This window comes from Prinia subflava, chromosome 11, assembly GCF_021018805.1.
Source record: "Prinia subflava isolate CZ2003 ecotype Zambia chromosome 11, Cam_Psub_1.2, whole genome shotgun sequence".
Lineage (NCBI taxonomy): Eukaryota > Metazoa > Chordata > Aves > Passeriformes > Cisticolidae > Prinia > Prinia subflava.
The window spans coordinates 8,849,395-8,990,816 of record NC_086257.1 but is presented as its reverse complement, the minus strand read 5'-3'; the positions used below and the strand labels follow the sequence as shown (position 1 = coordinate 8,990,816).

Below are 141,422 nucleotides of genomic sequence, written 5' to 3'. Positions count from 1 at the left end.
CTGCCTGAGTAATGGAAGCCAAGAACTGAAAAGTTAAGATAGTGTTCCAGTTAAAACATGGGAGTACCTCCTACCATGTCAAAGTGGCTTAGCCTGTGTCATCACCATACCAAAAGAAAGGTGAGTCCAGAGTACTGCTGCTCTCAGGAGATGGCTGGTTGTGTAAATAATCACTCAAAGGAGCTGCCAGTGATGGCCTGAAGCCACCCTTTCTCTCTTGCCCACGCCTTTGCTGGTGCAGCTGGCAGTCAGGCCACCCCTCCCCTGTAGGACTGAGGAGCAAAGGACGTGGCTGCAGGCTCTGTATTCAGGGAGAGACAGGCACTGCCGGGGTTTTCTAAAGGGTGCAGGTTCAGCTCCAATGTTCTGCTCTGCTTTGTGTGTCCCTGTTTGTTTAAATCTCTCCCAAGAGTGTTTCCCAGGGTGATAAGATCTCAGTGGCACAACCTCAGCTACAAGAGCTGAACTCAGCTCTATCCTTCAGAAGCCTCTGCTGTCAGCAGCAGCCGGAGGAGCTCCGGGAGAGAGGGGCTCTGCCCCGATGGGCCATCCCTGCAGGCAGGCAGCCCGCTCCAGCCGTGGAAATGCAGCAGAGATCTCCTTCCAAATCCTCATCCGGCTTGGTGGGAGGTGAACAAGGACTGCTTCTCTTAGCCCGCAGTCAGAGGGTGTGAGGTCAGTACCTCCAAATCAGATTTTATGGGGTATTCAGCAGCTTAGGGCAAAGGCAGTGGTGAAGAGAAGCTTGGCTGGAGATACCTGCTTTAAGTGGGATTTGGTAGGGGTGACCTGTTTGCCCAAATCAGCCAAGCCCCGGTGTGCTTCTGTCAGTGTGATTTCTCTTGGCAAGAACAGGGTCTTCTGCTATGTTTGTGAAGTTCTGCACTTAATGGGGGGTGACTTGCTGGTGATATTGCTCTGCCATGGGTGAATACTGGAATTTTAGTGTCTAGTGCCGAACAGGCATAAACTTGCTATTTTGTCAGCATGATTTCCTTTTTATTGTATTTGTGCATTAAATCTAACAAACAATGGAGAGCCTCACACTGTGCTGTGAAATGCTTCTATTCTCAGTCTTCAGCTCCTTTAAACATTTTGTAGATTGCTTTGTTACCTAGAAGCATAAAAGCTCCCCTACAAATTGATGCATATCCCAACTTTATAACACTTGGATATGAATTCATTTATCCATCTGAAGAAAGGATTTCAGAACCCACAAACATGGTCAGAATCATGTTGATTCAGTTTACTTCATAGTTTTGCTTGACCAAGCAGATGTTTTCTGTGTGTTCAGCAGAAGAAGGGTCAAACCCTGTATCTGAGCCTACTATTTCTGGCAAAAACACTGATGTTTTTAATCCTTGTTGAACAAGGCTCTTCTGAGCCCTTATTTTGATTTATTATCCTGGTTGTTTGAACACAGAGAAACAATCTGGAGCTGCGACCTTGATTCAGGAAAGTGTGTGCTCAAGTATTTCTGCTCTGAATCCCTTCAGGCTCAGCACAAAGGGTGTGAGGGAGCCTGATGTGCACAGCAAGGCTCTTCAGAGACACAGGTCAACCAGTGCCTCTCCTCTGAGGGGCTTGGGTATGGTTGGCTCCTCTGGCCTGTGTGGGGTAGTAGGTTCCCAAAGAGGGAAGTTGCTCCCCAAAGAGGGCTGCTGGAGGCTCTGCTGGGATCTGCAGGCTCTCCACAGCAGGGAATGCAGTGCCATGAGGTGCTCCCTGCTCTGGAGCAATGCTGACACAGGCTGAGCTGGCCTGGAGACCACGGCAGGCCATGACGTTTGCAATGCCCACTGCCAGGGCTGCTCTCTTATTGGGAACAGCTGGGTTTGGGGGATGTCACCCCATGCAGCTGCAGTAAATAATCTCCTGTCTCTATCCTTCTCTCTCAGGATGAGAAATCTCCTCTTTCTATGTGCACTGGGAAGGTTTGGTGACACAGCACGAGCACAGCTCCTGTTCCTGCTTTGGCCCATGGCAGCATTCATGGTGTCCCCAGCGTGGGCACTGCCCAGACACGTCCTGAGGTGGACACCACCCCCAGCCTGGCAGGGGGAACGTGCAGCTCCAGTGAGGGGCAGGATGAGCAATGCCTTTCCTGCTTTCCAAGGAGCCTGCAGCCTGAGTGACGAGGCAGCCCTCGCTCATCCGGTCATGAGATCTCCCTCCCTGGTACTCACAGAGCTCCTGATTAATTCACACATCGCTGGCCAACGATTTTCCAGCGTGAGTGCCCCAAAGAAGGCGCTTCTGACAAAAATGGCTGGGGTTCAAGGGGTGAGAGGGAGTCCCTGCTGCCAGAGTCAAACATGCAATTGCCAGCCTGCCTTTTCTTTGTAATGGCAAACTCCATAAGCGTTTCACTGTGATTGAAACTCTTGAATCCCACAGAGCTGACCTGAGAGTGCTGCAAACAGCCTGGACTGGCCCAGGCTCAGCAGCAGGGGGTTTCCAGCCCGGGCTGGAGCTGTCCCTGCAGGGTGGATGGCAGTGCCACTGCTGCTGGCAGAGCCCTGTACGTACGAGCTGTCTGGGGAGGTGTCTGCTGGAGGCAATCACTGCTTCTCCTGCAATATGGTGTAGGGAAAGGAAACCCATGGAAACAGGAACGGAATCCAACAAACAGCCTTGCATATGACGAGTTGTAGGCTGTCCATTTAGTCAGAGATGGCAGCAGTTCAGGGCCGGGCTCGCCACCGCCCACCTCAGAGCACTGATGATGACCAGATGTTCAGGCACATCTGACTAACCTCTGCTTCACCAGCTCAGGCTTTTCCTGTGCTGCGGGCCAAGCCCAAAGCTCACGCCAGTGATGGAGGGCCTCTGTGGAACACGGGGGCTTTGAGATGTTTTCAAAGCCCCAAGGTTGTTTGTATAAATATTGGAAAGCTGTTTCAAGCAGCAAGCACTGTGTTTTGAATGCTGTTCACTTCTGGGCTTTGAAAATGTGTCAGATGTAGACAATGGTAAACACCCAGCACTGTGAGTGACACTGGAGTGAAACCTGGGGATGGGGAAGGAGGGAATTAAAACAACTTAGCTCACACTACTTGTCTTACGTCTTGAATACATTTCTCTCCCTCTTTCCCAGAGAAATCTCAGTGGGCACCACTGTGTCTCAGTCATTAGCCAATGATTTTGTGTGCTGACTTAAGGAAATTTAAATTTTGGCCCTTGGTGTTGTTTCCCAAAGCACACACTTTAATTGTATTTTTTAAATTTGGGATCATTTGCCATAGTTTTTAATTAACAGTCTTGGCTTATCCTCATGTGGCTTTGTTAGCTCAAGAAAGCCTTTTTCTTCATGAAACCTATCTCCAAGGCAGGTCTGTGTGTGAAGTCCTGAGAGGCAGCAGGTCTTGTGGACTGTCCTTGTCATTTCTAACTGAGAATAGTAGGGCTGGCTGGTCAGTGGCACAGGGACAATTGCCACCTCTGGCTCCCACTGACAATGAGTTATTTCTCAGGTGAATGTTTCTGGAAATCCTTTTCCACCCAGCAATGCTCTAGCAGGTGAAGTGGCTCTGAAGGGGGTTTCACATCCAGGCTTGGATTCATCTCTGTTCCAGTCTGGTCTGTCTAATGGCCAGGACTGAGCCAACCTCAGCTGGATGGAGGCTCAAAGGATCTGGGATGGACACTGCATTTCGTGCCTCGGTTGCCCTGTAGTCAGCACACAACAGCACAGTGTGATTGGAATGGGCACAGAGTTTGTCGGGAAATTTCTCTTCCAGTCCATAACTGTAGGACATCTGTCACATTTATTGTGTTTTCATGGCCTACTGTGGCCTCTTTGAAGTGATGGTATGGCTTGGTGTCCTTCTGACAATTGTTCATTGTGCAGGTGCCTCTTGGATATGTTCACTGAAAACCCAGGATGTTTTAGTACAAAACTTCAATGCCTAAATTTCCCCTAAATTCCCTAAATCACATACTCATCTAGAAAATCCTCATATATTTCAACTGTATTCTACTTCCTTCCCTGGCCACTCCATTTTCTTCTTTTGTCCCTGTCACAACAAGGCTCATGGGAGTTAGGGAAGGCTTGTCTGTAAGTGTGCCTGAAAACTCTTAGGTACTGCATATGCACTCCAAATGGTACCATAAATTACTTCCTTTCCTATTAAGCACCTATAGAGACAATTTTGGTGTGCTTTTTGGAACCTCCATGTGTTTTCTAGAATTGCAGCCTGCACAGCTACAGCTCATTTCCAGCATGGGAGAGCCACATCCAGGAGCTCAAACTGTGAAGTGATGAGCAGAGCCCTCAGCTGCTCCAGCTGTTTCCCTTTGTAGATGAAGATCAGCACAATGAAGCTGGCTGTTGTCTCTAGGTAAGGTAAGGAAAAGGTTTTGGCAGGTCAGTAAGGAGCTGTCTGTTAGACAAACCTGGGGTGGAGATCCTGGCGGTGAAGAATGAATCACAAACTTGTGGACTGCCCGGTGTTCTTGTTTTAAGAAAACAAACAACTTGTTGCCAGTCTGGACAAACAGTGACTTTTTGATCAGGACTTGTTCTAAGCCAGTGATGACAGCATGTGTCATCTGGGGTCCTTATAAGAAGTTCTACATTCAGTTGATCTCTGTTAATAGTGTGCCAACTCATCTGCTCATGAGGAACAGACATGGTAGTGGGTGCTTTGTACCATTTCCCCAGTATTTCACACAGCAGTGCCTGCACTGGTGGCTTGCACGGTGTGTCCCAAGTCCAAACCATGGAAGCAATGTGCTGCTGTTGACAGAGAAGCCAGCAGGGTTTCAAGGCTGGCTGCTGCTCTCCTGGCAAGCTCTTCTGGGTTCCTTGGTCTCTGTACAGCCCTGCCAGTGATGCCTCTCAGACACAAAGTGCTGTACAGGACAGGGGGACCCAAGGGGGACCAGAACTGTGGCCTCTTCCACCTTTTTTGGCAACACCCAGCCTGTGCCCTGAGCCACACAGGGCAGAGCAAAGCCAGCCTCAGCAGCACTGGGGGCTACTCCTGTTCTCAGGACCAAAACACCCACACTGTGCAATGCCAAAGCCTGCAGACAGCACATGGAAAATGAGTTTCCACACACTTTTTCTGTAGATTGATCACTGTTCCTTTGGGATGGATAAAGCTGTGTTGTAGGTCTGGCCCAGCCCTGTACCTGGTCCTGGCAGAGGGAATGGAGCCATCAGTACCTGTTTGGTGTCCACTGACTTCTGAATTTACCTGTGTCCTGATCACGGTAGGGTGAGGCATTAGTTTTGCTCTTCCCTCCCAGGCAAAGTTTCTGCAGGTGGGCAGAGGGCAGGTGGGTTTGGGGGTGCTCATCCCTCCTCAGGCCTGTGTGCTGGGATGCTCCTGCAGCCCTGTCACAGCGTGGTGTCACACACAGCTCTCCATCTCTGCCTGCCTCTCTATCCTAGGAAGATTCCCTGTCTTAGTACTGATTGTAAAACTAGGAAACATTGGGGTTTTACAGCTTGGCAGACAGGGAAGCTGGGGCTTGACTGCTGTGCCATGAGGGGACAGCAAGTCCTCCCTTTCACTGTTTAAAATAGGTGGATTTGAACACTCTAACAGAGTAGGCACTGTGGGTGTTTAAACTTTCAGCATGATTGATCACCTCTCAGAGAGAGGCAGATGGTATGGTGATGAGTTCCAGATCCCTTCAACTGAGCATCTCTGAGGAAACTGTTGTGGACCAGGCTGGGGGGAGGCTGCTCTCAGTGTGATTTTTTAATAAACCAAACCCAACAATGTAAGGTTTAAAATTAAATCCTCTTAGCTCATCAACAATAGCTCTAAAAGTTGACTAGGTTTACAATTAACTGCCAGGTTAAAGGGCCTTGTCACAGCCCCATGAAGGCTTTGGGAAGGAAGGCTTGGAGTGGGCTGGCCTTTGTGCCATGGTCTCACCTGAGAGCCTCTGCATGGCTCCTGAAGGGACCCAGGTCTCCTCCCAGCCACAGGGCCTTGCTCCTGGGCTCTGTCAAAAGCACCTGCATGAATGCCACTGTTTGGATCACCCTGCTTAGAGACTTTTGATCCCTGGAGTAGAAATGTGCTTTCCAACCCACTTAAAATATTCCAGCACCTACACTGGAACCATCGGTAACCCCATAACAGGGTTGATGCTCTGTGAGCTGCCACTGATCTTTATCAGGGAAAAGCAATGAGCAACTAAGGAGCAGAGCTCAGCAGCTTCCCCAGCTGAACCTCAGTTCTCAGGGGAGGAGGAGGACTGATTAGAAAGAATCATTTGCCTTCTTACTCCCTGACATAATTATCCCACTTCTCAGCATGTGTGCTGTGGGCCAGAGGAACCCCTTCCTCTGCAACAGGTTCCCCCCAGGCATTCCCCTGGGCCCAGTGCAGAAACATTTGTCTCTGCCAGGAGCTGCATCTCCATGTTCCTCTTGGTCCCCACCATTTGTTGGGGAGCTGGGAAATCACCCTTTGGCTTCAGTTCACAAACCATTAACTGTATGGGCATTCGAGGAGCCAGTTAGTTTTTCGAAGGCAGTTTCTGGGCTTTAGGGTGATGTAAAGTTCCTCTGTAAGCCAGCTGGCAGCAGTGCCTGGGTAAAAGCCCATGCTGTGTCACTCTTCCTTGAAGTGTTCTCCCAGCTCTGTGCCTGTCTGGCTTGACTTCTGCAATTAGTGGAAGGTTATTGTAGGTTTAAAATGTTGCCTGCTTTGGCAGTATCTGCAGTCCCTTAAGGCAAGGATGCCTGTTTATTGTTATAACACTGCCTAAGCACAACACAGTGTTTCCCTGTAGGAAAGAATATTTCAGTGAAGTAGATTTTTTTTTGTTAAAAAAAAGAAGTCTTGGCTGGCCTCTCAAATTTAAATGCCATTGGAAACTAATACTAAGTTTATTTTTTTCTCCATAAATCACATCTCAGGGCTTTTGTTATTCTGCTCTCATCCTGCCCGCTGATAAGGAGCACTTAGCTGCTGTCCCAGCTTGCCAGGGGTGAGCAGAGCTCCTGGGGCTGCTGGCAGGATTCCCAGGCCCCAGTGAGCTCTGCTGCCGGAGATCCACGGCCACCCTGCCGTGCCAGCAGCCCGGGCTCTGCCAGCGCTGGTGCCTCCACCTCTGCCAGCACCTTCTGCGGCTCTGCTGCCCAGACCTGCTCACAAACAGAGTGCCAGCACCGTGTGGGGCTGGGAAAGGGATGGGAAGCCACCAAAAAGCTTTCCAGCAGCTCCTGTGGCTGCCACCCAGCCTGCTCACAGCACCTGGGGCGCCTGCCTCTGCGGGGTGGTCTGCAGGGACCACTGCATCCCAGACCTTCGGGAACAGCTCCTCTGGGACTCACTCCTGTCCAGACTGAACACCCAGCCACCAGATAAGCATCTCCAAAAGGAAGAATTTCCATTGTGGGATGGGCTTGCATATGAATTAAAATAAGCAAATGCCTTGAAATCTATTTTGGGTGTTGTTCAGAGGAACTGGAGTATCCAGTTCAGTATGACAATCCCTGCAGCCCTCAGCACAAAGCTAGGGATGGCTGGGAAGTGAGAGCCTGCTTCAAGGGTGTGAAACACTTATGCATTTTTATAAGTTAGAGCAACATCATATCTATGTATAAAATATATGGGCTGTTTGTGTTTTTCCCTCCAGCACACATCTTTGAAGCTTTCCCAACACTCCACTACGGCTGTGCAGGGGAGGAGCCAGCCCAGCCCTCCTGTGTGCCTTTTCTTCACACACTTTGATGTGAAGATGCTCAATGACAGGAGAATTCAGTCCTCCTCCCACTGGTGCCCAGCTGGGTGCAGGATTGCTGCTCAGAGGGAGGACTCCTCCCCAAAGCGTTTACTCGTTCCTAATTAAGCCCGGCAATTCTGGGTCACTCTTATAATGTGGGAGTAATACAGAGGACTCTCTCCAGCTCTACAGAAGGCACTGATGCATCGTTCTGACCCATCCCTCCTGTCAGCCAGCAGGGCAGTGGCAGGTGAGAGGGAAATCTTTGATGGGGAAGGCCTGCCTGCACAGCCTGTGCACCGCCGCTGCCAGCAGCAGCCTCTGAAGCTGTTCCGGTGATCTGGCACACGATGAACTGGAATGATTTCTGATTTCACTGCTGAGCCCCCCCAGTGCCCTCCCTCCCCAATCCAGCATGCATAATTTAGCAAGAATAATGAGCCAGCTCATCCTATGTGCTGTACACACCAGCTGATGAGGTGCCCATCGTCCCTGCAGCTACAGCACATCCTGCACGAGCTGCAGGTTCAATGGCTTGGCTTTCACTGAGAGCTCCGAGGGCATTTATTTCAGTTTCCTCCTTGCATTTGATGTGAATTTCATGCTAATGAGTTTCAACTCTCTTGATGTTCCTGTCAATATTCCAATTTTCACATTTTTGTCAGTGAGGAGCAAATCAGGTCCCTAAAACTTCACAGGAGTTACGGTTTCAAAGCAATTGTTTGTTAGTACATTACTCAAGACTATTAACAGAATAGTCATGGTATAGGTTCATCTTGCAGAAGGAAAAAAAATCAGGCTTAAATAGCTCTGTGTGCTTTATCTGCTATAGTTTCCCTTTTGGGTTCTGTAACTACTATATGAGATTCTAATATTATATAAAATTCATCTTTTTTGGAGGAAGAGATGAAATAGCTGCGTAAATTCTGAACTCTACTGGTTTCTTTTTTCTGCCTTGTTAAATGGAAACTGTGGGAATGATCTTTGAGGATGAGGCTTTAATAGGAGTGTTTATTACACCAATGTTTTTCTAAATGCATGAAGTGGAACTTACACTTAAATTATCATTTGATTAAAAGTGGGATTATGTGAGCTCACAGTAATGATCTTTCTGTGAGAATAATTTCTCTCTCAGGTCTCTGAATGGAAGCTGAGAGGAACCCTCCTGCAGTTAGCAGGGTCACAGTGTTATTGTAAACCTCCTATCATTTTGAAAGGGTCTTGGGACAATACCTGTTGGAAATACAGTGCTGATACAGGACTGTAAAGTTGCAGTGCACCCATTGCCATTCCCTATGGTGGGCTGCAAAAATCCTTTTAGACTTTTCTTTGTTTGTAAAGGTGAGTCTGAATATTGTGATTTTTAAATACTTGTTATAGGAGTTGAAAGAATTTTAAACCTGTCCACCAGCACTCCCCTAGGCAGGAGGTCCCTGTATCCCTCTTGACAAAGCCTCACCATTCCACTGCTTCCCCTGTGCTGTTCCAGGAACCTGCCCACCTTGTGCTGTTTTAGGAACCTGCCCACCTCTTGCCCCTTTAGGCATGTGGTTTACCAGTGCCGTGCTGGGTGGATGGGATGCTGTGAAGCCTGTTGAGCCACTTGAACAAGAAACAGCTGCTCTGCCCTCTCTGGTCTCAGAGGTGGTGTTTGCCTCCAGGCTCTGTCTAGATGCCATCTCCAGAGCCTCTTCTCTGCCTGAGAAGGGCCCCTGGGTGTATCCAGGTCTCTGGCATCTGCCCACCCAGCAATACACAGGTGCCCTGTGTGCCCCAGGACACCAAGCAGAGCTTCACTGCTTTGTGCTGGGAATTGTGGGGTCCTTTGCCGCTGTGCACACACTGCCTGAAACCTCATCAGGTACCTGTGTCCTGCACGTGGTTAATCATCCCCGGGGCCAGCTGGGGGTGTGCACCCTTGCAGCTTGTCATGCACAGCTCGCTGGCTTGTGCTAGGGGTGGAGCTCATGGCAAGCACAGAAAGCTCCCTGGAAAGATTTAGGCAGGTTATATCCTTTGGGAATTATGATTATTCCATGGGCTTTGAAATAAGTCCATTTTGATACAAATATTAAGTTTGATTGGAGAACTAAATATAATATTTTTGGAGTAGTTGGGTCAATGTTAAGCTGCTTTCCCAACATTAATACATCCTAAAACCCCCACAACGACATATCCTTTGTCCAGAACCATACAGGCTGCTGCACATCCTTGCTCACTGCAGATGAGCTGTGTTTGCTATGAGTTTTTACTCTCCCTGGCTGAAGTGTGAGCATGCACGAGCTGGGGCTGAGCAGACACCAGCCTGGCAGGAGGCTGGCACAGCAGCAGGGTGGCCATGGTGGCCAGGGAGGGCCGTGCTGGCCCTGCCTGTGGTCACTGCTCTGGGCACAGGGGTGCAGCTGTGCCTGCCAAAAGGAGCAGGTCTGGGCAGAGGTGCTCCTGCACAGACAGTGGCTGCACGGGAATCACTGGCAGCACATGGACCCCAGTGTCCAAAGGACAGCTGGTGGCTTAGGCTGGCATCAGGGAGAGCTCAGCAGGGAGGGATATCTGTGTGCCATGGCCAGCTGACCACTGGCTCTTTGCAATGTCCCTTGGTGTGTCCTGGGGCTCTCAGGGCCAGCTGGCAGCAGCTGCAGTCCTCTCCCTGCTGCAGAAGATGTTCTGGGGGTTGCTGTGCCGTGCCTTCCCCTTCCACAGTCCAGCACCTCAGCCCCCTCCAGCCCGAGCAGCAGCAGCCAGGAAATGAGAGCCTGGCGAGCTGCCATCCATCGGGGCTGTGATGCCGATGTGAACCTGATTGTCCTGATGCTTCGGGGACAGTGAATTCCAGATTTAGACTGGGCTATCCCCTGAATTCAGCCCTGCTCACAGAGGTGCTTTTGCAGCAGGCTGTGCTCACAGTAATTCTGTGTGGAGCTGTCTGTTACTGAAATGATTTCCACACAGCATAAAAGCACTGAAGGGGCTGTGAGCACACTCGGGCATCAGGGGCAGCCCTAGGACCTGGTGCAGGCTGTGACCTCGGATGCCACGGGCAGATTTGCTCCCCTGTAAATGCCATAAAGGTTGAGGGGTACGGATACCACAGTGCCCTGTCATCATCTGCATGGGGAAGCCTGGCACAGGCAGCAGGGCCCTGCTGTGCTTGCAGGGAGCACAGCCACGGCGGGGGTGGCCCCTCCCGCTGCTGGGCTGCCTTCCCGCGGGTTTGGAGCATCCCCCGAGCCGGACAGAGCCGCCCTCCCTGCCGCAGAGCCCGGGCTGTCTGTGCCCGCTGCCGCCGGTGATGCCAAGCACGGGCAGAGCTCGGGCAGCGCAGATGGAAAATGCAGCCGGGAGCCAGCCCGGGCTCTGCGCTCCCCTCCCATCCCCGGCACGGCTGCCAGCGCCGGACAGCAGCCAGGCACAGAGCCTGGGCCTCGGGACAGCGGAGCAGAGTTTCCACGGGAGGCTCCAGCAGGCTCTCCTCCAGCTCCAGGCTCCACAGAGCCTCCTCGGCTCTCACTTCCCTTCCCAGGCTGTTGCTCAGGCTCAGTCTCAACCCCGCAGTCAGAAATGCAGTTCATATGCTCTGTGTATCTCGTTTCTTCCCACCATCCTTCCGAGGACTGGAATCACCAGCAGCAGAAGGCTCCTGAAGGTGTTTCTTCTGCAGGGACTGCCGTGTGCTCCTCCCCCAGGCTCCATGGGCAGCTGCCACTTCCAAAACTGGCTCTGTCTTTGGGGAGATGTGCAGTGGGGATGGCTCCTCTCAACCCCCCATCCCAGCTGTTATCCCTCTGATGTGCTGCTTTCCTTCTCATCTCTGTATCCCTAACTCCTCCTCAGCCCCGTCTGTCCCCATGCCTCTCCTGGTGTCTCTGCAGTGGCACAGGACATGCTCCAGCTGCAGCACATGCAGACACTGAAGGCTGCTGAGTTCACCCTTCCATCGTGTCAGAGCGTTGCTCCACATCTGGATACATTTCTGCCAGGTTTTCACTGAGTCAAAATGAGGATTTTTCCCTTTCCTTCCTATTCCTGACGCAAACATTTCCATTAAAATCTTCTTGAAAAACTCAGCCTCAGGGAAGCATCTAGCTTGGGGATAAAAAAAATCTCAAGGTCATTGATTTCAGTTGTGCAGCTTCTACAGGCACCTGGAAAGGGGAGGTTTGGATGCAGAAAGCAGGAGGCAGCTGTGGCTGAGGCTACCTGGGAGGCCTGAGAGCAGGGAGGGAGCAGCTGGCCAGGCACAGGGCCACCAACCAGAGAATGCTGCCCGCATGCCAGCTTGGCTGCAACTTCATCAGGAACCAAAGAGGAATGCTTTATAAAGGGAAGGCCTTGTAACATGGCCCTGGCCTGTTAGGCTAAGCAGAAGGGAACTGTGGGAGAGAGGCTCAGCTGGAATTGGGCTAGAGGGACACACGTGAGAGACGTGCTGTGTGACTGCTGCATGTCCACATCACATCCTCACCATGTCCCCATCATGTCCTCACCATGTCCCCATCATGTACTCATCACGTCCACATCACATCCTCATCATGTCCCCATCATGTCCCCATCATGTCCTCATCCTGTGTATGCTGTTGGTTGACTTGGGCTGCTTGTGCCTTAAAGCTATATAAACAGATAACTGCTTAAAAGGGCCGGGTTTTTGGCAATAAAGAGCATCCTTTGCACCTGCCTGGGGTCCCTGCATCGCTCATTATCACCAACATTTAGCAAACAGCACAGAGCTTGTAGTGCCTTCTGAACGATTTCTTTAATACCAGGCCTGACTTGAAGTAGGTCAACTGAAAAATGAGTAAATTACACTTGCAAAAATGCATTAGGAGCTGCGGTGTGCATAAATCTAGCTGCCATTTAGCAGAGGTCATAACAAATTAGAAATTAAAGGTGTAGGTAGAAAAGTTTTCCAGGCTGTGGTCGGTGAAGCAGCCTCTGCCTCTGGGCTCTTTGCCTGCCCCAGTGTTGCTCGCCCATCTCACTTGGACAGCTCCAAGAGCAGCTCTCAACAAAGCTTCGTGTGTCAGACCTCCCGTCCTTTCTGCTTTTAAGGTGAGATTATTCCATAAAACCTCGTTTTTGGTGCACTCCTTATAAGAGGGATTAATGTAGCAAAGGGACAAGGAGTGCAGACACTCTTCTGAAAGCCAGAACCTGCAGTTTATGTCAATACGGTGTTTGAGCACCACCATGGTTTTGAAGTTGGAAGTCTTTGAAATCCTTCCAGCCTTGGTCACTGAAAAGCCAAACTCTCAAACTTTCAAATCTTGCTCTTTTTCTTTATAATTGGGGTGGGAAGGTATTCAGAGGAAATACAGTTTCAGTAATGAAACTGTAAGCTATTTTTTACTTTCTTTTTAGAGGAAGAAAAACAAAACACCCCAAGACCCCAACCTTTCAAAGCTATAAGCTGAACATACCCAGCCAGAAATGCCACCAAATCTGTTTCCTTAAGGGTATTCTTTAGTCACTAATTAACATTTTAAAGACCAAGTCTCCAAGAAAAGAAAAGCAGTTTAATATAAATATGTTGGGTGAGTTGAAATGACAAATACTTTGAAATATGCATTTTTAAAAATAATTAGTGTTTTCTTGTTCTTAGGCTTGTAGTTTCTGGGCCAAGCACCTTCAGACTGCAGAAAATCAATCTTTTTCCTCCTCTCCCTCTCCTCCCACTTAATCTGAACATTATTCTCTTTCCCCAGTGTGGTTCTTGTTCTGCTGTCTGCCAGGCATGCCTCCTCCTCCAAACACAGACAAAACCTGCAATGTATTTAAAAATAAATGCTTGTTATGCCCTGGCACCCATGCACATCCTGCTCTTGGGTTCCTCTGGAGGGCAAGAAGCTCTCGATTTTCTTTAAAACATAGTCAAGAAAATGCCTTTAAAAGTGCCTGCCTCTGGACTCCTTTCCAGGTGTTTTTCCTGACAATGGGCATTCCCAGGTGCCCAGGCAGGGATGGTCCTGCAGCATGTGCTGCTGACACCTGGGAGATCAGCAAGTTTAAAGCACAGGGTGCCAGGGCTTGTCTGTGCTGGGCAGGTGCCACTGAGCACAGGCCCTGGGAGGTGCTGAGCATGGCCAAGGGCAGCTGGGAGGGAAGGGCTTTAATTGCTGCCCAAGTCCACGTTATATCACTTTCACCAGAGGCAACGGTGGGTAAGCCTGGAAAACTTCTGTTTAACACTGCTTCTTCACGCTTTCATGGTGAGAAAATTCACCCTGATACCCCAGCAGGGAATGTGAACCCCCAGCTTGTTTTACTGCGTCCTCTGGTGCAGCACAACCACGCTGTGGAATGGTGAGAAGCTTCTTAGCTGTGCATCTCCCCCTCCCTTCCCCCATCCTCCTCCTTGCTGCACCAATTTCTGACACAGGGGTGGGTGATGTGGAGTGATGCCACCACTAAATCTCTCTCTCTGATTGAGGGGGCATCCTGCATGATTGCATGGTACTGACCTATATCTTTAATGTGCCACAAAATCATTAAAAAGAAAGCTATAATAATTCTGCTTCGGGTTAAATTTTAAACGCAGGGAGGGAATTAGAGCTGTAGAAAGCCAGCAGTTTAATTTAAAATCTTTTATTAAATAGTGTTTTGATATCTGCTCTTGTTCTCATGCCAAACATGTATTTTGGGGCATAATTGCATAAACTACTGAGGGAAAGAAGGAAAAGGTAAGACTGTGTCATGAGGCAGAACACTTCTGCATCCTCAGTGACTCAAGTAGAAGCTAAGGCCTCACTTGCACTCCATTTCTGAGCAAACTCCACAAATTTCCAGTGGGACTGGAACAGAGGCACAAAGACATGGGCATGAGCCTAGGGCTGCATTCCAAATCATGTGCTGCTGCTGGGTTTTCATCTCTGCTTGCTTTTGGGGTTTTCAACCCTGTTAATGGAAAGAGCACTGAGGGTTACGGGTGTGTAGGATCCTGGGAAGAAATAATCCCTCTGCCCAGGAGCTCTGCTGAGGCCAGAGCTGCAGGAGATGGCTTTGGCCAATTTATGGAGAGAGGGAAATGAATGGGAATATTCTCTGCTGAGCCAAGGCTCTGCCACAGGAATCCTTGGCGGGTGTGAGCTCTTTGGCAGAGCACAGAGAGCCCTCAATGCACGCACACATGGCAGCAGATGGCTGTGGCTGTGCATCCAGGGCACCTCTCACAGTCCCTGCTGTGATGTGACTTTAAACTGCTGCTTCTCGTGCTCCCCTGTTTTGGCATGTGAAACAGAAGTGTAACAGAAGAGCATTGTCCTGGGAAAGAGCAAGGTGGTGGGGAATGGAGAAGCATCTTTGTCTGAATACAGCAGAATACCTGTCTGGGAAGATGAGAGATTCTGCTGCAAGCAGCATGGTCAGGCCTGTGTACCACTGACTGTCAAGTACAGAACTACAGTCTTCTGGTTTAATTTTGATTTTAGTGTTTCAGACCCTGACCCCTGCCTTTGGGCAGCGTGGGCTGGCCTGGATAGCTTCCCTTGGGAAAATGATGAACCTTTCCTTTAATCAGGGAGAAGGCAGGGTGGTGCAATGCTGATCGCAGTTGGGATAAGTACTCGTCTCTGTTTGCCTGTTTTTCTTAGCAACCACCACTTGCAACTCATTCACTTCAAAGAGAGAGCAGAGACAGGCATGAAACCCTTGGGAGCACCTTTCTTTTTGCTGTGTGCAAGCTGCTAATTGCTATTACATGTTTAGTCACTTGGATTGTACATAATCAGAAATGAGAGCCATGCACAATCAGGTTGATAAATACATTATCAGTAGCAAAATGCCTCCAGTATTTGGGTACATGTTCTTTTTTTGCACAGGTATTTCAACAGCAATTTATCCTCTTAAGTTACTCAGCATAACTGTAGTAGCAGAGGATGAAGTAATGGTTGTTAATGATGGGTAAATTACTGTCCAGGCTGGTGAATCCCGTGTATTTTTGTTACCTATTAAAGTTTATCTGTTGAATATTTCTCCTCAGGGGACTGTGAGAGAACTGGCCCTTCTAATCCAGGTTACCAACAATCTTGTGCCTGAGCAGAGTCAGCTCTACTTAAAATTTAACTTCTTCCATATGTCACTTCCAGATGATCCAAAGAGAAGTGCTCACAGATGCCTGAGCTGAGGAGAGCAGCAAGGGAAAGGGCATTCCATGCGTCCCTCTCGTCAGGAAGCTCTGTCACACTGCCAAACCCCAGAACACCGGAGCTTCCAAACCCAGCTCCTCTCGCCCTCTAAATCAGCCCAGTGTGCTGTGCAGAAAAGCAGAGTGAGGGGCAGTGTCCTTGACAGAGCCAGAACAGCTTGCTGATTTTTAATTGAAAGTAACAAACCAAATATTCTGCATACGAGAGGAAACTCAGAACTCGACCTGCCACTGGTGGGGTGGGACCCCGTGCTGCTTTGGGCACTGCTCTCCCCTGGAGCCCCTTGCTGCTCCCCTCCCTCCCTGCAGGCTGTCCTTGGGCTGCAGCAGGGTTGCACATTTGTGCTCCAAGCCTTTCCCGACCCCATCCTGCACTGCTGCCCCAATCCCAGCACCAGGAGACTCAGCCCTGCTCCTTCTGCCCCCTTCCCTCTCCCTGCCTGACCCCACACACTCAGACGTGCTCCACTAGTACATTTTGGTTGATGTGCTCCTTTGGAGTCAGAAGAAGGGTAAGCAGAAAAATAGCTGCTGTAAGGAGTTACCTGACTTGTCCTTTTCCGTGTGGCCTGGCTGCTGTCCCAGCTCACCAGAGCAGGCTCAGCAGTGCCCAAGCCTCCCAGGCTCTGGCATCTGGCTGGAGAGAGGTTTGCCTGTGGTAATGTGCTCAATGGCTCTCAGTGTAAGGACTGAAAAACGCAAAACAGCCTGGAAAAACTGCAGGCCTTGGGTACTTAACTCTTTGGTGATCATGGAACAAGCAGCTAATAACTGTGAGAACTTGAATGTTTCCTTTTTTGTTGCTGACTTAAGAGAGAAGTCAAATCTGACTTCCCAGCCTCATTTAGAAAATTTGTGTAGACAACTTTTCTTGTCTGCATAAGATACAGCCCTCTTTTTGCTTCCCTCTTTTCGTGCTATTTCAGGTCAAATATCCTAGAATTTATAGATTTACAATTTGCTGCATTAGGGAGTTACCTGTTTTCAGGTCCTAGCAAGGATTAATCTGTGCAGACACTGTCCCATGGACATCCTTCCAGGGACAATTGCAGTGTTAGCTTGCAGAATCCTGTGTTCCGTGTAAGCTTCATTTGCAGTGAGATTTATCTCAGGTGACAGGATCTCCTGCCTGCAATATGAAAGACATCCACAGGCTGGTGGCACCCAGTAAAGGTGACAGAGAAGCTAAAAGGTGCCCTAACCTTTCTACTGCTAATGTCTAGCAACAGGCTAGGGGATGGCTGGGGGAGTGGACTCTCCAGGCTTGAGGCAGCATTTCTCCCCTGTGCATCCCTGGGCAGAGGTAGTGAGGGCACCTGGAGCATGGGGCTTGTGTCAGAACTACAAACCTTGTGAGGATTTCCAGGTGTGATCAGCAACATGAATTCTGGTACGTGATTTCTATGCCCCAAAATATACAATAACACGTGTTAGAAAAGCACATCACAAGTTCCAACCTATGTACAAGGTGTGCACTCCATGAACACCTGGGCTGTGGTCTGTGTGAAAAGGCACAAGCTCCTTTGGGAACTTCAGCTGATCTTTGGTCCTTCCTCTAGCAATCAAGTGTGTTATTTAATTTTTTTGGATGGTACCCATATCACTGACGGGCACTTCATAAATACAACTAAATCCATCCTGGCAGGCTTCACCTCTAATTTTACAATGTGGTTTTGTGTGTCAGATAACTACACTTTATCCTAATTGTTTTAACAGCAGCACCAGCATGATTCAGGTTTATTCTCCTATCAATCATACACATACATGCCATGCATTCAAAATAACCAGCTCTGCTGTCTGGAGGCCTGTACAGTGCCCCTGAAGCAGCAGGTGAGGTGCTTTAATCCAAAATTCCCATTATGAAGATGGTGCAATCAATCCATCTGACTTCTTATTACCTCTGTGTGGGTTTTTTCCCCCTCTGTGACTAGGAGTGACTCATTGCAACTTCCCTGAATTGCTCTGAGAAGCAGCTTTCTTATCTGTGATGCTCGTCCTGCTCCTGTTCCTCTCAGAGGGTGAGTGATGGGCCAGTACCTGCCTAGCTTATCCTCAGTCTGGCTGTAGGGACAGGCAGTGGTGTGGAGCTGCTGTGCCCTCCCAGGAGATTGGCCTGGGCCAGCCTTGGCACTGGGGAGCTGCTGGAAGAGCTGCTGCAGTTGTGGTTGGCCTCTTGGTGCTCAGAGAGCCAGAGGCTTTACTGGTTTTGTTTTACTGTGTTCTCCTTTGCTCCCTGTGAATGCTCTCCTTTGGCAAGCAGGAATGTTCAGGAAAAACATCTGGAGCTGCTGGGTGAGAAGAAAACCAAATCAGCAATTGATTTGAATGGGAATAACAGTTGTTGATGGGAGGTCAAGGCTCTGGTACGTCATGTCTAATAGTTGTTTATCTTCTATATTTTTTTCACAATGTTTCCTCACTATTTTTAATGGAAAATCTGGGGGTGGTTCTTTCCTTTCTGCTTGTAATCTCTCGGTTTAGTTAAACCCACAAAAATGCTGAGAGAAATTGCTTAATCCCACATAAGTCTGTCATCATCTCTCAGCTTGATATAAATTTTTGTTTGATTTTTGAGGAAACTGTTGTTTAAAGTGTTTTTTAGGCCGTGACAGATGATAGTATCTGTACGTGTTACGGAAAGCTATTTAATAAGTACAACTAACATATTGCAAAACAGATGTTCTGTATGTTCAGCTTTTAGGCACAGGTCAAGGAAATGTCCTAGAGAGTCTGGCTCAGCAGGCTCTGTGTGCTGTGCTTGGGCTAGCACAGGCTTCACCTCACATCTCTCCTATGAGTACATGTCCGTGTGGTTCTTGCTTTCTGTGATGCCTTTATAAATCAAAGCTCCTGCTCTCACTGCAAAGATCAGCGTCCAGGCTTTATGGCATTGGTGCAGCCTGCTCCAAAGGACATTCTCACTATGTTCTCCCTTGTTACTTCTCCTAAAATCCCCTTTTTCTCAAAGTGCATATTTTGTTCTGAGTGGTTGCAGGTTTGGCAATTACCTGTCTATGCACTTGGCAGGACAATATCTGTAGCAGAACACAACAGGTTTATAGATGTATAAAGGTCCTGGCTTCCCAGAAGAGTTGTTGGTAAGAACGTTTTTTTCGCCAAAATGTCCATGACTCACCATCCATCTCTGACCTCTGGAAGTCATCATCATACCTGTCAAACCGTCAAGGTTTTTCCAACTCACAAGTAAAAGTTTTTTCCCCAAGTTTGTTTTTCATTCAATTTTTTTCCTAAACAGCTGTTGTGTACAGAGCCTTTTAATTAGATCTTTCTTACAACTCTGCTAATTTATTAAAAGGACAGTCTGTACTGACTGAATAAGCACCAGCACCATATCCCTTTGCTTTAGCCTTCCATTCTTCCAAAAGATCTGCTTTTAACCCTGGCAGGTATTTGAGTTCAAGTCATCACCTGGTCTAGAAATAGGAGGTGATCTTGTCCATAGCCCTTACACCCTTATGCCTGTACTCCAGACTCACAGCTGACACTGAACTGAACCTGCTGTTGGGTTCTCTGTCTAGCAGCCTGAAAACATCTGGTCTCTTCTGACCAAACTGAGTAAGAAGCAAAACTCAGGGTTTGTTTTTTTGGGGTTTTTTGGAGGGGTTTTTTGGTTGGTTGGGGGGGGTTTGTTTGTTTGTTTGTTTGGGGGGTTTTTTATTCACAAATTTTTGTACAAATTCTGAGAAACTTCTGTGCCTTTCATGTTCTGAATGTGGTCACAGACCTTCCTTGGTACAGTAAAATATCCATGTGCTTGTGTAACACGTTTCCTGTGCTTTTTCCCAGCTGAAGCTCTGATGACAGCAAGGCAACGTGGTGTGGTGTACCAGGCTGGAAAGACACCTACTGACTGGAAAGCCTGTGGTGCAGAGACTGTACAGAACATTGAGCTGGCTGGGAGGTTGCCCTCACTATCCCTCACTATTTCCTGAGACAAATATGTGGTTTTAGTAAAGCATAATGGTTTGGGGTTTTATTTAAGAAAGAAAAATCCGACACTTGATTTGGAGGAGCAGGGTAATTCAATTCTCTGTCAAGGAAATCAGGAGGAGACATTTCCTCTGGGAAATGTTGATGAAATGCTGGTGCTTGTCTGCCTCTGCAGCAGTGGCTGTGGGCCAGGCTGTGGCTCAGCCCCGTGGCTGAGCAGTGCCCTGTGAGAGCTTCACTGCTCTGCCAGGGGCTGTGCCGGGAGCTCCTCACACTGCACGAGGAGCAGGGGACCCTAAAGCCATTTACAGCTCTCATCTCAGCAGGCACATGTGGCTGATTCCCCACAAGGAAAGGTTAACCCAAGAATGTTCTGAGCTCCCACGCTTCAGGGGAGATTGCAAAACCATGACCTTTGATGTTCTGCTTTAGGACAAAGCCAAACGGAAATGGCATTTTTCACAAATGGGAAAACCCAGGGGTTCTTGAACCATCACTTCTTGAACCATCACCCAGGGCCCACCTTAAGGTGTTATAAGTCAGGCTTAATAACACAGATACACATTGGCCCTAGAGACAGCCAAAATATTTTCCAAGGGTTGCAACAGAAATGGCCAGGGCAAATTGTTCTTCTGTCATCAGCTCTGCCTCAAAGGAAGCACTGCAATTTTAAATGAAGAGAAAACACATGGGCTTGGAAGACACAACAGTTCAGTGTGTTGGCTAAGGACAGCAGCACAGCTCTGACTCCTCTGCAGAGCATTCCCACCTTGAGCTGTATTTAATCACCACCTCATGAACATGCCTGGAGCTGCATGGCTGGGCAGCAGGGGCGTGGGGCAGCTGAGCAGCAAGAGCTAAACCTTGGGTTGGTTGGAGGAGTGTAGGAACCAGAACATCGCTGACTTGCTTGGAAAGGTGTGGGATCAAGCAATGGCATCCCACCTTGTTCTCTGTGTGGCAGGGCTGCTGCTGCTGGGCAGGAGGCAAAGACTGAGCTTTTCTGCTGACAGCAGAAAATGACTCTTCATTGCTTCCCTGTAGTTCTTCTGGGCTGCTGTTGTGTTGGCTGTGAGTGCTGTGAGGTTTCACTGTATTCCAAAACAATCTCAAAGGTGTTTGCTACAGCTCTGAGGAGCCGGGTTACAGGATAGATTCGGGTTGTTTTGCCTTGGTAGTAATCCTACACCTGGGTCATAAAAGATAACAAACTTGATCCAGTGGGTGAAAAGGAGACCCCAGCACCACTCCACTCATATTCTACTTGGAGGGATGAATAGAAATGATGTTTTGCACAGCAAATGAAATAAGTTCCCATACAGAGGGTTAACATCAAGTGGAAGCCCTACTGATTTCTCTGGAAAATTCTTTAAGAAGTCCAATTGCAGACAGCTCCTAAAACTAACTTCACTTACAACATCTTATAAAATTGTGGAATGGATGAGGAACATGTCCCTTTTGTCTGTATCATTCTGCCCTACTTCAGCTCCTTTCTCTTGTGAAGTCTGTCTTTTGCAGTATGTCTTAGCTTTATCTAAGAGCTCCTCCTCAAATCTACATTATTTCCACCCCAGTTATGTGTGAAGAAAATCTTGTTCAACACAGCCTGAAAAATGAGAATAAGACTGATCTGAATGATTTCTGACCATTTGGGTTTTGGTTTTGATTTGAGTTTCTTGAATTGAGTTAAAATAGTCCCAGCTTGTGCAAACTCTTGTGAAAAAAATGCAGCCAGCATTAAATTTCACAATATCCACTACAAGGTGATGGTGGTGATGGTAAAATGCTGGCAGAGGCCAACACCAGCTTACTATTGGTGTTTGTTCAGGGATGCTGCTCCCTGCCCTGTGCAGGAAGGAGTACCTCCCCTGTGTCTTCCCAGGGGTGTCTGTCTCATGCCATGTGTAAAGCCAGGAAGCTGTGGGGCAAAAGCTGAGGCAAAAGGTTCTTCTGGGGGCTCTGGTGTCAGGGGCTGAGAGGCTGAGAAAGAAACACAAGATGAATCCACTGAATCATCTGCCCTGGGAGCTGTCTGTACACTCACTGGCTTCTGGAAAGTGTTACAGCTGTTAATTTCCCAGGACAATCCCTTGGAGCAGTTCCTGTGCCGTGACAGGAAGAATTTGCTGTTAATTTAGGCAGGAGATTAATTGCCTGTATTTCTAATCAGCAGGGCCAGAGGTGTGAGCAGGATGAGCAGCCCATTGCACAGCAGGGATGGAGGTCATTCCCCATGGACACTGGTCCTTGTGGCACCTTCCTGGCAAGCTGCATTTACCTGCTGTTGAGAAGGGAGCAATTCCACCCCACACACCCCTCCTGACACCAGACAAAGAACTGAAACTTCTGTCCTAGTCAGTTCTTTGTGGGCTCCAGCTGCACCTCTGAGGGTGCAGCTCTTGTTTGTCTTCAGGGCCGGAGCAATGAACTTCAGCCTGGGCTCCCCCAAAGCTGTGCTCCTGGTAAGAGAACATGGATAAATTGCAAGGCTTTGTGCACCAAGGAGGTCATTAGCAGGAAGGAAATGAAGGGAAAATTAAAACTCATGTTTTCAGAACAGATGAAAACTCCCTCTCCGATCCCAGACCCAGGGTTGGCTGTACCCTTACACTGAATAGGAGGAAGAAGGAATAATTTCCTCAGGTCTCTTTTTGTGCCTGTTAAATAATTAATATCTCTTTAGCTTAAGTTTGAGCACTGGAAAACCCTGGGTTGCATTTAGGCCAAAGAAAACATATTTTTGCTATTAAAAGCACACTCATTTTATCTCATCAGCCTATGAATTTCCTGCAGACCACGCTAACATTTGCAAAAGGGAGTTTCTCTCCTCTCTTTTCCATGCATGCAACTATTTACTTGGGCAAAGACAAGGGAAAAATTCTGGACAACACCTGACCTCACTGGAGAGTGATGTCCCATTGTGGGTATGGAGTGTAAAAAAACTCTTTTAGCTCATGGCAGCTTGTGGCACCCTTGGGAACAGCAATATCCCCAGACAGCACCAAGGGATCAGCTGGGAGGACACAGATTCCTGCACCAGGCTGGCCAGGGGTCATCTGGACCTGGTGCTGGGCATCCCCAGCAAACTGTTGGAGCTGACAACAGGCAAGGCAGATGCCACAGTGGGGAGGAGAGAACCACCCCATTGTGAGGGGGTAGGAAGGAAATCTACAGCTATGACCAATAACACAAGGGCAGCAATAAGGAAATAACTTGGTCAATAACTGAGGTGTCCGGAATTAGATAAATAGTGCAGCAGCTTGATTTCCAAATGCTTTGGAATGGGTGAGAGCCCTGGCTCTCATCAGTGTTTCTGTGGACTGGCACTTGCCATCCAAATCTGAAAGCTGCAGCTGGAGACTGGCCAGAGCAGGGGTGAGGCTGAGCCAGCCCAGCAGCCAGGCAGGAGGAAGGGAGGAAAAACACACCTGAAGCCTCTCCATGGGAGCAGCCTGTGCACAGGAGTGATGCTGCCTCTCCACAGAAACCTTGGGAGATGGATGCAACAGTGAGGGAGGGAAGGGGTGGGAGCTAATGCACTACAAAGGTATTGGGCTGCAGAAACAAACTGTTAGGATTAAGTGTTACTTGGTTTGAAGGAAATATTCCCACTCCGTCTACATTTCTGGTAACAGCTGGATCGTCTGCAGGTTCTGAAGCAGGTTGTGTTTACCAGCATCCTCCTGTTGCCTGTCTACTCTCACCTGTGTTTATGGCAGAAGAAGAGAGCAATGCTAAGGAGAGATCCAACCTTTAAAAGACATATCTTCAGGTCTCTTAATCCCAGGCCTCTGGTGGGGATATTTTCGAGGTTTTTCAGGTGTACAGTTGTTGCAGATAGCCCTTGATACTCTAGCTGCTAATTTAGCAAGCAAACTAGAGCTGCTTGCTCCCCTCAGCCCCAGGAAAGCTGGCACAGAAAGTTCTCAGCATGCTGCTGGGGCTGGGAAGAAGCTATCCTTCTTTGAGTGTTGTTTTCTCCTGCAGTGTTTCAGCTGGGAGCAGCCTTGACCTGCTGTCCTAAACAAAGAGCTCCTGTGGTTTTCCAGCACTGCTGATGAAAAGCCAATCCTGTGTGGCATCCCCCAGGGCTGGGGGAGCTGCAGCAGCGCTCAGGGCAGGTAAACCCAGATCTCCCCACTCACACAGAGCACTGAGGATTGATTTATTGCAGGGAAGGGCAAGGCAGCAGGGGGAAGCCCCCAGGAGCCCGGTGTCACCTCGGAACTGCTCTTCTGGGCCCCCAGAGCTCCCAGGTGAGCTGGGACAGGCTCAGGGCCATGCCGTGTCCTCCTGCCCGTGGGGACAGTGGGCAGAGCCCTGGCACAGGGTCACTGCAGGCTGAGGAGAGCTCTCCACGCCTTGTGCCGCCTGCTGCACCAGCTGCTGCAAGGAGGAACAAAGAGAGAGGGGTCTTGCCCCCAAACAGCCAACCTTTATCATTTTAGGGGCTTTTACTTGACTAATGGAGCTGTTCCTGCCTTTATTCTTACAAGGTCAAACCATTTGTTTTCATGAGGTATGCTAATGTAATCTATTTTTTCTTCTTCCTCAGCCATCTCTTAAAAAAAAACCCTCTTAGATGTTTGTTGGGGAAAGTGTTGTTAGATGTATTTTTATGTGACATATTTATGCACACTGTTGCTGATCTGAATTCAGATCAGTGATACTGCACTATAGCAATAACTGATAGGTTGTAATGTTTATAAACGTTGCTTTGAGATTTAAATTTAAGAGACAAGCATAGGAAATACATCTTACCACAACACGCTGTAACCAAATAGAGTCCCAATAAAGAGGAATAAAGAAAACAAATTTTATATCTGGGCATTTGTATTCTCCCAGATGCTGGGTACCATCTGCCAGGATGTTTTAGCTTTAAAGGAAGCTGCAGTTTATAACACCTATAAACCCAGTGATTTCTTCCCCTCTTCTCTCTGCCCACGCTTTTGCAAGGCAAGGATACACACGGTAGTAACCTGGGATGAAAATTTTCTGGGAAGGACTTTGATGGAAGAGGAGGTTTGTATCTTCCAGTGCATTTGTTTTTTGGATGCAACAGGGCTGCAAGGTGTGGTTATTGTTTTGAAGAGATCCATATATGTGTGACATGTAGTCATGTGCAGTTCATGTATACTAATTACTCAATATTTCAATTCCAACCTTATTGCTCCATGCTTGTTACATCAAAAGGATGTATAGATTTCCTAGAATTCAAGATTTTTCTGGAAAAAAAGGGATGGTATTTACTGGAATATTGAGAAGTCTTATCTAGTTTTGATTTTGTGCTGAATCCCAGGCATTCTGCACAAAGATGAGATTTATTAGAGGCTTGAATGCTCAGTTGTGTGCATTATTTCCATTGGATTGGGAGCAGATTCAAAACTGGAGAACTGGACATTTACATGGTCCAAGAACTGAAAAGTATAACTAGCACTGGGTTATTTTTTTCCCCTCTGAGTTATGCTGACAGCAGCCATTACTGCTGAATGGCTGAAAAGTTTATTTACTATATAAAGGCCACATTTTCCCTTCTTTTCCCAGCTTTCCTTGGCTTTCATTGCTTGGCAGTATCCCCTCAACCACTAACACCCAGAGGCGTGGTATTAAACTGGGATGAGAAATGAACATGCACAAGAATATTGGAGATTTAAGTGGGGATCGTTCTAAGAAAACCAGTGGAAAATATGTTTACTCCCAGCATCTGTAGCACCTAATTGAAGCAATGATATTTTCTGTAAGAACATAGGGAATACTCTTCTGCTTTTCTTTTTGGCTTTGCCTTTCACTTTGAATTGATGTGACATAATCCATGGAATTATCTTCTCACAGCTGCAATGGAAACTTTCTGCCAATAGACGAGGATGTGTTAATCAGGGTGAAAAAGCTTACATTCAGGTCATCTTTGGTGCTTTCTGGAGTCTTTGTTTAGGAACTGTTGCTTCCTCCTAATTTATCTAAACCCTGTACACAGTAACCACTATTACTTTCGAACTATTAATGTTGCTATAAATTTGAATGGTAGGAAAGGGTGGCAGATTGTGATCAAAAGGGAGCTGATCTACGGCTGCGTGTGAAATAATTGCTGATACTAAACGTGACAGAGACTGAAACCCACATTAGTGTGCCCATAAAGGATGATGTATTGCTCCTGAACCTGCACTATTGGCATTGCCAAATGAATTCCCATGAATCTAATTTAGGAGAACATAAAAGAACCTGTATCACCTTTAGGGCACCTGCAAGTGCTGCTGGCTGGGGCTTTGTTGCTCATTGCTGTTGCTTTTCTCAGGCAGCTCTAATTGGGAGGCTGAGTCCCCCAGCAGTGGAGCTGCCAGGACTGTGAGGGAGGGCAGCCCTGCCAGGACCAGCCATTGATGCCAGCAGCGGTTCCTGGCCGAGGGAAGGCTCCTGCACTGTGGTCTCACCCAGGAGCACTGACACCACTCCCTGAGCACAGCTCCCTGGCACTGTGCAGGCACTGGAGTTGTAATTAAATACAGCTACACCCTGGCCAGCAGTTTCTGCTCATTATGGTCTGTCAGTGGTCTTGTGGTCCTCCAGTGCCTTTCCAGAATAAAGAAAAGTCACTCTGTGTGTTTGATGGGAACACATGGGCAGCAATGGGCTTTTCTTCTCTGTATCCTGCTTTTTTGAGGCAATGGGGTTCTACAGCAGCCATCTGTTCTAAAACCTACAGATTTAAGCAACCGAATCTTTTTGACTGTATTAATCTGCATTTGTATTGGTCACTAATCTCCCAGGCACAAAAGGCAGGTCAGCATCAGGAACAGCAAGCCCCTGATGCACTCTCTCTGCTCAGGGAGCCACAGCAGGCCCCAGCAAGGCAGGGACTGCTCCAGCCTTGTCCCCTGGGGCAGCTGCATGGCAGGAGGGCTCACCCCCTGCTCAGGCATCTGCCAGCATTGCAGCCTTTTGCTCCATTCTCTTGCGCCACGAGGAACCTCCTGCCAGGGCTGCCCAGGGCCCTGCTGACAGCCTGGTGCTTCACTTGTGGAACAACTGAGGCACAGACTGACACTGGCAGGGAATCTGAACCATTTATTCAAAGAAATGAGCTGCTTTTATACACTTCTTCAAGGCACAGTATATCCTTATGTGGTAATTCTCACTAAGCGACCTATCGCACATTGCCACATCAGCAACACAGGTTCTTAATGTCCTTCTGTGGGGTGATCACACACCCTTCAGGGGTCTGTCAGCTTCCCACAGGCTCCTCTCCTGTAGGGTCTGCCCCTGGCATCTCCAGCCCCCCAGGTCAGGCAGAGACAAGCCTCTCAGTGCTGCCCTGTGCTCCTCTCTGTGCCTCTCTGTGCTGCCCTGTGCCTCTCAGTGCTGCCTTGTGCCTCTCAGTGCTGCCCTGTGCCCCTCTCAGTGCTGCCCTGTGCCCCTCTCAGTGCTGCCCTGTGCCCCTCTCAGTGCTGCCTTGTGCCTCTCAGTGCTGCCCTGTGCCCCTCTCTGTGCTGCCCTGTGCCTCTCAGTGCTGCCCTGTGCTGCCCTGTGCCTCTCTGTGCCTCCCTGTGCCTCTCTGTGCCTCCCTGTGCCTCCCTGTGCTGCCAGGCATTCTGCAGGCGTGTTCCACAGCCTGTAACTCAATTTTATCCCCTCTCTTCCCACACACTTGGACGTGCCCGTGGCCATCAGGCAGGGCCAAGCCTGGACAGCTGCCCCGACAGAGCCACCAGTGCCTGCCCCAGCCCCGTGCCAAAGGAGGGGAAATGGGTTCCCACCCCTCACTCATCTGTCCAGCCTTGTTTCCTCCCCTTTTATCACACATGCTGAAACAGGAGCTGTTTCAAAAATGTGCTTTTTAATTTTTCTCCAAAATACGGATTAACATTTCTCGGAGACCTTTGAAGATGTAAATCCGACCGGATGTATTTTAAAGTTCTTTTTAATCAGCACCAGAGCCCTCATTTGAGCCATATGGAGGAGCAGAGGAACAAATGGAGCTGAGGAAGTGGGACGGGGTGGGTGACACACCAGACAGCCTCAGCAGGCAGTGACACTGCTGCAGGTGAGGCCAAACGGGGAGACTGCAGGGCACTGCAGGGCACACGGTCATGGCCAGCACAAGGGAGCACCAGAGTGCCATCAAGGGGGCTGGCAAAAATAGATTTTCTCCTTTAACCAACTGTATAATTTTGCAGTCATGTTTTGGAGATTAACAATGAACAGAAGAGGCTACTGATGCAAGTGCTTCAGAGACAGGGACTTCATCCTGCAAAAGGGTTATTGACAGCCCTGGCTGAAAACAGCAGGACAGTGTTTGAGCTGCACAGGCAGGGCCAGCAGTGGGCTCGGGGCAGAGGTAATTTCATGAATGTATCTGTGGGGAAAAGGGCCAGAGTAGAAATGGCCCCAGCTGCTGCAGGCATGCCCTGCCAGGCAGTGTCTGGCTTTCACAAGCCTCTGCAGAGCAGCAGAAAGGTAATACCCCCCTCACTATGGGGAGCACTCTCCAAACATTTCCTCTGGGAACAGTTGAAAGGGAAGCTGATGTCCCTTCCTGGACAAAGCTTTGCTCCTTGGCCAGCTGTCAGCCTGACTGGTGGACATGGTCTTGGGTGTGGAGTTCCATGTCCAGGAGGAGGTTGCTCCATCAAAGGCTCACAACAGGAGGAGCTTTGGGGTGTGCTCAGTCTGGCAGAGCTGCAGGCTGTGGTGAAGGGGGGTGGGCTGGGTCCCCTCACTCTCCCTCCCTGCCAGTGTCACTCCAAAGCAGTTTGTGGTGGGGGAGCTTTTGGCCAAAGGAGAGCAGGTTCTGATGGGGATCAGGACCTTTGAGCTCTCATTCTCTCATTTTTCAGGAAGCAGAGCAGGGCTTTACTGCAGGATTAGTCCGGGCACGGGCGTGGCTCCCTCAGACACTGGGAGCAGCACAGAGCTGGACTGAACTCGGTGGGGTCCCACTGGTGTGCACAAAGAGCAGGCTGGGGAAGAGTGTGGTACCTGACAAACACAAAGGTGAAAAGGAAGCTCAGACTTTACCTCCAGCTTCCCATGCATTCAAAACTCACTGGGATTCCCTTCTCCATCCTAAAAGCTCCTCTAGCCCTGCCAGACACCAGGTGCAGAAAGAGCCTTGATTTTGCCACTCTTTCCCACCTCTCAGCCCTGCTGGGTTTTTTCCTCAGCAGGATTATTCTGAGTGCAAACTGGTGGGCTGAGAGGGGCAGAGCTCTTGCCCAGCTCCCGTGTACACCTGTGGCGCCTGTGCCTCCTGCTCATGTCACCATGAGGCTGGATGCTGGAAGCTCCTGCTGGGTGACAGCTCTTTGGGGGGACAGGCTGGCCTTTCACAGCTCCACAAATATCCAAAAACTGACAGGGATTTCTCAAAATGTGTTTTTACCATTGCAAGTACTGTCAACCTTCTCCGATACCTTTTGCTTGGGCTGTGAAGGAAGTGCACAGTGTTGGGCACTAAAATAGAAAATATTTATTTAAAGAAGTCAAGTGTTCTAATTTCTTCTCTCTCCTGGTGATTGTAAATTAATGGCAGTTCAGCACTCTGCTGAAATAAGTGGAGTGGGATAGTGGGAGAGCTCTTTTTAGACAGAAATATAAATATACACCACTTTAATTGTCACCCACTCATTTGCTTTTTAATGTGAGCAAGGCTTCAGCAGGCTCCAAAGGGTATTGATACCCATTCTCTGCCCTGGAGCAGCCCGGCCAGGGGCCTCCACATTGTCCACAGGCAGGGTTTTAAACATCTACAAGATCACTGCTCAAGGAGTCAAACAGCTCCTCCACCGTCTGTAGCCTGGAAAAAGGGCTCCACACTTGCAAAAGTGGTAAAATAGCAAAGGAAATATAGGAGCCTCCTGCTCTGCTCATGTCCCACAAGATATTACTGGGTGCTAACAACCTCCCCAGCTCCAGCACAGCAACAACCATCACATGCTGTAATGGAAAGTGGTCAGGCTTTGGGTTCTTTCTTCCCCAAATCCATGGCTGGTTGTTTTTGGAAGGGGAAGAAGGGCTGCCATGTATTTGAAGGTTTTTCAGAATCCTCTGCAGTGGCCTTATCCTGCTGCCACTGATATCTGGTCAGGAAGAGTCTGACTGATGCTGATGATTTCTGGAAGTCAGGTCCAAATACCCAAGGGCTACCCTGCATTGGAAAGGGGGCAGGACACCCCATTAATGTTGTTGATGGGCTCTCCAGAGCTAGGAGGCCACACAGCTCTGCTCCTTCATGTCATTTTGCATTGATACACAGATTTACCTTGAGATTTTGCAGTTTACTTCCAGGGAGATAGAACAGTACTTCTTTCCTTCACCTTTGTATTCAAGTGTAGTCACCATCCTTAGCCATGTGCAGAGAGCTGCATCCTGGAGCTGTAATTGCACTGGGGATACACCATAATGCAGAATAATAACCCACTGCTAATGAGCTCCATGCATTCAGTCAGGATCAGACCTGCCATCCTCCTTCCCAATGAAATTACTGCTGGCCTGCTCATGCTGCTTTTCCAAGTGTATGCTAAGGTTTGCACTCAATTTCAGCAAGCCTCTGTTTTGATTCAAGTTGTCTTCTGAGTTATCCAACAAAGAAAGGCAAAACACAGCACAGCAGACTTGAATCTGCAGGGCTCTCTTTAACTTTCAGTTTATCTGCAGTTTAAGGGAGTAAACACAGCCATGCTGAAGATGCATAAATACAGCTTGGAGAGCCACTGAAATCTAGGCCAAGGTTTTGGCTCTGCCTGGGGATTTCATTACATGGCTCAGGGAGACTCTGCTGCTCCAGGAGCCAGAGGAGGACACTTCTGAGGCAGTATAATGACAGCAGGTAGGCTTCTGCATAACCACCAGCAGCTCCACTCAGACTGGTAAACAGGTCACACAGGCCATCCTGAGCTGGAACTGCTAAATTATTACTGCATCTCACTGGCCACTCCTGGCAAAGGCCTCCAGTGGCTTCAGTCTTCAACTGTGCTCCGAGGAGCACTTCCAGAATTTGCCAGCAGTACCCAAACTGCCTTCCAGGTGCTTGGAGGGAGGGATAGAGCTGTCAATCTGATAGCTGTAAACAAAATACATAATTTGGGAGGGGGGAAAAAAGGACTTGCATTGATACACGTTCATTTGCTTTGCAATCCAAGTATATGACTGCTGCAGAACATGAATCTATTCAATATTTGAGACCCAGTCTGTGTTTGTGTTTTAAGTTAGCCTTCCAAGAAAAACATGTGGAAGGAGAACATTTAAACAGGAAAGGCTCGTGGATTTTTTTCCCCTCATAAATTTCTGTATTCTTGTTGGTGCTAATTACTGGAGATCTCAACACAAGGGCTTTTCTTTCTAGCAAACCAGCTTCTCACGTTTCCTTCCCTTCATTTAATCAGTTATAATCTCCTCTCTGTTTGTTTATTTAACTACCACAAAGCTAATTGGCTGTTTGTGACATGAGTCTGCCTGAGGCTGGGACAGCAGAGTCTGTCTGTGTGCACCCACAGCCCTGGCAGTGCCCTCTGCTCCCAGGGCAGCCTCTGGCTGTTCCAGGGGCTGGGGACAGGCTCTGCCCGCTGTGCCTGCCCCTGTGCCTCCCAGGGAGGCTGTTTTACCACAGGAGGGTGGCTGGGGCTGGCCAGCAGCCCAGCACCCGTGCAGGTTGGGCACAGGGCTGGAGAGCTGCAGCCGTGCCCAGGCAAGGCAGAACCCCAGCTGGAGAGGGTGGGTGAGCAGCAAGTGAGGCGGGGATGTGGATCAGAGCCACTGCAAGCCTGATCCTCTGATTCCTCTGGTGGGGCTGCAGAAGCAGATTAGAAAATAAAACATTGAGGATCTCCATAGGAACCTTTGTGTCTGTGTGAACTGAAGGAAGATGTTTGTGGTGAGAGCAGTGGATTTGCATCCCCTGTAACCCCGCTGTCCCCTGTCCCCTCCCTGGCACAGACATGTCCTTTGGGACAGCCAGGCACCCCCTGCTTGCTGTGGGCAGGCAGCACAGGAGAGCAGCTGCACCTGCAGCCCCTCACTGCCCATCCCTGCAGTGGGACTGCACAAGGAGCTCCCCAGCTCTCCTGGGTGTCAGGAATTCTCTGCAGAGAGAGCTGTTCTCCTCACCCACCCCTCCTGTGCTTTCCACCCCGTACCAGGGGTGTGCCCCTCATGCAGCCTGTCTGGGGGGCTTGGTGCTCCCTGGATCCTCTGAGCAAGATTAGGGCATGGCTCTTCTCAAAATCTGTGTTTAGTTGATTCTGAACTTCTTTTGACCATGTGTTTTCACCTTCACCATGCAAGAGTTAACTAAGCAGTGCTGATTTCAATGAGTTTTTTTCTTTTCATCCTTTAAAATGTGTCCCTAAATCACATCAGGCTCTGGCCCCCTTATACATTTCTGTGATGTCACAGGGCTACAGACTCAAAGGAAATGGCCAGTGGAGAAATCTTCCTGCCTAAGGGGAAATCCTGAAAGGATGTCTGCTATAATGTGTCTTAGTCATGCTCAGGTATGCACATTATCACTACAAAAGAGACTTTTGGGGTTTTGGCACCTGTGCTGCTGGGATTGTGTTTCAGCATGGGAGCAACAGGCTGAAGTGCCAAGACCCTTCAGAAGGTCCCACATGAGTTCCTGGTATGACAAAACTCCCCTTTAAGCTCAAGCCAGGAGGAAGGTGGCACTCTGGTTCTAAAATGACTCGAGGCATTATGCACAGTCTTATAAAACTGGAAAATGGGGCTGCTGTATTACCTCCTGTAGCTCAAGAGGTCTGGAGCAATTGCTTCATCATTTGCTATTGCTACCAAAAACGCACTTCCCTGAAGCTGTGGCTGCCACATCTTTTGCAGCAGGCTCTTTATTTTTGTGCTTATAACATTGCAGTTTATTTCCGTGGCAACCACTATAATGTGATAATTTGCATCCATAATAACCTCACTGTTACTGGAAAAGGTAAAACTGTGACAATCTTTTTGAAAAAGTGATCTGGGTCCAACTGAAATCGCAAACTATAAAAAATAATGCTAAAAATTAAGTTGTTTTCCAGGGTATTAAATCATGGCATGTTGAGCTGAGCACATGATTTTTCTTGTCTGGCTGCCGTAATGAGGGTGAGCCTGCGTAAGCCGGCTGGAGAGCTGAGGCTGCAGCTGAGGGAACACACAAACACCCTCATTGCTGTTTTACTCCAGCTTTGACGTTGTTCTCTGTTCTCCCTTCCTCGAGGACTGCACTCACTCATGTGCTGTTTTCCTTCACTCTGCTAAGTGATGCACAAACTGTTTCTACATTCCAGGCTGGTTTGTGACATCCCTCTCTTGTGTTTGCCTGTGGATAATGAAGATGCTGCCCTGCTCACCAGGCAATGAGCAGACTGCCTGCCTCCAGCCTTACAGGAGCTGCATTGAGGCCGGTGAAATTGCTATGGCTCAGCACCACTCTGAACCAGGGCTTGCCCCCAGCACTGCAAAATCTCTGTTCAGTGATTCTGTACATGTTTTATCTTTCACCTGTGTCCAAAATCACAGTGCTGTCCTCCACTGAGAAGCTTAGGATGAAACACAGACTTTTCTGGGATGAGCATATTGATGAACTAAGGCCAAAATGCATTTCTCTTGGTTCGGATCCAAAACCAGCCACGGGATGGCTTTTCTGTCTCCTCTGGGTTTTGCTTGTTTAAATTTGTTTAGAACACAGCATTTTTTAAAAAATTTCCTTGCACGTACACATACACACACTCATGTTTAAATAAAAAAGAATCCTGCTTGTATGATAAGACACACCAACTGTCTTGATTCAAACAATCCTCTGTTTTCATAGACTGATTAAATCTGTTTTAGCTAAACACTTAGCAGAAGTCAGACTTCTGATAATATAAAGCAAGCTAAGAAGTATACTCTCCATATGCTTTGAGCAACCTGGTCTAGTGAAAAGTGTCCCTGCCCAGGGCAGGGAGGTTGAACATAGATGGTCTTTAGGGTTCCTTCCAACCCAGGCCACTCTGGGTTGGGAGGGACCATAATTCTAGGCTTTCCTGAAAAGCTTTCCTCCATAAATTAGAAGTAAGAAAGCTGACACCACTAAAACAGAGCAGGCTATCAGAGACCTCAGTTTGGCTGGTGTAGAAATGCCAGATAACACAGTTTTCCATGAATTACTGATTGCATAACCATGTTGAGAGGTTAGACTTGTCTGAGAAAGGTAAGGTCCATGTGAGCTATTTCAGCCCACACATGGTCATGAGCACTTTATCCTTGCTTAAAGCAGCTTGGTGAGCAAGTATCTCTTTTCTTCGCTGTGTGTGGTGTGGGTTGAGATAGAATTACAGAACTAATCCTCCTTGCCTGCTGCTTTGTCTCATCACATTTTCACAGGTCAAGAAGAGCAAAAAACCCCACATCTAATAATGCAAATGTGAGCTTGCCTCAGCCCTGTGTTCCCTTGCCAAAGGGGAGTGAGAGGGCTCTTTCCAGCCCCTGAATGCTCCTAGGACATCCATGATCTACATGGCAGCTGGCCTGGGTCTGCCTCTTCTCGCTGTGTGTTCGTCCTGCCCATGGTGCTCACCTACACCAGAATGTGCATTTGGCAGGTAAAGCTTGTGGCAATGTATAGATGATCTATATAATAATAATAATTATAATAATCTGATAATTAATGCATGGTCTTAGTTAGAATACAGTTCTGAAGAACTGTCTCTCTTTTCAATGTCCTGCTTTTCCTGTTGCATGATATTGCAGTTTCTTAACAGCTATTGGAGTCACCATATGACATGTGCTCCTTGTTGCTGTGTTTATTTTTTTGCTTCACATTCAGAGTATTATCAGTATTGATTCTCAAGGTGGTTGGTTTGTTTCCAGAGAGACATGCAGATTGAGCCACTGTCCATTTAATATTAACTGAAACTCACTGGGATATTATCACCTGCATGGCAACCAGAAGCCCATCTGTGCCCAACATCTATAGTCCAGAGTGAAAGAGCATGCTTTTGACAGGATAAATACACACTGTGAAAATCCTCATCACGTCTGAATGAGAGCTGGGTGAGAAAAGCCACCCTCTCCCTAACACCAGGGGCAGGTCACATCCAATTTCAGCAGTGATTCACTCCACAGCTAGTCTCATAAAGTCCACTCCTCATTCCCAGAGACAAATGGGAGGGATATTTTCAATAGACAAGTGTTATTGTTGGTAAGCCCTTTCTAGGTCAGTTTAAACCAACACACATAACCCATCCTGGCTGAGTCCCAGCTTCATGCAAGCTGGCAGATCCACTGGAGTGGTGATTCGGAGGGGACATGGACAAACCACATTGCCAGAATTGGGAACTGCCTACAAAGCTGCACCTAAGCCAAACACCAAAATTCAGGAGTGCTGAACTCTACTCTTGGAGGGCAAGAGTGACAAATGCTTGCCAGGGAAGAGGAAGCCTGGTCATCTGATGCTCTTCTGCTGTGAGATGACATCAGTGCAAGCTCCCCGTTTGGGGTTCTGCTCCCCCTCAATGTAATCGTGCTCTTCTCCTTACAAGAAATCAGCACAGTATTAATTTCACTGTGTCTTAATTATTCCTTTTCTGTTTTTCTACATATATGGCTTCTTTACTGCTTTAATGCAGTATTTTCCATTAAGCAGTCCTGTGCAGTACAACAAAAATAAACACATAGCAACGTGCGTAAGATTAAACTGTTAAACTCACTCAAAGTATACATTTCATAAATTAAAAGTGCTTATGCTCATACTTTATTATTGATTGCTGAGTTGATACAAGTAGAAGAACTTGCCCTTAGGGAACAAAACTCATGGTTCCTTAAGCTTTTCTTTGTCAGGAAGCCAAAAAGACAACATTACATGGAAATGTCACCATTTGTTCTTGTCAAATGTAGTTTATTCAATTAGATATTTTATAACTCTACTGAGTTATACAAAGGAGGTTAATATTTTTTATTGTTTTTCTTCATACTGTGTCTCTAATACACACAGAGATAAGTTAGCCTAGTAAAATATACAGTGTAATTTGGTAATGTGTTTATTGGATTCCAGCAAAAGACTATGAGAAATTATCCAAGATTTTTGCTTCTTCAACTGAAATTTTCTTTCTTCTCTGTCTCTCTTTTTTTATTATTATTTTTCTTTTTATTTGTTTTTCATTGTTTGGGGAGGGGGTAATAATCTTGCAAATTTTTGTGTCCTGAAAATGCTTCAAAAAAGAAGTTCCTTAAAGCAGATTTGGGTTTTTTTTCCCTGAGTTAAGAAAGAAAGAAGCAGATATGTTGGTTTGTTTTGTTTTTTTTTTTTTCCTGAGTTAAGAAAGAAAGACTTTCTGAAGAGCAAGGTCTTTAGATACACTCATGCTTTCAAAATTTTGTCTGTGGTTGTGAAACATACCTGACATCTTGCAGAATGATAAATACAAGAGGAGCCTAAATTTACAATAACTTACCATTTGAAACGTTCTTACAGAGGGTCCAGATCAGTTCTAGTTTTATGGATATGGTTTAAACCAGCAAAAAAAAAAAAACAACCTTTTTCCTTGTGGAGTTAGTTTTCTGCCCAGCTGGAGGCTGGAGCTCCACTCAGCTCCAGAGGTCAGATAAATATTACCACTGATGAGAAAGAAAGAGAGATGGGAGCATGCAGCCAGTGCCAGGGCAAGGAGAGGACCAGAGTGACGCTGATTTTAGGTTCACTTACTCAGTGACAGACTTGCAGCCAGAACAGCTGAGCAAAGCTCTGGGCATGCCCACACTCTACTGAACTGGGACAGTGCTACCATGCCTTGCCACAGATGTAAAGAAAAGCAGAAGCAAGGCTGTTCAGTAGACTTGGGGCTGAGAACCACGTGTGGCCCATGGCTGCTCCTTAAAAGCACCTGCAAGCACTTTCACTATGTGAATCTGCAGATTACTGGATATCTTGAAAGAACCAACACCCTTCCTGGAAAAATTGCAACAGTTCAGAAAAGGTGAAAGTTGAGCACTGCCACCCTCTTCCTCTTGTGTAATTTGATTAGCTCATCCTCTGAGGCAGCAGGAGCTGCCATCCCCGCTGTGCCAGGTTAGGGCTTTTTCTAAGTCTTGTGTTGTTCTGGGAACTGCTCTTGTGTTTGAATTCACCTGAGGACATGAAACCAACCGCGATTCAGCAAGCAGCACAGACTGGAGCTGATTTCTGTTCTCTGGTGATTTCCCTGCCTGTTGCTCCTTGTGCTGCCCAGGATATAATCACAGCTTGCTCTGGAGGTGCTCAATGTGTTTGTGTGGGGCTGGGCCGATGCTGAGTGGTGGGCAGCAGCAGTGTTGTGAGGGCTGCTCACTCCTGCCCGCAGCAGCACAGCGGCAGGGCTGGGACAGGGACAGACCCCAGGGCCAAGGTGCCCCTCCATCAATCCTCCCTGAGTCTAGAGGAGCCTTGGAGGGATCTTCACAGCAGGTACAGCTGTGGCTGCCCTGATTTGGTAAGGAACTGGTGGGGCTGATGTGCAGAAACCCTTCCACCAGCTCCCGGGCCAAACAAGGGAGCAGCAGTGCTGGAAATGATGGTGTGCTGTGGCACACAGTTTGTGGAGTGGCCTCTGGGAGGGACGCTGCAGACTGTGATGATTAAGAGTGACCTGGAAGCTAAATCCCCTGTAACTAAGGGTGTAGATTCATGAAAGGCTTAATCCCATTGAAATGCAAGCTGCTTCTGGCAGAGGTGGCCTCCTCACATCCAACTTGTGCATTCCCTCCCTCTCCCTTCTCTTGCCTCTGGGTATCCCCAAGCTGTAAGGGCGACTCGACCATCTTGTTCACCCAGTACAAAGCAGATGATGTTCACTGTAGGCTCAGTTTGTGTCAAGCCATGACTATGCATACAAGAATCTGACCTGGGAGGCCACATCTAGTAGGGCTGGTGGAGAAATGTTGCTCTGTTTGGTAGCCTTCACTTGGACTGGATTGCATGAAAAGAAACTGGACCGCACAGATGTGAATAATGCTCAGGGCTGAACTGGATCCAGCAGCTCAGGAGACTAAAAATCAGAAAACCATTGAAAGTTCCTCTTAGCTACTTCATGGACAAAGCACACAAAGCCTGGAACCTTGCACCAAGCTCCACTAAGCATGACTGCAAAAGGAGGAGCCTTCTTTTGGAGATACAATTTGTAAGAAACCAGCCAGCCAAGGGTGGTTTGATGGGGCTTGCTGATACCTTTATACAGGTGAACAGTCTGGAGGCCAGAAGGAGCTCTGGTTTCCAGATAAACACCCCATCTCACATTCACTTTATTACTGAGCACAGCTCACTTCCATTTACTATTCCTCGCTTCTGTTTCAGGACAGGGATGGGAAGGGTTGGAGAGGAGCTGGGGCTCAGTGCTCACACAGCGCTGCAAGGGAACACAACCCAAAATAAAAACTCTTTCACCACTGCTCTTCTTATGCCTTCACAGCTTTTCCATTCCAGGTGTAAACATTTCTCAGGTTTATCACCTCTGCTTTCTGGAAATGGACATTCATTTTGGGAAACAAGGGGAAGAGCAGCATTCTGCCAGGGTAAGTTCCCAGTTTCCAGCAATCTGTTGCACGGGGCCTTGCTTCCAGGGCACAGGATTGCTTCTCTGTGGTGAGAAGCCTGTGGTGATTGCTTCTTCCAGTCTTGTCTGATGAATGTGCTTGCAGAGTGGTGACAAAAGGTGTTACAAAACTTCTGGGAGGAGCAGCAGATCAGGGAAATTTTGGGAAGAGATAGGTGGGAACTGAAAGTGAGATACAGGAGAAAACTTCTGGGTTTAATCTGTGATGCAAAAACCAAACCAAAACAAACCCCAAACAAACCGAAAAAAACCCCGCAAAACCTCAGAGAAATCAGGACATGAAAGTGTGGATAACAGATGGAAAAAACACAGGAGTTGTTCTTGCAGCTCCTCCTGTGCTGTGCTGCCCCTCTGCCCTCCCTGTGCTCGGTGTTGCTGTGCTGCTGCTGCTCTGCTCTCTCCAGCAGTGCTGCCCACTGTGCCCTGGTGTTGCTGTGCTGCTGCTGCTCTGCTCTCTCCCTGGCAATGCTGCCCCTCTGCCCTCCCTGTGCTGCCCCTCTGCCCTCCCTCTGCTGGGTGTTGCTGTGCTGCTGCTCTGCTCTCTCCTGCAGTGCTGCCCACTCTTCTCTCCCTGTGCTGGGTGTTGCTGTGCTGCTGCTCTGCTCTCTCCAGCAGTGCTGCCCACTGTTCTCTCCCTGTGCTGGGTGTTGCTGTGCTGCTGCTCTGCTCTCTCCCAGCAGTGCTGCCCACTGTTCTCTCCCTGTGCTGGGTGTTGCTGTGCTGCTGCTCTGCTCTCTCCAGCAGTGCTGCCCCGTGCTCCTCCTGGCGTGGCTCGCAGCGGGGCTGCAGGGGATGGATATTCTCTCACACACAGCTAAAGGCTGCCCAGGGGGGTGCCCACCTCAGGCAGGTGGGCTGGGAGCCGCTGGCATTTCCACAAGGGTCCTGCCTGCCAGCCCAGCACAGGCACCCAAACCAACGTGAACATGGGATTGTGTGTGGCATCAGAGGGGCTTCCCCATGCCAGGAGGTTGGGGGTCAAAGTCAGATGATGAAGAGAGGTTTGGGGCTCTCAGTGCCCAGATAACGCACCTCCCACGAAAGCCTGTGGGTTCTACAAGAGCTCCTCTGTGCAGCTCAGGGTGTGCAGCCCAGCCCTGCCCCTGCCCACAGTGGCCCAGCTCCATCCCGGGCTGCAAATGGGGCAATTCCCTGGCTCCCAGGGGCACAGTGAGGGCAACCAGTCACTGGCACAGAGCAAAGGTCCTGGCAGACCTGGAGAGAGCTGAGCAGGTACTCTGCAGTGCTGGACTCCAGACTGCACACTTAACAGTAAAAGCCATTATCACACCAAGTAAATACATAAAAAATACATTACTTTAGGCGGCTTTGCATAGTAATGTCCTGCATGTGCCATCACTGAAGTCTTCAGTGAGTTCATTCTCCAGTAAACTCTGATCTTTTTTATTATTATTTTTAATTCTGTACCATTCTAGAAATATCATCCTATTTCCTGCTGTCATACAAAGTGCCTGAGGCTGCGATTGAAAAATCTTATGAAAAGACTCATATTCTGTTTCTAATCGGATGTGTTTCTGTCTTTACAGTGCCTGCTAGTTTCTTTTTGCCTGCATGACATTTCTATTTTGATCTAACCTCTTCTTTCCCTCCCCCTGTTGCAGTGCCTCTGTCTCCATGGCCCATTTCTCCTTCACAAGTTGTTAATGTGAAAAAATTACCCTGCCCCATACCTGGGCAGGTCAGCTTCAAGCACTCCTGAATCACAGCTTCAGCCCATGTTTACGGTGGCTAACAATGAAAAGTGTTTTTACACTGAGGATAATGGTGTATTTGCACTGTAAGATAAACCTTAGATGTAAAAATCATTATTTATTTAATAGGAACATCAAAGAATACCACTGGAGAAGGGAATTTCAAAGTTTTCCAGAATAATCACGTTTCTGCTATTATGTGAGGTATTTTTTTTCCTGACTCGATAATAACAAGTAATAGAAGTGTAGTTCTCAGGAATCACTCAAAGCATTACCAGACTGAGAAGGAAAAAAAAAAAAGGTATTGTTTCCTTAGAAGCTAGAAATCTAGTAAGCGACAGGAGTGCACAGCTAATGAGAGAAAGAAGGGTCTGACTTGGAGCAGACTGCAGCACTTCCGAAACCTGAGAAAGATTTTCTCCTAGGAAGGAGGAGGAGTACCATTGGGAAAGCTCGTTGTTTGATTTCCTACAGTACTCTCCTTAATTAAATGCATATTTAACTAAGCAGGAGCTCAGTAGTGGAAGTATCCTATAGCATCATTGTGCATTGTGCTCCACGGTACAGAAGCACCACTGAGGGCAGCCCTGTCCCCACCATTGCATATTCTAGGTGGAGAGTGCCACAGAAAAGACATCCTTTGTGGATCTCCCCTTACAGATTTGTCTGAAGCACTTTCTAAAGCCCCTGATGACTGACTGTGAAACAAGGCCCCAGTTGATTAAGAAACCGAATGGCTTGGCGGAAGAATGAGGTCCTCAGTTTAAATTCAGCCTGGTTTCCGTTCTCTTAGTCCTTTCCATGGCTCACAGAGAAATCCCTCGCAATTTTTTAACCCTTTGCTCTGCCTGGCTGAGCCTGGGCAGATGTGGGTCACCATGGCTTGCTCTGCTGGCAGCACCTCGGCGCCGGGCTGACGCTGTGTCCCCAGGGTGGCAGGACAAGGGTCAGCAGGCAGGGCTCGGGGACAGCTGGGTCCCCACCAGGGCTCAGCAGGCAGGGCTTGGGGACAGCTGGGTCCCCACAAGCAGAGAGCAGGAACAGAGGCATAAATGCATCCAGCAGTGAAGGAAGGCTCACACGAGAGGTACTTTTTCCATTTTCCTCATAGTACTTTCAAGCACTATCAAATACAAAGGTATATTTGCCTTTGTCCTAAATACTATTTTATTAAAAGAAAAATCTGTTTCAAGTGGCCCAAAGTGTATGACTGAAAGCTTTGTAGAGATAATAATCTGCAGGTGTGTTCCAGGCCTGGACAGGGATGGATCTGCTGCAGAGAGTCCTTCCAGCAAAGAAAGGGGCTCCTTGTCGTGGGATGTGCAACGCAGCAGGAATGAAAAGCTTGAAAGAATATTTATCTATGTACAGGTGACAAAGATAGTGTCAGCTGAATTTTAAAATCAATGCAGGCATTGTAATGATTTCTAATAGCAGGAAGCAAGACCCTTGCATCCCTTGTCATTAGGGCTGGTGAAGTCAGGATAGGGAACATAAGTGGGAGATTAGCTCAGGACAGGAGAGAAAGGCCAGTTTCAGAGTATAGATTCCCCCCCAGATGGATTTTTAATGTGTCAAGAGGAGTAAAAAGGAGGCTTATCCTCAATGCAGTACAGTACTTTTGAGAGAATAATACTAACAACAATAGCATATAGAGCTGTCACAAAGAAATTTTTTTCTGGACCAGCTCCAAGAAACAAGGTCTGGACCAAGGAAAAAAAAAAAACATGTGTGATAAATATAATACCTTACTGAACCTAGAAAGAGAAGTAGAAAGGCTGGAAAGAGCACTATTGTGCCTGACTTCTGTGGTATTTTTGTGGAAAACTGACTAACAAGCACATGATCTGCAGCTTGGTAGAGTGGGGGGAAAGTGCTGGGACAGAAACCTGAATTTTCTGAGAAATTATTCTCACTGACATTTAAACAAACTCAGTTCATGCATTTGTAGGGAAAAACCTCAACTTCCAGATTTCTAATGAAGAGTAGCCATGATCAAGCCATAAAAAGCAAAGAGGCATGGTAAAGGTTTTAAAAAATGGCAACACACTGAAGAAAGTCTATATGGAATATGTTGGCTCCAACTGCAATATTGAAACAGCTGTTGAATTTCAGGCTGAAAAAGCATAAAATATTGAGAACTGGTAACACAAGCTCCAATTCTGAAATACGTGTGTGACAAGCAGAAGAGAAACTCATTAGGCAGCTGAAAATGTCACAGAACTAATTGTTTCATTTTGTTAGCTACCCTCTGTTGCATGCACATCAAAAACCACGCACAAAGATAAGGAATATTCAACTTTTTTAGGATCAGTAGTAGACTCTGTGACATCTGAGCATCTTCATGCTCCAAATTCTCACTGTCTGGCACCACAGCAAAGAAATGCCACTATTTCCATTTTACAGACAGGGAGGTAGATGAAAGCAAATGAAGTGATTTCCTAAAGGTTGCACAGAGAGTTTGTTCACAGGTCAGGGACTGAACCCAAGTCCCCAAAGAACTAGTTAAATCTTTGGCCACTGGAGGGGTTGTTTTTTCCTGAGTTGTGAAATGGGTCATTGTTAATAATCCAGAATTGTTCTTCTTTTCTCCTTTGACAGATTTAAGGGTTTTCAGTCCCACCTCCTCGTTCTCTTGTATTTTTTATGGAGCATGCTCTGCATATTTGGTTGAAAGCCAAGCGTGCCTCAGTTCCCCATCTGCTCTTTTTATGTTGCCACTTATCTCCCATCCCACCTCTGCATTGTCTCTTATAAGTGTATCTTTAATCTCAAGCAGTGCTTAGAAAACCCAGATACCAGTGTCACAAGGGGTGACTGCAACAGCAGAGCCCCTCATGGTGTCCACAGTGCCTCCACGGAAAACCTGAGCAGCCCTAGGAACAGATCACTGGGTGTTGGAGATTATTTTCAAGAACCTTCACTAAGTATTCACCAGGAATAGGGAGACAGCTGTTAACACTCCAGAAATACCGAGTGAAGGTTTGAATGCCAATCCAGAAAAGGAATTGAAAATTTAGTAAATGATTTATCAAGGGCATATTGGAAAAGTGTGAATAGAGATGGTGCTGTCATGATGTATCTTAAAGTGCCTGATATTCGAATGACTGCTTAGAGATTTCCAGTTAGACACAGCAAAATCCATGATAATTGCCAGTGTTAGGGAAGTCTATGTTAAATGGGCACCAAGAGGCAAAATGTGAAGAGCCTGAGGACAAGGAGGTTTGTTGAGGACAATGGAATTTGGCTGATTTGGTTTGGCTTGTGAAATTTTTTGGTTGGTATTGGTTTTTTGTTGTTTTTTTTGGTTTTGTTTTTGTTTTGATTTTGGATTTTTTTAAACACTCCAACAAAGATTGATATAAGGAATTAAGAAGAAAATGGCATTTATCACCATCCCACTTGCTAGCAGTGGCAGTTCTCCCACTCTCTAGATCCAGAAAGGATAGAGAGGCTCAAGGTCTGGGGATGGAGCAGTGAGTGCAGGGCAGTGAGTGTGGTGGGGACTGAAGGAAGAGTATCTGCTGTTTTTATTTCTCCCAGTTCATCTCTGTTGGTGTCAGAGGCAGCTGGGGGGCAGCCAGTCATACCAAGGCAATAACAATCCAAATAATAGGAATTGCTAATAAAATATAAGGGCTACTTGGCAAGAGGGTTGTACAAGAGAAGAAATGTTTTAGCCTGAGGAGTGAGGTGTGAATTGCTGAGTGCAGGGTGTTTAGGAAAGATGGATGCAGGATCACAGGGGCTGCTGGCACTGCCTGAGTGATCCGTAAGCTCGGTTTTGTCTACGGTGCATGGAACTGGCTTTTAGCTTCTGCTGCTCTAGTACTGCACTGTTTTGACAGCATCTTAATAAAAGTAGGAGTCAACTGCTCCGAGGGACCTGTGTGTCCCACCTGGGAGTGCAGTCCAAGCCCATCTGGTGAGTAGCTGGCCATGTATGTGCACAGATGCCACCTCTGTCCCCACAGCTGCCATGCCAGTGCCAAGAGATGTGGTGTGTGCAAACAGGAAACTTGAAAATTGAGCCTTGAAGGTATGAGGGTCATTACCAGAGATGTAATGTACCTCGAATCTGTTTAATAATAGCATCTTAGAATGAGCCAATCCTAATGATCACAAAGAGACCAGCCAGGTTCCATGCACCTTGAATACAGTGTACGGATACTGGGCTCTGACTCTCTGTCTTTGATGCTTGGATAATTATTTAATTCTATGCAAACTGGACTCTAAATGCTGCTGAACTGGAATTCAATTGTCCTGTGTTGCTCTGCAAGTGTGAACAGAGCACTCCAGAAAGGTGAGGGAGATCTGTGGTATTTTGTGGCTGCCTGACACCAGTTCTACAGGGGTGTGAAAGGCTGGGGTCAGACTTGCTGGATTTGACTGAAACACTCAGGCTTAAAAAAAGTCTTTGTTTTGCCTCTGAAAGGAAATAATATCCAGTAGGCAGTTCTCTGTTCTTGATGACAGTGAACACTCAGTATAAATGATGTAATATTAGATTGCTCAACATTTAACATGGAGCAAAAGCTTATAAAAATTTGGTATGTGAAGATTTATTGAGAGAAACCATGGCAAGCTACCAAGAACTCTTCTGTGACAGAAATAGCTGCCCTAAGAAGTCCAGAGCACCTCTGAAGTCAGGGCTGTCCAGACGTGATAGTGAGAAATGGTTTCTCTAGAAGCACAGGGAATCTGAAGTGCTCCTGGAAGAAATGGATGGATGTGAGAGGTTGGTGCTCTGAGCTCTCTGAAAGCTACTTTAGGACTAATACCCAGTCCTTCTCTTACAAGTTACTAAAAGCAGGGCTTTGATATGTGCCATTTATTTAACACAAATGATGGTTCAGCCTGAATAAATAGCAGTCACAAGGGACAGGCATAAAGGCACCAGGTAGGAACACTGCCTTTGGTCTAGTGTATGAAACAAGTGGGAGATTCCTCAGAAAAGCTGAATTTGCTTTTGCAGTGCATTGCCATCTGGATTACCTTCCTGGACCTTCCTGATGATATGATTACCAAAAATAGCTTCGTCTCATGCCACAGGGCATGAGAATGATAACACAAGGCCAGAGCAACAGAAGGTGTCTGACTCCTGTTGCTTCACACTCCATGTGCCTCTTACCCCTCCAGGCAGTTAGAAGAGTCCTCTGTGAGGGGACTTATCTGCAGTTATTTGAACCTGGGCAGATGTTTTACATGGCCCTCCACGACCTCTGAACCACAGAGTGCACCAAATGAACTGCAGATATTGCTTCTTCATGGCATTGTTACTCAGGGGAGGCACATCCACGCTGCAGGAATACAGCTCTCAGTGTCAATTCTCCAGGAACTCACGAAGGCAGAAATCCTAATCCACATATTTATGGTCTTTCATTAAGTGACTCTGGAGATAAGCTGAAATGAGCCATCATTTCTGGGGTGCTTTGCTCTCCTCGAGCACTGACAGCTTTCCTGAGTGCTGTCATCCCAGGAGAGGGCATTGGGGCTACCACATCAATCATTCCTGAAGTGTTGTCAAGCCTGATGGGGCAAAAGCCAGCCTGAGCCAAGGATGCTGCTGCCTGGGTGGGAGCTTTGTGACTGAACAGCTTATCCACTGGGCCCAAATGGTGCAACTGGAAAACAAAGCAGAAAAAGCCTAGCTGACAAAAGTGGGTGGAGGCAAGCCAGGACTAGAACAAAACAAAAGCTGCAAATAAAATAAAGACCATTTCAGCTCAGCTAAAAAAAAAAAAAAAAAATAAAAAAAAAAAAAAAAAAAAAGGATTCTTGTGTGGCCAGGGTAGTCCATGCAATGATGGGCACAGAGAAGGCTTGGGAATTTGGACCTTGATTTATGTCCCCTCTAATGACACTGAAACACAGTGGGGAAAGCAGAGCTATCAATCCAGCACAACAAAAATAGAAAAAGTCATGTTTGTTTTTCTTTTAGAAGGAGGAGGTGTGGGGCAGCCTCGGGTTCACTGTGTCCTGTCTCGGTTAAGGGGTAGCTTTAACCTCTGATCTGCTGGGCTATGTGTGTGTGGAGGGAAAAGGTGCTGACCCAAGTAAGACCCCGAGAGAGACTTTGGTGCACAGCTGAGGTTTTCTGAGACTGGTCCATGAGCCCACCAACTTATATGTGGTTTCAGAATGCAGACAACATACACAGCTTGGAGACTGGAACACAGCCCCAGAACTGTTATGATAGCTGTGGAAATGACACTCACTCTCTGTGGAGCCACAGCGAGATGGATCACTGTGACAACATCCTCTGTTCAGGAAGGGACACTCCTGGTACTTGGGCACCAGCCAGAGTGTTCAGACTTGGGAGGGAAATGTGCTCCACCAGAGCTGTTCAGCCCCACACAATGACCTCAGTGTGCCTAATTACTTCCATGGGAACCACTGGCTGGAGCAACTGTCCAGCCTCCCAACTTGTGGCATGGTGAAAGGTGACCAGCCTGGGACAGGCTGAGCATCTTCCCTCTCTTTCCTAGAGGTGCTAGGATTGATGGATGGGCGCATCTGCTGAAGCCTCAGGAGGAAGAGAAGGAGTTTGTGCTGGAGCAGCAGGGAAGGGACCAGCAGAGACAACCTCTTGTGTGGCAGGGGCTGGCCTTGGCCATCTGGACAGAGTTTGAGCTGGCACTGCCACCAAAAGGGACAGAAATAAATGAAGTGGGTGGGAAGTTGTGGAGGATAACCACAGGGCAAGAGCATGGGCTGCATCTGTCCACAACACCCACACACCATGGGAATGGCGCTGCTGAGGCCTGGGAAACACTTCAGCATCCTGTGTGTCCCCCACTTCCTTTGTTTTTCCCTTGTGGTATCATTCCCTGCAAGCACTGATCTGAGCAGATGTAACGTATTTAAACTTCAGTCTAGCTGTTTGTACTAAAGAAATGTCTTTTGTGATTAAAGGTGCTCATTCTGTTATTGGTAGTTGTAAAAAATATTTCTGAACCTTACTGTTTCTCTATTTTTAAGAGTATCTGTCTCCCAGAGTGCTGCTGGGTTTTACCTTTTAATTACAAACAAACAAACAAACAAACCAATCCCCAAACAAATTCGATGTCATATGTTTTTATATATTCACCATGTATTGTAATATATTAAACCTTTCTTATTGACTGACTGATAGTGGGTAGTTGGTCTCTTAGTCCTAAAGCACAGTAGAAACTAAACCTAAAGAATTAGATTTGACCTCATCTTTTTCTTGGTTACATACATACCACACCTCTGAATCAGACTGCTCTTGCACCTCAGAAAAATGAGACATTAGTTCATAAATTAGTGTGGCATTATTAAAACAAACTCCACCCTCTTCTGAAAGAATGAGTTTGAATTGTGAACCATTCAGTCTACTTTTGCCTTCAGAAAATGAAACGTCATAAACTACAGAAACTTAAGAAATTGTTAGCTTGAACTCCAGCTCTAAGAAGGGGACACGGAAAAGGACCTTTCCCATCTCTTAAATTAATTCTTTAAGCTTTGAACAAGTTAATCCTCTCTTTATTGTTGTTGTAGCACAAACTGACTCAGTGGGATGTCTGGACTGAACCATAGGCAAGAATCTCTCCTCCCAAGCAGAGAAGATTCCTGGAAGAAGCTCATGCTGGAGTGCAGAAGGGAGTGGGCAAACCCAAGATACTGAGGCATCAAATACACCAGAGGTGGTGAATGGAGAGATAAACTGGTGAAAATAGAGAAGGAATGTTTATTGATATGATGGTAGGTGCTTTATACGTATAAAACTTACATATCTATATAAAACCTCACCTTACCCAGAGTTGAGTTTTTAATTGCCAACCCTTAGAGACCTAGAAAGGTCACAAAAAAATATGACAGAAGGCACAGAAGATAAAGATGGTTAGCATGATTAGAGTTCATGTGCAGGCAGGAAAACAAAGAGTCCAGAAATATCTTGCTAAGGAATAACAGGGTTTTTAAAGCAAGACTTGATGTTTATTAGTGGAAAGGCAAAAACCCTTTACTTTTAGCCAAAGACTGCCTGATCTGCTATCTTACACGTTATTTTAGCAACACTACCAAAGCAAGATTTCCTGTGTGTCACTTCAGCTTGCAGACTCAGGAGCTGCCTTTGTTTCGGGCAGAGGCAGGCTAATGTGAGATGCTGAGGTTTGGCTGATGTGTCAGATCCGGCAGCCCTGTGATGAGGGAAGGTTGTGGCAACAGCCAGCTGGAAATCCCACGTTTGGGACAAGGCCTGGTGCACAAAGTGCAGGAGCAAGGGACATCTGCAGGGTGCCCTGGCTGCTGCTGGGTGTCCTCCCTGCCTGAGTGGGCAGTGAGTGCAGCTGCAGCTTTGGGGAACCACAGCCACAGCATTTCTCTTCTGACTCCTCAGGTGTTTACTGCTGGCTGAGCACCCCCATGGCTTGCTTTCTCCAGCAGGCTCAGCAGCAGCCTGTTTCATCCAAGCAGGTTGAAATCAAAACCCTGTGTTTGTCTCTACAGGCCTCTGGAAGAGAACAGTAATCAAAACTGATTTAATATTCTTGGGCTGCACATCAGAACTTACCCTCAGAGGATACAATGTTCTAAACCCCGAAAGCCACTCGAATGGGTGGATAAAACACAACAAAACCACTCTAAACCAAAAGCCTAATCTGTAAATCTCTGGAGAGAATATTAGCTTTTTATTGTTTCCCTATCAATAAAATGCAGGAAACAGTCCTAAATGCCTTGCCTCTACAACTTCCCATTATTTATCAAATCAAATGTCCTTTCTTCCAGGCTTTTTGGTTTGCTCCTGTAGAAAGATTATGCAAACATGTTCTACAGTTCAGTATATGGAAAACAGAACAGATCCAAACTCTGTTCAATCAAATGCAAAGTGCCTTCATGTGCTGCTGCTTCGGAGTGTGAGCTCTCAGAAAAGGCAATGCACTGAACTGTATTATGAACTAAGAGTATGAAAACACCCAGGTAGTCTTGGAAAAATGATTAATCAGTAAGTATTCACTGGAGTTGGCAGGCAAGCACATTTTGCAAATGCTTGTTTCATAAATATTTATTTTAAAATTGAATTTTGGGAGTTTTCAGACAAAAGAGGCCATAAAACAGTGAAGATAAACTGGAAGATTAGAATTCTTGTGTGTGTGATTTTTTTTTTCCTTTATATTCCTTATAACCTCTTTTCTTCTTTTTCATTTTGGAAGAACTGAAGAAACTAAAATCTGCAAAAACCAATCCCAGGCAGAATGCAGAGCCAGCGCCAGGTATCCAGAAGAATGAGTCAGTAATAAAGAAAACTACAGCTTGTAACCAAAATGCCTCAAGCTGTTTGCATTAAGTTAACTTGAATAAACTATGTGTTTCCTGAAGAGCGTGACCAAAAACTCACCGAGAACATGGATCTCCGAGTAGGTTATGGCTAAAAGCCTGACTAATGTTTTATGTGTCTTTTTGTTTCCTATCCAAAAGGATGTTTGTTTGTTTTTACTCATTTCTTACTCATAAAAAAACCCCAACAAACCAACAACCCAGTGAACTTAAGTTGGGTTTACAATACAGGATTCATTTATCATTTGTTAGGGAGCATTTCCTCTAGACTGTAGACAAATCGTTTCCCAGCACAAAAAAATCTGTATTGATGTGGTCAAGATTTAAAATTTGGTAATGTACTTCCTCTACTGGGGATGTTCTGAATTTCTTCAGTGCAGTGAATCATTCTGGTGGTGGAACCAAACTCAACTTACTTATGTTGAATCTCAAAAGAACAACAAAAACTTTCCCAAATTTGAAAATATCACTGAAAAAGAATAAAAGCGTAATTCTCTTCAGCCATTATGGGCTGCCATAATTTGAATCACATGGGAAAATGCTTTGTTAATGGCTTTCTTCTTTTACTCTTCATTGGCAACAAACCAAACCCTTTTCTTTGTTCTTTTTCTTTATGCATGGCCTTTCCATCTGGGTTTAGAAGAAGCTGGTCCTGTGGGTTAGCAAAGATTCTGAAGTAATAGAGATCTGGGGTCATTTCTACAGATTTCCCGAACAGCCATGGACTGACCACTTTACCTCCATTACTATTCTGTACAATGGTAATATTCCACTTTACCTCAGGAGGTTGTTGCTAGAAAATCTATTTATTGCTATAAGATCTCCAGCTACCATAGGATTATTCAAGGCATATACAGAGTTTGTATTTTTCCTTACAAGTGTGTGCTGTGTAGATTTTAAGCTAATAACTCCCGATGATGATTTACGATGAGGAATTCACTCTTAAGAGGAACAAATTTGAATAGATTTAAATACACACATGTAAAAGAAATGTATGCGGTCTCTCAGAACTCTTTGAAATATAAATGTGAGAATTCCTTTAGGTATAGTGCTGGAAGCCTTCACGTCAGACCATATTGTCAGGTGCCAGGCAGAAGGAGCCAGCCAGACTGACTGATTTATTCAGCTTTCTGCTGGAAGACCCCAAAGACTGCAACCCTCTATCACTCCCAGCCATGGGCAAGGAGGTGGGATGAGCTCCATTAATGCCTCCTTCAGCTTTTAAACCCAATAGAAGGTTTATTCCCGTGTGTTCTGGACCTACAGTCTTTTGTCTGCTTTTCTATACCAGCTTCTCCATGTTTGATATTCATTTTATTCCCCTCCTTAGAGTATTATTTACAACTGAAGAGCAGAATGTTACAGGCTGAGCTGACAGGGCACTAAATATAGCAAGAGCAGGGCAGTTCCCCACTCTAATCATCTCCTTCTGCTTTTATGTAGATAGTAAATGATGGGCCACAGAGGGAATTGCCATTTGTCTCTAGGAAATACATGTCAAAGGAGTTTAAGCGCTACATCCTGCCCACACCGAGGGAAGTTAATTTAGGCTTGGCGCAGCAGGGCTGGCTTTTGCTAGCACTGAGGAGCTGCAGATGAGAGCTTTAGTCCTTCAGCTGAGTGCCATAGAGACCGTGGTTTTGAACAGGGTATTTACAATGGCACATGGCATAATCTCTAGCCTGAAGGAACAGGCAGATCTCAGCCAAAACCCGGTGCCATCACCCCCCTCGCCGACCCCGCTGCCGACATTCGTCTGCTCGGCCTTGGAAGCAGCCATGCCTTGGCCGGGCCCGGCTCTGCCCCACCAGGACCCAGGCCAGCCCCAAGGCTGCCATTTGCTTTGTTTGTGCATTGGGCTCGCTCCTCTGACTCGCCTCCCCTGAGCCAGCTGACTTGCCTGTGCTTTTTTCCCTCTGCCAAGCCCGCTTTGCTGCCTTCTTTCAGGTCTGGAGCTGTTCTGCTGCCTGCTCTTTTAACAGCTGTCCAAGTGCGCAGGGATAGTCGAACCAACGCTAAAACCTCGCCAGCTCTGCTCACTTGGGTCCTGCAACTTAAACTCAGTGCGCTAAAGTTTAAGCGGCAGCTTCGTTGATGGGACTTAGCCTTAAATCCACACAAATCCAAGGTAATCTGGAAGCAGCTCACTGCTGCTTTAATATCAGCGTGAGACAGCTTCAGCCGAGACGGGGGCTGAGGGAGCTGCGAGCTGTGTGCGTGCCTTGACAGAGAAAGTGTGTGATCTAAAGGTTTCAAAATCTGCATAATGAAAACTGCCAGAAAGTTTAGTGCAGCAGTGCTGCTTTTCCCTGCGCAGAGCTACAGGGCACAGGTTAAGGCTCAGCTCCAAGAAAAGTGAGGTATTGCAATGCAAAGGAGCAGAGGAGATGCTGAGTACAAGGATATCAGTTAAACTTTCTGACCAGCCTAAGGGTTCTTCGTGTATTTTATCCACTGGCTGACTAATGTAAAATACAAAAGTATTCTGCCTGGCAAGCCAGGAGCAGACTGCAGTCTCCACCCTCCCAAAGGATGACTTAAATATGAAGCTACACTGCTGTGTTCTTCCTTTCCTTCTGCCTGCTCAAATGCATTTTTAATTCTTTAATGCAAAGTAGGAAGGCACCAAAATCTCTCTTTCTCCAGAAAAGCCTCAGGTAGGGTGGACAGAGACTTCTCCTAGGAACACCAGCAACTCTTCTGCCTTCATTGGAATTAAAATCGCACTCCTTGTGTTCTAAGTGATCACCTAACCCTGAGGTACAGGAAGAATGGGTGCTACCTCCTCCCTAGCTGTGAGTTGGAGCACAGCAGCAGGTGATAGATTTTACCTACGCAGTCTCAACAGTGACCAGAGTCACCCAGTGAGCCAAATCAGCAGCCTGGTTGTACAGGAGTGTGGCCAAGAGCAAAAGCTCAGGCTTAGTCCCCCAAGGAATTTGATCTCTTCATGGTCCACTCTGGATTTAGACACTCTTTGTGAAGTCACCATTCAGGTAGAATTCTCTTATACCCTTGTGAATGTACACAATACAGATGATTATAGTGGTTTATAAAACCCAAAAAGTGGACACATTGTTTACTTCAGTAATTATTTGCTCATTACAGGCAAAACATTTCAGAGTTGCTCCTCCTGAGGTGCTAAGGTCACCTTCTTTGGTGATTCTGCTGTAAACCTGCTGTGTCCCAAGGCAGCAATACTACCCAGTTAAAACACTACAGATGAACACAATGAAAGCCAATAAAAATTGGAAGAATTGTTGATTGGAAATGTTTCCCTATTTCTGACACCAGTGAAGACAGCCTTGTTTGCAGGGTGAAACAGAGTACAAACTTTTTAATCCTCAGTCCCAAATTCACCTAAAAGATTTAGGGCCAAATATTCCTCTTATTTACACCAGTGTAAATTTAGGGAAATTTCATCCAACTTAATGTACTGCCAGGTGGTGGATTTTGCCTCAGATCTCATTATTTTTGGGTTTTTATTTATATTCAGCCACTGTGTGTATACACAGATACAAAGCAGTAACTTTTGCCAGCAATAAGAGAGTGGAGTTTGCTATATAAATCGGTATTTCTCAGTCAATATGTTGCAACCCCTGAAGGGGTTATAAAAACCATCTGGGGGCTTGTAAAGAACTGAAAATTTTATAACAATCTAAAGCAAAGAAAATGTCGTTTCTTCTGCTCTCCATAGAGCAGCACCATTCTCTTGGCAACCTGTCAAAACCATATTTGAAACAATAAATTCTTTAGGCTTATCACTTTTACCATAATTTTTTTTTTACTTTAACTTTATAAAACATGGATGGGAAGTGGGAAGTTTCTTTTTTTTCCTCCCCTTTTATGTAGGATTTCCTATCTGAACTGCTTGAGAAATGTTGCTTTCAAATTTTTGGCCTCAAAAGGCAGTAAATTTCTTTAAGGGCCTCCGCCTTGGTCTTCTCCTAACCTGCTTGTTAAAACTACAGCCTATTTTGTCAAGCTTAGGCTTGTTTGTGTTGGAGCCAGTTTTTCTATTTCACTGTGACTTTCTGCCTGTCAGTTTCCTCTTTCAGCCTAAATCACACAGGGAAACATCAACATTTCCCTTTGTGGGAAGAGATGTTTTGCATCGAGTGGAAAAAATGGATGAGATTTCCTGTATCCTCATTAGCAATGTGGTGTACGGTTTGAAATCTGCCCTTTCTAAGGTGAGATACCATCTGAAGAACCTCTCTGCTTTTAAGTCTAGCCTCACAGCACAACTTGTCAGTGAATTTTGCTTTCATGTACGCATCTTTCATCTCTGTGCATAGGTACTTATTGATGAAATTAATTCTAGTAGCAACCAAGTGTGTCCCACCTAAAGGAATCAGAGAATAAATTCAGAAAAAAAGGCTCATTGTTGTTTCTTTCCCCTACCAGGATGAGATGCCTCACACAAGGACTGGGCAGGCAGCAGAGCTGGTGAGGCTCTGAGACCCTGAGCAGGGTAGGGGGAAGAGGAGGGGATGGTAGTGCTCCCCTCTTGGCAGCTGTTTGGTTGGGTGGGCAAGTCTCAGGCAGCTTCACCTCAAACTCCTCTTGACTTCAGCTATTTTCGCCTGATTTCCACAAATTGGTTCTTTGTTGATGCAAAGTACTTAGTAGGTGTGGTGCCTCACTCTTTCCAAAAAGCCTGACTTGTTAACTGTTTAGTGGGCACAAAATTGATCCGTTAAACCACTTGCCAAGGAGAAGGAACAGTGACTTCTTGCCTAGGTGGGAGGTGGTTGCCCACAGCCAGGAACTGAATGAGCTGTGGGCTATGTGGCAACAGCCGAGGGGAGGAACTGCACTTCTGGCTTTCACTCTTTAGCTCCAGTTTCACTGGACTGGAACTGTGCTGTCCAAACTGGCTGGAATCAAAACTTGGACAATTTCATGTCATTTGCTTGGAACACAACTTCCTTTTCCCTGTCCTGTTTCTACTGAAGACAGATTATAAAGTCTGCACGTGCAGAGGCTGTGTTCAGATCCAAGCTGTGCACGTTTGGGGGCTTGGCTCTTGGCTCAGGTCTCCAGACTGTCGGACTAGAACCAGGATTGCTGCTCCAAGCTCTGAGTTCAGCTGGCTGCTCAGGGTCCAGCTCTTCTGCTACCTTTCCATAAGCCAAATTGTACCAAAATGCTCCTAAAATCATTCAGTGGTATTTTCCCATGTGGTTTTCACGATGCTGAGTAGTTGGGCAGGAGATCTGACATGGTCTACACAGCTTTCTGCTTTCATGCCTGAGAGAAAATGGATACCCAAGGGTTATTTCTGCTATTATAAAAAATCATGCAAAAGGTGCCTGTTGGGTAGTTTTGCAGTTTTTTTTGGTTTCTTAATTAATCTCTATTCTCAATTCAGAAATGAATCTGTGTAGAAATGATAGTATGAAACATTTTGGGAAAAGAAGCTAAATTTTAATTAAAATTAAAAATTCAAGCTGGTTAGTAAATAGCCTAACAAATGTCCACCTCAGCTGGTGCTGCCCATGAAGAGACCATTGCTGGACAGCCCAGCCTGCTAGCACCAGCACCTTATCTTGGCCCAATTCCCCTGCCCTGGCTGAGGCTGAGCTCCTGGCCTCTGTGCACTGCCTTGCTGTGCCACCTCTCCCATCCATCTTTCCATCGTTTCGGTTTTGCCCAGGCACAGAGCCCCTGCTCTGACAGAGCCACCTTGATGGACACAAGGCTCTCCACCCTAAAGACCAGCTGCAGCTGCCACTGCATGCTCATGCCAGGAGATAGTTGTTCTGATTTTTTTATCCACAGAAGTCCAAACTCCTAAGGAAAGAAATGTGGTTTATTGCACACTCATCCTGTTTCTTCAAAGCTGAACTGTGCCATGCATGAAATTTTTTTTTGAAACTGGAAGCAGAAACGATGACTTAACACGCCAGTGCTGTCCACTGCCGCACCAACACACTGCCGGTTTCCCTGAAGTTGTCAGCACTACTGTTTTTGTACAAAGAGTGGAAATTCCTTCTTGTGCTTTGTCAGTGGAGGAGTCCAGGGCTGTCAGTGTTATAGTTAACATGTGTTTTCCCAGGTTTACACTTCTGTCCTGCCACACTGCTCTGTGCCTGTGCTGCTACGCTGGGGCAGCAACAACGCCCCTGCCGCTGTTTGTGCAGGTTTAAACCCCAGTGCCACACAAGGGATGGAGGTGCCGGGCTGAGGCATTTCCTCTCCCTCAGTGAGGACACGGGTGCAGTGGGAGAGCTCGGGGAGGCCTGGCTGCTGCGGGGCCAAAGGTGTCCCTTGGCCAAAATCCTGCAGCTCCCACCACTGCCGGGAAGGGGCCGCACGGAGTTGGCCTCGGTGGTCTCTGTCCCCTCACCACCCCCGGGTGTCCTGCCGGGCCGAGCCTCGCCCCGAGGGCACCTCCACCGCTGCCTGTGGTTCTCCTTCTCCCGACACGGCTGTGAGCCCGGGGGCCGGGGAGGTTCCCCGGGGCATGCCCGGGCGCGGGCGATGGGGTCCGCGCTTAGCGCCCGCCCGGCACACGGTGCTCAGACCCGGCCGCTCCCGGGGCTCGCCCCCCGCCCCGCTCCGGGCCGCGGGCAGCGCTGCCCTGGGCGGGCCCGCGGCGCTCGGCGAGGGGCGGGCGGGCGGGCGGGGCGGCCGCGGGCCCTATAAATGCCGGGCGGCGGCGCCGCGCTCCGGCCGAGCGGCGGGGCGGTGGGGCAGCGGCGGCCGCGGGGCAGCGCGGAGCGGCGCGGGAGGTGAGCGGGGCCGCCGGGCACCGTGCGGGCAGGGGCCGCGCCGGAGGGGCGGGCGGAGGGAACCGGGGCACCGGGCGGGAGAACCGGGGGAGCCAAAGTTTGGCTGCTGACAGCCCGGAGGCCGCGGGGCTCGCCCGGCGGCTCCTCGGTGTGCGCTGTTACCTGCTCGCACAAGTTTCCCGGCGCCGGGTGTGTGGGCGCTGTGCCGGGAGCGTGGCTTCTGGCGCGCTGAGTTTCTTCTGCGTGTTGGCTTTTTGGAAGCAGGGAGGGTTTTTCCCCTAAAGAAGCGGGTTTTAGGCTAGCAGCCCGCAGGCAGCGGCATCGCCAGCGCGGCGCGGGAGCCGCTTCGCCGGCGGTGCGGGAGAGGTGGCACTGCCCGCACCGCCTGCCCTGGCACAGCCTGGCAGCTGGAAGTTGCTCCTTTTCATTCGTGTCTCTTGTCTGCTGTGAGAGAGAGCTTGCTGGTGTCGTGCTAAATAAAAGTAATAAATCATAATTTGGTTACTAAGTGAAATTTTCTTGGCATTTGGAATGACAGAGTAACGGGGGAGAAACGTTTGCGGGCATTGGCCTTTGGGGAGGAAGGGGCGATGTGCTGGTACTGGAGCAGGGTTTGGGTAGGGCTGCGGGCATCACGTTGTGTGCTGAAGCAGAGAACTGGTTAGCCAAAACTCTGACCTCGGCTCACTTTGGAATGATGCGGGAGCTGCTTCGTGTGTTGTGTTCTGGGAAGATTTGGAAATGCAGAGTCCTTTGTCTCTTGGTGAAAATGGTACTTGATGTTTTGGCTCAGTTTTCTGCAATGTTGGAGGATCTTAACAGAAAAATACCTCTGGAAAAACTATTGTACTAGCAAATAGGTGTAAAAATGTCAAATTTCCCATAAAACTAGGTAATATCTGTTTATGGATTAAAAGCCTTAGTGTAATTTATTTCTCTTCCCCTTTCTCATGCCTGCATATGATTCTGAACATGGTTTGGCTTCAGTGATTGTAATCACATTCTTGGGCAACTTCCTGAAAAAGAAACCTAATAGAATGACTTTTTTTTTCACTGCACTGAAAAATAACCTCTTCTTCCTTCACTTTCTCTGGTGTGAGTGTTTAATAATGTCTTGTCCCCAGCTTGCCATAGGAATTCATTAGAAACCTGAATTCATAGGGACTATTGATGAAATGTACGTAGGTGTAAGCAGCTGTGCTGCCATGCAGCTCCGGAGAAGCTTCAGACATCCTTGAGGAAAGTGAAAAGCAGCTGCATGCCTGCTGAGTGCTCAGATGAGTCTTTGGAGCGTGAGGTGAAGACCAATGCAGATAAAAAGGCAGAATTATTTAGTAGATTAATTCAGCTGCATATAAGATGTACTAGGTTGGAGATCTTGCATTTTGTGGGATGTGATTAAACTCATGAGAATAGCAGCTGTTTGGCACAGGAGCAAACTTTGAGTGATGAATGCTAGTCCACAGCTTTTTACAGTTACAGACAAGCTGTATGTCAGACAACCTATAAACAAATTGTGACAATTACTTCTGAGATGCTGAAAAGCAGCTTCTCCAGGCATTGCTATTTTATGTGCTCCCCAGGTATGAGGATGGTAGAATAACTCCTCTTTTCTTTGATTGGTGATATGGCCATCACTATAGTCACACATGTATTTATATCTATATATAGCTCTATGTATCTCACGTGGGAGGCAATAGAAACTCATGTCAGAACAAAAAAGAAAACAGAAACCTGCAGTGGATTTTGTCTCAAGGTGTATACAGAAGTGTTGAAGCTTCTGTTTGGTGTTGTCATTGACAACCAGGAGAATAGCGTGTCTTAGTGGCATGTGGAGACTTTTAGCCTGGGTGTCTAAATCACACAGGCAGAAATGTGTTCCTGACCTAGAGTTCCTTACCAGCATCTGTTAGGCAGAAAAATGTCAAGCAGAGGGAGCCCAGTAGGTTGCACCAGGTATTTTAAGACTAGATCAAAGTGAATGTGGCTGTATAAATACTGGAAAATAACCACCTCACCTTACTGCTAGGAATTACAATGGAGATGCATATAAATTGCATGTATCCACAGCAAGGATCAGTTCAGAGGGAGCTCTGGGTGGAGATTTGTGGTGGTGGGCACAGCATCTACCTGGCTTGTGCAGCTGGTTGTGGCTTTTGATTCTTGATAGGAACTACTGTGCTCATTCTTGTAAAAGCTGAGGCTTGGTGGAAGGTTTTTCTTGGAAGCTGGTGTTAGGGTTGTCGGGGCTGCTTGAATTGCTTAATCACAAGTATGCATGAAAGAGCATGCTTTTGTAATACTAATTATGGGGAAATAAATTCTAATCATCGAAACATTTCCAGTCAACTTGGTTTATTAACTGAATTCTGCGGTTCTCTAGGGTCCAAGGTTTCATACATGAGAAGACAGGGAAAAGATGGATAATCATCACTAATCTGTAAAGTGTTGCTAGATACAGTCATCTTTACATGCCTCTGGGCATCTTACCAGTCACCTGTGACATAGCTAACAAATCATGTTTTACAGCAAAGTGCTGGCCTGTAAGAACCATGTAATTCAGTGCACCTGTACTAGCCATAAACATCTTTTGAATCAGTGTAATGATACAAAGAATTGCCTCTTTTTGGCTTTGAAGAGCAGGTAGCATGGAGTCAGTCACCTACATATGAATTGAAGGATTCAGTGTAAATGTAAAGATTCAGTAAGTTAGGGAACTATGAAATATAAGGTTTTTATTATTATTAAAGTACATAGCTTCTTTGTGTAAAAAACTAGAAAGCTGAATATGTGCAACCATGTACATGTTCAGGTGTGTCACCTCTGTGATGGATAAAGTGCTGGGAGGAGAGCAGAAAGAGGGGTTGGCATTCTATAGCTGGAGCTACACAAACCTTTAGGCTGGCATGCTATGGGGACAAAAAGCTGTCCTGTGTTCTGCTTGTTCCTGTCTCTTTAGAGATAGGTTCTGGTTCATACTTGACTTCTGTGAATATTCTGCAAGCAGAGCTGAGGTCTCTGCTGAAGTGAGAGACAATAATCATGGACTGGAAAAGTATGGGGCAATTTTAGTAGCAATGCTAGTATAAGCCATAGGTTCTTGAGCTGTTTATCATGGCTTTGAAATACACTTCAATGCTAACTTAAACGCTTTTTAAATCCTTTAGTACCTCTCCTTGAGCAGTGTCTGGAAAAATACGCGTTTTGGCGGCTGCTATATCTTTTCTGTGCTCTGGTGTTCACCTTTAATGGCCAGAAAGATGTTTTTTCCCCTATTTTCATGCTGAAATCAGAAGTTGCCTTATGCTGGGGTCTGATAATTATGCCACAAAGCAGTTTAAGTATGAAGGCATATGCATCTTGTGGAATTATCTCCCTGTGGTGAAAATGTCACTTTTGCTGACCATGCTCAGCCATGTGATGTAAAGTGTGGGTTTCAGGCAGTCTTCTGTTGTCATCCTGGGCTTTAGAAACAGCAGCCTAAAATTCTCTTCAGCATTATGGGACCATGAAAGCAGCTGTGGAAGGCATCAAGACTGATGGCCAGTGAGCGCTGAACTGAAGAAGGCTGTTCAAGGCTGTGTATCTGTAGTGGCCTTGGCATGCAGGTAGGTTTGTTTGTGAGAAATGAGTTGCCAAGAGACTGTAAGCTACAGCAGTAAATCCCCCTGGAGTCTCCAGAAGCACTAGTGAGAAATGCTGGTACATTCTAGCTCTCTTAGTTTGGCTGATGTACAGGGGATATGAATTTATTTATCAGCTGTGTAGCTTTGACCAAGCCTGTTTTTTTACTGAAATGGTTTCTGTATTGTTTAACAACTTGCTCTTTAAGCTTCTGTTCTTGCAGAAGGGTATGTTGAGGTATTTAGTGATGTTTCTCACTGCTTCTGAGATGGTTCTGTCATCTGGTGTGAATTTTAAGCTTCTGCTGGCCCGAGGCTGAACGAGGTTTGAGGTTTTTTTGTTTGAATAGGAAAGGGGCAGTTTCCCATTGGCTCTGACAGGTTACAGGTACAAAACCAAGAGGAGAACTGAATATAACTAATTTTTCCTCTTCCATTTTGTTATCCTATAACTATACATCCCTAAGCAGTCTAAGAAATGCTGTGTAGAAGTTGGTGCATTTTCTGTTAGCTATATGTCTCCATTTGCCATATACCCTCCTCCTCCAGAAAGAGCTGTTCATGTGGCTCTCCCAGCACTTAAACAAGCTGAGGCCTCCAGCTGCTCTGGCAGCTCTTGAAGAGGTTGCTTTCCCAGCTAATTGCCTACTTCCTCTGCAGAGGTTCGTCATCTGCATTACAGAAATAGTGATGGACTCTGTGGAGGCTCAGCCAACGCAGCTCACAGCTCAGCCTCCAAGCTCTCAAGCTGAACTGAATCAGACAGTTTAATATACCGGGTCATGACCTGCTCTTGGAGAATTCTTGTGCATAGTTCATACTCAGTTGTCCCATTTTTTACTATGGAAATTTAAGTCTTGCCTTACCAGAAACCTGTAGTAAAGCCAGTGGGATCAGTCAGAAGTGAGGTCAGTTTAACAAAAAGAGTGTTTTCTTAAATACAGGTCTTTAAATAGCTGGTAATTCTCTTATTAACTGGTTATTGAGAGTAAGTCTTCTTGCAGATGACTGAGGTGTCTACCTGAGCACATAGATGGGGTTCCCAGCACAAGGCTTCATTTCCTCAGCCTTACAGCATCTGGGACTTGTGATGCTCTTCTGGTTGCCTAGTTCTGCTTCTGGAGCTTACTGGAGAGAAAAGTTGAAGTAAATGTCTGTGCTGTAAAGAGAAATATGAATGTCCTTATCCTTTTTGGGTAACCTTCAAGCAAGGGCTGGATTGGCTGAGAAAAGGCCACTAAAAAGTCTCTCATGTTCCTGTGAGCTTAGGTCTGTTTCAGTGATGCTGTCCTGACTACAGAAGATCAATATACATTTTTCATCTTAAGTATTAATAACTTGGCTACATTGCACTTTAAGGGTTAAATTTGTTATGTAGTTTTTCAGATAAGATTTCTAAATTAGCTTGCAAATAGGAAGTGGTTGATTGCTAATGCTGTACAGTGATTAATAAATAAAAGGCTAGTCACCTATTACTCTCTAGATCTGAAACCACAAGTGCAGTAAATGGTTACAACACAGTTCCTGATCTCTCCAAGTACTTTGTCATTCAGTAGCATTCCCTGTGTACAAATGCTTAAAGTATCAGGTTTTGACTATCAATGAGCTTGTGTAAGTGCAAGTTTTTATAAATGTCCTTGTTATTAGCAGAGAATACTGGAGTACTAATTCATTTTTATAGTGAAATGACTGTATTACTGTACATAACTTTAGAGAGCTGCCAACACATACTGCCATAGTCTTTCCTCTTGAAGGAGGAGGCAAAGTAAAACCTTAAAATAATACAACTAATTCAATATTAGTTGCATTATTTTAAGTGAATTTTTTAAAGTCCTCTTGGGAGACTGCTTCTCCATCTTCTGTTACCAGTTGGGCATCTCTAAACCCAGCATGCATTGGCTTTAGTCAGATGTTGTGTGGCTGATAGATCCTGCAACCTCTCTCAGCTTCCCAGGAGTAATAAAAATGTAAATAATGGAAAAATAGTATGCCTCCATAGAAAGCCTAATTTTCAGTTTTGCTGTAAACCCTGACTGAACCATAGAGTGATGGGAATTGTGCTCTGTAGCACTATTTAGTAGGAAATACAAATACTTCTTTTGTAGAGTAACCTAAACCTAGAAGTTGTAGAATCTGAAGGCAAGCAGTCATCTCTCTTCTACTCTGCAGGAACTCCCATGCCTTGTCAAAGCTCTGAAATATTAACTATTGGCTTGAGGACTCAATTCCATACCTTTAGTTTTCTTTATTTCTCACACAGGTTTTTTTCCTTTGCTTGACAGTGCTTTAAGTCCAAGTGTTACAGATATTGGTGTCTTAACCCTTCTGAAGAAGGATGTGTCCTGAAAGGTCTTGGCAGTCTTCTCCAAGCACAGTCCCCAAGTGGCCATGGAGCCATCTCCACATGGCTATTTCTGCTCTCCCAGCCTGGTAGGTGCAAGAGGCAGGCCATGTGTCACTGGGCAGCAGATTAAAATTTACTTGGGGAAAGGAGAACCAGGTTTATTTGTGCTGCAGGAATGTAGTGGTCTGAGAGTCTTGCAATCAGATGACACCAACAAGTGAAAATGAATAAGGATACTGGGTTTCCCTGTAATATTTTTTAAGGAAGAAAAGATGGTAAAATCCTGAAGCAGAGGTGGGACTTAAGTGAAAGTGATGGTGAGATTCCTGATATGACACCAGCCATTGTTAGTCCAGCACCTTGTGGACTAGTTACTTGATAAATCTATTCTTACACAGCCTTGCCAAAGGATTAATACCCTGTACCTTATTAATGGGAGCTTGCAATGGTGTTGGCTTGCCTTTGGCTCCTAATGAGTCTGTGGTTGCATAGTGAGCATTGTCAATGTACAATAAATGTGGGAACTGTGGTTCCATGAGGCCTTTCTTGCACAAAAAAAATAAAAGTGGGAGCTTGAGTTTAGGCAAATGCTGTGATTGTTGAACCCCTGTTCCCTCTGCTGGGGTGAGTCCAGAGAAGAGGGTATAGCCTCCCCTCTCTGTTGTGAAACACTGCTGTGCTCCCTCTTTTGGGGAAACTGGTTCTGCAGCATTAGTCTGGATGAGCTGACTGTCCCATGCTTGTTTCTTCATTATGTTAAAATACCCACGTTGCATAAAGAACTTAAGATCAACCAAACCACTTGTTTAATAAAGGGATACCAGTAAATTAAAAACATAATTCTCTTTAATCTTTCTGCTACCCTAAGACTTGATACTAGATCTTGGAGAATTCTGTGGAAACTACTTTAAATACAAGAATAAATAATACCTAGAAACTTCAGCAATTGTAGTTGAGCCTACAGTATGGTGGTAGAATTGTGTAGTACCATAATAGTCTCCATAAGCCCCCTGCCCTGTCAATTGTAATTACTTCATAAAGCAGAGCTAAGTTTGGCTTTTTAAGTCATGTGTAAATGAGGTATGGAAGTAAAAGCAAATGATACATAAATGCCTATCTATGTTCTTGAAACTCTGAATAGTGCCACTGTAGTTGTGCAGTCACAACTCAGTGGTGAAGTAAAAAACTGGTCATCTTTGCATGATGTGAAATTAATCTTTGTAATTAACTACCATGAACCATCAACAAATGCTGTAGAAAATAGATATTGGTGAGAAAAATTAGTCTGGCTTGTGTACTGGAGACCCTGCTCATGAGGCCATAGACAGTTTGAAATGAAGCTTGTCTCTCTGCACTTCATGCTTATCAGAAATCTCAGAAAGTGGTGGTGGTCAGGACTCTTCCTGAAGAAGCACAGAACTCCAGCTCTCATGTGGGAGCATGCTTGGACAAAGAGATGGTTCCTATGGGCGACCAGCTGGTTTTACAAGCTGGTGCTCTGCAGGGAAATTCCCACTTGGCAGGGGAGGCTGGTTGGACACAGCTGAACAGGCTTTCCAGAAAGCACTAAAAACCTGAAATAGGAATAGCAGAGAAATGATTAAGGCTGGGAGAGGAAATCTTCAGAACCAGTACCATGCTTTCTGCATTCATGTGCAGTGCTGGCTGTTGTGCCTGAGGACAGACCAATGTCATAAGAAATAAAATTATTTCTTTAAAAAACCCATCACTTCCATCTTATCTTTGTGTACAAGTTATGTTTATATCTTGTTGACAGTAACTTTCTTCTCTTCAGAGCAATGTGAGCATTGAGCTGTTTAAAACCTAGCAATCATCCTTTCTTGGAAACGCTCTGCATATACTAAACTTTCCAGGTATTGAGTAATAATAGAAGGAGTCCTTAGGTGAAAAGGGAGAGCCAACATTCAGAACATACCAGAAAATGTGGAAGGAAGATAAAACATTTCCCAGATCTGTCATATGGGAGAAGCCAGAACTTCAGCAGGGTGAAGCAGAGGAGAGGACATTGAAGCTGAAGGCTTTGGTGTGTAAGAGGCTTAGGCAAAAGGGGAGTCAGAAACACCTGTGAGGTGGGGGAAGCCTACCAAGAGGCTGGAGTGTTTTACCAGGCTGCTAAGTGGGCATCAGCTGAAAAACAAGATGCAGCATATGACCTTCCCACTGCAACCAGCGTGTTCTCCTTGCCTGCGAGAAACAATTGCTGTGTGCTCAGCCAGCTCCTCTAATGACTGTTAACGAGTTTGGTTGAGTATTTATTCAGTCCTGCTGAAGAGAGTTGGTTAAATGCCTGAAGTGAAGCTGCTTTCTTTCAGCTCATATGTCAATTGAAATAAGACTTTTAAATTAGTAGCCCAGATGGCAGTGGCATAGAAACATCAACATCTCAGGCTTGGAGAGGTCCCTGAATGTTTGTTCCAGGCTGACTTTCTCTGGTCACACAGGCTGCCCAGTGCCTCCCACGTGGACTCAGGGGATCTGAGGTTTTGGGGCTTAATATAGTGAGACCAGCAGTGTTGTGAGACTGCTCTTCAGTTTCAGTCCCTTTAGCTGTGCTTGCTGCTCTTTGGTTACAGCTATTCACAGAAGTGCAATCTGGTGTCTAAACTTCCTTATGTTTGATATGCCTTTAAAGAAACCACAGAATCAATCTTGCAACTACAAGAAGGAGCCTTTTGGATTATACATTACTGCTGTTGAAGTCAGGCTTCAAAATAAACACTTGGAGGTGCCTCATAGTGCAGTCATTACAGATGTCTAAAAATCTATGTACACTTCATTATTTCATCATTCATCCACTGCAGAATGTTCTTCACCCTTTTCTCCAACTTAGATATTAAATATGGGTATTTTTTCTGATCATGTTTTTGCTTCTGATCTTGAACCAAACTAATTTTTCTTCTTCCTCTTGGGAAGACTGCAGCAGCTTGATTTTGCTCTCTGAAAATGAAGTCCTTCCTAAGATAGTTTTTTGCTGTAGGAGGATCTTCATTGTTAGCAGATTTTTGTGCCTGGGGCTGAAGATGTAACTTTTGCCTGCTCCACCAAGTGCTTTTCTAGACACAGATTAAACACTCTGTATTAATAAAACCTTGCATTTGTAACAAGCATTCTATAAATGCAGGCTGAAAGCATCGTGTCCACTTTGTTGATACAATTTCCATAATTTCATCCAAAAAATTTAAGCGAGCTACCATGGAGGTAATGTGAATAGCTTAGCCTAGTGAGAGCTGAGTATCCTGTGTTTGCAGCACCAGCATGAAGCTGAGCTCATCCCAGGGCTGGTAGCCTGAAGACTTGGTCATGAAGCAACACAGAACTGTCAGTGTACATGGAACATGCTGCTGTTTTCCTCTTCTGCCTTCCCCAGAGCTCTGTGCCTGACTGGAATAGTTGTCTAAAAATTCTTAGTGGCTTAGGCCAGGCTCTGCAGTTAGATAGTTATAATTGGTGCTTCAGTGTGATGTGCAGGGCTTGGGGTGGTGCTGTTCAGTGAGGCAGGGGGAGTGGAGTTCTCGGTGTGCTTGCTGTGGAAATGGTTTCTCTCATATAAGTGAATGTGTGACACTGATCTGTTTTGCTCAGAAACTCCAGCATTAGGGTTAAGAACTGGATTTGCATAATAAATTGCAATGTATGATAACACTGGCTACGTTTCTTTGGGTTTGTGACAGTATTTCCATTGTGTGTTGAGAAGTTCAAATTGTGGATGTCCTTCCTGTAAGTGCTCAGTCTAAGAAGTGGGAAGCCTACCCTAAAGAGGGACTTTTTTGTGATCCAGCATCATTCAAAAGCCCACATTTATGTAAATGAATTTGCCTATACACTTTCCTCCTTCTCAGTTAACTTTGTAAAAAATATAAAGGTCATAGGCAAAGAAATGCCTAGCTTGTATTTTTGTTTGGTTTTCTGAAGCATTAGATTCAGATTTAACTATCACTAAGTTTTTAGCTTTAGTGTTATGAAAGCTTGTTGAAAGCTTGTTGATATTCTGTATAGCAGGTCAGCTGTTTTCCATCCTACACATTATACATCCTTATGGATTTCTTCTCCCAGCACTGTGCTTAAGCTGTTTCTTTCAGGATATGTAAATGCACTTCTTGATACTGAACTGCATACAAGTTGAATTTACTGAAGTCCATGATGAAAACTTCAATTACGGGGATGGCACTTCTCAAAGATCCAGTTATCTCCCCAGTTACCTGGTTAAATTATGCAGTGGCCATAGCAGGGCCAGGCCAAGAAGCGACTGCTCCATAACTTGTGATGAAAAGTGGTTTTACTCCTTTTCCATGCTCAGAGCACTGCATGACTTTATTTCCCTTATTGAATAGGTGTCTGCTAGAGGTTGTGCTCCAAACCGGAGACCAACCCATGGTCTTAATGGTGTGTCAGGAGGGAGAGGTTAGGCAAATATGGGGAATTTTGGGGAAACCAGATGCAGGAGGCATTAGATTGAAACAGAAAAAAAACCAAAAAAAACCCTCACCAAATTCTGCAGCAGAGGCTTGGGAGCAGAGTTGGGTTGTTTTGACAAGGCTTCACATGTCATGGGGAAAATGCAAGGCTGTCACGCTGAGTCTGTCAGAGACTGCCACCAGTGAAGTAGAAAACTTGGAAGTCTTGCAATATATTCTGGGAAAGGCAAGAAGAGAAATGTCTGACTTCAGGTAGGCTTGTGCAGGTGAAGTACGTAAATGACAATGAAACATTGTCTTATTTGATTTCTAAGTGTCTCTCCTGTCTCAGCCCTCAAAGTATGCTTCTTTCTGTATGATGTGTCAGGGGTAGATTGCCCTCAAAATAGCCCAGTGTGCTGTGGTTTGCTGTCAGGATCAGGTGGAGCTGCCTTGGTCAAAAGCCTGGTTTTCAAATTGCAGCTCAAACTGTGCTTTGTGCTTGTTAGCTGGTACTGTTCCTGTCCATCACTACGTGGGACAGGCTGTATTGCACCAACATGAACCACTGCTTGTTTCTAAGTACATCTGGTAGGACTTTGTAATAGTTTTAGGGCCTTGAAGTTTCTTTTTGCCAAGATACTAGGTTGAGGTATAAGTCTGCTTAATGTCAGGATTAAGAATTTGCTTAAACTACCTCTTGGGTTTCCAGGCTTGGGAGAAGAGATGGTCATCAAAACACCAAAGAAAGCCCTAAAAGCTAGCCCTAAACGTTCAACCTTTTCTTGGAGTGTCTCTTGCAAGGCAGCAGTGCCATCAGTGTGGAACTGCTGCCTGTGAAAGAGGGAATCCTTGCCCTGAAGAACAAAACTAAATGTTTCAGGTGGTTTGTGTTAGTATCAAAGAACACTGAAGAATATTCTTTAACAATTTAAATTTTTTTTCTTCTTTGAAAAGTGCAAGTTTATTTTCCCTGTCAGGCTGTTGGCTCTTCCCAATGATGTTTTCTTGCTGTAGCTGGTGGTGCAGGGTGCAAGACAAACCTGGGAGTGACTCATGTAACCTGCCCCAGGGGATCACAAACCCAGTGGTGCTGGGGTTTTCTTCCTGTGGGTCTCAGCTGCAGCTAGCCCAGTCCAGTCTAAATTCTGGACTGAGCTTGAGCAGTTGCAGTAGATGGCTGATGTGAAGCTCCTTCAGAAGGAATTGCACTTAAGTGACTTCTGAATTCCTTGGGCAATTAGTAGGTCGATGGAAAAGACTGAATTATTGAGTGGACTCTTACCCCCCTTTGTAGGACAGTGTTTTCACTTTTTCTTGAATAACTTAAATCAGTCCAGCAAGTTCCTCTGGTCAGAAGTATGCTGAAGTTGGGTTTGGGGAGAAAGATGTCTAAACTCCTGCATTATTGCATTTTCAGCATTTGGTTTATTCTGCAATGACAAATTTCAACAAAGCCAACTTTGTCCCCTCAAATGGTGCAGAAGAAAGTGGAAATGCTGTATTTGTCGCTTTCAAGTGTTTTAGCACAGTTAAAGTACATGCTATTAAAAGATGATTAAACAAATCTGTGCGAACACCAGCTGGCTTTCTGGTAGTCAAGTGCTCCAGCATGGTCTGAACTGGCAGCGTAGGTAGCTGGCGATGGCACAGCTCCTGGGGCGTGTGGGAGGAGGCTGGGAATGACAGGGCTGTGGCTCTGCCGGGCCCCAGCGCCCTGGGGTGCTGCACCTAGAAGAGCAAGTGTGCCACACTTGCTGCACAGGGGGCTCCAGGGCAGCAGAGACCTGGTTTTGCATTTGTTGTGCAAACAACACTTCGTTCAGTAGTACACCTTCTGCAGCCTTGGTGCTGAAGTCAGCTCGGTGAGGGAACAGGCTCCTGGCTGGTCTGGAAATGGAAGCCAGGGCTCTTAACTGTGAAAATGAAAGGTCTTAAAAATGTTCTGAACAGGGAACATAATTTAAGGAAATTGGAGATTATTGCATGTTTCTCTAAGTATCTCTTTGCCCTAACAGAAAGGGTTGAATGCAGTTTCATGAGGAGGAAATAAAGCCCAGTAGTTACAGTGCTCAGTGTTTGACGTTTGGGCTTGGCTCTCTATAATCAGTTGCTGATAGGTCCTGAGCAAAATGTTGCTGCTGCTTGTGCTTCAGTTCTTGGGAGCTCATGGGTAATGATACTGAATTCTGTCAGGTGTTAGACCTGCAGATGAAGATATGCCCATTTTGCATGTTAACTTCATTCTGTATTCATTAGGTGGTCTATTTTCTTAAATGGAAAAGTACAGGTTAAAATCCAAGTTCAACATTTGCATTTTAAAATATAAATTTTTCCTCTACATTCCCATTCTTGAGAATGGCAATTATGCAGCTCACTCTTATTGTTCCAGGCAGGTGTAAATTCCCACAACAGAAGGTCTGTTTGCATATATATATATATATACATGCTTCTGTTTACTGCAGAAAATGATCCATGAGGTGTACTGTGCATCACATACCAGTGGGTGAGCACCATACCACAATGCTTCTCAGCACTCATTTACCATAAAGGGCAATCTAAATAGAGTGCCAAGGCTCATTTAACTCAAACACTAAACTATTTGAACTTGGGTGTGGTGGGAGGTAGCCTCCTGACTTGGTGGCTTTTGTCCTTTATATAGGCACTGATATCTAGCCATGTCATGATTATCATTGCATCTGGAAACCCCTAGACCTAAAATCCTGGTAGTGGTAAGTAAAGCACAATTGTGAGTCCTGTTGGCAGAGTTCTGTGAATGGCATGTGTGCAAGATTTGCCTGCTCTTTAGGCAAATAAGTATTTATGTTAAAAATGCTGTACTTGTGAAGGCTGACATTACTTTTCCCTCTTGTTTTCTTACAGGTATCTCCAAACAGGAATCATGAACTGGCAGTTTTCACTCCTCTTTGTTCTTGGGACTTTAATATCTGTATGTTCCCAGTTCAGTTTTTATCCTCTGGAGGAGCTTAGCTCTGATGTTGGAATCCAGGTCTTCAATCAAATAGTGAAAGCTAAGCCTCAGGACAATGTTGTTGTTTCTCCTCATGGGATTGCATCAGTCCTGGGGGTGTTGCAGCTGGGAGCTGATGGCAAGACAAAGCAGCAGCTGACAACTATGATGAGATACAGTGTAAATGGTCAGTGATCCCAAGGTGGTTTTGGGTGTGTTTTGTCAACTCTTCATGATGTATGAGATGGCTTTCAAAGTGTGGTAGATTGCATCATGCATCAATTAACTCTGTTTACCAAAGCACAAAATGGACATGCTTGGAGTTAATTGGCAATTTGAGCATGGGCATGTATGTATACCCAATCTGGCTTCTAAGCAGCTTGGTTAATGGCTTCAGGGCCCTGGCTAGAGCTGCCTTTGTCCTTGCCAAGTTTGTGTTCTAGAACAGGGTGGATGGTGGTCCAGTGCTAACTCTGAGCATGAAGGTGGCAGTACTACATTTCAGGCTGTACTGAACAACCTTTTATGTGCCACTCCTTAGATAACAAGGCAAGAGGATATTTCTTGGCACCTCAATGAAAGCAGTGCAAACTAACCATACAATCGATACTTTCACTTTGCTCTTCAGTTTTGTGTGTTTCTGCTGTCAGAATCCTGTGTGTGTGTGGTTCTTGTAGTGCCCTCTTCTTGAAACAGCCATTTCTGCTTGCCTGTGCCTGACACTGCATGCATCTGTGTTCGTGTTCCTCTGCCAATGTCTGCCCCTCCAGAGGGAGTAGGCTGAAGATTCTTACTGCCTTAATTTGCATGCTATTTTTGTGAGTGTTTGCCAGCAAGACTTAACATCTTAGTGCCAGCATTCTGCCTTACTTCCAAGAATAGAAAGCCCTCCAGGAGGTAAGTGCACATTTAAATCTCAAGCAGTATGTCATATAACATGTTGTCATATAACATGTTGTCCTGTCTTCATTTGCTTTGCTGTTTTGGTCCTGGATTTAAAGTACAACAAAATGATTTGACACCTTAACATCTAAATGATGTAGATTGAAATCTCTTCATGGGATAATCAGCTCTAGGAACATTTGAATGCTCAAAATCTAAGTACTTGCAAAAATTTTGAAGCATTATATCAACTGGTTTTATTTGGCCTTCAGACTTCCTAATCCTAACTGTGAGACACAGAGGTTCTCAAACACCTTAGAAGGTAGCCCCTACCTGGTTAGAGACTTGTTATGGGATGCTACCGATGTCCTTGCACAGGTTTCCCCTGCTCTTGTTCATGACTACCTTAAACTCCTTTGGCAACTGTAGGAACTGCTGTTTTGGAAAGGTAATAGTTGAAAAGTATTTAATTTGTCTTTAGCTGTCTTTTAATGCAATTTAGCAGCTGGAAGCAAAGAGGAGAGCCAGCATCATGAGACCAGCCAGCTCTCCCCGGACCACCAGCAAGTGCTCCGTGGACCCCCAGTGGTCCACAGAATACAGTTTGAGAACCTCTGTTATGGTATGTTCTCCAAAAGAATTCGCCCATAGTATTGGAGAGTGGACATGTAGAAATTCATACCAGTGGTGCTGTTAAAGCATTTGTGATACATGAAACAGCAAAGCCATCTGAGGCTTTTTCTTACATGCAGCTAAGAGAATAACTCTGAACTAATTCATTCCTTTCATATCTCTTATTTGTCTACATAAGAAAGTGGAAATGTTTCTGCCTAAATAGTATTGGGAAACAGAGGGAATCCATTAATAACAGCCACCCAAGGGTGCTGTTTGTGGTTGAACATGAAGTCACCTGCCTGGCAGTAGCTTCCCTGTGTAGACAAGCACTCCCTGATAAGGTGTAACACAGGAGAACTGGCTGTGGGGAGCGTAGCAGTTCTTCTGTGCTGCCATATGCTTTCCCTCACACACAGTGAAGGAGCTAGCTAGCACTTTGTACAATCTGCTTTCAGGTCCTAAGGATCTTGACTAAGCACTGGAACCTACTACTTTCCCTGTTCCTTTTTTTAGAGGCAAGCTCATGTGTTAAGAGATTAACTCTTGCTTGTAGCTGATTTAGGCCAAGATTTAGTCTTTAAGGAAACTAAGATACAACTTGGAAGTTTATTATAAAAATCTTGACAGCCTTCTTTTTTCTCCAGTAAATGGAAAGGAAGCAAAGAAAACAATTTCTGCTTTACATTCTGAGTCTCAAGACCAATTGTTATGCAAATCCTGCAGAGGTCTCAGAGTGAGCAGGTTGACCCTTTGACTTTCTTTGTCATTGTCACAGAACTGACAAGTGACCTGGCTTATAGGATATGAAATACTTTTGGAACAGTTTGTTCTGTGGAAGAGCATGATATGTAGCTCCACACTAATATCTGAACCTCACTATAATCCCAGGCATTCTGAGCAGACAGCTAGAGGTGCAGCAGGCATCATAGTGGAGGTCCATGTTTTTGCTGGGGACCTGTAGTGTTATGCAGGTGAGACATCAGAACTGGCTATTTCGGAAGTCCTTTCAGAATGCTTGCTTTGGTCTTGCTTTTCTAGTCCAGCACTTAATGACTTGAAAAGTCAGGCATTAATAGTTGCATATAAAGTAACTGTTGGTTTATCCAGTTATTTGAAATTAAACTTGCTGTTTTTTCCAACTAGGAGTTGGTAAAGCCTTAAAGAAGATAAACAGGCTGATAGTCTCAAAAAAGAATAAGGACATTGTAACAATTGCCAATGCAGTGTTTGCAAAGAATGGCTTTAAAATGGAAGTGCCTTTTGTTACAAGGAACAAAGAAGTGTTTCAGTGCAGTGTCAAGAGTGTGGACTTCGAGGACCCAAATGCAGCATGTGATTCCATCAACCAATGGGTGAAAAATGAAACAAGGGGTGAGTAGTGGTAAGTGCCTTTGTGCATGGCAGGGTGGTGGCTGAGACCTCCAATTCAGATGGAAATACTGGAGAAAGATAGAGAGGTAGAGAAAACTCTGTTCTGCAGCTCAGAACTGTCTTTTAGCTGGCATTAGTGTGGTGGTTTAGAGCTGGTGGGTCAGGAACCAGCACTCCTGTTGCCACAGTGTGTGGCTGTGTGATAGCCTGGAGGGATGTGTTTGGGGTGTGTGTCTGTCTATCCATGGGATCAGAGCAGCTTTTACTCTTCTTTTCATTCATGTAACTGGTGAGAAGTCCAAGCACAGCTGGTTTGGGTCCGTGCTCAAACATAGATGCTTTCAGGCAACTCAGATGTTTTACTCAGTAAATCAGACTTATGGGAAGCTATAGGGCAGTTCAGCTTTTGCTCTGACTGCCCTAAATTATCCTAAGATATGACCCTATGTTCTTAGGACTCGCATTCAGTGGAGGATTCTTAACTAATCCTGCCTTGACAGAACTCCTCATGCTTCCAGCCTTTGGAACCAATTGTCAAGCTTACATAGGCTGAAGCCAGAGATCACGTTTTGCAGCATTTTCCCAGTCTAGGTGAACTGTGTGTTTGGTACCTTTTGGAGCTAGAACAAGTCCCTCCTGGATGTGAGGAGTGTGTTCATGATGTTGGATGTGGTATTTGTGAAATGAGGCTGTCAAATTCTTTCTCGACCACATCACTAGTTTTGCATAGCAATGTTGCAAGCAGTGTGTGAATGGGGAGGTGTTTCAGCTGAAACTATTCCACCTATTCCACACAGTCTTGGATCTGCTTTCATGCTGGAAAGGGTAGAGCCTTGTTAATTGTTAAAACACCAGGCTATCAAGCAGCAAGATATTTTTATTTCTAGTTATCCCAAAAGTTTGCTTTTTGACAAAGAATACCATTGACTTTATGAATTTTAAATATATTGCCTCATGAGGAGCTGGCACACTCACAGGTCAAGGGGTCTAAAGTAACACGTGTCAGGTTCTTCAAAAATATTTGGCCAGTGTTACAACAGCAAATACTCAATTCCTTTATTTCTTCTAGGTATGATTGATCAGGTTGTAGCCCCAGATGATATTGAAGGCAGTTTGACCAGACTGGTTTTAGTGAATGCTGTGTATTTCAAGGGCTTATGGAAATCAAGATTTCGGCCTGAAAATACAAAGAAACGCCCGTTTTATGGAGCTGATGGGAAGACCTACCAAGTTCCTATGCTGTCCCAGTTGTCCATCTTCCGCTGTGGTAAGCTCAGTGACTCCCACTGTCACCAACAATGGATGTAGAATTTGCTCTTTCTTCTAAACTGGAACAAGAGCTTGCTGTGCATGTGGTGTTTAATGGTGTTGCTTCCTGTAGCTGATGTAGCTGGATTGTGTTACAGAAGTGTCTCCTGCTGCTCAGGCATGGGCAAGGTTCTTAACAGTTGCCTTAAGGCTGGATACTCTGTCAAGTATTGCCTTATCCTTTCCCTTCAAAATGGAAAGTCTGAAGTACCCAAATTGAGAAATTTGTATGTTGTTAAACTTAAGTTAAACTTAGCTGCAAGAAAGAAAAGTATTTATTTATAGGGGCTGAGAATAAAGGAAAGCTGCCAACAGGCAGAATGGTAGGGTTTACCTGGTGGTGAGCTGTATATGAGAGAAAGATTGCAATAGAATCAGTTTATATTTTACTGCAGATAGAGAAATGGGACTTGCACGGTCTCCAGTCCTGTGGGAGCCAGAGGAGCTGGCTTAGAATGCTGGCTATATCTCCTGAGGTGTGAAACTGCTCTTCAGATTGAGTCACAAGTGAAAAGAAGTTCAGCAGGTTCTGCCAGACTTCCCTCAGAGACTGAGAGCCTGACACCAGCAGCTTGATGTGACTGACAGTGTACTTCAGAGCTCCAGTTTGCAGCCTTATGGGGCTTTTAGTGGTCAAAGTAAGATGGATGCAACACAAGATTTTAATCAGGGCTTCCTTCTAAGAAGTGCTGCCTGGAAGTTACTTCCATGTGTGCTAAATAAGTCTGAGAAATAGGCCTGAGAGTACAGCTTGCTATAAATCTAAAAGCAAGACAGTGTGCTTTTAAATGCCTAGTTTTACTGTCAGTAGCGCTCAACTAATGTTAGTAGACCTAAGTTAAACTAAGCAGCTGTGACTCTGTCCCAAACCTGTATATTAGAGCAGATGTAATGTAATACTTTAACTGCTGAAAGTGTGAGCTGGGGGAGGTAGGAGAGTCTGTTGCAGTATATACTAATTTTGGAGTTTCAGAGAGGTCAATAACTTAAAGTGGGGTTTAGTAAGACTATTATCCTAAAGGATTTTGACTTCTGATGCTGGTTATAATATCCATTATGCTGGCCTGTGTTTAAGCTAGAGAAACTATTAAGGCTAAAAAGGAACAAAAGAAATACTGCTGAGTTACTCACTTGCTGAGGACTCATTTGAGTTTTTGTGTCTCTGGATTTCCTAACACAGGGCTTCTATCTTATCCATGCTTGCAATGGGATCTTTAAAAGTTTAAATATCCTCAGTGCCATCAGCTAAGCTCCCCTCCTGCTCAGTTTGCCTCAGTAATGATAGCAGTATGTAGCAAATCAGGAAAGCAGCACTTACCTGTTGGACAGTTTGCCTTGTGTGTCTGTCCTGCAGCTGACTTCTGCAACCAGTGCTAGATCTGTAGGCTCCTGCCTGAGAACCACTGCCATAATAAAAGAAATAGTGAAACTGCCTACTTTGACAAGATTCCTACAAAGCAGAGGTGCAATACTGCCAGTTTTGTAGCAGGATGAGTTTAGGGCAGGTTTCATGGCCCTTGGCAATAAGATGAAATTTGTAATGAAGCTGTTGATTTTCAGCTTGGGCTGACAAGTGCAGATTTAGATGAAGAAAGGGGAAAGATAATGAGATCTTGCTGCTACCCCAAAACCTTGCCTGAAATACTGTCTGTAGTTAAACTGACAAATTTTAAATTGAAACTACTATAAAAAGCATTTGTTTCCCAGCCACATGCCAGAAATCCCACAGTAAGCAAAGGGAGTTTGGAGGAGGAGAGGGTTGCTCAAAGACAGTCTTGCTGTAACTTGGATGTGTTGCTATCTCCCTCCCTCTCATCTAATTGGCCTCTTGCACTGCCTTGAAGTGGCTGCTTTCCACTAGCTCAAAAGACTTCAGATTGCTTCCTAATCAGATCCTTATTAAGCAAGAAAATTACGCAAATGTGACAGACTACTTCAGACAGGAACCAGGAGGTCCTCCAAAACTCTTGGAGGAACAAGCTTGTCTGGAAAAATCTCTTCAGTTTGGAAAGATCATCTGCTGCTCTTCCTTTTTTTTTTTTTGTTTTGTTTTATTCTGAGTTCACAGTTGGTTCTGGTACAGCTGAGATCTGAAGCAGAGATCCAGCTGATTCACAGACCTGGTTACTTCTAACGTAGCTGGCTTGCTGCTCTGGGCTGGTGGGATTTGTCTGGGAAACAGAATATATGTTAAATGAGTATTTGCTCATGGTATCATCCTGTCTGTGTTTTATGTCATACTAGCATCCCTACAGAGCCCATGCCTTTTGAAAGGTTGCCCAGCAGGAAGTCTTGGACTTTAAAGTTGCTTTTGAGATGTAGGCAAAGCTTTCCTGACAGACTCTCCTAGCAGTAGTTAGGTAGAGATTTAAGGCTGTTAGGCCTATGGCTCACTAGTTTGTTGGGGTTTATTTCTATTTCTTTAGGCACTACAAGTACCCCGAATGAGCTGTGGTACAACATCATTGAGCTGCCATACCACGGGGAAATGATCAGCATGCTGATTGCACTGCCCACCGAAAGCACAACGCCGCTCTCTGCCATCATCCCCCACATCAGCACAAAAACAATAGGGAGCTGGATGACAACCATGGTTGCAAAAAGAGTGCAGGTTATCTTACCAAAGTGAGTCCTTATATAATCCATTCCTTCTTCAGGGAGTGTTTGAGGGGTTGTTTCTATGTATCTCATCTGATACAGGAGAGAAATACCTCAGGTGACTTTACTGATGCATTCTTTTTTTGTTCCGATCAGATTCACAGCAGAAGCAGAAACAGACTTAAAGGAACCTTTGCAAGCACTTGGCATTACAGATATGTTTGACCAGTCAAAGGCAAACTTTGCAAAAATAACAAGTAAGGTTTTTTTGTTGTTGTTTTAATTCATGGTGGTCCTTCATAGTTTCTAGCTGTGAATAAAGTGCTGCTTCACCAAGCAGTTGTCTGCTTTCTCTTGGCTAAGTGTTGCCATGACATTGGAGCTGGGTTTATGTTGTAGCCAGCCAGGCATGACTGCTTCCTTCTGTTCAGCATTGCAGTGCCTTTTTTCTCCCTTATCTTACATTACAGCAGTAAATCATGCTGGTCAGCCTCTTAAGATTTGATATTGCAATCTGAGGGTCTTGAGTGTTGTCTGAAATCTTCAGCAGGACTTAAACAATACCATACCTTAGTCTGTAGCAAATACTGCAATTACAGTGTGTAACCTTCTCCAAAGTATGTGTTTAGTGACTTTTTCTTGAGCTGTAAGAGAAAGCATGTGTGCATAACATTCACACTTTAAAGGACTGAACCAACTCAGAGCTGTAAATATTGGTATCTGAAAATGGGGTGTGAACAATTTTAAGCTCATGGCTGTAATATGTCATTTCTCTTCTCTGCTTTCATTAAAAATTCTGATTAGCTTCTATAGAACTGTCTAACAAAAAAGCTTACCTTGTGCTGGCTTAATTTGGAAACAAATTCCTGTGTTTCATTGAAAGTAAGGTATGTTGCTAAATGCTTTTATTTTCCACGGATGTTAAGACACATGGGAGTGTAACTTAAATTCAGATAGCAATTTTTTTCAGATTTTTTAAAATTAAAACTAAAAATGCCTGTGAGCACTTCTAACTTAAACCATCAATAAGAAAACTTAGTAAGTGGGGAGGAAAGAGGAGTAAGATAGGTTATTCCCTATTTTTGTAGTTACTCACTTAATGACTGTAGTCAAAGGTATTGTCTGCACTGCAGCTTTGGGATTCCAGCAGCTTTTAGTATTCTGAGCCATGCTGACAGAGCTGCCTAGCTGCAAACTGCTTCAGGACTGTCTCAGTGAGTTTGACTGAAGGTGCTGTTCTCCTTGGGTCTTTCAGGAACAGAAGGTCTTCATGTATCTAATGTTCTGCAAAAGACAAAAATTGAAGTTAGCGAAGATGGAACCAAAGCTTCTGCAGCAACAAGTAAGCAATTGTACTGATAGCTGTCAGACTTGGGAAACTCCATTAGGAGGCTGTGGCACTAGGCAGAGATAGCCCACTTGGAGATCACTGCAGCAATGTCCTCAGACTCAGATCAGTAAATGGGTTTTATGTGATTTCTCAGGAAAATCTCAACTTGCCAGTGTTGATCACTGGAAGAAATATTAATGGGCTAACTTCTAGAGAAGTGTCTTCTCATAGCTTAGACTTGATATCAGGCCACTGATAGCATGTTCTGGCTATCCAGGTTACAAAGAGGAGTAAGCTACTACAGGCTTTGGGTGACAACCCAAGACTTCCAGCTCTCTGTGGGTCTTGTGTCTTTTTAAAAACTTCCAGTAAGAATATCATGTGACCTGTGTGGCATTAAATTTGCAAATTGGTAGGTTTTAGGTATTTGTCTACACCTATTCAAGCCTATATATATATACACATGCATATATATATATCTACAAGGAAACTTTACTTTGATAGAGTATATAAGCATTATGGTGCTTGATTTGTCTCACTCTAAACCTTCTTTTTTTTTTTTGCAAGCTGCAATTTTAATAGCCAGGTCATCCCCTCCTTGGTTCATAGTAGACAGACCATTTGTATTTTTCATCCGGCACAATCCTACAGGTAAGCAGCATCTGTAAGTACCTTTTTTGGCTTAGAAGTTGAGTATCAGCTATGTAGTAGTGACAAAAGAAGTCTGGAGCTGCAAAATAACTATTAAAAAAATTCCTGCAAGTGCATTTTTATGCCTTTTAATTTTAGATTATTTTATTGGGAATACAACTTGGAACAGGGAAAAAATACATTTTGGCTGTCAAGTTAACAGAAACAAGCATGGCAGGTTTGTGGGTATAAAAGAAGAGTCTTTAATAGTCATATTTCCCCTGAGTGCAGAGGAAAGAGCTCTTTACTGATAATGAATTGATGAATAGGACCCAGCTTTCTGGACAGTCAGGGAGTGAGGGCCAAGGCAGAATTGGGGGTTGGGGATGTGGGGTGCTGCCCCAGCCTGCTCTGGACATAAGTGAGCATTCCAGAACAGTACTCAGGGCTTCTTTGCACTGTGGGCTGGCTCTGCAAGCATTGCAGCACTGGGGAAGAGCAGGCAGCTGGCAGCAGGCCCCATCCCAAAGCTCCACAGAGCATCAACAGGTCTGTGTGTCTCTAGAAATAGGAGCTGGCCACCTATCCAAACAGGCACTTCCCTGGGCTCACAGACCTCTGGGGGAGGCTGGACAGGACCGATGAGGTGGATTGGCTGTGCCCTGTGGACTTAATGCTTTCATGGAAAAGTTTAACTCTATTTACAGATTATGGTAATCCTTGTTTTTGTTTCATCCCTCAGGTACAATCTTGTTTATGGGACAAATAAACAAACCTTGAATGTGGAAAAGACTTTCTTCAAGAAGTAAACAGGCACACCCCTGTTCTGTTAAATATTTTGTACACTACTCTTTGACTTCACTCAAGAACTAGTTTTAACCACTGACTAGGTTTTGAAAGAGGAGTCGACATAGTTCTGGCTTTGTGGGGAAAATACAGATTGAAAACTACAGTATCTCTTCAAAATGTTTAAAAGATTCTCTAAACTACTGAATGGTTACCTTATGCTAACAGCTTCTGAGCTTTTTCTGTATCTACTAAGAATTTTATGTATGGCTTTTTGTGAGAGGATTTTAACAAAGAATGATAAATGTTTCTATTAATGTTGGTTTCTTCTTGTGTGTGGAAAAGGTCTAATTTTATAGATACCACCTATCAAGATTACTCTTGAGTATCTTGGTACCTGGATATTCTTGGTAGAAATAGAATAAAAGTTCTAGCAGTTTTTATATAGTGCATGTATCACTGAGAGTTTTAAAACTAATGTGGTGTTCAATACACATCGCATTGTCCTGTCTCATTGTAATGTAAACTTGTCATTGCTAGTATACACTTTCTATTGGATTTAAATTTTATATTTGTTTTTGTACAAAGGAAAAAATAAAACTGCATTATGAACAGTCAGTGTTATGGATTATGGATGTGCTGATAGATATTGGGGTCCAGACCCGGTGTAATTGAGATTTACTTTTAAGAAGGGTGAAAGGAGCTGAAAAATGCCTCATGAGCACATCTCAGTGCACCTTTGGGGCCTTTTCTCCTGTTCCCTGTGGTGCAGTTTATGTGCACGTGGGCATCTCTTCATGTCCCTTGCAGGGCTTTCCAAAACTTCTCAAAAGATAAGCAGTAAATCCCTTTGGCTTGTCACAAATGGTTCTTTGTTGTGATGCTTCTGTGGCAACCGAGGGGTTGGGGAGGTTGAGGTAACTGGCAGCTCTGAAGGGCACACTCACAGGGAGAAGAGGCTGCTGCTCTCAGGGGGAAATTCCTGCAGACTCAGCCCTGCTGGAAGCAGGTGACTGTAGCATGTATCCACAAAGCTGAGGGTGAACAAGTGTTGAGGTTCTTGGTCAGGTAAGAAAATGAAATGAAAATGCTTCCTGCTGAAAATACCTGAATGTGCTGAGCATGGCCAGTCCAAACCCCAGGCTGAGAGCTGATAAATATGCTGCCAGATATTGAGCCAATGTTCTTGCCTCTTTTCCTGCTTGAGTGGAACATGGCAATCATCAAGAAGAATAAATCTGTAGGTGTCTTATGGGATGTATTAGCTGCCTACCAACCAATCCATGTAAGCTGGGAAGGGGATGTTCCCCTCACAGAAACTACAGAGCCAGGACCTGAGCTGGACTTAATATTCACACATGCATTTTTTTGACTACTGGGGTGCAAGACGTCATCTTTGGGCTCTGGAGCAGTGCAGGATTGTATTTCAGAGTAACAGCTGCTGTTTTGATATCAAAATAAAATTGCAATATGAGAATTAATTTTCCAGTTGCTTCTATTTAATGTTTGTGTTAAGAATTCAAATATTACAGGGTTGGCATTAAAACTGAACTCCCTCAGGACTTACACACAGCAGCAGTCTGTTGTCTGCTCTGGGCAGCAAGCAGGTTTGGGATTAGGTTTGGGCAAGAAAAGAACTGCAGTGACATAAGCCTTCAGGTTTACCTCAACACAGTTTCTGTGTAAACAACTGTCAGTCCCTTCTGTTAGTCCTGAAATAATTTGCAAAATAAGATGATTGCTTTAGGGCATGAACAGTGAGTACCTGGTAATATTTTTTCCCCAAAAGTGGCCAGTGAAGAGGGTGGCTTGGCAAAGGTGAACAGGATTATTTAGTCTGCTGGAGCCAGGACTACCTTCCCAAGATGAGTTCTGAGTAAACTGAGGGGGAAATGCCACACGTAGCAGCTACTCCTGGTGAGCTTCAGTCTTCTGCAGTACAAGGGTGAAATGTGTCACTACTCATAAAAAGGGGAATTCAGCTCTGCCACTCCTAGTCAGCACTTTTTTTCAGTGCTGGAAAAGTTAAAATGCATGTTTAAACTAAGATGCTGGTGGTATTTGCCTATAAACTGGGTAGAGGAGCTGGGGGTGAAGGGAAGTGAGTTAAAAGCCTTGGAAGGTGGGGCTCAGGTTAGCTGCTAAAAACTTCCTCTTTAGCAGTGCTGTAAAAATACTGTGCTCTTCCATCCTGGGAGCTGATTAATATCAAATTTCCAGTCCTGCTTGACAGAGTAATGAGTTCAATGTGATGTTTTAACATTAAGGCAGTGTTTACTGGAGTCTGTTAACCCTTAGCTTAGCAGTCTGTTAGCTGCTCTTGAAAGCAGCTAACAGATTCTTTCTGGAATCTGATTGCAGTTAGTAGGGGTTGCATGTTAATTTTTTTTCAAAGTCATCTTTGTCTCTGGGATTGTCAAGCCTAAGGTGAATGTTCACGCTGCTTGGTTCAGCCTATTCCTCCTTTACTCCTTTACTTGTCATCCTGGCAGACCTGAGATTGTTTTGGGCCCCTGAGCCCTTCTGTGTTTGAGGGTAGGAGGGCTGGGAAGGGACCATCCCCAAGGAAGAACAGAGACCATGAATGTGTGAAGCTTAACTTTTTGTAATAAGGGATGGGTAACTTCAAGCAGAAGTTGCAGAATTGCTGCTCAGATGGTCTCATTGTCAGCTCTCCCTGGCTGCTCTCTACAGATGCCTCAGTTTCTCAGTCTTTAAAAGCACAAATAATATATCCTTTGCAAACTTCTCTGAGGTGGAAAGGCCTGAGACTGATTGCTCATCAGCACTGAGACTGAAACCCTGGGCAGGGAATGGCTGTGAAATATGCCTGTGATTATAGTTGCTTTAGCCTAGAGAATAAGTAGGGAGAAAGAGTTTGGTAAACGTTGCCATACATTTCCTGAGCCAGGTATGCAATGAAGAAAGTAGTTAGTCACGAAGTAATTAGCAGGTAAAATAGCAGGCTATTAATCTGCCAAATCATGTTTTAACTTTGTTTTTCTGACTTCAGAGAGCTCTAAAAAGGCTGGGGTTTTTTTTTACAACTTCCACATTTCATTAACACTGTTGATTTAAAATCCTGTTTGCTGGACAGAGTGGAGAGTGTAGGGAAGGGCCAGTTCCTCAGCCTGTGTAAAGGGATAGCTGCTTTTCACCCTTTGGCATCACAGCACATTCCTTTCTGGCAGCCTTCTTCTGACAGCAACCTCTCCCTTAAAAACATGGCTGCATTGCCTCCCAGCAGCAACGTGGCTTAATAAAGATGAAAAAGAGCAAGAAGTTCAACTATCTCTTTTGTAAGCAACATTTTAAAAACTCTCCCTCATGCTTCAAAGAAACTAAAAGCCCTTTAGCTTAGCCCCACCAGTTTAAACTGTGTGCATCTATTAGTAATAATAATACCAATACCTGCAGCGGTTGAAACTTGTCTAACACTAGTAATTTAATAATTACTGTGGTGCCAAGAAGCTGTGATGGTCTTGTATCGGATGTGACACTCAGGAGGAGATCAGCCCCTGTCAGAGGCTGTAGGGGAACCTAAAGGTGGAAGCTGCAGTTGCCCTCCTCCCTAAGAGAGTGGTGCTGATGACAGAGTGCATTTGCCTTGCTCATTTTTCTGGGCTTGCTGCTATGGCCAGGTGGGCACTGTTCACTTACCACATGACACTTTGCTGTGCTGCTGCTGGAGTAGTGATGGTGTGTATTGCCAGCTCACAGCAGGATGGCCAGCTCAGGGCTGTGCTGTCCTCTCTTTTCCTTCAGACTGTGCTCAGGTTCCCAGGGATGCTAATTTCTGCTTTCAAGGCCATGGTGAGGATAACTCATACAGACTGGAAGAAAGATTGGGCCCTGCCTGGGATGCATGTGCCATGCATTGTGCATTAACACGGTGTCATTTCCATTCCAATTCCATGCTGCCAATGCACAATCAACCCTGATCCAAGGATTATCTTCCCCAAGCCTTTTTGTGTTGCTAAGCCCATGGCATCTCCCTTGAATGTTGGATCTGGGCTCCTAATGCACCGTGTTCCCTGTAATTAGGTGTATAAGCTCCTGAAGGGTGTTTGTGCAATAGAGGGAGTGAATCAGATGATTTTTCTTTGGGGCACTGAGCACCTGGAGCCTGTGGCCATCAGTTAATTACACTGGCTGTGAGCCACCCTGTCCTAGACAGAAGGGCTGGGTTTGTCTCCTTGGATCACAGGCAGCATTTTTTGCACTTCCAGACTAATACGTGCTGGCTGGTTTGGGATCAGAACAGGTGGTGGAGAAGGGGGAAGGCAGGGCTGTATCTTTTGCTGTATCTGACCAACCTGGGCTCTTCTCCCTTCCTGGAATGGTTGAGGTGAGGACACTGCAGTGGGACTGTTCAAGGCTTTGCTGGCAGCTGTGTGCCCATGGGAAGCACAGCCCTGTGTCACCTTCGGCCCTTCGTGTCTCTGGACCAGGCTGGCTGCCAGCTGTCCCCAGCAGCAATGGGGCTTTGGGGGCACAGGGCACTGTCAGTCCCTCTGAGAAGCAGTGCTACCCTCAATGCTCCACCTTGGGCTTAAAAAAAACCCCAAACCAAAGCAACAACAAAACCATCAGCAAAGAAAAGACCCCAAACCTCTCCAAATCCACTCCGAGGCAAAATGATGGCATTTGAACACTTTTGTTCTCTTTCTGGTTTGTTTGTTTTTTTGTTTGTGGGGTTTTTTGTTGTTGTTTTTCTGTTGGTAGCTCCTAACAGTGTCCCTTAAGCACCAGAGTCAAGCAGAGGGGCTGAACAGGTGACTTGCCTGCCTGCCTGGCCTCTGCACGAAGCAGTCATTCAGCAGGAGGTTCTGCACGTCCTCCTGTCCCCATATCCCCCAGTTCCATATCCTACATCCCCATGTTCCCCTCTCCCCCTGTCCCCACATCCTCCTGCCTCCCTGTCCCCCTTTCCCCATATTCCCCATCACCATATCCTGCTGTCCCCATCATCCCATATCTTCTTGTCCCTCTCTCCCCCTATCCCCCTGCCCCATATCTTCCTGTCCCTGTCCCTATATCCTGCTGTCCCCTTGTCCCCATATCCCCCTCTCCCCACATCCCACTGTCCCTGTCACCTTTTTCCCATTTCCTGTTGTCCCCATCTCCCCATCTCCATCTTCCCACATGTCCATATCCTGCCGCCCCTGTCCCCATCTCCCTGTATCTTCTTGTCTCTCTCTCCCCCTCTCCCCATATCTTCATGTCCCTATCCCCACTTCCCCTGTGCCCCTTTCCCCACATCCTCCTGTCCTCAATCTCCCTCTGTCCCCATGTGCCCATGTGCCCATATCCCCGGTCCCCCTGTCCCTATATCCCCCTGTCCCTATATCCCCCTGTCCCCACATTCTCCTGTCCCTATATCCCCCTGTCCCTATATCTCCCTGTCCCTACAGTCCCCTGTCCCTACAGTCCCCTGTCCCTATATCCCCCTGTCCCTATATCTCCCTGTTCCCACATTCCCCTGTCCCTATATCCCCCATCCCTATATCCCCCTGTCCCTATATCCCCCGTCCCTATAGCCCCCTGTCCCTATATCCCCCTGTCCCCACATTCTCCTGTCCCTATATCCCCCATCCCTATATTCCCCTGTCCCTATATCCCCCTGTTCCCACATTCTCCTGTCCCTATATTCCCCTGTCCCTATATCCCCCTGTCCCTATATTCCCCTGTCCCTATATCCCCCTGTTCCCACATTCTCCTGTCCCTATATTCCCCTGTCCCTATATCCCCCTGTCCCTATATCCCCCTGTGCCTATATCCCCCTGTTCCCACATTCTCCTGTCCCTATATCCCCCGTCCCTATAGCCCCCTGTCCCTATATCCCCCTGTCCCTATAGCCCTCTGTCCCTATATCCGTCTGTCCCCACATTCCCCCGTCCCTATAGCCGCCTGTCCCCACATTCTCCTGTCCCGCGGCGCCCCCTGGCGGCACTCGGCGCACGGCGCAGCCCGGTGCCGGTGCCAGTCCCGGTGCCGGTCCCGATGCTGGGATTGATCCCGGTGCTGATCCCGGTGCCGGTGCCAGTCCCGGTGCCAATCCTGGTCCCGATGCCGATCCGGGTCGCGGTCCCGATGCCGATCCCGGTGCCGGTGCCAGTCCCTCAGCCGGGGCCGCGGCGGGGCGCTGGTGCGGCAGCAGGAAAACACCGGGGATCTGCACGTCCCCCGCTCCTGCGGGACGAAGGATATACCCCGGGTAGAAGGATGTACCCCCAGCCGAAACACCGCGCGTGTCTAGCCAGGGTCAGCAGGATGGGGAGCAGCAGATGATGAGACCAGAGGGAATGTCTCATCGATAAGAAAGGAAGGTTTTAAAAAGCTCATAGCCACTAGCCATGAAATAAAGTTTTTGGGTAGTAGTTCTTGAAAACATTTCCCTGTGGATATGCCACCCTAGAGCTGCACGTTCATTCAGAATTCCTGCTGTGAAGCCACTGGATGTGGGGAACACTGTCTTCCCCTCTTCAGACAGAGAGCCATACTCACTTCTGACAGCTGGCAGGAGCTAAGCAGGTCAGGCTTAAAAAGTAGAGAAATAAGTGTGTAGAAGTCTGAATAATAACCAGAGCATTATTGGGCAACAGGGTGCCTTTGAATGTCTGCTTGGATCACAAATTATCATTCTGAATACAAGTATGTCCACTGGGCCAAGCACTGCATTGCTATTCACAAGCACAGGGAAACCTTGCACAGCAAATGTGGTCAAGGCCTGAAATATTGTCTTTGAAGGATTTTAGATCCAGTATTTTGCTTAAGTGGTCATTGCCTGTTGTCTTGACTGGGATTTGTTAGTCCTGACCTGGAGTAATACTCTTGTCCTCAGTGACCAAGTCACTCTGGAAATGCAGAGGAAAAATAAGGAAGCAGGGGAAAACCGAGGCAAAACAAAGTGTATTTAACCACATGTATCTTTAAAGCTCCAAGCTGGACCCACTCTTCCTGTGTCTGTTTCCTTTGCTGTACAGCCAATCTCCACTACTGGCTTTCTCAGCTACAAAATTCCTCTCTCGGACAGATGAGGAGAAAGATAATTGCTGTCTGCTGCCCTCCCCAGGATCCTGGGGAAGCCTCATTCATCCTGACTGCAGGTATGTGACAGGTTCTATGACAGCTTATCTAATGGTACAATCACCAGCACCATGCTCCAAGAGGTTTGCCTGCACCTCATCTTGGAGCTCATCTCTCTGGGCTCAGCTCTGTCCGAGCACAAATAGCTTCACCCAGCTCCCAGTGAGGCTTTTCAGTCAAGTCCAGTGTGTGTCGGCTATAACCAAACGCTGCTGTTCAAATGTAAGACCGAAAACCAAGCACCGAGGGGAGGAATTCTGGTGTTTGTTACCCAGCTACGTGGCCAACATTCCCATGCAGTGGACACAGAGAAAATAACGGCACAATCCAGCTGCTTAAGAACTTACAGGATGAAGGATTACAGCTGCTTTAACAGACAGAAGGAGCTAATGTATTTCCTGTGACTACACATCCTGCCTCAGTCCATATCCCTCCGTTAATTCCTCCAGGGGGAGCAGCCTTTCCTCCGCTGCCTCGTGGTGGCCCCATGCCAGGGGGATGGGCAGCGAGCTGCGCTCCTTGAGCCGGGGTCACGGCGACGACTTTTCCCGGACAGAGCCCAAGGGAGAGCACAGCCAGCCCCGCGGCCCAGGGCACAGACACCCGTGTTTGAGCCCGGGGACACGGGAGGGGACACGGAAGGGGACACCGGAGGGGACACGGAAGGGGACACGTCCCGCCCCGGGCAGGCGGCCGGAGCCCGCACCGCCGGATTGATTCCCCCGCTCTTCTATGAAATACGGCCCCTGCGGCCCTTCTATTCCAGAGAATACGGCTGGCGGCGGCCCGCCCCGCCCGTGACGGCAGCGGCGCGCGGTGGGGTTGCGCCGCTACTCGGGACACCTCGGCCCGGCGGGGCGGCGCCGCTACACGCAGCGTTACGGGCCATGGCTGCCGAGATTCACTCGCGGCCGCAGAGCCGCCGGCCCGTGCTGCTCAGCAAGGTCGAGGGGCACCAGGACGCCGTGAGCGCCGCGCTCCTCATCCCCAAGGAGGACGGCGTCATCACGGCCGGCGAGGACAGGTGACCCGGGGCCCGCTCCCCGCCGGGCAGGGCCGGGCCGCGGGGCTGTGGTGGGAGCCGGGGCAGCGGGGGCTGTGAGGGAAGTCCGTGTGTGCGCTGTGCCTTTGCCCGGAGGCGCGCAGGGCTCCGTGCTGCGGCCGTCGGGAGATCCTTCCTCCTTCCCAGCCAGGAAGGTGCCATCAGCTGTGAGGGAGGCTGGGCTCGGCCCGCCCGGTGCGGGACGCGGGGCTGACACTTCCCCCCGGCGGGGAGAGGCTGCTGCGCCCCGTGCGCGCTGCCCTGCCCTGCCCTGCCCTGCCCTGCCCTGCCCTGCCCCTGCGGAGCAGCTGGAAGAGCACAGCTCGGCCCGTGTGTGGATGGGTCCTGCAGAGGTTACGAGCAGAACCAGGAGTGAGGGAATATGTTTCCCTCGGCCTTCCGCTGTGCTGGCTGAAGCACTGGCAGTGTGTCACTGCCTCCCCTGCCTGTCGGGAGAGCTGGAGCTCGCCGAGCCGCTCCGCTCGGAGCTGGCCGTGCTGGCGGCTCGCTGTGCGGGTCCCGAACTTCCTTCCCTGCGGCTGAAGCCGCTCGGGGAGTGAGCTGGCAGATCCGAGGGGAGAGCGGCTGCTGAGCACGGTGCCTCCTGCTTGGGAGGGAAAGTGTCCTCAGAGTCTAACCCTGGTTCTCGGCATTGGTCCCATGGCACTGGAAACGCCTGCCACAGAAGCTGGTCGTGTCGTTTAGCAGACAGATGAACTCGGATGGAAGGAAAGTGGAAATGAGAAAGCGGGTAGTACAGAGAGTTGTGGCCACGAGAGCGATGAGGGGTCTGCAGTGTATAGCGAGAGATGGAATTTCACCCGTGCTATGTGGAAAGTGACTCTTAAATGTGAATAAGGTGGGAGATGCTTCTTAAGAAGCTGCGGCCCTGTTTGCAAGAACGATGCTAAAAGTGCAAAAGTCTTTGAGGGGTAGCTTGGTGCAGGGATAACTTTACTGTTAACTATAAAACCTTTAAAATTAAATTAGCATTAATATTTGCATGCATTCTTGTTGGAAAAGCTTGACCTTGTGAGAAATAGGAGGGTATGAGTGCTGAAAATCAGCAGAGCAACGGTGTTATCTGAACTGGGTTTTCTGGCATTTATTTTTAGGTCAAAAAGTGCAAACAGATCAGCTGTCTAGTTGGTTCGTGTCATCCCTTCCTACGGAGATGGCTTTGTGCAGTACATGTTGGATAACAGCTCTTGGATGGGAACGGGCAGCTTCCTTTTCTTCCAGTCACTTAAGTGTGATTGTTTGTGTTTGTGTTCAGTTTGCTTTGATGGACTTCCTGAAGGAGACAAGAGGAAATAGTGATTTTTAAGACTCCATATCAGAGTTCTTCCCTCACAGTTTCATGGTACAGAGGGCTGCCTGTGGCAGACAGTGCCAGCGTTTAAACTCAAGGTCTAGTGCCGAAGGTTAGGCAGTCTGCATGCTTAGACTGCTGATAAGAGCCAAGGATGGAGCTGTATTTTTGTCTGGGTTTTGATGTCACATACAGACCTGTGCAAGGAGAGCAGAGGCCACCACCCATCTTCGGTGTGCGTAATTTCTGAGTCTGTGGACTCGTGGCTGAATTTGTGTCACCTGCCTTACTGCGAGAAATTACTTTAGTCTTTAAACTTTCCAAAACCGTTGCACTGTATTACCTCTAATCTGGGATACCTCCTACAGTACATCAGAGCTTTCACCTACAGTTCAATATGTTGTCAAACAGTGCTCCCCTGTTTGTTCACTCCAAGTGGGGTGTAGGTGTTAATACTGCGTAACTGATTATGCTGCTGGCAGCAAAGTGCAGAGTACAAGGAGCAAAAGAGCTGCTGTGTGTACCAAGAGCAGGGCTGAAGTATTTTTTTATTGTATCTTAATGCAGCTAAGGCTGTCAAGTATTTCATAATAACCAGCCAGAGGAATGTGTTTACAAGTTGGGTAGTGAGGACAACATTGGTGCAAACATTCTCTGCCAGTGATGTAGATTATTCTCTTGTTAGAACTACTCATTGTAGTTCTTTCTATTTTAAATTGTTTTTCCTAGAATAAAAAGTAATGGTTTTATTTTTTCAGAGGATACGAAAAAATTGTAGTAGATCTGTGAACGTCAACAAAATTCTACTTTTTTTTTAAAGATGAAAAAAGAAGCAGAAGCAAGAGTGCCTGCAGAAGACTAAGAGTTAATTTTCCCAATCGGATTTTTCAGCAGGACACTTGCCATCTGTGAAGCTTTCTCAGAACTTATCTAGAAAGGATGATTAACTCTGTGTCCCTGTTGGCATCTTGTCTGACCCTGGCTGCAGGACAATGTTGGGAATTGTTGCAGTGAGTCCCTCAGCGGACAAATAGCTAAGGCAAGAGGAGTGTTTCCAGCTGCAGCTGGGAATGCTGGGGGATGATAAGCTGTGTACAAGACCCTAAAGATGAAAGTAATGTACTTACTACAGGTTAACAGGAGCTCTGGAGTCACTGGCACATTTCAGTGCTAGTTTGGTGACCATCAGTAGCTACTTAAAATACAGTATGAGCTTTCATTGGTTTTTTGCTTATGAAACTTAAATATTGGTCAAAACATGTTTTAGTTTTAGCAGAAATTTGATAAAAACTATCAGCTGTGTCTTTGAGCTTCCATTGCAATGTGATTAAACCAGATTCCTAATGCTGTTTTGGGAACAAGGACGATAACAGTACAAATATTTTTGATTTAGTTAAACTACCAGAAAGAGGCAGTATTCTGTTCTTGCTAGGAAAACAGCTGTCAGTGGTTGATTTGTGGTGGTTTGAAGGAGTTAGGAAGATGCAGTGCTGGGAGCAGGGCTGGTGCAGCTGTGTAGTAACCTGCAGCAGTGCTGGTATTGTAACAGGTTTGGATTTGGCTGTTGGTTTTTCATCTCTTCTCCCTACCTGGCACCTTTCAGAGGGCAGCTTGTGTAGCAGGAGCACAAACACAGTTGGAACACAGCATTGTCTCTGCTCTCAAACCCCAAGTTTTTTCTCCAATACTGTTGGGTGCTTACTCTGTAGATGAAACAGGAATTGAGAACAATAAAAACTCTTAGAGACTGGTAAGGTCACAGTTAGTGTTGCCTGAAGATAGCTTTTGCGTGTCTTTCTTTATATTACATTAAAAAGTCCTATGCCAAAACCCCTTTGAATTGTACTTCTATAAATGTGCATGCTGTCCAGCTGAAAGCAGCTTCTGGTTCAATACTGAATGTTAGGGAAGTTTGGAGGTAAAATCTTGCTTCCTGCTGCCACTCTCAGAGACCTGAGTGTAGAATTTAAAAAGTCTGTATCTATCTCTGGTGCTCCTTAATGATTTTCAGCATTTTTACATCCTTACTGAGACTGCTGTCAAACAACCCTGTGTGTGTCTAGACCCTTAGCAGGGAATGCCTGAGAAGTGAGTGGTAGGCAGCTCTTCTCAGGTACTGAGCTCAGAATTGTTTGTTAAATAACGACCAAGTTTTGAGGAAAGTGCTCAAGACTCTAAGGCAGTTGTCATAACAAAGCAATTGAGTGTTTGCAGGAGATTGTGGGAGCAGCATCACTGGAGGACTTCTCTAGTCCTTTAAGAACTAGTATTTCACAAATTAATTTGTTCTAACATAAGGAGATGCATCACAAAAACGGGTCTGTAAGAGACAGAATCAGGGAGAAGTGGCATTTTGGCACAGGTCACTTGCTGACTACTGTGAAACAATCTCTTCAAATTTCGCTCAGTCAGAGCTTTACATAATTAGATATAAAGTTGTCTGACAGCTTATCTTTGCAAGCATGAAGTGAGCAAAGCCTAAATCTTAAACCAAAATAAGAAGCTTTCAGAAGTTAATTTTGCTAACTCTTGCAGCTATTTGCTTAGGCTCTTGACTTCACTGAGGGACTGTACTGTTGATGATCAACACAGAAGTTATGCCCCCATTAAATAATTTCTTAGAAAAAATTTCTTCCTTTACTCTAGTTCAAAATAATTAACCACAATACTGAGAGAAAGCTAAGTCTGCTTTTGAAAAAGCAATGCATGATTTTGATCACCATGATAACTTATCATGTATTTTTTTTAATAAAAAATAATTACATGACTTTGCCTATAACTGAAAGAGTTGAATTAGTAAGGGTGGAAGCCACTATCTGAGATGTTCAGAACAGTTTGAGTATGAGGGAGCTGCTTTAAAAACCAAGTTAAAAGCTGATAAAGGTGCATAGGTGCTAACCTGTGCTATTAGGTTGGCACCATTAGAATTACTTGAAAACCTTGTTTTTTCCCATATTCAGTGTTACCAAGAAATAGCAACTGCTCTTCTGAAGAGGTGACTTGCTGACATAAGGCAGGCTGTTGATTATTGTAAAGAGGAAATGATAGCTTTCAAGAGACACTCTTAATGCAAATTATTTAGTGGACTGGACTAATGTACATATACCCCTAAACTGGTCAAAAAGTAACTAGATTTAAAGCTGAAAATCATTGTTTTGGGACAGTGTATGCTCAGCTGTATTGCTTTCAAGTTTTTGAAGAGTAGTACATTAAGGGTGGGCATTGTCTGCTTTAATTTTGAGTGATCTTTTAAAGAAAAGCCTTTGAATGGATTGCAAAATTAGAATGCTACTGTTGTATCTTCAGCAGTGAAAGTTCTGAAAAGTTCTGGTTGTGGTGCAAGACCCTGGTCCCCTCCTGTGCTCTTTGTGTTCAACTCTTTACTGTGGATCCTACATGATGTTTAACTAATGAGTTCCCCAGTGTTTTTCTAGAGAATTCTAAATACCAGAACTTTTACTAGCTAACAGTAAATAGCACAGCACAATGAAACCTCTTGACAGTGTTTCCAGGTACGTGTATTTACAGATCATTTAGGAATGAGGAAGTTGGATTTAAACAGCAACAAAAATGCAAACAATGGTTTGGAGAGGAAATTTCAAGAGGACTTAAATTAACAATGTCTACATGTGTGCTCTTAACTTCTTGATGTAGAGTCCCTTCGATGTGTCTGCTGCAGGAATGTTTTTAATTGACAATAGCTTTCCACTTCCTTGCTGATACTCTTACATCCCTCCTCCCAGGATTTGACAGTCATCAGAGCAGTGTAATGCTAAATGTTCTCCAGACCACTTATCCTTTCCTTCCAAGAGATGATTCTGGAAGCTTGCAAACTAAAGCCAATTTTATAAAGAATCTTGGCATATTGTCCAAGTCATCTTTTCAGCTTTTCAGTTTCCGTTTGACTGGCTCATCAATCCTGATCATATTTAGGGCAGAGAAGCAGTGCAAACCAACAGCAACTAATGTTGCTTGTCCTTTGCATTGCTACATGAGAGATTAGTGGCATGGCTTAGAGGAAAGAATTCTGAGTTAGATATGCTGTCCTCTGTGGATTCTTAATATTTTGGGATGGAGATGTCAGTAATGTGGTGGTCTAGCAGATGAGGTGCTTCTGTTATTAATATTCAGTACCTGGCTTGCTGAAGGGTGAGTTACACAGAGATGCTGTAAAAATTTAAAAGTTTGTACTTCCATAGTGAAATGAATTGCAATTTTTTTTTTAATATAACAAGACACTTAATATGCTATAATCAAACTGTGGTTTGCTCTGCCAAAGATAGAAAGTTTCTGTAGTTTGAATTTGACTTATATCAACCAGAAGGAAGTAAAGGGATGCAATTTGTAGCAATTTCTGAGGTGAGCTGAAATAGTATTTCCGTTTCATACTTACTGAAACTCCATGTGTATATAGTTTTGAAGAAAATTTTTCCAAATCCAAGGATGCCTATTCTTACTGCTAGTATTCTTGTTATGTTAGAGCAGTATTTGAATACTGTTATTTCTGTTACATCATTCTCTATTCTATCTGAGTAGCACAAAAGCTCAGGGGAGTGGAGCTGATCCCTAAATAAATGAAGTGGTTCAGATGCAAGGGGTGATGCACTTACAGCTTCTGGCATCTCACACTTACTGGCTTCTCCCTGCTCTCCCCACAACCCAGGACAATCCGAGTATGGCTGAAGAGAGACAGTGGGCAGTACTGGCCCAGCATCTATCACACCATGGCATGTAAGTACAATGTGGAGGTGGTAAGTGGTGGCCAGGCATAGTCTGGGTTTTGTACCTGTGCTATGTGCAGGAATACCTCCTTCTCATTTCCCCAAGGGCTGGATTCCCTCAAGGATCTTGATTTTGGGAACTTTGCAGCAAATGTAGCTCAGACTTTGATTTGAAACTAGCTGCATGGTGGGCGAGATCTGTGGCAGTGTTCTGTAGAACCACATCCTTCACCAGGTAAATCATTGTGGATCTGCAGCTGGATGTGCCTCAAATAATGGCAAATAACTTGTCTGCCATTTAAGTGAGCTCTTCTAACCACTAGCTGAAAGTTGAGATATAAGAATACTCTTAGCTTTCCAAGGTGTGCATTTTTATCTTTCAGGGTTGCATTTGGGATCATTTTAGTGAGCTCAAGCTCTTAACTATAACCAGCTGTTGCAGTTAGCTCAGCTTTCAGCCTGTGTAAAATTCCTTTTGCTGAGTTGCACCTTGTGGCAGGAAATCATGTTTGCATACGGTTCCTGTTGGTATATCTGACTTACAGTAGTCATGTTCCTGTCCTCAGCTTCACACATGGGAATTGAACTGTCTTTCCAAGGGATGTTAGCTATGCAGACTAGCTTCTATCAAACTACTTAAACAGCTTTTGTCCTGAGTGAAAGGATTGACTTTTATTAAAGTCATGTGTATCCTAATACCTCTATTTAAATCCTGCAATGTATTTTTTGACAGCACCATGTTCTGCCATGGCTTATCATCACGACAGCAGACGGATATTTGTTGGCCAGGATAATGGAGCTATCATGGTAAGCTGCTGTGACTTTTCTTCTGAATGTAGGTTAGAATTGCTCAGATTGTCCATGTGTTGCTGGCAGCAGACAGTCTGTTTTCTTTCCATTCATTTTGGAATGCAGCTACTGCTAAATGGCTGAGCTTCTTGGCAGTTCAGCTGAGATGTATGTGGGAGGACTGCAAGGCAAAGGTTCTTCTGGCTAGATGTGAGCCAGGTAGCCTCAGGAAGCCGTGAGCCATTAGTGCAGCAGTGGACCCAAACAATGACATTTTACCAAGGCATTGTTTTGAGGGGAGTACAGTAAGCTGGGCAGAGTGCCATGGTGGCCCTCTGACAGGGGTTTTGACCTGCAGTGGGTTTGTCCCTGGCCAGGAGTATGGATCTCTGGATTTGCTTGCTGCAGATCTTTTTATGATGCAGCAATTTCAACATTAGCTCTAAAATGAAAAGAGGCTGGGTTCATCTCTTTTCTTGCTGGGAATTCTTTCTTCTGTCTTTCTCTACTCTTGCTGTAATTGCTGTCCCCGTCTTGGAGACCATGAAAGAACAGAAACTGGTGGAACACTTGGCAGAACAGAAACTGGGTTTTATTTTTGCCCCCTTGGTAAAGGAAGGGAATCTTGTGACTCTCAGATGCTTTAATGGTTTCCTTTCTCCATGAAAATAAGGTCAAAATAACAACTGCCCCATAAGGAGCCAGGGTACTGCATGAGGGTCATAAAGACTGATTCTACAGATAACTGCTATGAATAGCCTGTAAAGAACTGCATAGAACTCTAGTGATAACTCCTGGAAAATTTGAGACTTCTAAAATTTCATTAAATCTAATTGATCAAACAGAGAACACTGTCACTTAAACCTGTCCATTGTGAAGTCACAAACACGCAAATCCTAAGTACTGTAAGATACAGTTTTGTTTGCTCCTGCTGGGGACAGATGAGATCTTATCTCTTCCTATAATCTCCCTTCAGCAAATTCAGTTCTGAAAGGATGTTCCCTGTTGAAAATTCAGTTCACTTAATTTACACACCTTAATTTACAGTTGATATTTCAGTGTGCTTTGCTCCAGCCTCAGAAGCTGCTTGGTTTTTTGTGGGATATGCTAATGCTGTGCAGATTTTGGTCTGTGAGGTTGCTGCCCCTTTTTGAGTATCAATGGTGCTTATGCCATTGTGATATCTTCTAACAATTTCACTTTACTTTTAGGAGTTTCATATTTCTGAGGACTTTAATAAGATGAACTTTGTGAAGACCTATCCAGGTAAACTGTTAACCACTATCTACACTAACATTTGTGTAAAGGGAAGGTACCTACAGTGCTTGGGAAACTGGACACAGTCACAGATTAATCAAATCCAGACATGCTTTAACTCTGACCTTACAGTTGTCACTTAGTTGGGGGATAATGCCATAACAAAAATGTTTTGTCAGGCAGCTGAGTCCCATGTTGTAGTCATTAAGTTTACTAAATCACTAGCCTGCAAGTGTAATGAGCCAGAACTAGTGAGCTCAGATTTTGCTCTTCAGCTGGAGTAGTTGTACTACGTGAGTGTTGATGTAAGAGCTTTCTAAAGATGCATTTTGGTATTTGCAATTTTTGTCCTTCTTGTAATCAATGGGCTTGGTTACTCCTAGATCAAGGTAAGAGTCTTTACCTCCTCTGTCATCCTAGGAGAGCAACAGGGATGAAAAAGAGCTTACTTTTCCAATATGTGGGAAACAGGGTTTTTGGGATTCTTGTAATATTTATAGAGATACTAATTTCAGCATTTGTCTACACATCCTTTAGAGAAATACAAAACTCAATTGTTGGTTAAAATTGGAATATTAATGTGAAAGGCCTGAAGGAAGCTCTTAAACACTGCAGATTATGTAGCAAAACAAAGTGCAGTTTGTCTTGTGACTCCCTGACACCGACAGAAGCAATGTTCTTGCTTGGGAGAGAAAGACCTTGTTCTTAAAGCAACAAAACCTCCCTTTATCCTAAGGGAGATAATTTGACAATTTAGTCAAGGGAAGTAATTGCATCTTGGGAGGCAGGGGAGGCTTCTTTCTAAAGCACGTGTAAGTTCTTGCTTTGTGGCAGCATTCTCAACAAAGCTGGGTGGGATTTGGTTGCTGCCACAGGAAGCAGTTTGAATGCCATGCACTAGATATCCTTTCAGGTGCTTAGAATCATGAATGTGAGCATAGCTCTCTGGGGTTAGGAACAAATACATTTAATAAAGCAATTCAAGTTTTTAGATGTGTTGCATTACTCCCCAGAAATCCTGAGCTATCTAGAGGAAGCTGAGGGTTTGCCTGTTCCTTAACCTCGGGTGTTTGGGCTGACCTCAGCTTCTCTCTCTGTGGGAGAAAGGCTTTCATCAGCTGACTGATGGGTTTGGTTCACTTGAGCTATTCAGAAGGCAAATCCTAAACAGAACTATGGGAACCTTTTCATCCAGCCTAGATGCAAGTATAATATAATGATAAAAGATTTCCCTGGGCCATTGCCTAGATATCTTCTTCAACCTCTGTCTGTCTGAATTAGAATGGAAGTACACAGCATTTTGTTGTTGGGGAAAAATCACCGTAATCTTTTTCTTCTTGCAGCTCACCAGAATCGAGTGTCTGCTATTACTTTCTGCCTGGCATCGGAGTGGCTCATCAGCACAGGTCATGACAAGTGTATCAGCTGGATGTGCACCAGGAGTGGCAGCATGCTGGGGAGACATTACTTCACCTCTTGGGCTTCATGTCTACAGTATCCTTTAAAAAATGATTGCTGCCCTGAAGCTGGAAGAGTACTTTGTTCCTTTACCTCAATTTGTTCCCAACTTTTCATGTGTAAAAACTAGTGACATCTCTTACAAGTCTGCTAACCCTTATTCTCATTAGAAGTTTAATACCTTTATTTCTGTTAGTGGCTATTAGATAGCAGAAGAGACCATGAGCTGCAGAAATCCCAGTCTGTACTAGTTCCTAATTTTGAGGTGTCTGTCTGTAGCATCTTGTGGCAGTGACTGTATCTATAGCCTGGCTCATAGGCTTCCTGGGCAAGTCACTGTTCAACAGATACCAGTGTGCCTTTGAGTCCTTCTGGAGCATAAAACATGAAAACCCTTTGGACTGCTTTAATTTTTCTGTCTTTGCTCAACTTAATCTTTTCTATCTTTAAGCTACCAGGTACATTGAAATGTTATTCACCAGTAGTAATTTGTCTGTGTACAATTTGCTTTCTGTAAACTACATTTCACTGCAGCATTTGCAGCGTAGACATTCTGTTTGTCTATTCAGCTTTAAGTACTTCAGGGCATTCTTTATCCTATGTAAAAGACTTACAAACCCTTGAATGGTAGTTCACATATCAGAGCTTTTGAAAGCAAGTTAAATACTTGAAATTCTAAAACTATTTTTAGCTCTTGTTAATGGTGGCAGTTTAGTTGTTTAGTAATTGAAGGTATTGGTTGCTGTATGAGGTTTAATGGCAATAATGTTTTAGAAGTAGCAAGATTTGAAAGCTGAAACAAGTCAACAATGTCTCTTGAAACCATGAAGCCCTCTCTGGAGTGGCTGTACACCTGTGTCCTGGTAAGAAGCTGGGAGGAAAGCTGGGAGTTGCCAGCTGCATGTCTGGCCTGAGGTCTCCCATCTGTGCACACCCTGCCTCACTGACTGAAGAACTGTCAGGTTTCTACTGTTGTACTGCTGCTCTTTTTTAGAGTCCAGGGGAGGTTTGTCCCACAGAACATTCTATGTGCAGCTCACCTCAGCTGAATGCAGCACAGAAAAGGTTACAGTTGGTTCTTGTGTTGGAGACCAGCTCACACCAGTCTGGTGAACAGTCTGAGTTCAGTGGCTTCTATAGCTAATGCTATTGCAAATAATGGCACCGTTTGTTATTAAAAAAGAATATGACCTTTTATATCAATATAAAAATAAATTTCCACTGAAGAACCTGACATTTGAAAATCCATTGTAATTGATCTGCCTTTGGACTTGTCTTTGGAAGCACCAGCTTGCTGGTGTGTGTACTATGTGCTTGGTCTCTATGGGGAAGGAGGTGCCTTAGAAGTTGTTTGTTAGTGATCCTATGTGTAAGCTTCTCAAAAACACAGCAGAGTGCCTATTCTTTACTGGATTAGTGGGTATAAGGCAAGCCTGAACTTCTAAGATGAAGAAAAGATCACATGTCCGGGGAGTTAGAGGATTTGTTGAAAGTAAATTGTTTATCTCGAGATCCTAAAGGCTTAAGAGCTTTTGGAATGTCATCAGATGGCAAAGGCTCTGCATTTTCACTTAGGGTGGTGGGCTTTTTGGTAGACTGTCTTTTTAAAGTTAGCCTTTTCTGTTGGATACCAGAGCCTAGTTTTCTAGCTACTGCTTGTGTTTTTGTGTGGTTCCAGGAGGACACCTAAGTTTATACACAGCTCTTGGGTAGTGTAGTGTCAGGTGCATGAGTTTTTTGTAGCTCTTGCTTATATTCTGAATAACAAAAGTATTCTAAAAGCAGCAAGTTATCTAGTTCCATTGGCTTGCCATGCTTTGGTTTCTGGAGTTCACAGTTGCATTATGGCAAAACCCGAGTGTCAGAACTGTTATGAGGTGAAATGCTTTTGCCCAATGTGCCATGATCCCATGTTAGGATGTGGTGTGGCTTCTATCTCAGTGTTAACTGACAGAATCCTTTCTGAAATTAGGTCAGTTTTGAATACCACTCAGGGACCTGCATTGGTAAACTGGGAAGTCCAGAGAACAGGACAAGAAATGAGACACTCTCACCTTGGCAGTAGCCAGAACATTGAGAGTGTACTTTCACTGTAAGGTGAACTTGCTCTGGAGGGTCAGCATCCTTGTATCTTGGTTTTCCTCTCCTGGGGAGATCAACTACTGACATGCTAGAAAATGAAGGGTTTATTGGAGAACATACTAGGTAAGACTGAACACTGCCCAGTGTCCAGGAGGTGCTCCTAATGGTTGCACTGCAACAATTAGCCTGATGAGTTTTGGCATCTTGTAGACAAGCAGGAGTGTGTTCTGTAAATATGTGCTGGAAATGGCCTGAAGCTACTTGGCTTGCCTTAAACTAGGGCATGGATTATCTCATGGCTTTCTCCAGTGGCTTTCTAAAACTCTTCTCTCTTATTTTCTATACAGTTTTTCTTGCACATGTAGGGAAATGTGATGAGAAGGAAGGAATCAAAAAGGTTTATTAACAGTCTCCAACCACTTTAGAAGTAATTATGTAAATATTTATCTGACGCATTAAAATGTTCCTTTCCAATTTTTCCAGACTCTCTAGCTGACTGTTTCAGTCACATAAAATGCTCTTCGAACAAATGAATCTTCTCCTTGACTGATGTTCAGATATGATCATGAAACTCAGCATGCATTTGTTGGTGATTATTCTGGACAGATCACTCTTCTGAAGCTTGAGCAGAATACCTGCTCAGTTATCACAACCCTCAAAGGGCATGAAGGTAAAGTAACTCTTGGTCTTACAGTCACTTGTCCCAGATACGGTACCTCTTTGTAAGTTGGGGTGAGATGTTCACTTGCCTATCTGCCTCTTAAGGGTAGATACTGGATGAAAAAATAGTCCAGGGTAGAGGTTATCATGAGCTGTTGAAAGCTGTCTTTGACTTCCTGTTAAAGAACAAACACATTCTTGCTGAAGGGAAATCTTAGCCCTATAAATACCTACAGGTATTTTTATTACAGATGAAAAATAAAAGTAAATATATGCTTCCAGTTAAACACAAGTTATCCACTAGATGGCCACCTATAAAAGCTTTATCTCCTTAACGTTGGCAAAACTGCCTAGACTGAGGCAAATGTCTCATCCTCTATGGTACAGCTGAAGTCCTTATATCAGATGTAGAATCAGGTGGTTCATGACATGATACAGAGCCACTGCCTGCTGCAATGAGTAAGGCAAGAATGCAAATCACAGAATAATGTGTAACTTAATATGCTGAGAAGAATAAACAAGACAGTGCCTTTTCCTATGTGGTACTGGCAAATTTCAGATCAGCTGACAGTTTGCATGTGGGTAGAGATGAACTACTGGGTCATGAGTCTGACCCACTGGAAAAGGCTGCCTTGTTTAACAGTGGAAGTATAGAGTAGGCCTTGTTAAAGCTGGGTAGACTCCTGATCTACAGATGACTGTGAAATGATACAGTTGCTTTTGAATGGAGGAGGCAAGGTGAGATTTTCAAGTGATAAATGTCTCTTCTTTTTTCATGGAGAATTTCTGTTTAGAGCAAAATAATTCTCTTGGCCTGAGAGATTCCTTTGCCTCTATACTTTTGCACTGGTCTGTGTTCAAATGCAACTTCTTGGTAGATGTTGCAGTTAGTCTGAAAGCAGTGTGTGTGTGTGGCACTTTCTTGCAGTGTGTGTTTTGTCGCTTGAGTTGTGATGGGCTTCCAAGAACCAACTTCAGTAGTGCTGTCCACACAGCAGCCAACTTTGGCTCATATATTTCCATATGGGGACTGTGATCCTTGAAACAAGAATTGAGCTATCAAAAAAGATGGTTTCAGCTGGTATAGTACTAGTTATTTCATCTTTTTTCCTTTCTTTTTTAAAGCAAATGAGATTATGTGTAACCTTTTTTCCTTCACCATATTTGTGTAATATTCTCAAGATCTGGTAACTCTAAACTCAAATGGTATCTAATTCTGCTTTGAGTGCAGTTGTGGTTTGACAGACTTCAGAAGTCTTACTAAGTGTGACTTCAGAAGCAAGCAGTGTTTGCTTTGCAGTTTAAACAGTTTCAAAGTTTGTTCTCAGCTTCCAGAATTATCGTGTGCAACAGCCTGCTCTGTGTAATGCTGAGATAATACTCAAAGTTAATGCCTTTTGGTGCATGTGCTATTCCCAAATGGATCAGTTTGAAAACAGCATAGCCCTAAATGAGGCAAAAAAAAAATAAATCTCTAGCTTCAGAGCATTGGAAAGAACTGATTTGGGCTCTAATTGCCATTCATCATCTTGGTTTCAGACTAACAAGGCTTTTGATGACAACTGAGCAATGGAAAGATTCTTTAAAGGGAAGGATCTCTGCAAGGGAACAAAATGTCTCAACTTCACAACTATAGGTGGCATGAGTAACAAAATGACTCCTTTAGTCTCCTGGCTATGTTACCATGAGTATGGGTTTAGTGTAAGGCTGCTACTGTCAGATGACTCATTTCTTTTTTATCCCTAGTTCACAGTCACACTGGGTCTTCTGAAATCTAGTTTTGTAATTTAGTGAGTAGTGGTAGATTTGCTAACAGCAGTGAAATTGTCACTTTTTTTCTTAGTCCAACTATTTTAAGGTTGTAAATGGTTATGTGAGGGAGTTGCTGTACCTGAGAATACTGTGAGCTGTGCTGCAACCACTGACCAGGCACCTCACTGTGTTGTAGATACTGGTTTCTGTTGGCAAGTGTTAGTACTTCTATCTTCCAAAGCTCACGTAGCAGCTGGCAACTCTTAAAATCACCTCCTAAATACAAGGGGCAGAGCTCAGACTTTCTGACTTACGCTATATCTGTCTTCTTAGGGACATCTGTTCTATTGTCCAGTACTCCTTGCCTCTCTGTCAGGGCTGCACTTTGCTGTTGGATGCTGCTTCCTTTGCCCTAAGGCTTTCAGTATGTTACTGGAGTAAGGCAGTGCTGCAGGTTTCACTGTAGTGCTCCAGGAGGGCATCACTGTGTTGGGAGCCCGTCCCTTCCATCTAACTGCAGAATGTTCTTTCCTAGGGAGTATCACTGCCCTGTGGTGGGATCCTGTGCAGCGGCTGCTCTTCTCTGGTGCCTCTGACCACAGCATTATCATGTGGGACATCGGTGGAAGGAAGGGGCGAACGCTGCTGCTCCAGGGACATCAGTATGTAATGGAAGCTGATTTTTCATACATGTCCTGTAATGAACACACAGTCCCAGGATGACTAAAGAGTGTGGCAAGATATTTGAATGGTTGTGAATAATGGAGAAAATTACTCTTCGCAGAACCCTGAGTACTTTGAAGGGGAAGAAGGGTAATCAGTACTAGGAAAGCCTTACTGATAAATCTTTTTTTTTATTCATGTTTAATATGTTATTATCATGGTTTAGAAATAACACAGAAGTAGTTTGTAGAAGGAGGTGGGTAAAAATCCTAGGTCATCTGGTTTGATCTTTATGTAAAAATTGCATGTGTCTGTGTTGTAAATACTGCACTGAGTTACCTGTGAGAGGAGGGCTAGAACCTTTATGTATAAGCATGTTCATGTATACATATAAAATAAGCTTCAATATGTTCCTGTCCTCTCTGTCTTTCTATCAGTGAGGTGATAACTGATTGGCTGAATTACAGGGATAGCCTCTCAGCTTCAGAAAATGTCATGCCTCCCCTCTTCTGAAGCTGAGAGACTACCCCTGTAGTCACAATAAGCTCTTAATGTTTAGAGACCCAACAGTAGCTGCCATTTTTAAATGTAGGGCTCTATTTCAGTCTGACGGGAAGTTCACCACTGAGGATATATTCTACTTAGAAATGCACTGGTACTAGAGATCTTGTATATATTTAAAGGTACTTGTATAGTGTGTTCTCCTCTTGTCTAATTTCATAGATGCCTCCATTCACCTTTGATGAAGACTGATAGCCTTAGCCCTAGAACTCTTGTTAAGTCTTGAGGATTTAGTTTTATGACTAAAGAATTAATAATAGAATCTTGATTACAAAAAAGTAACTGAAGCCAGTTACTGGAGGACTTCATACTGCTGTTACTACTGCCTCATGTGTCCTGCTGAAGACTTGTAGCAGTTAGGTTCTCTTTGTACTGAATGTGAAAGTAAGTTCTTCTGAGAAGAAGAATGACTTTTTAATTCAATGTAGATATTGCAAAGCAGTTTGATACTAGTCAGATTCTTTGTTTAATTTTTTAGGGCAGACTTTTATTTTGCCATTACATTCTTTAGGATTAAATTGTCTTATTGGTGAATGCATACTTTGCTTTGCAGCTCCAGCCTGACTTACTGTGATTTGTTAGCAAAAGTGGAACCTCTGTCTGCAGCTTAGTTGCATTTGAAACAAGTGTTTCTCTTTATTTTTCCAGTTGTCTCTGTTCTGAAAGTGGCTCTCCTTGCCAGCACAGAAGACTCTTTGCACATGCACTCTGAGGCAGCTGACACTCGGTTCACTGTCAGGGCTTACTGCCAGCAAATGTTAACACAGAACTGTGCTGGTATTCTGGTCAGGCCTGTAAGAACACTCTCAGCAAGGTCCTGATGCTAGGATAGTGCTCAGGTGACAGCATCCATTCACGCATCCTCAGAGCTCTGCTTAGTGGACTTAGCAAAGTGGAAATCACTGCTGGCCTTCCTCAGTAGCTTTATTTACTAGGATAAATCAGGGTTTGCTGGGAAACCAAGCTTTGTTTAAATACCTGTGGGTAAATAGTGTGTGCTTTGTTGGCAGTGACAAGGTGCAGGCTATCTGCTACATCCAGCTGACTCGGCAGCTGGTGTCTTGTTCAGCTGATGGGGGAATTGCTGTTTGGAACATGGATATCAGCCGAGAAGAGGTAAGTTCATGGCAAAGATTTTTTTTTTTCCATTTTCAGATATTAATGTGGCTTTCCTTAGTCAGTTTTGCAGGTTGCTTTCCCTGTGTTGTGTGATATTCAAAGCTGAATGATATTATTGAAACCTGTTCTGTTCTGGTGGCTGTCCATGCTACATTGTAGTAAATGGGTTTCCAGGACAGGAAAAGTGCAGGAGATGCTTGGGACTGCTTAGAGTTTTATCTCAAAGAGACAACAGGGTCACTGGAATGGCTGTGGCCTTTGCTTCTGGAACAATCTAAAGCAGTCAAACTCTTGCGTTAAAGAAACAAATGGACTGTGCCTCAATGGTCTTGAAAAAGGTTCCCAACTTGTGCCAAAGCAGGTAAAGAAGTGAGAGGCAGATTTTGAGATGCAGTTCAGAAGGCAGAGGTTCAGTCCCCAGGCAACAAAGATCTCAGTACACAGAAAGAAAGATCTCAGTACACAGAAAGAAAGTGTACAGCCAGTTGACCTGGCTGTACACTTTCTTTCTGCATCAGTTCATATCCATGGTGGTGCAACTGAGAATGCCCTTGTTTTCTTATTGTCATCAGTGTAAGTGAATTGAAAAGAAAAAATGCTTTGTTGTTTCAGGTTTTCTCCTGTCAAGTCTCATGGAAACTTCCTCATTAGATGTATAAAGTTGCATAGAATATACATGCTCAAATTCAAGTCGATGTACTAAAAATGTTGTGCCTCTCTATCTCTTACAGGATGTCCAGTTAAAGTATCTGAGGGAGCTGAAATGTGTAAAAGCTCTGTTTTCATTTGGCCTAGTCCATTTATGGCAGGAAGAATGTGTGGGTGGGAAAAGGGATGCTTAACAAAGATGTGGGCAGGATGGAAAATGCAGATCAGTTCTAGTAATTTCAAACTGCAATCCCATGAAAGTAGAAAAGATAATTACAGAATTTACTCACAGAATTTCCTTTTGGACAACCCCTTTCTTAGAGGGGATTACTGCCTCATAGCTTCTACAGTTTACACTACACTGGTCCTTAAAAGCATCCAGACAACCAGAGCATCAGTCTTTAAATGCCTGCAGCAGATTTAGTAACTTAGATGCTTGAATGAGTTTTCTTATTAAGGCAGTAACATATTCCTGTAGGCTTAAAAGGACCAATAACTTTGTTCTTGGGTTTGAGGTTTTTGTGTTAAACTTTCTTTGTACTATGCTCTAGGCAATTTATTGTTGTAATGTCCAGAACTGAATCAGGACATCTTTGCAAGTAAACTTTACTTTGGGTTCTTAAAACAAACTTCCTTGACTGTTGTAGGAGGGAAAACAATTCTGACTGCTTACCTCTCCTGCTCTTTTGTAGGCTCCTCAATGGCTAGAAAGTGATTCCTGTCAGAAGTGTGAACAACCTTTCTTCTGGAATATAAAGCAAATGTGGGACACAAAGACAATAGGGTTGAGACAGGTGAGATGCCTGATTTCAGTGCTTAGCTGTACTTCAGCACTTGAGCAAAATGTAAACAGAAGACCACTAAGGCTGGCAGTTCTTTTCAACTCTTGGTATTTTTGTTGCTTTGAGATGAGGTACATTGTAAAGTTACAGCTTCTAGGCACTGCTAACAAATCCCCAAATTCTATGAAATTGCATCAAACTTCTGTCACAGGTCAAAGCAGGCTGTGCTAGGAGTGCTCTGTTGGATTTCTCTGAATGTTCCCATGCTTAGGAACTATGGACAGTTAATCCTCAAGTGCTGTGTAAAATGGCAAATATAACTGAGCATGTAGATGCTCACTCCAGTGAAGCACTAATGTCCCTGTCCTTACTGCACCAGAATGTGAAAGCTTTCCAGGTAGTTTTCTTTAAGAAGGGACTGGACAGGCACCAACAGTCACCTGTTTGTGGCTTCCTTAGATGGTTTTTAACTGGGTTGCTTGTTCAACCCTCTTTTTCCCCTTCTCCCTGAAGGAGCTTGCAGGAGAAGAGGATATACACAGAGAGTATGGAGATAAAACCATTAATGATCCAAACAGCTGTTCAGAACTGCAGAGATGTTGGTCTTTGGTCGAAGAAACAGGGCATTTCCTTACAGGAACCTTACAGGTTGCTTTCTAACGGGTCGCAAAACAGAAGCTTGGTTGCTTTTGTTGTTCAGTGGACACTTGGGATGGTGGTCAAGTGACATAGTATAGTGATTTATTTGTTTATTTTCTTCTCGCTTCATGAAGCATCATTGCAGAAAATGTGGGCAAGCAGTGTGTGGCAAGTGCAGCACCAAACGGTCGAGCTACCCAATCATGGGGTTTGAGTTCCAGGTCCGTGTCTGTGATTCCTGTTTCGAGTCCATCAAGGATGAAGAGTGAGTATTAGGGAGTAATAGACTGTACTAACACTGCTGCTGTGCAGAAACCCTTGGGCTTGCTCCACATCCACACACAATGCTGCAGAACACACTGAGCTGACTCTGCTATTACACCTTGGGGACTGAAAGCACTGTGATGGCAGAGATCCCCTGTCTGCCTCTGCAAAGACATTTGGATCAGATGTGGGATTACAACATTTTTATCCTTGGTAGTTCTTCTTTTCCAGGAGGCCAGATCCAGGCTTGAGATATATTTGTCTCAACATTTCAGTTTAGTTAAAAGCTATTGATTGCATTAACAAAGTGGGTGCCAGACAATGCATTACAGCTGCCAGGGTGTATATGCATTAGTTCATGTACACTTTCTAAAAATTTTGGGAATATTCTTCAGAGCTCAGTATTATTTTCCCCATGCAAGCAAATCAGGTTAAAACATCATTTGCTATCTCATTAAACTTGTCTTAGAAATGAAGGAACCCCTTTTCTCTTCATATGAACAGAGTAATCAGATGTGAAAATTTTGGGAGTGTTTGGGATTTTTTGTTGTTTTGGGTTTTTCATTGTTGGCGGCTTTTTGTTTGTTTGGGGTTGAGTTTTTTTGAAAAGTGGAATGCTGTGCCCTAGTTGGCTTCTGTAGCCAGCAGGGGAAAAATGTACCCAAGATTGACTTTGTTTTCCAGGCGTAGAAGTATTTGCTAATTCAGGGTCCCACTTCTGCTCTAGTATTATTAACAGTCATGCTGCAGAAGGCCAGGAAATGTCACACCTGTACAATTCACAAGCAGTGCCTTAGCATGACTTGCTGATTTAATTCTGTCCCTTTTAATATGGCACTGCAGCTCTTGGAATTGACTTATTAGTACTTGAGCAACTTAATTTTCTTCGAAGTTTATTTTGCACTGCTGTAATGATGCCATGAAGCTTCACCTGATGGCTGGCTTTCATTTCAATTGTTCTTGTGCAGCCGTACTTCCTTGGCAACCTTTCATGAAGGAAAACACAACATTTCACACATGTCTATGGACATCTCCAGAGGGCTAATGGTGACCTGTGGAAGCGACCGGATTGTGAAGGTATTGCTGCACCTCTTTCATTTTTGTGTACTCTTTCATTCTTTCTGACAACTATTGCTATAAGCTATCTCTTGTGGGAAGAAGGAATCGTATTTGCTAGGCTGTTCTTGTGCAGCTGGATGGAAATGGCATGTAACTCCACTGTGTGGAGTGCAGCTGTTGGATCTGTTACTGTTGTATCGCTGAACAAACAGCAGGCATGGGCAGCAGGAGAAACTGCCTTAAAGTCACAGACCTGAGGAAATGTGCAGGTTCCTTTGCTCTGAGCTCCATGGCTTGGAGCAAGGCCACTGAAAGCCCTTGTAATGGGACAGTGACATGGAGCTCAGATTGACAGGGAATCTTGCTGGGCCTGAGCTCTACATTCACCATGTGTGTCAGAACTGAGACTGTGCCATCCTGTCCTTGTTTTGCTCTAAGCATGTTTGTGACAAACTGCATAGCACTTCTTAAAAGAGACCTACACAGAAGTGCAAGAAGACTCTTGAGCCCCAAATTTGGCTTTTGGTTTGTAAGGCTGGTGTAACTCTTTGAGATTTTCCTCAAGTATAGATTAAGAAGGAGTTGTTACTTTGTGTCCAGAGATGCCTTTATGTTTGCTTCTACACCTCTTGCAGAAGGTGCTGAGTGTGACAGTAATGCTGTGTGATTCTCCACGATTCTCTTCCAGATCTGGGACATGACGCCGGTAGTTGGCTGCAGCCTTGCCACTGGCTTCTCTTCCCGCTGATCTCCTCCATGGCAGGTTTACGCACCTTATGTACAGCAATACGCACCGACTGAATGGAATCCTCCTCAGAATATTACTGCAAACACTGGTTGCTTGATTCTCCTCCTGCTGCTGTTCCAGGATGGACAGTCACCCTTGCAGAGCACAGCTTTTCTGTTGGGCTCCCCGGGAGTCTCCGTGGTGCTGAAGTGCGGTTCCGCAGCCTCTCGGACTGACGTAAACGGTTTATCTGCAATATGACACCTGGATGGAAGGACCTGTTGTCTCTCAGTTTACATATGTAGTGTTAACAATGTGCTATCTCTGCTGATATATCTTGTACAGATAGATACCTTGTAGCTAAAACATTACCAGAGTAAAATGAGTGTAGTCAATTCAATTTGTGCAAATAGTAAAATAACTTATTCTCTCTTCCAAAAAGCAGTTCTGTTGAAATGTTTTTGAGCAGTCTCTGTCTAAATTGCCTCCAAAAGGTATGTTGGTTATTCCTATGGAAGGAGATAGTTTAAAGTGGAAGGTAGCTTCTTTCAGAGGAGATAGTAAGAGAATCTTCGATCACACAAGATTCGTTATTGGCTTTCTTGTAGTGTTTGTCTTCAAGTTCAGTTGTTAGTGAAATCACTTTTGTGGAACAGCTGTTCTGTGTAGGTAACTGGTGAGTCTGCAAACAATCCTGGGGTTTTTATGTAGTGTTTTAGCATAGCTGATAAACTTCTGTAGTTACGAAAACGTGCAGCGCATCTACTCTAAAGACTAGCCACAGGTATGAGTCATGTACTTTGACAACTATAATGTTGTTAGAATGGAAACCTAAACAAATTGGCCTTGTTACAAGGAACAGTTAAGAAAAAATGGCCAGCTAGATTTCAGAGATTTTTTTTCTGTGGAAAGGCTGATGTTCTTTAATGTTAGGGAACCTGTCTCTTCTAAAGTACAGCATAAATTCAAATACTGTCTTGATGTTGCTTAAAAGAGATAAGTACTAAGCAATAATTACTGAGGTACAGAACAGCTGCTTTTTTCCCTGCACCTAGGAGTGGTAATCCTGAGATACCTATATGGATCTTTTCCTGTTTCAAAGCTGAGAAATATGAAGAACAGCTGTGAGGCTTTTATGACTGTGCAGTTGGCAGATAAAGGAAATAACTAGTGAGAGATATGTCAGTAATTCAGTTTGTCAGTTGAGTCAATCTCCTACCTTTGAATACTTGAAAGGAGAATTTGTTTTGTAACTTTGGAAGCTAAGGTGATATGTCACAGAGTTTAAGCTTGGAGCTGTTAAGATTTTTCTGAAAACAGATGCAGTATGTGTGAGGACAAAAAAGGGTAGTTCAGCAGGCCTGGAATAGGTGGTGTTACACAGTTATCAAAGGTAATACAGTCTTTCTGGCAGAAGAGTTGAGGGTTAGGCTGTCTTTACTTACAGCAACAATCAAGTGGTGCTATGAGTGTTAGTGAATTCAAGTCCTAGGTGTGTAACTTGACACTAATAATCTGCATTGGACCATGCTGTAGGCTGAAATAGATCATTAATACGTCATGATTCACTTGCATTTTAAGCCAAAAATCTGATAGTTTCCAAAGGGCATTAGAATCCAGAATATGATAGTTACTGTTACTTTGTCTGCTTTTCCATGGGCGTTCTCTGGAAGTTTTGTGAAGAGTTTTTAATTTGCTAGCCTTATTGTGCCACTGAAGAATAAAAAAACCATCTTTTGTGGGGATCCCAAAACTTGTCTTGCCTTCAGTCCAGGATTTAGCACTTGTCACTCTGATTTGATTCAACTCTGGCTACATCCTGTATATCTTAGTTTTTTTGGGAAGGTTTATTTCTAAGCTGTTGAGAGAAAATCAGCTTGCACTGGAAGAGCAGTTGCAGCTTTACGCTCTGAAGGCCTTCACTCTTCTAAACTATGAAGGAAAGTGTTGCAGCGGTGAATAAGGTCTGGTAATTCTCTGCATTCACTTTCAGACTTAGTTCTATCTGGTTCTGGAAGAGGACAGAAGCCTTTTTCCTTGCAGCATGCAAGGCAGAACATGCGTTAGTTACAGTGCTAGAAATGTTTAATCTCTCACTGTAATTGGTTAGGAGGATTTAGGGTGTGAGTTAAGCTGGGAGATTGATGTAGATGTGCAATGAGTACCATATTTTTCAACCCAGACATTCTGAAACCTATACTCATGATGCTGAGGTGTGACTCCTTTGCAGTTAGCACTCCAGAACTCAGCATTTTTAGTTCTGATTCCTCAATGTGCCCCTGCTCAGCACGCAACTCCCCCCTCCCTTCCCTGTGAATACTTCCTCTGCTTCTTTACATTATGTTTTTGCCACTAGATAATATATTCTCTACTGTCTAAGGAATCTATTTTCTATAATTGATATACTTAAATATAGTGTCAGTTCAGATATAATGACAATTATGTCCATTAAATCATTAGTCTTTAAAGTATACTCTTGGTGATGAATGAGTAATGCTCACAAACCACTAAAGAGAGAGTAGTTTTGTTTATGAACAACTATTTTGAAGGCACACACTCTCATAAAACTGAACATAGTTCAACTGTGTCAGCTCAAGTGTGCAATTACTGAGAAGCCTTGATTTGAAGCATTACAGATCTCACTTGTGTAACCTCTTCCATTGGGGCAGGGAAGGGGAGCAAAGGGTACTAATATGTGCTAATTCTTTCCTAGTTGTATTTCTGTACCCTGCATAGTTAAAAGAATCTAGTTAATCTGTCCTTTGCTCCTCTTTGTCTGTTTTTTAAACTTTGATTACATGTACAATAAAATATTTCTTGATATTCACCTAGTCTATTTGGATGAGCTATCTTTTTTTTCATCCTGTGAAAGCACAATCTGCATTTTGTGCTCTGGCTCTTCCTTTACATTCCCCATGTACAAAGTGTAGGTTCCTGGGAGAGCTTGTTGGGTGTGTTGTATTGGAACTGAATGAGCTGCAGCAGGTCAAAGGCCCACAATGAACACGTGAGCTCAGAGATGAGAACTGCTGTGTGACCCCAGTTAGGGATGTGTAACCCTATCCTGTGTTCTGCTTGCCAGTTCTACAGACATCTTCTCTGGTTCAAGCTGGCTCCCCTTCAGAGCTCTGCAAAGGTTCTTGTCTACAGAGCACCACAGGATCCTTCCTGAGATGCTTTGGACCTATCTCAGGTGCCAAAGAAATGCTAATTTTGCTGGATGGGGTGAGCACAGCCTACAATATAATATACACAGACACAAACTGCAGCCACGCGAGGTGGTTGCACTTGTTTCATGATACTTTGTCACAGAGAAAGAATGGAGATAAACATCCTTATCCCTCACAGTTACTCACAGCCTTCACAGGCTCAAATACAGCACTGGCTGGCTTTGCAACACTTGGAATGTCTGAATGTTGATTTATGAATATGTTGTGTAGCTTACTGCTTCCTTGGGGTTTTGGGAGGCAGGGAATCTGGAAGAGTTGACAAACTTGCCACCTTTGAATGAGGGCTGAGGAGCCTGTGTGGTATATAATGATTTTTAGGGGGTTTTTGTTTGTTTGTTTGTTTTTTAACATGATATATCTTATTATGAACAGCTCAAACTTCTCAGCTTTCCCAAGGCAACTTCCTGTGTTTTATAGTTCCAACAAAAACTGACTGGAAAAATAAAGCTGTTGCTGATCTGTAGTCAGAAAAGCCTATTTAGATGTCTGTGTAGACCATCTTATGTTTTGAATAAGGCATATGAACTCAAAGATGCTGGAAAATTGCAAATGATATCCTTATAACAAAAGCACAAAAATAGATGTATTGGTTTTCTAACTGAGAATGCACAGTTGACTCAAATTCCTGCTATTGAAAACTTCATTTAAATTTCAGATAGCTGTGCTAGGTCTTAGTACCTGTAGTGTTGACTTTACTCATGGAGGAGATTTAGAATACCCTAGATGCAGAAAAGGGACAGATTTTTTATGTTGATCAGATTCACTACTACAGAGTTCAGAAGGAACGCTCTCTAAGGTTTTTTATCTCTGTTATCTCAAGTCCTCAGTGCTGAATGATCTGCCTAACTATGAAAATGCCGTTATCAAACACTACAGAAAATGATGAATTTCTGCCAGCCTAACATTTAAAAACTGATTTTGTCATCAACTAACCATCTTACAGAGAGTTCTAGTGTGGCCTTTGAAGGCTTTCTCTGCCCCTCATTCACAAAAGGCAAGGATCAAGGATCTCTTGAGTGACTGCTATCAAGTGATTTAAAGCTTTTTGTCCCTTTGGAAGATGTAAGGGCATGGGCTCTGGGTAGCTGTGTAGTCTGCTCAACATTTAATATGCAAAAGCTAATTGTTGAACAGATTCAAAAACACCATTACTTTTTTTATTACTCTGGCAAGGGTAGTATCACAATAATATCAGTAATAAAATCTATACCATTTTTTAAATAAAATATTAAATAATAAACTGAAATATATGCTGTCATTAGAAATTTTATTTTCTGCTTCTATGCATGGCCCTTTTCCTCTCAACATGTCAGCAGCTCCAAGTTGCAGTAACTATCTACTGCCTGACTCACATTTGTACCCAGAGTCTCTGACAAGTTTTAGTGTATGATCTGCTCACACAGAAATAGAAGCATATTCTTTGACTTACTCTTGGTGTATTATATAAATGTTGGTGGGATTGATGGGCTTGTCTGCAGAAAATTTGGTACATTCATTCCTGAACTGCTGTGTATTACAAAGATATTATGGGTCGTAGAGGTACGACCCATAATATCTTTTCTCCTCTTTACCTTGTTTATAGAGAAATACACATTAGGTTTTAACTTGCTCCTAGCTTTGCTACTCTAGCTGTCTTTCAAGTAAAGAAGAGTCTATGCCTCGCACTATCTATACTGAGTCTTCTTTCTGAAACCTGCTTTCAGCTGCTCTCAAAATCTACGTGTGTGTGTATATCTGTCAACACTCTTTTCATTTTTTTCTCAAGTGCACCTGCAGAGCTGATCCAGAGTGGGCACTGCTTGCCTGTACTCCTTGATGGCATTGCTGCTAAGCCATGGCTGGTTGTCAGTTCTTGTGCTGTCCTTTGTCTTTTCTCTGTTCTCATTCATTTCTCTTTCTTTCTTCCATAGTATATGGCTCCTTCTCCAAGTTTCCTCCACAGCAGCACATCCTATTGGAGTTTGGCTCCCTGAGACAGGCAATAGCAGCTCTTGAAGCTCAACAAGGCTCACTCAGGCCTCCTGATCGCTGTTGCAGTGGCTGAATGAAGGATGGTCGAGGCAGCAGACATGGGAGGTGAGTGTGGTTTAGGAAACAATCCACTTCCTTATCTTCAGTTAAAACGCTCCATCCATTAGGCACCCATAGCAGTGCAGCCATTACTTGGTGATTGGCAAGAGTCTGAGTTTGGAGGATGCCAGGGTGATTTCTGCAAGGATAGAGAATTGCATGCATCTAAATGGTGTCTGTGGGACACTCAATTTAAAACTTGAACTCACAGGCATTAACTGAAAGAGAGAAACAAGGCTGTAAATTGTGTTCATTACAGTCCCTTATGGAGAAGAAATGCTGGGAATATCAGCATGCTCACAGGCAATGAGTGCTTTAGTCTTCCTGCTCCAAAGCAGCAGTTCCCTGTTTATGGTATGAATACACCAACTGAGCACTCTGCTGTTTCAGGAGCATGGGAGCCTGAAGGGATTTCGATTTTACAGCCAGGATGGAAAGAGGAAAACCAGGAAAGAAACTGAGTGAAGGTGTACAGGACAAAGAACTGGCAGTGTGGTTAAGGCTTGCAAAGCTCTGATTTTGGGCAGGTAAGAAAAGATGCTGTGGATGTAATAGCTGTTAATCCAACTGAACACAAGAGGGCTACAAGAACACGTTTTCTCTGGATTGAAAGAGTGCTCGATGGAGCTTTGGTGATGCCTGGCTACCTTTTGACCTGCTTTTAATTTTATACAGCTGGGAAATGAAATAAAATGCTACTTGACACCCTTTAAGTGCTTGTGTACACCTATCACTTCAGTACAGGCTATAATGATTTGGATAGCTATTTTTACCACTTTTCTAATACTTTAAACTACTTAAATGTTGGGACTACTTACTGAACATGTTGCTGCTGATAAGATACCAGCATCTGTGGCACAGATAAGTTATTTGGTATGTGCTCTAGTGATATGAATGCTTTGTTCTGCACTTAAATTGTGGAGAATCCAGACTGTGTGAGCAAATAAGGAAAAGGCAACATAGGAAAAGCAGTCTGGAAAAGTACTAGCCCTTAGTAACCAAGTTCAAGTGTTAAGACACTTCTCTAATAATCCAAAGTGCAATTAAAAGCTACCTCCTGCAGCTCAATTGAAATTGAGCTTTTAAAGGTTTTTTTCTTTCCCCCACAGACCTAGTATCAAGTGGTAAAAAACCTGCACAGCAGGTCTCCTGTAAAATCACCAAGCTGAGTGTTCATCAGCCTCACATCCTTGGTTTGCACAGGGCAAGTTACCTGAAGTGGTCTGTGAGCTCAGTTCAGGTGCTGTAAAACAACACCAAAACATCTGCTGGCTAGAATCAGAATAAGTGTTCAGTGTTGTCTTATTTGTTGTGGTTCTCAGTGTGAGTGAAAAGGCTTCTTTGTGCAATAAAAGGGTGGTTTGGGGTTTTTTCAGAAGGAAAGCTTGTGCAGTTTTGTTTAGAAAGAAGTGAGAATGTTTGATTTCCTACTGTTAATTTCTTACTGTTCTTTAGACAGTGGTTTGTCTCTTAACTGAAGCTGACAGGATTTGTTTCTCTTAAAATGCACAGGAAAGCAACTTCCCAATTAATTGTAAATAGTTGCTGAATATATAGCTTTACTTATGTGGTTCAGGATTAGCTTCTGAAATGCACAAAGCTTGCAGAGGTAGGAGGACTCAAGACAAAGCCTGTTGCAGGCTTAAGCATCTGACATTTTAGCAATGACTTCTTTTCACATAAATAATGTCCAGATCCACCAAAACTGATACTTGGGAGCTAGGGAAGTTTTTTCATCAGGTGTAGGCACACAAGGCTCACTGAATCCACTGCAATTCGTGGTGTGAATGTTTTCTGCTTCTGAATATGACTGAATATGACTGCTAGGAGAGTGGAATATAAGCAAAGAGGATAAAATATGCCACAGCAGTAAAATGCTCCTTGCTTCTCTTAAAAGCCTGTTTCAAAGAACCCTTAAGAAAGAAAATGTTCATACACCTTCCATGCAGAAAAGGAAGCCAGAAAAGAAGGGTCTCAAATCTGCCTTTTGCAGAGAAATAAATATGCATTACTTAGCAAACATTCATGTTCAGGTTAACTAACTGGGCCTAAGGGAAGCACTGGAAGGAGCTCATGTTATGGCATTTAACTAAGTTCACCCCATTGGTTCACCTGGCACAACTGTGTGCCCCAGCTGCCTCCCCCTGCTCCCACTGCTGAGTGACACTAATAGCTCAAAGTTCCCAGCAAGGAACTACTGATGGTTATCTTCTTTATCAGAAAATTATGCAGCTACACCATGCTAGTGGCAGAGAGGCAGGGAGGGGAGAATTCCAAGTCCTTACCATGGCTAGTTAGGCAGTCATTAAGTGCAGCCCGGCTTTCTGAGCTGGAAAGCATTTAATTTAGGCATGATCCTATATCTGCAGGCTTGTTTCTGTAGGGCTTCTCTCTGCCAGCTTCCAAGATTGGCCATAATGAGCTGGCTTCAGCCACTGCTCCTAACGTTCACTCTATGCATGATGTGTTTGCTGCTGCAGCCACTTTTTCTGATTACTTGCAAAAACACACAAGCAGCGGGCTGGTTCTCTTGAGTTTATGGCTTAATTAGGTAAGGTCTTTGCATAGAAAAGTGAAATTATTGGGAAACAATTGTTAAGCAAAAAAATACTATTGTCCATCACCTGAGTAAATTGCACAGGCAGGGAGTGAGAGGTATGTTCATCCCTTAATTTTAAATTCCTTTTGGAGATGAAAGCATTGATGCCTCCCATCTGTAGCACAGCTGCACTGTGGTGTCTATATTCTTGTGTGTTAGGCAAATCCAGTTCTGCGTGTTCTCTGAGAGCTGGCTTTCCCAGAGCTGCAGTGCTGTCTGTGAACACTCCTGCTCACCGAGGGAGTGTTTGGGTTTCAGTGCAGAGTCAGCCCTCTGTTGTTTTGCACTGGCCACAGCAGGTAGAGCTCGGATGTGCAAGGGACAGGGGTATGACATGGTTGTGGGGAAGGCAGATGTTTATCTCCTGGGACAGGCAGTGTGGGCACTGTGGCTTTTTGTGGGGGTCTTTCAGAGAATCTGGCAAAAGGTTTTGGTCTGTTTTGACAGATTCTGATTGTACTAAGTATGTATTTGGCAGGCTCGCTGAAGGCAAGACAGTGCCCCAGTTAGGGGCCAGTGCTGCACCCCACAGCACCAGGGGTGAAGTGTTCCTGCCCTTTGGAGACAGTGCTGCTTTATGGGCCCAGGATGTGTGCTCAGCAAGGGCAGAGGCCGGGGCAAGTGAGCAGATGAGGGTCACTGAGATCTGCGGGGCAGCTGGGCCTTGCCCTTTGTGTGTGGTGCACTCCAGAAGTGAAGGCAGAGCACTGGGAACCCACAGGATCACAGCACAGCGAGCCGTGTGCTGCTTGGTGGGCTGGAACACACAGAAACCAGAACTGAGCAAGCAAAGGGCTCCAGGAACAGGGCGTCTGTATAGACCAACCCAAAACCTAGGGAGGGCTGAGAGAAATAGGGTCATGCACAGTTAGGGCAATGTGGAAATTACCTCCACCCCCTTGAATGAGCATAAGGAGCACACACCCGCATTTGCACTCTGCTCTTGCAAATTTGCATTTCCAGCTGGGAGCAGATCTCAACCCAGCTGCCCTCTCAGCGGTACGTGCACAATTGCTTTTGGCCAGGGATCTCTCTCCCTTCTCTGAAGCCAGAGGCTGCAGAGAAGTTGTTGTTGACACCACAGGGATCCCTGAAGTCCCCAAGCCGCTTTGGATTTCTTTCCCTTCCTCACTGTGGGCTCACTGCACCCAGCAGCAGGGCACAGCTCTTGTCTGCCTGAGCAGCTGGCATCCATATCCTGGACTGATGCATGCTGTGCTCGGGGAGATGCATCTCCTTTAAACTACAGATATCGGACTCGAGCATGCTAAGTCTTCTCACTATGCTCTGTGTGGTAGTTTGCATCTGGATCAGACTCCTCCTACAAGTCTGAGAAGCCTCAGGCCTGGATTTAGAGATTTTGATTCAAGTGCTGGGTCTGTGGATGTCACACATTCTTTTGGCACCAGCTGCTTATCAGCAAATCCTTGCCACAGGTTACAGGGATTTGCTGCTGTGCTGCGCTCTCATCCAGCTGCATCACAAAGCACCGATGAGCAGAGCCCAGCCATTGAAGGCATTTAAACTATCAGAATTCCATTTTGATGGAGATGGGCTGCAGAGCAATCATGTCTGTAGATCTACCCGTGTCTTTAGGGCATGAATGCTTGACAGGGGAGTAGCTCGAGCCAGTGGATGGCACGAACTGCGCTTTATTAATGTCGGGTATGCCGGGGTGATAAAGGTGCCCTTTTTGCACGTACAGGGCAGCAGGTGCGCTCACCCCGTGCGGCCGGGGCTCGGCACACCCGGCCCGTCAGCACCCTCGCAGCGGGGTGGCGGTGTGTGGAGCCTGCCCGTGCCCGTGCCCGTGCCCGTGTCCCCGCCCGGGCCGTGTCCGTGTCCGTGCCCGGGCCGTGCCCCGCGGCGCTCCCCGGGGCGGCGGCAGGAGGCGCCGGGAGTTCCCTTTCGGGGCATTGTGGGAAGGCGCGATGCGGCCCGGCCTCACCTGAGCGGGGCGGGCGGGACGGAGGCGGCCGGGCCGGGCTGGGCCGGCTCCCAGCCAGCCGCCGCACCATGGTGAGTGAGCGGGGCGAGCGGGGTCGGGCCGGGCCGGGCGGGAGCAGCCCCCCGTGCCCCGCCGGAGCCCCCGGCCCCTCGACGGGCGCGTTGTCAGGGCGCGGAGCGAGGCCGGGGGAGCGGGGCTGCCCCGCGCCCCTCGGCACCGGCTGCGCCGGCACGCTGAGAGCCATTGCCAGGCGGGTTCCGACGAGGGTTGCACCTGTTCGGGGGAAATGAAAGTTTTGCTCTTTTCCGTTTTGTTTTCCGACCCTCGGGATGAGCTTGGGTCACGCCGAGAGCCTTTCGCAGACAACCAGGAAAACAAGGCATGTCACAGAGAGGTTTTGTAAAGTCTTCCTGTAACTCGAGGAGCTGCGGTGCAAGTCGGCTCCAATACCTGGAGAAGGATCGAGTGAGGTTGCGTGTGGATCTGTCTGTCCTTAGGCTGACTGGTGGCAAAGCGGGTCAGTGTTGGGCAGTGGGTTTTCTTGTGACGGCAGCATTGGGAAGAGCTTTTCCCCAGGTGTATTCCCTGTTGTCAGGTAAGTGGAGGGCTTGGAGTGCAGCGTTACCGCCAGCCCGGGCGCTTCTGCACCACCGCCGGCTCTGATGGGGCTTGCGGGGTTCGGCCGCACCTTTCCATCAGTAATAATGCATCAGGAGAGAGTGCATGGGTCTGCTTCTGCTCCTGTCTGTCGGTCGCCAGTCTCACTGTGCGCCCCGCTCCAGGGCTGGCGGTGGCTTGTTTGAGCTTGGAAGGGGCAGCAGCCCTTCGGGTTAAAGGGCTGACGGGCAGGCTCCGGAAAGGGAGACCCTTTGCCTCCCCAGTGCTGCGCTTGGTGTTGGTTTGCTGAGATCAGAAAAGGTTGCTGTGGATGCTCTCCTCTGTTAAGAATGATGGCCAACATCGTGAGAACAATGGCTAGATCTTCCTCAGGGGAGACTGCAGGCTCCCAAGTAGTCAGATGGTCCATGGTGCCTCTTAAAAGAGAAACCATCTCACTGCTTGATAATTCAGGCTTGAGGCAGGTTCTACAGGCATGCCCCGAGCTGCTGTCTTGCACAATTTGCCCATTGTGTGCACCTGTAATACCAGTTACTGGCAGTGCAGCTGAACAGAAGCCTCTCAACTCCTTCAGTCGAGGCCAAGTGCTGTTGTTTGTCTCTATCCTCAAAGGCAGAGCTGTGTTGTTTCTCTTTAGTGGTTTAGCCAGCATGCTAAATATGCGTTAGTCTCCTGTGTTTAGAAAGGTGTACCTGTCATTATATTTGCAAATAGAATACGCACAGTAATGAGTTTACAGATGGCAATGCAGTCTCCACGCCTTAAGTCTCTGTAGAGACGTAGCTTTTCTGGTTACACCCTGAGACAGCCCTACATACCCGCTTCCCTCTGGTAAAGCTTATGTAAACAACCGGAGTTCCTATTTTGCCCTTGAAGGTCAGTAAATATGGGAGCTGATTTCAGGGAATCTGATCTCAGAACTCTCCTTGATGCATGTACTTCACAAATGCCAGTTTTCAAAGCACTCACGATAGTCCCAGGGGGGCACTGCTGACAATAGTGCTGCTTATTGACGATTTGGAGTCTGGCTGCTGTATTGATGGTTAGAATTTTACAAGGTGAGTGTGCATTCATACAAGTAAGAATTTTATTTTTCCTTTTTTTGAGGCCATAGTACAAACACTTGCTGGTGTTACTGCATTATGTTAGTGCTGTCAGCCTTACCCCGCTCTTCTCTTGAGGATCTGGTGCTGATGAAACAGTGCTTTTTGTCAAGAAACTCTAGCTTTAAGTTCCTCTGGCATCCAGTCTCTGGAAAGGGGTTGTTAACACTCGATTAGCAGTCAAGAAGAGAGGGTTTGCTGGATTACAAACCAAGAAGAAGCCTTAGCCAGGCTCACAAGTGATGAACTTTCAACAGGTCATTTAAGCTTCCCATCAACTGGTTCCTCTGTTTTGGAATGACGAAGTTGTGCTTGCCACCTTTTCTGTGTTTTGAGATGGAATTAAAGATGCTTGTGCAAGTGGTACCGTGTATTAGCGAGAGGGTTGTTCCAGTCGTTTGCTCTATGTAAATTTCCAGGGAGGTTTCAGGGAAGAGTCTGTTTAGCAAAGCTGACTTCATATCCAGCTGAGAAAAACAGCTTTTATGCCCAGCTCGTGCTTTGTGACGTATTTTTTTTAAAAAATGACTTTTTAGAAAGACTGAATTCTACTTCCTGACATATGTGGGTGCAGCAGAGATACATGTCATGAGGGATTGCTGTCTCAAGAAAGTCAAGGAGTGGGGAGAGAGCACAGAGGAGAAAAAGATACTTCTCCCCAAGGACATTTGTTGCTGGAGTCTCTTGTGCCTGTAAGTGTTGCAACACCTGGATCCTACTGCTGCCTCAGTGTTATCAGTATTACTTTTGTGAATAAATACAGGGCTCTGCTTGCATAGCTCTGCATGCAGAATTGGTGCCTTTATAGTAAAGGGTCTGATTCCCTCCTACCTGAGCTGCTCATCACTACAGGGAGACAAATTAGTTCTTGTGGGCATGATCTGAAACCCTGGAGAAAGATCAAAATAATCCCATTGAGCACAGTGGCTCTAAAAGTGTACTTGGCCTGAATAGAAAAGGAGTTGGCAAGCACTGTTTCCACTTAGCAAGACATTTGATAACCAGTCACTGATCTAGAAGCTGGGGTGGAAATATTCGTTGCTGTGACTGCAGCTGACACCTGCCTAGTGTTTGGACATGAACTCTCAGCTCTTCTGAATATTGATCTCAACAACACTCTCAATGCTCTTAAATGTGAAAAAGGACATAGATCTGCAGAAAATGTTTTCAGTGCTGCAGAGAATTTACTATTTACAGTTCTAAGAATGGCTGCTTATTTTCCACTCATGATACAGCTGTGTATTGGGCCTCACAAAGACACTGAACTTTGCCTCTAGGCATTTACCTCTGAAAGACAAGAAGGGCAACAGATTAGAACAGATGAGAGGAGAGAAAATGACAAATAAATTAGTCTGTGTTCAAGACAGCAGTTCTTATGCTACATGACAAAAAACGTTCATGTGGTGTTTCCTTGTTAATTTGTCTTGTAGTGAACTTTTACTGTGGTAGTACATAATGGCAATGGAATGACATCCTGTTTAGAAGATCCTGAGTTGATAGACTTTGCTTGCAAAGAGGTGACTGCAGGGGAAGTGATGGAAAAACGTGAAATCATGAACAGTGTAAAGATTGGTTGCTACACAAAGAGTCAGGGTACATCCTGTGAAATTTAAATGTATAAAAAATAAATGGGAATACTTTTTCACACAGTGTAGATGACTTTTCACACCACTGCTGAGTGTGCTGTGGGTGTCCCAGTGGCTGGACAGTTCATAGAGAGTGGGGCCACAGGTGGCTTGTCTGGGTGCACTTTCTGTCCTGTAATTCTTAAACCTGTGATTCTTGGAGATAGGACTACCAGAGTGATTTTACACATGCCCTGTTCCTTATGCTGGTGCCCTTCTGAAAGCTGCTTAGATCAGAGTAGAGCTCAGGGGCTGATCCATAATCTGGCACTCTGTTACTCCCTGTCATTCAGTTCGCCTTTAGCATTCTGTAGGATTTGTGAGGAAAAATGTTTTTACAGTTCTTTGGAAGCATGTAAGCTCTGACTTGGCAATTCTGGATGTTCCTTCTTGGAGTGCCAATGACCATGACAGTCACTGTTTAATACTGGAGCCCGCTCAGGCCATGCAGGAATAACACTTGCTTTTTAAAATATATATATTTTTTTTTCACTCACAAATAAGGAAACTGTAGGCATGTCAGAGCCCGGAGTTACTGGGATGTGGAATGCCTAGAGGACTTTAGAGATACATTTAGGATGGCATTTAGGGTGGGCAAATGCAGGAAGAGGACTGGAGGGATAATGGGCAGCTGGGTCTGTCATGAGGCAAGAAAATGACAGATTTTGCTGCTTTTCCATGTCTTTAGTCACTTCAGAATCCTATGCTTTATAAACAATCCCATGGACCTACTGAAGCCATAAGTTACCTGCAAGAGCCACAAAAGGACAATGTGATGAAAGTACTGAGGAACCTGGTGAGTCAGGGAGGGCAGATAGAGCTGCCCCTCCCTCAAGTGTTTGCAAGATTTATGCTTTGGCATCCACATCAGGCATTTCTGTGAGCCAGTCATGGTCTTGCTAGTGATGCCTAAATTAAAACAATACTGCTTGTGTCAAAAGAACTCTGTCTGTGTCACATGTGCCAGTTACTAATTTCCATCCCTGCCCATTCATTTGCCTACTGTCCTATTCCTGCAGGCTGTCATCTGCATTTTCTTGGCTGCATTGGCTCTGTGCTTTCTTGAGTAGCCACCCCTGGGCCTTTGCATTTCTACAGATGTTGCAATGTGGAGAGGGAGTTGCAGGATCCAGTCCTGCAAGCATGGCACTTCATTTGGGAGTAGGAATACAGCATTCAGATGCATTGGGGTAGGATGGGAGGTGCAATTTACATTTCTGTGTTTGAAGACAAGCTTGGCGTGCCTTTCTGGCCAGACATGCCAGTCTGGCCTGGAATGTCTTATATGTAATTCTCAGTATTACAAACATAACCCCAGGTACTCTATGCACCAGTGTTTTTTTCTTCTCTAGCTTGCTGAGTTTATGTAGGATGTCCATCTGCTCTCACCTGTTAGGGAGGGTATTAAAATCCCTCTTCTCTAACCAGTAAATGCCTGTTGTTACCTTGCCTGTGGAGCTTAGGGATAGTTTTGCTCAGACACTTGCAGTTTTCAGTGACTTGTTAACCAGCACAGGAGCTCTGTGGTTACCATCCTCTATTTAGTCCCCTGGGGTAGGTGATGGGCACAAACTACAAAGGAATGAGAAACAGACTCACTGTTGTTTGAGTAAAATGCAGAAATGTAGCATGTTGTGCTTTTGTCCTTTGTCGTGCAAGGCTGTGTGCTGGAAGGAGAGCAGGTGAAGGGTTGGGTGAGTGCCTGTGTGCTCTGAGCTCTAGGGAAGCTGTGGGAAGTGCTGCATGAAATTCTCCACAGCGTCTGGGCTTAGGAGGTGGGGTGGGAAAGAGGCAGGACCTCAGGCATTTCCTTTCTTTCAAGTCACATGACAGGACTTGGATAAATAGAATGAATCTGTGATCCTTTCTCATTCTACAGGCTGAATATTGGGCCAACATGTAAAGCATTTTGGAAGATTCTCTGCTCTGGCCCTTCCTGCTATAAACAGTGGTTGCATCTTTTATGTTTATGCTTAGGTTAAATCCATGTTGTTTTTTTACCTTAATGAAAAAATTTTAGAAGGGAAAATCGAGAATTTCTCAATTGAAAACGCCTAAATTAAATGCTTCAGTGTTTCCAAAAGATTACTCTGTGCTCTTTCAGAGTTATAAGCATGATCTGAACTCACATGTATCTTTGGTGCTTTTGGAGCTCAGGTTTTCTGTGAGCATCTTTGTTGGGAGCTGGAGGAACGGGTGTGAGGCTGCTGCCAACCTGCACTGTTCCTGCTCCACCAGCCATGGGAATCCCCAGGCTGGAGCAGTGTCTGTCAGCTGCCTGAGGAGCCAGGTTAGCTTGTCACCATCTGGGTGTGCCTGCCCTCTCCCAGAGCAAAGGTTTTTTTTTAACTTTCCTCCTGGAGAGGTCAGAGGCAAGGGAAGGGCACTGCAGTGCCTTCATGTAGCAGGGCTTTGCAAATAACTGATAAGGCAAAGTGGAAATGAAACTAAAAGAGCTGCACCTTTTGCTGGAATCCACTGGGTGAGATTTTAGCTCTGTTTCTTCACTTGGAGTTCAAGGAATAGGCTGGAAAAATAGCTTCTTGTGCCTGTAAAGTGCATTGGGGTTGTAGTGAATTAGGAGTAGCTCTCAGCAGCTTGTTCAGCCTCTCCCATGGTCTCTTCCTCCTTATAGTAACCTAATGAAGGTGTTCTCTGCCTCCCAAAAGCATGTAAGCAAATAAAAACACCTCTAAGAGCCCAGCCTAGGAGGCAGGAGGGATGTGATTACCTAGTTAATAATTATTTCAAGCCTCTTCAAACTGCTGCTTTCTGTGAGCTCAGCCAGCTCTCATCCGTGCTGTGTCTGCAGTGGTGGCACTGAAGGGGCCGTGGGGTGGCTTCCCTGGCCTGCTCTCCTATGGCACGGCCTGAGCAGCTTTCATGCCAGCTCCAGCCTGGGCCTGTGCCTGCTTATTACCTGAAAACTGCAGCAATTCCACTTGCAGGAAGAAAAATTTCAGAAAATTAAGAGTGATGATCCTCTGTAACAACTGGATGGCATTGCCTGCGTCTGCCCCTTTGGGGCTGTTTTGGAAAGCTGTGCTGCCTCTGCTCTCCAGAGCAGTGCGGGAAATCCGCTGGGACAGCCCAGCCTGCCAGGAGGAGGCACAGGCTCTAGGGAGGGCACGGGCAGGAATGTCACCACTCCATGCCTGTGCTGCAAGGAGGACATGGGCAGGAATGTCACCACTCCATGCCAGTGCTATAGGGAGGACACGGGCAGGAATGTCACCACTCCATGCCAGTGCTATAGGGAGGACACGGGCAGGAATGTCACCACTCCATGCCAGTGCTATAGGGAGGACACGGGCAGGAATGTCACCACTCTGTGCCTGTGCTGTAGGGAGGACACGGGCAGGAATGTCACCACTCCATGCCTGTGCTGTAGGGAGGACACGGGCAGGAATGTCAGCACTCTGTGCCTGTGCTGTAGGGAGGACACGGGCAGGAATGTCACCACTCCATGCCAGTGCTGTAGGGAGGGGACGGGCAGGAATGTCACCACTCCATGCCTGTGCTGTAGGGAGGACACGGGCAGGAATGTCACCACTCCATGCCTGTGCTGTAGGGAGGGCACTGGCGAAGGAGTGCCACCAGTTCATGAGGAATGAGCCAAGGCTGGGGGAACTCAACCTGTTGGATGTAGAGATAAGCGGGAGCAGAGCTAGAGGGAATTTGGGCACTTTTGGGCCACTTAGAAAGCTCCTTGAGCTTTGTTTTCTGCTCCTTAGTTAGGGATCAGGAGGGAGCAGCGTGAGTTCAGCTATACTGTTTTGATTATAGTTTTATTTAACTCAAGTGAGGCTATCAGAAAGGTTATTGCTGTCCGGATCGATACCATATGTTATAAATATCCTTAAAATGCTGGTGTGCTGGTCCATTTAAAATCTTTGGTAATAAGATAAGGGTGGCTTCTGCATCATGAAAAGCGTAAAATCAATGTGTAACTATGGTCACGTGTGCCTGTAATGATCTGGCACAGCTTTTATTGGGTGGACTTTGGATGTATTGTTTAGGGGAAATTGCTCAGAAATGTTCCTAATGGAGATTAAGTGAGGAAGAATCCTGTGCCAGGTAGGCACCAGTACACAGCTTCAGGATTTCTATGTTGCTGGGTTTGTCCGTATTTTCTTTTTTCCTATCTGCTTACATCATGCAGACTAAGTACATGTTTGAAATTTTAAAGCTGAGAACCAACTGTGTTTAACAAACATCTGGCAGCTCCTGTGCTGCTGTGAATATATGTTTTAGTGACAGAGTAAACAAGTAAGGAAATTAATATTTTAATAGTCTATTTTGAATTTTACATATTTGCTTTAGAAGTGTCTGAAACCCCAGAGTGTGTATTAAAGGTCAGTAGCCAGATGGGATTTCATGTAACAGCAGAATACCAAAATACCTGTACTTGAGTGTGTTAGTATTCTGTCTTCTCCTTATGTGGGTAGATTGTCAATAGGTCAGTAGATCTGTCCAGTACATCTTTCTCATTTCACCCTAAACACCTGGCATTCGAAACCAGCCGTGTGTTCACAATTTTTTTTGTTAAATTTCAGAATTTAGTTTCTTCCCCCCCTCCAAAATAAAACAGAAAAAACCTCACTAAACAAAGAAAAAACTAAAAGGATTTTTTTATTCTTTAAATGTTTTGGAGATTAAAAAAAAAGCTGATGGCTAGAACAATGTGAATGTTCATATTTTTAAAAAGAATTTAATGGAAGTATGTTTTGTTCATTTTCAGTTGTGATGTAAAAATTTGTACTGATAAAAACATCTGGACAGCTGTCTATGTTGGGAAATAGAGTCTTTCATGTCAGAGGAAAGAATGAAAAATAGTAAAACAGAAGCAGAATATGAACTTTATTAGAGTGAAACAGTGGCAGCAGATCAAACAGACTTCAGGGGGATCAGAATAAGTTAAAAAGAACTTTAAAAGCAAGTTGTTTCCTCTCCACCAGGTACAGCCAGTCAGTCTGGTTTTCCCCAGGCTTCTGTTGGCAACTGAAGGTCTGGATTTTCATCTCACTTCCCATTTTATGTGGTCTGGGAATTTTCATTGATTAGCATGTCCTGTATTGTCTGTTGCCCTGCAGCAAGTTTTTAAGGAAAACAGTAAGTTTCCTCACTCTGCCAAGGTGTCTGCTTAAGGAGAGCAATGCCTAATTTGCTAATTTTACTTACATGTGAATTTCAGGTGTCTGTTTTATGAAGGTGGCTTTGATTTTGGAGGGCTCTTAACCAAATTTGGGGAGGTTACAGCTGAAGCAGAGTGTAAGCCCAGAGCTGCTGGAGTGACAGAGCTGCCTCCCCAAGCTAACCCTTGCCCAAGCACCCACCCAGACAGGAAAGAGGATTCTTGCTCTTTTTTCTGCAGTCTTCCTCTTCTGCCTCCCCCCCCCCTGCGGCTCCTTGATGAGTTCCCTTCTCCATCCTCCTCTCCTCCCCCAGGGACATGGGGAAGCCGGATGCCACAGAACAGGTTTGGAACCAGCAGCAAATGTTATGCAGGTTTCAACCTCACAGGAGGAGGAGAGGCAGTTCTAGCGCACATTCTTTCTCACAGCAGGGTGAATTAGAGACTCTTGCACACCCCCGGAGATCACCTTGCAAGAGGTGGGGCATCTTTTACATGTTTGTGTTATTAATCTGTAAACTGGAGAAATTACTCTAGAAAAGGAAAGCCAGGAAAGCCCCTTCCCGTGGATTCATTTTTGTCTGCTGCCGCTGCAAGTGTTTTGTTGTATGACCCTTTAGACAGTTGTACTAATTGTTGCAGATTAGGTTAAATTTTAAACCCTCTGTAAAGGCAAAATTGATCCAAGTTTGAAACTACTGAGCCAGTCATAATGTGTTTGATCAGTCTGAAGTGTATAATGGCCAAATAGGGGGGAAGGCTGCACCAAAGGGGACCTGGCAGGGAGCAGTCCAGAGGACAAGCTTGGGTGAGCTGTTTATCAGATTATTACAGCCCATTAGTTAAAGGAGGGAAAGGTCTTCCAAGGAAAGTGGGAAGAAATCACAGTGTATGTTAGTTTCATCTATCTCTCTCGTGTTTGCTGTTCATGAATATGCAAACCTTCTGTATTTTGCATTTTTGATGTCTATTCTATTTATTGGTAAATTATTTCATATTAAAGTCTAGCATTTGGGTTTTGGTGGGGTGGCGGCTTTTTGTGTGTGTGTGTGTTTGTTTTTGGGTTTTTTGGGGGTTTTTTGTGGGGTTTTTTTTGGTTGGTTTGTTTTGTTTGTTTTTTGTGTGTTGGGGTTTTTTGTGTGTGGGGTTTTTTTTGGGGTTTTTTGGTTGGTTTTTTTTTTTTTTAATAGCTCTGAAATGAAAGGTGGTAGTTTTTATCCTGGTACAGTTTTGTAGACCTTAATAGAACAGAAGGCCACATAACTTGTCAGTCTGTTAAGTAACTTGCTGCTGCAATTGATTCATAGATGCCTGAGAAGGGGATAGAGTTCCAGTTTAGAAATCCTGTTTAAATGTTTGATCTAAAAAATATCCCAACAAACTATTTTTCCAATAGCCTACAGATAGAAAATGCAGCCATTTGGATTACTTACTAATGTTTATGGAGGTAATTTTGCACAGTGCTGTGGGTGGTTGGGTCTGATTCAGTGGAACAGGCTAATAACATTACTCTCAGCTCCCAGACCAAAGCTTGTCTCCACAGACTCCACATGTGAAGGAAGCCAATGCTCCCTTAGGAATTGTGCTCTTCATCCCAACCCACTCAGTCTTGGATCTAAAAATCCCTTCTGGCACGGCCCCTGGGTCTGGTGATAGTCACAGCCAGCATGCCCTAGGATGGTAAGAAAGGGAACCAAGCACTCTGCTTTCTAAGGCATTCTGCTTGTAGCAAGTCATTTGCCTTTGTTTTCCTCTGGAATTAGAACTTTTAAAGATGAGTAAAGCATTGCAGGGTAATCTATCTCTATTTGCATTTGGCTGCTGAAAACCAATCAAAAATTTCTTAATCAACATCTGTCATGTTATCAGCACTATAGGAAAGCAAATACCTTTTCAAAGTCAAGGAGCAGGGAACAGATGAGCTGTTAGATTTGTGTTTGTGCAGTACTTCAACATTACCAGGTTTATTGATGCATCAGAGTATTTCCAGTGGAATGTAATGAACAGAGCCATGAGAGTGAGGAATGTGTTGTGTCATGACGGTGGGGCTGGGCAGAGCAAAGCTGAACTGAATGGAACAGCACTGGATGTTGAAATTGAAAATGCTGAAAGCCATTTAACCTTTTAAGAATGTATTATTTACCTCCTACAAAGTTCCTCACACTGAAGAGACTTCAGAAATAAGAAAAACAAGAACCAAAAGATGAAAAGCCCCCCAGTATTTTTGCTTCAAAGTACCTGCAGCTTTCTAATATATTGCTTTGCTACAGTAGTTCTTAGCTGGCCAGTGATATGTAGCTAGGCTTGAGGGTGCACTATTTTGCTGCAGACTATAAAATTTAGAATTGTGCTACAGTAAAGGCTCTATTTTCTAGCTGTATATATTACTGTAATAATAAAATTGCCATGTGAGGTACGCAGTTATAGTCTGCATATGAAACAGTGTGGGACAGGAGACCCAAACAATGAGAATTTTGGAGCTCATGTATGGATGTTTATGGATGTTAGGAGCATTAATGGATATTTTCTGATTGCAAAGAACATTGCCTTGGCTCATAAAAAATGGTGGTGAGACATCATCTGTATGTGTAGAAGAAATAGTGGAGTCCTTAAAGCAGTTTTAAGTGGAGAGCAGTTCACTTTCCTATAGGTGAAACATAATATCCTGGAGTAACTAACCAGCAGAAAGTGATGGTAATATTCACAGTGATTCCCTGGTTTGTTGGTATTTAATATTATAGAGGCATAGGGTTGCACTTCTGCAGATATATGTGTATTACATGCAGGCACACAGGTTTAAGGTCTCTTGGGTCCAACAGCTGACCCTAAACCAGAATACCTTTTCATTTTCTTTCCCTATTGAAACACTGCAGGCAAAGGATGCCACAAAACTCACAGTCTTATCCTGACCATGCTGTCAGCTTTTGATAAAATTCATTGGCTCATTCCCTGTATTTTCAGTCAAATCTGATTGTATTCTCCTATCTGATGATTCACCATATTTTTAGAAATTTGTTTATCAAATAGCAGCTACCTGTACCCAATGGCTTTTAGATGGACTCCTGCTGACCTTATCTGTGCAACCTATGCTCTGCTTTTCAAAACACCCTCATCTTCACAAGGGCTTTGGAGTGAATGTGGTGTGCAGCAAGCAAAACAGCCTTTCATTCAGCCAGCTCCTCTCAGTGGGCAAGTGTATGGACAGTGAGTTCTGTCCCTGCATCACCTGGGAAGGGTAACCCTGGCAGCTGGAAGATTCCCCTGTCAAAACCCAGCTGGTAATATGAGCAGAGAAAGGCAAAACCACGGAGCTTTGCTCTTCACTGTAATCTGCCCATTTGTCCTGCCAGAGCACACTTGTTTTTATTTAGCAAGCTTGTCTGGAGAGTATTGTAGGACTCAACAGAGGGCAGCTACAAAATCCTTGTAATTTTATCAAGCACATTAGACTAACGATGGCAAGAGCCTTATTTCCAGCAGTAGATCCTGCCACAGACACACGACTAAAACCTTCCTCCTTTCACTAAAATGTCTTTCTCAATATAGTCAGAACTCTTATCTCCAGATTATTCAACTGCTATGCAACTCAATAGCTAAAGAATGGTTATGAATCATGAATGAATGCTTTGTTTAAAATCCAGTAGCTTTTCCCCTTTTTTCTTTTGTATAGAAACTTTTCTGACTTCTCTGCTCAGACTTACCAGAGCGTGGAATGATTGTATCTTCACAGAAATCTACGTTTAATCTTGATAGTGATTGTGAACATTAACTTTGTAATCCTCACTTGGAAATGCAGTGATGAAGTATAGGTACAGCAATAAACTGGAACAGGAAACAAGGAGCAGAAGGGATTAGGGTGTAGATTGAAAAACTCTAGGGAAGGATAAAGTTAGGCTAATGGTGTGTGGGATGTGATAAGAGACCTGCTGGATCAGGGCTTTGCAAGGATTGGGAGCAAGGAGGAAAGGGAGACTCCTGTGCTTCTCTCTGAACCCCCAGGATCAGAGGAAGCCACCAGTCACTGTATGGACAATTGGCAGTGTACCTGTGATATATATGGATATAGCTGCAGTTACCCTTCCTGCAAATCCCTGCCTTCTGATGCTGGTACTGGGGAGAACAGCAGCCAGGATGCCTGACAAGAACAGGGCAGTTCAGATGTCTTCAACCATTAAAAACATCTGTCTCCCTCCCCTGCCCCCAGGTGGGTTTGTAGGTCTTTTTTTTCCAATTAGCAGATGTCCTGTTGGAAAAGGATGTTGTCCTCAAGCTGATGTCTTGCATTCATGCTCTGGGTGAATGGGTTGTGCTGCTAATATACACTATGGTCAGTTATTTTAACCTGCTAATAGTACTATTTATATAAATGAATTGATACTTTTCTCCCAAAGCCCCACTGGCATTTAAAAGCTGGCTCTTGTGTATTTCAGTAATACTGGTTATGCTAAACATGAAAAAATCGTAGGTCAAACCTTGTAAAGTTATGACTAGCTTTAAAGTTGAAATTTTTGAACAGTATAGATACTGTCCTTTATTTAATACAGTATCACTCACTGAGGTCTGTCCTTTGTAATTACAGTTGTCTGAGTTTCATAATATCGTGATTTCTTCAGTAAAACTAGTCAAGTTTCCGTTCCAAAGGAAAGGTTTCTTCTGCCTCTTATTGTCTCTTCCAGGAACCTGCTGTTTTGTGATCTGAAGTAGTGTAGTATCAGAGTTGTTAGTGATTATGATTACTATCTCAGTCCCCATATTTCTAGTCTTCTGCCACATTGATCCTGATTTCTCTATTCCTGTTGTGGATAAGTCTTTATTCCCTTCACTGAGGTATCTGATTTTGCTGGAGGAGGGGATGATGCCCTCTTGCACCACTGCAAAGTGGTGATGCTCCTCCTGTTCCCCATGCAGGGGCAGAAAAGGGAGCAAAGCTGCTGTTTGCACAAGGTAAGGAGGATGGGTAGGAGAGAATGCAAAGGGTTTGTCTTTACGTGCCACAGGGAGGGGAGAGCTGCCTGGGAGAAAAACAGGGGAGAGGAGAGATCTTCCCCAAGCTGAGCCTCCCCCAAACCTCACTCACAGCATGTCCAACCATCATGCCAGGGTTGGAGGTGTGTGGCCAGGACTGTGATTTCTGGTGCCAGGCAGAGGAATGCTCTTCCCTGGCCATGGCCCTGGTGTTAACCATGTTGCTTTGTTTACTCCAGATACACTTTATACTGCTGTTCAGTCGGCAGGGGAAGTTAAGGCTTCAGAAATGGTACACGACGCTACCTGATAAAGAGAAGAAAAAGATCATTCGAGAAATTGTTCAGATTATTTTGTCTCGCAATCAAAAAACAAGTAGTTTTGTTGACTGGAAAGACCTCAAGCTTGTTTACAAAAGGTGTGAGTAATTTTGTAAGAACGTATAATCACTATTCATATGAGTAACACATGCTAGAAGAGGAAAAGTAAAAGCTCACTTAAGGAAAAGCAGCAAACAGCACTTGTGGTGCTGGGCTGAATTAGGAGCCTGCCATTGGCAATCTGGCTACAACAAGGCAGTGTCCCTGGACAAAGCAGCAGGGTAATTGTGGGGTGCAAAATACTTGTACAGTCTGTCAAATGAGAAAAACAGCAGTAGCCTAATAGGTATTAGTGTTTGGAAGGCATTAGACCTCACTGTCCCTTCAAATTTCCTAGAGTAGCCTGGGTGAGATGTATATGCTGGGTTTTATCAGCTGTGGAGATTGCAGGAACTATTCCAAGGCACTTTCATAACTTTGTCAAATTTTGTTTTTGAAATATTTGTTGCTCTGGGAAGTATTAATTCCCATTTCGTTTCAAAAGAAATCACTGGTCCCCAGTTACACAATGCCTAATGCTAACTGTCTGTTGGTTCTCTAAAGTTGTAGCAAACAAATGTAGCTTTAATGTGTAGTACACTGGGTAAATGAAACATTTCCCATTTAGCAAAAACTGAGTTCCATGCTGTGAAGGGAGGGATATAAACATCTGACCACAAGCTGTGACAAGTTGGCCTCCAGCCACAGTATCAGCAAGCTGAATAGATCTTGGGTTGGTTTAAAAATACAGTTCTGGCTCAAGTTAGTTACAAAGCTTGTTTGGTCTAAGCAGCTTCCTGCATTCTGGCCCTCTGTAAAACACTGCCATTTGACAGCCAGCAGGCTTGCTGAGGTGTAACTCCTTTCACCTTTGCCTTATTTTTATTTTTAATTAGAAGAGGTAGCTTGTCCTACAGTTTAACTAACCCCATTTAGTTTAGTGCTATAGCAGCAGGTGCAGGAGACCTGGAAGAACTACTTATTACTGATTTATTGCCTGTTTTATTATGTCCAGTGTTACAGGTGTCCACTTTACCATGGGTGGAGTTGGTTCTTCTAACTAAAATAATAACTTGTTTATTAAATCATCTGACCTTCTAAAGTGTTCTCTGGGACACTATAAGAGTGAAAGAAAATGTTTATTTTTGAGACTAGGAAGGAATTAGCTGTCTATGAATGACCTCTAAGAGATGAGCAGAGCAGTGAGGTCCCAGCTGTTCACTGCCATGTTTTTGCCTTTTTCTTGTGTTTCCCCAGGTATGCTAGTTTGTATTTCTGCTGTGCAATAGAAGACCAGGATAATGAACTTCTGACACTAGAGGTCGTTCATCGATATGTGGAACTCCTGGACAGATACTTTGGAAATGTAGGTTTCACTTTCTCCCATGAACTCATTCCTGTCTGATAAACAAAATTATGTGCAGCTGATTTGCTTTGTGTTCCACCTGCTTCACTTGCCCTGCAGGTGTGCTCAATCCAGAATGAAATTAATTATTTGAGTATTTTGTGAAATAGTGCTGAAGTGATCATAAGATTGTTTTTCCATCCTTTTCCCACTCACCCAGAATTAATCTTGATGCTTTATATGTCTGTCTTGGGATAGAATTTGAAGGGAAAGCTTCAGGGAAAATTATCAAAAAACTGAAAGTAGGTTAAAGTACTCAAATTCTCTCTCCTGACATCTTCAGATATACTGGTTTTGTTTGTCTCATAATCCTGTGTAACAATTAATGACATAGAGGCAAAAGATAAAATCAGTGTGTTTTTAAAGAAAATACTTAAAAAAGATCCAAATAAGTCTTTCAGTAAGTCTTCAGAGACTACAAGAGACGCATCTTTTCTATGAATATTTTTGAAATTATCCTGCCTACCTTAATTCGTATCTTAGTTAAATCAGCGTGCCATGACTCATGTCTGTACTGCCTCAAAACTAAAAAGCCAGTGATGGTGTTGCTGACAGGGAATTGTCCTGCTCTGTGAAACTGTGAACACAGGTAACCCATGTTACAGGGGCTGTGCAGGACCTGGGATAAGGTTAGTGAGCCAGGAAGGCAGCTTTGATCTCTGACAACCAGCATGAACTTAATAATAAGTGGAATATCTTTGCTGTAAGTCTGTATATGTGGAGAGAATATGTGCAGAAGCTTCATTAATACATACCATGCAGTTTGCTTCTTCACCCTGCTACCTGCCACAGGGGTGCATATGCTGAGGATATTTGATCATCACAACAGCTTTTGGCCTAGTAGTGCTTAAAATACTGTAAAAGTGATTTTAATGTGGTTGTGGCCTTTTGTTCTGGCAGGTGTGCGAGCTGGATATTATCTTTAATTTTGAGAAAGCTTATTTTATTCTTGATGAGTTTATAATTGGTGGAGAAGTACAAGAGACTTCAAAGAAGATTGCAGTGAAAGCCATAGAAGACTCTGACATGTTGCAGGAGGTAAGGCAGAGGAGGACAAAAGGCAAACACCTCTTCTTCCTACATCTTCTTTGTCTGACAGGAGATGAAAACACAGCTAAGCACTTCTGGTACTTAATTATCCAAGTGTGTCTTACATTTGGTTTCAACAGGTACAGCAGTGCAGTTAAATGAGCTTTCCATTCAACCCTCGGGTATCATCTGGAGGCTCTTTATATAAAGCTGTTGCTTTCCTGTAGCTTAACTGCTGAAGTTTATTAAGAAATAGTTTAAGATGAATCTAAGATACCTCTTTAATATAAGAAGGTAATCTAAGGTTATATTTTATGTATGCATATGTACATGTAAATACAGAAAAATCTATTTTACTAATACTTTGGAAACATTTATTATAACATGTTTCATTAACATAATTGGAATACATTGGAAACATGACCTACTACTAACATTTAAAATTGGAATGAGTATCTGGTGGCAAACTCTGCTTTCATTCAGAAGCACCTGTGTAAATTTTCTGCAGGACACAGGTTTGTAACCCTCATTCAGAGCCCTGCAGGAATTCTCTTGTAACTTGGAACATAACAGGTGCCATTGAACCTGGAATGGCAAACAGCTGAATGTGATGGGTTTCATTTATTTTTTCCTGGGTAGTGAAGGATCAATCACAGTCCTGAAGGGAGCAGCACAGTGGTGGAACTGGCTTGGGACGTGCTGTGGGAGTTGAGCAGGTTCCACAGTGCTGTGCCCTGTGCATGTGAAACTCAGCCACTGTGTGCAAAGGCCACTGGTGTGGGGAGTTCAGCCACAACTGTGCTATGGCATGATTCAAACATCAGATTTTAAACCACTCTGTTATGTGTTGTTAAAGCAGAATTCTTTCTGCATTTTAATCAATTTTATCTGATTTCCTGCAAAACTACAGCTGTCCTTAAAGAGGACAAGAGGGTTTCTATGGGTATTACTGTACCACTCCATAATGCATCAGTTGTTTCTTTTTTTTGTTTGTTTCCTAGACAGTGGAAGAATACATGAACAAGCCTGCATTTTAATGTTAAACTACCTGGAGAGAAAACTGCTGTATGCACCTCTAAAGTGCACTTCCTGAAATTGCTTCCCAATGTGCCAGATCCTCAGAGAAATACCAAAAACCAGTAACTGAAGGGGTTTGTTTGTATAATGGTGAAGATGAAGGTCAGCTAATGTAGCAAAGGGTTTAACAATTCTGTGCTTTGCGTTACTCTGTATATGAGTTTCTCAGAGTTGTTATTACCTCAGTCTAGTTTCTCTTCTCCTTGCTGGACCCAGCTCTCATTTTGCACCCCGTCTTTTAGCTACGGGTTTTGTCATCACAAAATGTTCCTCTGACAATACTTTGAAGAGGTATTTTTACTAGTTTTGTTCACTGCTGACTGTATGACTCTACTTTTGTACAAATGTCCATTATTTTGAATGTAATGGTTATTCTGCTGTAATAATAATTTTTTTCTAAAAGCCAAATTGTTGTGGATCCTGATTTCATAAACTTGTGACAAGATTAATCCTTGAAGTATACGAGGAAATACACATCTGTTTGGGGCAGCCCCTTTCTTTCACTGTCTTCCTTCTATTTTCTGCTCTAGTCTGCTAATAAAACTGCTCCAAATGCTCCTAGCGTGCACTCCATGCCTCCATTTAATCTGGAAGACTGTTTGGAGGTAGGCTTCTCCTACGTTTAATGAATCTTTTTTTTGCTGCTGCATGCAGATGGTCTGTTTCTATCTTTCTCATTTTCCTATCCCTTTCCTAGATCCCTTAGACCTCTGCAAAGGCTCCAGACTTTGGAATTGTACAGCATGAGTGCAGCAGGAGAAAACCCAAAGAGAAAACATCATCCTTTGGAAGATAATCTCGTATATCCCAATATATAGGGGTATCCCAAGCCTCTATTTCCCCATAGAGTTTTCCAATCTCAAATTCACACACCTGTTGGGATGATCAGCTTTCTACTATTTGAAGATGCCCTGTTTTTGTGAAGGTTGGGCAATGTAATCAGCTTTTTATAACTTTGCAACCTGCGAAAAGGATAAAATAGCAGAGAGGAGTCAGCTGGGCTGTGGTCACTCCTGTGTGTTACAAACCTTTGCAGCGGAATGTGTGTGGAGCCAGGTGTGTTAACTCACCTTCCAGTGCACTTTTAGACTCTATAAACTGATAGAACTATCTTCCTTAGAGGGGTTGTCCTCCTTTACCAGAATCCAAAGCTCAGAGAAATTCTGTTTATCTGAGCCTGTAACTCTCAGCTAGATGTTCTGTTTCTCTCAAGTCATGAAATTACTGTATACAAAAATTAGGGAAGTTATCAGACAAATATACCAGAATGATCCAAGCATTGTCACATTTCCCTTCAGTATATATATTTCCCTTGACTTTTGGCATGAACAATCAATATTTTCTTTCAGAGGTCTTTCTAACCTTTAAATGTCCTGCGTGCCTAGTCTGATTTTGTCATTGCTCCTTCCTTATCAGTTTGTAGCTTCCCACAGGAAGGACACTGGGGGTTGTTTGGAGAGTGGGGGCACTTTGATACAACACAACTTTGCTGATTGTCAGCCCACTGCTCTGCCTGTGCTTTCCAGTCTGTTAGTAAAACTGTGACAAACTGGTTCATGGCATCATGTTGCTCTTTTTTATAATTACTTTATCCATCTGTTTTCTCTGTATTGATGTCAAAGGCATAATTTCAGCCTGGAAAAGACAGTGAAAATTGCTGAAGGGCTTTTAATAGCTCTGAAGACATCCAATATAATAGTAAATTAATGAAATTGTATGATTTGTATATTATTTTCTCATGGTTTGAAATTAAGTTTTTTAAAGTACAGTGTTTAGTTGATTAAGAAATCATTAAGAAATCACTTCAGAATGCAAAGAGGCTCCTTCCACTCTGCCTTTATAAGTGACTTCTACTAACTGAAATCATCAGTAGTTTGATTTTACGCCCTTTTGGAGCCATGCTGTGATTCTCTGACTCTTAGAACTGTCATGTTGGTTGAATTCTGAGTTAGATCAAAATGGGAGTACCAAAAAGATTTCTTGGTACAAATAAGTGCATCATAAGCCTGTCTTTTCAGTCATTTTAAGAAGAGCTAGAAGGTTTCTTTCTGCATCATTTCAAGTTTAAGAGAATTCCTGATGAAAGAAAATAATGGACTGGGTAGAGGTACTTGATATGGTACTGATCCCAGCCATATCAGTGTAGCATCTGAAATAAATAGCATTGCCAAACTGGTATGTGCGGTGTCAGCTTGAGAAGTGTGAAGGAATTAGTTGGCTAAGTGTGAAGGAGTTAGTCTGGTTCCCTTACTCTAGTGCAGAAATTCATTGGAATATGGTGTGCATGTTGTGCCACCTGCCTCTGCACTACAGAGATGAATGGAAAGCATGTCAAGTACCCTGAAAGAACTGCTGAATTATCTTCATGCTTTCAGAAACATCTACAGACTCCTGCTGCTTTTGCATGGAGGAGAGCCCCACCTCAACAGGCAGGTGAGCCTTAGCTGATGTGACTTCTGCAAGTGCCAGCCTGCAGACTTAAAAACAGATGGGTTTGAAACGTAAAACGTGTCTTTAAACTTTTTACAACCTTCAGTGAGAAAGGGATCACTCAGCTAAGTAATGTTGTAATGGAATTCAGTTCAACTCAGGTCTTTCTCCAAAGGGAAGAAGCCCAAATGAAACCCAGTTATTGTTGGGTCACCTTTAGGTCGCTGTCAGACTGCACATGTTCCCATATTTCTGAATTTCATTGCCACTAACAGAACCCTACACAGATCAGTGCACTGCAGGGCATAGCTTATCAGAAGAGCTGTGTCTCTTGACATCTTAGTTCCTTGATTTTTCTTGGAGCAGGAGATGCATATATCTTTTGTATATATTCATTAATCTTTGAAGCATTGCCATTTATATTTGCTGTTGATGTTTCTCTTTCCAACTTGCCTGACTATCCTAGGCAATGCTCAGTCTAAAGTTTTCTGAGAAACTTTATGAAATTATTATCCAACAAAGTATTATCAGGCTCCTTAAGTTTTCCCCATGTCAGCTCATCTTTTGCTGTTACCTAAACTCTCACCTTGTTGACCAGCTTCCAGCACACGTCCTAGTTTGCAAAATTGCATTTACTAAAATAACCATTAATCATGGTCATGTTCCTAGCCTAGATTCCCTTCCTTACTCTCACCAGCTGCATGTAACAAAAAAAAAAGCTGCTTGATTTTCATATGAGCATCTCTGCCTGGAGGATTCTTAGTGTGATCTTGTTCCTCAGTGTCTGGGACAGAGCTGTCATGCAACTGTTTGCAGCACATGGGTTGAGACACTTCTGAACATACCATGGCAGAAGAGACAAACATTAGGCTGGGATAAAAATAAGTGTAATAGTGTCAAAAGTAATAGAAATGTGACAAATCATGGTGAGTGAGAGGCACGAGCAGCAGGATTGCACAGGATTCATGAGGTTTTATAATTTATGTTTCTTTTTTCATTGTGAATTTCTGAGTGTTCATTAAAAGGTGTCAATTCGTACAAATAATTTAAGTAAACTGACATTTAGGTTGCCTGCTATCAACTTTTGTTTAACCAAGAGCTACTGAAAGTCTTCAACACCTTCCCCACCTGCTCCTGCAACCCACCTGTGCTTTCAGAAACCCCAGGGGAAACTCACGGTAAAGTTTAGGTGTGATTCTGTATCTGAATTTTCCTTGGACAGAATAATGTTGTACTTATAAAAGAATTACTATTTTTTCCTTTATTTCCCAGTCCTTTCAATCGAGAACACATTTTTTATCCTCTGCTTAGCACTGTGCTGCATTGGAGTAAGGGAGCACACAGAATCAATACATGAGGTGTTGGGAGGGGCTGGCTTATACGGGAAGATCAGAGTGTAGATGTGAGTGGGACTTTCAAAGATACCCAGAGATTTATAGTCCCCTCAAAATAACAAGGCAGTTCAGAGAGAGAACTCCCATCCCTGCCTGTCCCTGACGTTCTGTTCCACTGAAAGTGCGTTTGAAAGTATTTCTGTCAGCACAGCTCCTGTGTGAGGGGGATGTTGCTCTCACCCTGCCTGAGATGACTAAACCCAAAGGTCTCAGTTCTGCAGCTGATCCGTATGGTGGGGTTTTCATTAACTTTACCCAGTGTCTTTACGAGTGTGGAGCCTGCATCATCATCCTGCATCACTGTATTTCTGATGTAGAGGGCTGGCAGAGCTCGTGAGCTCAGACAGGTAACAGTGTCCTTGTGGGGGAGCTGACGACATTCCTGCTGAATTCAATCGTGTGTCTGTTCCTTGGCAGGATCACAGTACAAATCAAATAGAGCTGTTGGTTTAAATGTCTGTTAGCAGATTTCAGGGATTTTTTTCATGAAGGTAGCTGGGCTGGGTTACAGTATAGTAGCGAAAGCTTTGTGTTTGTACCAGAAATAACGAGCTGTGCTGCAAGAGAGTTAATCTTTGCTGTCATGGAAACCTGTTGCCTTGGAACATGATTAATGACACTGGCTAAAGGAAAGGAAGAAGCTATTCTTGAAATTAGTGTTCAGCAAATCCTAAGCAAGACCAGCAGTATACAATACCAGGAATTTTAGTTATTTCAAATTCTGTTGTCTAGTTCACTTAACCTCGTCTTTTTATTTACATATTCAACAGCTCTTATAACCACATGTTTTTGTGCAAAGAAAATAGTTCAAAGATAATCCTTTGGCTGATGAGAAATAAATAGCATGTTACTTTCACTCCCAGTACACCAAAAATTTTGTTCAACTTTTGTAGAACGCACACACTGAAGACAAACTTGTGGCTGGTCTGGAATGCCCCAATAGGCCAGGGGACAGTAGCAGTTTAGCTGAGCATTTTGCCTTTTGACTGTAGTTGTAGGTTTCAGAGAGTCCAGGAATATGGGGTAGGGAATATTTCTGTGGACTTACCCATTTGGAGAAATCTGGTTGCTCCTGTGTATTGGTGTGGTAAGATTGCTATTCTCTAATGCTGAAAGGAAGCTTGGTGAGGGGAACATACAAAATATGTTTTAAAGTTGATGTCACCCTTCTGCCATCTCCTTTTAGAATTGCCACTGAGACTTCTTTTTTCCACAGTTCTTGCTCCAAACCCAATATGTATCATTACACACCAGATTCTGCAATGGGGAATAGAATGTTTTTCTCCTGCACAGGTGAATTTGTGTATCTGTTGTAAAAAACAGTGCTGAATGTAGAATCCCTAGTTTACACAGGATGAAAAATCATTACAGCTTGCAGTGAATTTTGCCTGCTCTCTGGACCAGGATCTTGCATGAATAAACCACCAGCAGCTCTTAAGTCTCCCTGCCTTGTGGAGATCACACTCCAGGGCTCTCCTTCAAGCTCACAGTGAGGAGCCAGCCTCAGCTGGGCTGAGCCAACAGTAAGTCCCAGGGGAACATCATCACAGAAGTTTCAGGTGAATATTTCCTGAGAGGGCTTAGGGTGGGATTCTAGGTGAGTGCTATGCTTGATAACAGCTCTGAAGGCACAATCTGACAGTGTAGCAAGAAGGAAGTATTCTGGGAAAATGGACAAGGAGCTGTCTGAGTTTGTAAGCTGACAGCTACACTGGGGCGAAGGAGGGTTTTTTCTGGTGTCTGTTGTCAAGGACAAGGTGGTCCTTGCTTGTTCTCAGAAGGAAAACTGGCTTGGGTAATGAGTTCTTGCTTGGCAAAGGCTGACACACTGTTATTTTGGCAATGACAAGAATGTTCTGCTGGCAAAAGGGTACCGCAGAGAACAATGAAATATTGTAAGTTATTTTAAAATACAGTAGAAAACATTGATTCATTCTGCTTGGGTTAATATGAGGAAGCATCAACATTTAGCATGACAGTTCTGTCTCAATGACGATGAAAACAATTGTCAAAAAGGTTATGTCATAATGTATATTCCAATATTTATGTTTAAGTCTGGCATGAGAGTGGAAAACCTAAGACCTCAAAAAATCTTATTCATCCTTCAGTCCCAGGCAGGATCAGCTGCACCTAAATTCTGAGTGATGTTTTTCTAGTTTCTTCAAATCAGCCTGTTGTGGACATTTCAAAACATTCCTGAAGAATCTGCCCTGAAACTAAACTCCCCCTCTGAGACGAAATGCTTTTCCTAATGCCAGCTCCTTTATTGCAACATAAGCCCAGTGCTACCTGAGATACCAAGCACAGATCAAGAAAAAACTATTCCATTTCCTGCAGCAGCCCTTTCAGGGGTTCTGTGTTTTGCTGTCCAGCTCCCAGGTAATGCTCAGGAGCAGTGAAGCACAAGGCTGGCTGTGCCTTCAGCATGGGCTGAGTGGTTTTAACCTTGACTCTTTGGAACTGTATTCAGTTGTGGTGATGAATAGCTGGTCAGAAAATGTAAATAGCAACTAAACCGATGAAAAGCAGGAGCACAATTCCTTTCTCCTATTTTCTTACACTCTGTAACTGCTAAAAACAGCTGAGCATGAGGCCTGGCTTCAGCAAATACTTTCTACCCTGTTACAAACACGGCAGAAAGCTGAGACTGCTTTAAAGGGGTACCTGCATTAAATCACCCCCTGTCTGGCTGGCTCAGCACTGAGGAAACAGCTGTTTCTGTCCAGGTGTAGGAAAAGGGGAGTTCTTTTCACTGTTATAACTCTGCAGTCATGTTTTAAGACAAAATTAATGAGAAATGAAGATTGTTTAAATTCTAACAGGTTCTGGCTGTGGGTGTCAGGTTCCCACAAG

The 141,422-nt window shown here is 44.8% G+C and overlaps 3 protein-coding genes and 1 long non-coding RNA gene across 13 annotated transcripts in view; all 4 read left to right on the top strand.

Annotated features, from left to right (window-relative positions):
* Window positions 1-50,249, top strand: part of LOC134556139 (uncharacterized) — a 50,265-nt gene extending 16 nt beyond the window's left edge. Inside the window, exons 1-6 of one of the 6 annotated variants that reach the window (XR_010081592.1) lie at window positions 19,484-19,754; window positions 32,171-32,268; window positions 34,136-34,353; window positions 38,194-38,296; window positions 47,571-49,017; window positions 49,226-50,249. This is a non-coding gene — a long non-coding RNA (uncharacterized LOC134556139). Of the gene's footprint in view, window positions 676-13,846; window positions 13,993-19,483; window positions 19,755-32,170; window positions 32,269-34,135; window positions 34,354-38,193; window positions 38,297-47,570; window positions 49,199-49,225 lie in introns of those variants that run through there. The other 5 variants (XR_010081590.1, XR_010081589.1, XR_010081594.1 and 2 more) reach the window with 5 other exon arrangements.
* A 5,740-nt stretch (window positions 50,250-55,989) lies between these two features.
* Window positions 55,990-79,577, top strand: SERPINE2 (serpin family E member 2). Of its 4 annotated transcripts, XM_063408174.1 has the most exons (11): window positions 56,041-56,086; window positions 69,131-69,200; window positions 69,352-69,626; window positions 70,824-70,943; window positions 72,080-72,307; window positions 73,377-73,574; window positions 76,042-76,240; window positions 76,370-76,470; window positions 77,469-77,555; window positions 78,111-78,194; window positions 78,916-79,577. In XM_063408174.1, exons 3-11 carry the CDS (start codon window positions 69,371-69,373, stop codon window positions 78,951-78,953), a joined length of 1,311 nt encoding a protein of 436 aa, XP_063264244.1. In that variant the 5' UTR covers window positions 56,041-56,086; window positions 69,131-69,200; window positions 69,352-69,370; the 3' UTR covers window positions 78,954-79,577. The 4 variants fall into 4 exon arrangements, with proteins under 4 accessions (XP_063264243.1, XP_063264242.1, XP_063264245.1 ...); XM_063408173.1 differs by lacking the exon at window positions 69,131-69,200 and having other exon boundaries at window positions 55,990-56,086; window positions 70,827-70,943; XM_063408172.1 differs by lacking the exon at window positions 69,131-69,200 and having other exon boundaries at window positions 55,990-56,086.
* A 7,233-nt stretch (window positions 79,578-86,810) lies between these two features.
* On the top strand, window positions 86,811-110,414 carry WDFY1 (WD repeat and FYVE domain containing 1). Its single transcript, XM_063408118.1, has 12 exons — window positions 86,811-87,072; window positions 93,066-93,133; window positions 93,857-93,930; window positions 95,124-95,178; window positions 96,513-96,663; window positions 99,267-99,379; window positions 101,657-101,783; window positions 103,356-103,461; window positions 104,805-104,906; window positions 105,668-105,798; window positions 106,766-106,874; window positions 107,545-110,414. Exons 1-12 carry the CDS (start codon window positions 86,936-86,938, stop codon window positions 107,602-107,604), a joined length of 1,233 nt encoding a protein of 410 aa, XP_063264188.1. The 5' UTR covers window positions 86,811-86,935; the 3' UTR covers window positions 107,605-110,414.
* A 6,867-nt stretch (window positions 110,415-117,281) lies between these two features.
* On the top strand, window positions 117,282-135,153 carry AP1S3 (adaptor related protein complex 1 subunit sigma 3). Of its 2 annotated transcripts, none has more exons than XM_063408342.1 (5): window positions 117,282-117,501; window positions 131,115-131,293; window positions 132,492-132,600; window positions 133,540-133,677; window positions 134,670-135,153. In XM_063408342.1, exons 1-5 carry the CDS (start codon window positions 117,499-117,501, stop codon window positions 134,703-134,705), a joined length of 465 nt encoding a protein of 154 aa, XP_063264412.1. In that variant the 5' UTR covers window positions 117,282-117,498; the 3' UTR covers window positions 134,706-135,153. The 2 variants fall into 2 exon arrangements, with proteins under 2 accessions (XP_063264412.1, XP_063264413.1); XM_063408343.1 differs by lacking the exon at window positions 117,282-117,501 and adding an exon at window positions 117,510-117,809.
* The last annotated feature ends 6,269 nt before the right edge of the window (window positions 135,154-141,422 follow it).

Bases quoted from the DNA above. Each gene is read 5' to 3' on its own strand.
- WDFY1 (XM_063408118.1), top strand. From the start codon at position 86,936: ATGGCTGCCGAGATTCACTCGCGGCCGCAGAGCCGCCGGCCCGTGCTG. The intron at 96,664-99,266 runs GTATCCTTTAAA...ACTGATGTTCAG, and splicing joins TCTTGGGCTTCATGTCTACA to ATATGATCATGAAACTCAGC. The intron at 106,875-107,544 runs GTATTGCTGCAC...ATTCTCTTCCAG, and splicing joins GAAGCGACCGGATTGTGAAG to ATCTGGGACATGACGCCGGT.
- SERPINE2 (XM_063408172.1), top strand. From the start codon at position 56,001: ATGCCGGGCGGCGGCGCCGCGCTCCGGCCGAGCGGCGGGGCGGTGGGG. The intron at 76,471-77,468 runs GTAAGGTTTTTT...TGGGTCTTTCAG, and splicing joins AAACTTTGCAAAAATAACAA to GAACAGAAGGTCTTCATGTA. The intron at 78,195-78,915 runs GTAAGCAGCATC...TTCATCCCTCAG, and splicing joins CATCCGGCACAATCCTACAG to GTACAATCTTGTTTATGGGA.
- AP1S3 (XM_063408343.1), top strand. From the start codon at position 117,717: ATGAAAGTTTTGCTCTTTTCCGTTTTGTTTTCCGACCCTCGGGATGAG. The intron at 117,810-131,114 runs GCATGTCACAGA...TGTTTACTCCAG, and splicing joins CAGACAACCAGGAAAACAAG to ATACACTTTATACTGCTGTT. The intron at 131,294-132,491 runs GTGTGAGTAATT...GTGTTTCCCCAG, and splicing joins CTCAAGCTTGTTTACAAAAG to GTATGCTAGTTTGTATTTCT.